The 139,101-nt window shown below is 50.2% G+C and overlaps 6 protein-coding genes and 1 long non-coding RNA gene across 14 annotated transcripts; 3 read left to right on the forward strand and 4 right to left on the reverse strand.

Moving 5' to 3' along the window:
• Positions 1-800: 800 nt before the first annotated feature.
• On the reverse strand, positions 801-9,353 carry AP1M1 (adaptor related protein complex 1 subunit mu 1). 2 transcript variants are annotated; one of them, XM_062618706.1, is made up of 12 exons: positions 9,219-9,353; positions 8,489-8,645; positions 8,114-8,181; positions 7,414-7,544; positions 7,124-7,271; positions 6,380-6,506; positions 5,871-6,013; positions 5,199-5,270; positions 4,823-4,981; positions 4,037-4,162; positions 3,759-3,834; positions 801-2,738 (listed from the first exon to the last, which is right to left on the reverse strand). In XM_062618706.1, the coding sequence occupies exons 1-12, from the start codon at positions 9,258-9,260 to the stop codon at positions 2,716-2,718; spliced, it is 1,272 nt and encodes a 423-aa protein (XP_062474690.1). In that variant the 5' UTR covers positions 9,261-9,353; the 3' UTR covers positions 801-2,715. The 2 variants fall into 2 exon arrangements, with proteins under 2 accessions (XP_062474690.1, XP_062474691.1); XM_062618707.1 differs by lacking the exon at positions 9,219-9,353 and adding an exon at positions 8,977-9,129.
• Positions 9,354-9,700: 347 nt separating this feature from the next.
• Positions 9,701-10,853, reverse strand: FAM32A (family with sequence similarity 32 member A). Its single transcript, XM_062618708.1, has 4 exons — positions 10,717-10,853; positions 10,514-10,652; positions 10,373-10,426; positions 9,701-10,225 (listed from the first exon to the last, which is right to left on the reverse strand). The coding sequence occupies exons 1-4, from the start codon at positions 10,791-10,793 to the stop codon at positions 10,157-10,159; spliced, it is 339 nt and encodes a 112-aa protein (XP_062474692.1). The 5' UTR covers positions 10,794-10,853; the 3' UTR covers positions 9,701-10,156.
• Positions 10,854-11,580: 727 nt separating this feature from the next.
• On the forward strand, positions 11,581-16,598 carry CIB3 (calcium and integrin binding family member 3). Of its 2 annotated transcripts, none has more exons than XM_062618727.1 (6): positions 11,581-12,253; positions 12,568-12,602; positions 14,278-14,389; positions 14,737-14,884; positions 15,762-15,957; positions 16,385-16,598. In XM_062618727.1, exons 1-6 carry the CDS (start codon positions 12,203-12,205, stop codon positions 16,404-16,406), a joined length of 564 nt encoding a protein of 187 aa, XP_062474711.1. In that variant the 5' UTR covers positions 11,581-12,202; the 3' UTR covers positions 16,407-16,598. The 2 variants fall into 2 exon arrangements, with proteins under 2 accessions (XP_062474711.1, XP_062474710.1); XM_062618726.1 differs by having other exon boundaries at positions 11,581-11,985.
• A 309-nt stretch (positions 16,599-16,907) lies between these two features.
• RAB8A (RAB8A, member RAS oncogene family) lies at positions 16,908-24,065 on the reverse strand. Its single transcript, XM_062618728.1, has 8 exons — positions 23,848-24,065; positions 23,662-23,722; positions 23,422-23,482; positions 23,084-23,161; positions 22,629-22,718; positions 21,933-21,998; positions 21,415-21,465; positions 16,908-21,003 (listed from the first exon to the last, which is right to left on the reverse strand). The coding sequence occupies exons 1-8, from the start codon at positions 23,969-23,971 to the stop codon at positions 20,911-20,913; spliced, it is 624 nt and encodes a 207-aa protein (XP_062474712.1). The 5' UTR covers positions 23,972-24,065; the 3' UTR covers positions 16,908-20,910.
• A 343-nt stretch (positions 24,066-24,408) lies between these two features.
• On the reverse strand, positions 24,409-33,444 carry TPM4 (tropomyosin 4). Of its 4 annotated transcripts, none has more exons than XM_062618722.1 (9): positions 33,130-33,444; positions 30,543-30,668; positions 27,634-27,767; positions 27,243-27,360; positions 26,861-26,931; positions 26,583-26,658; positions 25,957-26,019; positions 25,808-25,877; positions 24,409-24,635 (listed from the first exon to the last, which is right to left on the reverse strand). In XM_062618722.1, exons 1-9 carry the CDS (start codon positions 33,241-33,243, stop codon positions 24,553-24,555), a joined length of 855 nt encoding a protein of 284 aa, XP_062474706.1. In that variant the 5' UTR covers positions 33,244-33,444; the 3' UTR covers positions 24,409-24,552. The 4 variants fall into 4 exon arrangements, with proteins under 4 accessions (XP_062474706.1, XP_062474709.1, XP_062474705.1 ...); XM_062618721.1 differs by lacking the exon at positions 24,409-24,635 and adding an exon at positions 25,070-25,296 and having other exon boundaries at positions 33,130-33,443; XM_062618725.1 differs by lacking the exons at positions 30,543-30,668; positions 33,130-33,444 and adding an exon at positions 29,706-29,908.
• A 3,655-nt stretch (positions 33,445-37,099) lies between these two features.
• On the forward strand, positions 37,100-42,553 carry LOC134163657 (uncharacterized). The gene is made up of 3 exons (XR_009964789.1): positions 37,100-37,295; positions 41,263-41,448; positions 42,409-42,553. It is a non-coding gene; the product is annotated as an uncharacterized LOC134163657 (long non-coding RNA).
• Positions 42,554-43,802: 1,249 nt separating this feature from the next.
• TINCR (TINCR ubiquitin domain containing) lies at positions 43,803-53,656 on the forward strand. 3 transcript variants are annotated; one of them, XM_062618709.1, is made up of 4 exons: positions 43,803-44,260; positions 50,541-50,969; positions 52,731-52,848; positions 53,478-53,656. In XM_062618709.1, the coding sequence occupies exons 1-2, from the start codon at positions 44,001-44,003 to the stop codon at positions 50,542-50,544; spliced, it is 264 nt and encodes an 87-aa protein (XP_062474693.1). In that variant the 5' UTR covers positions 43,803-44,000; the 3' UTR covers positions 50,545-50,969; positions 52,731-52,848; positions 53,478-53,656. The 3 variants fall into 3 exon arrangements, 2 of the variants coding, with proteins under 2 accessions (XP_062474693.1, XP_062474694.1); XM_062618710.1 differs by lacking the exons at positions 52,731-52,848; positions 53,478-53,656 and adding an exon at positions 52,006-52,074; XR_009964788.1 differs by lacking the exons at positions 43,803-44,260; positions 50,541-50,969 and adding an exon at positions 52,069-52,314.
• The last annotated feature ends 85,445 nt before the right edge of the window (positions 53,657-139,101 follow it).

The following is a 139,101-nucleotide window of genomic DNA, read 5'->3' on the forward strand; positions in this document are numbered from 1 at the left end:
AGGAACAGTGGTTGCAGAGCCACCTAAGTTTAGTCTTTCAATATTCCAAATTCCAGGTAACACAGCTATGAAACCATGTGGAGCTGAAAACACAGATGAGACGCTTCACTGCTTACCTGAATTGTGCAAACTGTCTTTTAGAAGTATTTTGTATTAGGTATTAACCTGTAAGGCAGCAGCAGACCATCAAACTTACAGTTTTCCATACTAGGCAGAGAACAGAAGGCACCAAGAGAAGGAAGATTTAGCAGCTGCTCTGAGAACAAAGCTTACAAAGGATAAACAAGTTACTCCTTGAATAAGAGCTAGAGATGCTAGCACTGAGTTTGTGCCTTTCTGCCCAAACAACCCAACACTTCAACAAGGAATGGATGAAGACGTAGGGTTTATTTTGCTTTCTGAAATAGAGGGTGATAACGAGCACTAGTTTTATGGCACATAGGCAGATTTGGCAGAGAACAAGCAGTGAGCAAAGGTTTCGTCAGTATTTGGTTGACAAATCAGGGAGAGGAATATGAAGTCAGTTCCAACCACTCAGGCCTCGTATCAGAATAGCTGAGGGTACTTGAAGATTAGAGGCTACAATCTGAAGTACAACTGACTCAAAGCAGAGGTTTTGCCCTTTATTACTTCCTGGACAAGCACGGCTGATGCCCCATCACTGAAACAGAAACAGGAGAAAACGCTGTCCTGGTCTGCAAGATACAACCCTTAACAGGAAAGCAAACAGTGATCAAGAGTCACATTTTACAGACAAATAATAGAAGCGAACACTTGGAAGAAAAACAGTCCTGAGAGAATGATTTGTCCACCAGTTACAGTTTTAATATAAAAACGTTCAGTCCAGTCATAAGCTTCATTGTTCACATGAAAATGAGTGGTGGAACCAAATCTTGAGGATGATTTAATTTGTTTCAACATTGAGCTTGTGAGGTGGCAAACACACTAACCTTACTGCAGAATACACACATCCACACCTACCATTGCCTAACTGGTATTGCCTCGGTACCAGCAGAGATCAGTCCTTCCTGAGGCAGATCTTCCCCTAGTGTCACAGCAGCTGCACTGCAAGGGAATTTAACTGGGTCTTTTTGCTAACAGTATATACTGTATACCCAAGTATATCTATATATAGGGTCTACAAGGATTTAGTGGGGACAATGAGTGAAATGTCTTCTCGATCTGGCGGGAGAGTCAAGGACTGTCACCAGAGTGGTGTGGAGAAACCTTGAGCACAGTGTAGTACATCACGTTTGCAGACATATATTTAGATTCTGCTGGTTTAAGTTTAGCATCTGTCAGGAGTACTAAATTCAAACCAAAGCATTCTAAAAACTGTTTATAAAGAAAAATACTGATAACCATCATTTTTTTCTGGGAAAAAAAAAACACCCCAAATTAAATCAAAATAACTATGTACACCCATGCCAACCTTAGCTTCTCAGAATACAAAATGAAACAGTATGTAAAAAAAACATAATACCTTTAAGTATAACATTCTGAACTGTTATCCATCTGCCAGGAAGCTAGAATTCTAGTTGCTTACAAATGGAAAAGACTGAGAAAGAAAGCATCTCCCTTAGGACAAATAAAGTTAAATTCTAGCAAGCTATACCAAAAAAGGGAAATATTTACCCTAAATTAACACAAAGGCAAGCTGGAATTAAAATGGCAACTGTGTTTTTATCAGCCTCTTCACCAACACCAATCAATTTGCCAGAAGAGGTTGGAGTATGTTACTATCATCTGGAAAAATAATAGTAAAAATCCCATCTTCCGACCAAATGTCATCACCTCCAAAATGATTTTGATCTGTCTTCCAATAATTAAGCTAAGGTTTTATGCTTACTTATTAGAGTTTGGAACTTGTTTTACAAACAGAAATCAAAAGAAAGCAAAAGCTCATCAATTGGCAGAGCGTTTCCATGCCCTAGGGGTAGCATACGGTTGAAACTTTTCAGTCTGCATTCTGACTAACTCAAACTAGCAATCATCATGCTTCTACAGAGATGTTCCCATAGACATTTACTTCTGTGATCCCTTGTTCTTGGTTAACTTAAGTCTTTAACAAACCCATATTTTCATTTCCAAACCCTTCACTTGAAGTTGCTCTGTCAGACAAACTGGTTTGAAACCATGCAAAAGAAGAGCAAATAGTAAGTGTTGATTTCACATTGACTTGAAACTCATTTTCCATTAATTTTTATAAGTTAACAGAGCTTTGAATGAGTTAAGGCACCCATATGCCCAGAAAAAAATAAATACCTTGGGCTAAATACAACTAAGTGTTCAGCAGTCATTTTAATTGCACAATTGTCTCCCTAATTTGTAGCATAACCCTGCCAATGTCTTCAGAGATCCTAAAAGATGAATACTAGAAACTTTGTGGATGTAACAGACAAGGCATTGACAAGACATTCTCAAGGTCTGTTCTGTATTCCTGGCTCCTCAAGGTAACTGCTACTCAGAATTAGCATTTAGCAGCAAGATCAGCATGTTCTAAGAATGAAATAAATATTCACACAATCAATACTAATGGTTCAAATGCTCAAACACATTATTGAAAACAGTGAATTTCCAATCTCTGTCCTGCCAATCCAAGACTGCAGAAACAAGACCCTTGGCAACAACATTCACAGCTCTCAGCACCACAGAAGCTTCTGCAAACAAATTCCAGGCTTGAAGTTCTGTTGTCTGTGGTTCTTGCGAGGGGTTTTACTGTGTTCGAAGCTGGTAGTCTGTACAGGGGAAAAAAGCCAAAAGTGGTTTACTAAATCCTTTCAGCAAAGCAGATGAGCAAATGGGGATGAAGAGATGTCAAATAAACCCATAACTTTGCTTAGAATGGCCATGATAATGAGCTCTAAAGTGATTAAGGTAATTGCAGGCAGAAAAAAAACAACACCCCCCCACCAGTACCACTTCTACTTGCTAACAATCTAGTATCTTATAGCAGACAGCGGCTCATACATCTTGAAGCTAGCAGAATAGTATGTGTGAGTGATCTCTTTTTAAATTTATATTCCAAAAATCTCACCAAACCTCAGCTTAATTACAAAATAGTGAACTATCCCATTGGATCTTTCATTAAGACACCAAAAAAGGTGACTTTAAAAAGCAGCAAACCTTAATCTGTGTCTAAACCATATAGTTTAATACGTAGGAATATGAGCAAACTGCATTTGTGCGTTTCTATTTGGAGGTTTATGCTAGGGAAACAAAATATGGAAGCTGGAGATGCCTACAGTGTATTGCTTTCTTGTGTCCTCAACATAGGAAGGACATGGAGCTATTGCAGCAAGTCCAGAGGAGGCCAGGAGGATGATCAGGGCCTGCAGCACCTCTCATATGAAGACAGGCTGAGAACATTGGGGCTGCTCAGCCTGGAGAGGAGAAGCTGCATGGAGACCTCAGAGCAGCTTCCAGTGTCTGAAGGGGGCTACAAAGATGCTGGAGAGGGGCTCTTCATCAGGGACTGTAGGGACAGGACAAGGGGTGATGGGTTCAAACTGCAACAGGGGAATTTCAGATTAGGGATAAGGAAGGAGTTCTTCACTGTGAGGGTGGTGAGGCACTGGAGCAGGTTTAGCCAAAGAGGTGGTAGATGCTCCATCCCTGGCAGTGCTCAAGGCCAGGTTGGACAGAGCCTTGGGTGACATGGTCTAGTGTGAGGTGTCCCTGCCCATGGCAGGGGGGTTGAAACAGTATGAAGGTCCTTTCCAACCCAAACCATTCTGTGATTCTATGATTCTACTTACCTCCATTCTGGGTAATATAACGAACCCATGGGAGAGCCTGATAGCCACTCTTCTCAATTATCTTTAAGTAACGAACCTAGAAAGAAAGGGATGTTAAAGAAATGAAGTCTCCAGTGTAAGCCAAGCAGCATTTAGCAAAGAAGATAAAAGTAAGATTTTTTGGGTGGGTCAAAAATATGGATTATGGGTAACATTGAACAGGAATCATGGAGATGAGAAAAACTTGTGCACGAAGAGCCTAAAAATACTCATCAGTATTTCTATTTTCAGCTACTAACCTGGATTCCTGAAGTGGTGAAATATGGAATCTCAAACTTTACACTTATGGGAGGTTTTCCTTCCTTATCTTCAGCTTCAACACTTGGAAGTCCAAAGTGAGCTCTCATCAGGTATTCTTTTCCACCCTAGCAAAAAGGACACATTTTTTTCTTGAAGAAAAAATACAACACACTTGCAACAACACAAGTGGTATATTCTTAATGCCAAATCACTGAGCTCCACCATCCCTCCAGCTCTTCTCTAGGACTTAAAAGCGAGCACTTGTTTTTATTTAAAAAATGTTTTTGTTTTTTTTTTAAGATTCAGATAAAATCAGGACCAGCCTGAGGCACAATTAATTTTCTTCCAGGCTCATACTCGAATGAAAACAATGCTGCTGCCCTTTCTGACTAAACAGTGACAGACAGCTGTACCACCACTCCATTGGCATCTGAAAGAGCTCATGCTCACGGAACCACCCAAGAAGCACAGTCTGACAAACTAAACAGCTGCTGCTAAAACCTAGGCCAAGGGATTACACCATCCACAGACATGGCTCAAAAATCTGCTCTCTAACCTTGTTCTGAAAAAAATATCCCAGTTAAACTAATATAAACAGCAGTATCTTAAACATCTACTTGCAAGTTCCAACCCTTCAGCCAAGGGAGAAGAGGAAGAAGCCAGTACTATTAGATACTATTAGATATTAGAATCTGCTTCTAATAGGCAGAGTCTGAACATGCATAAAATATTAACATTAATTAATTATTACACTAACAGGTAATAAGACTAAAAATAACACTTACTGGAAAAGACTTAATGGACCACACAATTTCACTGTTCTCTGGAACCCATTTGACACTTCCAACAGTGGTTTTAAACTTTGGCGAGTCCGCATCGTTTGGAACTGGAATGTGAATCTCCACGTTGTTGGCAGTTGAGCGACGTTTAAACTGACTTTTTGCCTGAAGAAATTGAAAAACTGCATCAGAAAAGCAGCCCTCTAAATATTTCCATTATGCTAGTGAGTGCTGAGACACACAATTCCCCCTGTCCCAACCTACACAGCAAGGAACAGAGCTGTAACACACGCTTACTAATGAAGTTAGAAATGCCCAAACTGCTTGTCAAGCTTTGAGAACAAATGAAAGACTGAAATTAGCCATGATTAGAATTGCTGACCTTGATCATGTACTCGATGCGGCTGTGGGAATGTTTTTCAATCACAGACTCAATCCAGATCAGTGGCTTTACCTAATGGGAGAAGAAACACGTTTAACAGCTGTAGTTTTCCTTTGACATGGTCATTCCAATGTTGCTTCCCCATAAAGCTACACTCAACACGTGAACCCCACAGAAAACAAAGTCTGTGGTACCTGCAAGGATAACCAAGCTGGGGGTTTATTAAAAATACAATTATACAAATGAGCAAGCATTGATATGCCATGGACCAAGGACCAAATTCTTGACTTCAGTCTGAGGACAAAACCATCGGGGTGTTATCAGCACTGTTCTCAGACTAAAGTCGAAAGGAGAAAAATGACTGCTCCAGCTGAACCAAGGACACTGGTCAATTGCTACACTGACATTTCATCATGCACTTAGCTGAAAAAGTCACCACAGGAATGCTACTTCAGGAAGAGTTTCAACAGCAGTTGAAAATACAGGGGTTTACTGACAAGTCCAAACTCATTCTTCCTCCAAAGAGAGGAGCACAAAGCTTCATTAATAGTTGATCTGAAAACTACCATGCTGCCCAGATTTTAAGGAAAACAAATAATTAAGGGAAACCTATCAGCAATGCTGCCTACAATCTGAACTGTTATCATGGAAAAAGCAAACACCCAGACTCACGTGGGTGTTGAGGCGATATGACATGAGCTCAAACTCTCCATCAGGCGGAATGAAAGAAATTGTCCTGTCGTTCTCAAAGCGAGAGAGACGAACGCACTGGTGAAACTTCACATCTTCCAGTTCTACCGATTTACTTTTGCCACCTAGATATAAATACGTATTTCAAGGTGCTGCACAACTGATGTCCAAAGTCTCATCAGTGCCAGCCACACAGCAGAGCTGTTCTCTGCTGACATTCCTCCCTTTTAGCCACTTTGTTCGTTAGCTTGCTAGAGCTTTTTAGGACTACAGAAGTCCCAGTGAAAAACGGGATGAGGAAACCTAGGTGGTCAGCACACATTACCATGGTATTCCATCTTCACCTGATAGTGTCACACAAGAACCAGTGTGGTTTTCTACACTGAAAAGGGGTGTATTTCTATCACCTTTGACTAAATCCTTTCAGCTGAACTTCAGCTGACTTCAGACAACATCTTTCATGATTATTGAGGTTTCACTGAAATACTCACGGCCTGTATTATCAAAGAGAACTTTGTCATTTAAACCCAGGCGCAGCTCTGGCATTCCCGAGAGGAAGACTCGCATTTTAATGGATCCAACGATCTCACTCCGTAATACGTTCCCATTGGCACTGACCTGAAGTAAAACAAAAAGAAAGACTGCTCTGATGGGATACATTACGACATCAAGCACTCCCACCCCATCCCCATGTCCCAAGTCTTCTAGGATGTCTTTCACCTGAGAAATTAATCCAGCAGATTAGATCAGGGAGGTGATGGGCACAGACAGAGGAGGGAAGGACAGATCAGAAATCAGCAATTCAGGTTAGATACAAGGAAGAAATTCTTTACTGTGAGGGTGGTGACACACTGGCACAGGTTGCCCAGGGAAGTGGTGAATGCTCCATCCCTGGCACTGTTCAAGGCCAGGTCGGACAGAGCCTTGAGTGACATGGTCTAGAGTGAGGGGACCTTGCCTATGGCAGGGGGACTGGAACTGGATGATCTTAAGGTCCCGTCCAACCCAAACCATTCTATGATTCTACAATGCGTACAAGTAAAGCACTGTTTGTCTACTGGATGTCCTTATGGGTAGTACTTGGGTCTCAATAACTGACATGGTTTTCAGCAGCACAGGCCACTTGCCACAGTCAATCTGACTTTTTATTGCAACCTGCAGGTTTTCAGACAGTAAAGCACTTTCACCACTTTCCATTACAATTTTCATTCAAAGTTACAATAAAAGGTACCCACCAAAAGGTTAACAGACTCTATAACATCCAGGAACACCTCATTTTTCCTGTATTTTATCCCTTCTGATCTCCATGACACAGCATTGGTAACAGTGGCAGGTGGACGTGGAGCTCCAGTTTCAAGTTTGTGGCCTTCCTGAGTGATGTACCTTCACACACAATTGGCATGAAGAAAAGGAACATTAATTCTTTTGCTACCTAGACCAAAGCAAAGCATTTGTTTGCATATGGAAGGATGCTCAAAACTTTCCAAGAAGTCTGTCACTGTAAGTGACACAGAACGATACTTACTCTTGTAAAATTTTACTATCAGTGGTTTGTGGGTAACCAAAATCCATAAGCTCATCTAACAACTCATAAATAATAACAAAATTGTCCCTAATGCTCTCTTCTTCCAACTCCTTGAAATATTCAGAAAAAACCTGAAACAAAATGACAGGAGGGAGGGGAGGAAGGAGGATGTTAACTGAGGGAAGTACAGCACATTCAGAATGTCTTCTTGTATCTAAAATCACAAGTCTTAAAAAGCCCCGAACCAAACACCCTCATTCACAAACAGCATTCTATTCAGCAGATTCAGCCTCAGGAAATCCACCTCCATTAAAAGAGTTAAGTGAATCCTAAAAGCAACAATAACTACTGTGAAAAATAATTATTTTGGAGAAAATCTTTTTCACACTAGGTACAGATGAACCAACCATAGGAACTACACAATACGCCACTACTCATGCAGCAAGTTCACCATTCTCCATGTTCTCAGGCCTTGTACAACTACTTGCAGCATTGTGTCACATCCTTTGCCTGCTCAGCTACAAAATATCAATTCCATTACTACAGGAAGATAGTTCTACAAAATAACCAACTATAAAGTAAAAAACGCTACTACCATAGAGTTCTTTATCTGTGGGAAAGCTCTAGGCATTTATATTTAGATTAGATTTAGACTGAACTGAAAAGAAGCCAGAAGTGACTTTGGAGATTTCATACTCACCTGAACTACTTTATATAAAAATGAAAACACCAGTGACACACAAGCATTTTTCTTAGAGGTTGCAACAACTGATAAAGGATGCTCAGGAAAATGCATTCAAAGTCACCACTAAAAACAAAAGTTTAATAAATGCCTTTAGGAAAGAAATGAAGATAAACTTTTGGGAAAGAGTAGAATTCACATAAACCCTTTTCTGCACCCCGTCCTGCTGGTGCACATTGCTCCATGCAAAGCATAAACCAACTTTATTTAATAAAGCCTCCTTATGTTACTTCACCCATTCTCCAGCTTTGCATTTAGACACAAAACAACACAAATATTGTGGCAGCCCTCTGTATCTCAGCACACAGGAGTTATCTGCAGTATAAAGGATACGATATAAGTTGTTGTGTTTAATCCACATAAAACGAACTCCTCCATGTGCTAGAATGGGAGAAAGTGTCCCCTCTTCTTCCTTTTCCATAAGGATCGGCATAAAATGCTCCACCTCTGACATGTCCACATCTCCGCGGTAATTCCGACAGATAAGAACCTACGAAGAGAGGGACAAACTCATCTTTCTTTTCTCTTTCACGAGATGATGTTACCACGCAAGGCCAATGCACGAGGTATTTGGAAGGCCTCACTAAGTAACTTTTAACTTCACTCCAGCCATTGCACAAACGCAAACCACAACGCTAAAACACTGATTAGAACGCGACTCCTTAACCTTTCACTGCACTGATGTTTTTCATTGTTCTTCACCTACTGCTGCACGAGCCCTAAAGACGCTTTTGCGACGGGAAAACAAGCCAGCTCCTCTGAGACAAACTCCCTCCAAGTAGTGCAAAGATTAATTACCCCTGGGGTGCCCAAGGTCGCACCCCAGCTCTCCGCAGCCACCCCCCTCAGCACCCGGAGCCGAGCCACAGGCCACGACTCTCCCGCTACAGCTGAGGCCCGCAGTGCCTCAAGAAGCTGGGCTGGCGGCAAGGAGGTGCCGGAGAGGGGAGCGCGGCTCCCGCAGCCCCCAGCGAGCGAGGCCGGGGCACCCTCCGGGCCCCTCAGCACCCCCGCCGGGGCGAGGGACGCCGCTCCTCCGCCTCCAGCCCCGGCCGGACCTCACCTTCCCCTTCAGGTCCAGCACGTAGACGGCGCTGGCCGACATCGCCGCCCCGCCGCCCGCCGGGGCCGCCGTGTCGCCCGGGCCGCACACGCACCCACTTCCGCTTCCGGGAGGAAGCGGCGCAACGAGACCCGGCTGCTGCGAGGAGGGGCATGCGCAGGGGACCGCGGAAGAACACGTTCAGCGGCGGAGGGCGGCGGCAAATAGTCCCGGGATCTTCCTCCCCCCATGGTGGTGAAAGCAGCACCGGGTAAGAGGGGAAAGTTTGCCCAGGCTGAGGAAGGGCTCCGGGCAGCTAGAGCAGAGGGACGGTGTTCCCAGTCAAGAACAATATTCAGGTTTAAGAGGCATGTTGGGGTTTTAATTGAGGTACATGGCATATGTCATCTCTCAAAGGCAGCACGAGTTATAAAGACAGGAAAGGCACTACAGAAACTCCACGCGCAAATTCTTCCGCCCATTTATAGGTAAATCGGCACCAATAAAAGGATGAAAGCGGCATTTTAATAGTGACATTAATGTTACACATTACAGCAGACCCTCCGCCTCTAGATGGAAACAAACTATACAATTCCTCTCTCTTGCAAGAGAAACTTATGAGAGGCTGCCAGGCCTGGATGTCTGAAAAGAACTATACCAAATAAATAAAGGAACCCTTTGCAGCTGGCTAACAGCAATCGATTGTGGCCTTACTGTTGCTGTAAGCACTAAAAACCCCCAAACCCTCTGCACAATCATAAATCAGAGCTCGTCAGAAAAGATGGATTTTCTTAAACATTCGGTTTCAAAACCCAAACCAACAAAATAAAAGTACAAATCCATCAACATTCGGGAGACAGATAAACGATGGGTGTGGGGATTACACACATTCACATGGCAACCCTGCTTAACACCAACAAAACACACCCCCTGGTCCAAAGCCTTGAAAAGCAGCCCGTTCACTTTGTCCAGCTGACTTTGGGAATGTCGTAGTGCTCAGTCAGAGTATCCAAGTGCCTGTTGAAGTCCTAAGGGGAGAGAAAGAGGAAGAGAATGTTGAGTATTTGGCGCTGACATCACCACAAGGCCCCGGTTCCGTGTTTCATGGAGGCAAAACAGCTCCCCCAGCCCACCAAGCCTCAGCAGCCTGCGTGAATCAGGACAATTCAACTCACCTCCACTCTCTGCTTATGGGTTTTGGATGCCTTCTTCAGGATCCTCTCCATTTGCTGCAGACACAAGAGAGCCCAGTTACCCACAGCCCCTCCGGGCCGGCCTCTGGGGGCTCCAAAGGGGGTTTTAAAGCCGTTTTTTACCCGCTTCTCCTGCATCTTCTCGTAGGCCACCTGCGCCGGGGTGCGCTTGTCCAGGCCGCGCTTCTTCTCCTCCTCCTGCTTCTTGCTGCTCACGATCTGCTCCAGGATCTGGGCCTTGTCCTTTGCCTTCTTCTTCTTCCTGCGGGCGGAGGGCGGTCAGGGCACAACCCCGGCTGCCCCCCGTTCCCCCCCCCGGTACTCACCGCTTCCCGGCGCCCAGCCCCGCTCCGCCGCCCTTCAGCCGCAGCGGCCCCCGCTGCACCGCCTCGTAGTCCGCCATGGCTCTTCCGCCGCGCCACGGCGCCCCCTGCCGGGCGCCGGCGTTACCACGGCAACGGCGCGTCCCGTCCCGTCCCGTCCCCCCCCCCGCGCCGCCTCCTCCGGCCCTGAGGGAAGGCCCGCGGCCGCCCTGAAGGGAGGGAGCGGAGCTCCGGGGTGCGCCGGGATCAAGCCGGCCCCACTCGCGGTGTCCCTCCGGGCAGCGCCATTCCCGGGGGGGGTTTATTGGGGCTGTGCAGCCTGGAGAAGAGAAGCTGCGTGGGGACCTCGGAGCAGTTCCAGTGTCTGAAGGGGGCTACAAGGATGCTGGAGAGGGGCTGTGCATCAGGGACTGGAGGGATAGGACGGGGGTGATGGGTTCAGACTGAAACAGGGGAGGTTTAGGCTGGATACAAGGCAGAAGCTCTTCCCTGTGAGGGTGCTGAGGCGCTGGCACAGGGTGCCCAGAGAAGCTGTGGCTGCCCCATCCCTGGCAGTGTTCAAGGCCAGGTTGGACACAGGGGCTTGGAGCAAGCTGCTCCAGTGGAAGGGGTCCCTGCCCGTGGCAGGGGTTGGAGCTGGAGGAGATTTAAGGTCCCTTCAACCCAAACCATTCCATGATTCCATGACTCTGAAGGCACACTGGCGCATGAGGCCCCTTCCTTCACTGAGGGGAGGACACCGGGCACAGTAGCAATGCCCAAGAAATGAAGGTGATCAATAGATAAAGGCTGTGGTTGTGCAGCCTCCTCTTCCTCCATCCCTTGGTTGCATAATCCATGCAGCCTGTAACATCATATGTCTGTTCACATGTATGAACATGTATATGCACTATATACGTATGCATGTCACACTAATAATCATTAAGTGGTGGTGATGTATATCAGCAGATAATACAGAATAAAGGGACTGGACTTTATAGATACTACCTTCAGCACAAAGTACGGTATATTAGTGTATAATGTGTATTACAGGGAGCAGTGAGAAGGAAAGGATGAGGGGTTACCATCACTGTTATGAATTCCTAATATTTGGTGTTAATTCTTAAAGCAGACAGACACCACTGATGCTTTGCCGTTACTTTACCATCGGTGAAGGGATAAAAAAGCATGCCCCATGACGTCTTCCTGCTGCTTCAAAGACATAAACCAGCTGCTGTTACTTGTTTGGGTAAATACTGTAACATGAGTCCCCACTGTGCACACCGGAGACAGGTGAGTGATGCTGGATAAGAGCCTTGAGACTAAAGATTTGATGAAATGCTCCTATTATGATACTTTACAGCCTGGGGAATAGGGAAGCTGGTTACTTGATCCTCTGCTATACCTGAACCTCATTGTTGCAGCTTTTAATAACTGAATATCCAGCCTGCCTATAAAGGTGCCCCCGAGGAAAGAATGATGGGACTAGAATTAGCATTCAGAGCTAGAAATGGGCAACAAGCAAACTGTTTTCACTCAAGAGCAACTGGATGCGTATCAGGTACAAAACAAACTAAATGGCTGTTTGGACAGAACGTTGAATAATGGCAAATAATGGGGTTTTTAAAAAATCTCTCTTAAAAACTATGAATTAGGAGTACTAAACTACAGCAAAGATTTTACTAACATAGTTTGATTCTTACATCTAGAAGAAGAGTTATAAAATACTCTTAATTATGTGCCAAAAAGAAAGAGCTTTAATGCTTGGCCACATATATTGCAGTGTAACTCCATTTAAGCTGCTATATGGGAAAAGTTTGGGTCAGTGCATGCTAAATACCGGCATTACATGTTATATCTTTTCTTATTTCACAGGACTGCACATTCTTTACAAGGAAAGAAATACTGAGGTGAGTTTTCTATATGCATTTTGTGGGTAAAAGACAGAGATTGTTATAAAGATGAGTTACATATAGGGTGAGGTATTTAGAAATAGTTTGGAAATGGATTTACACAAATTCAGAGTGATACCTTTGGGAAGCCAGAGCATTTTTGTTGCCTTTTTGTGTACAAACTCTCTGGTATCTATCCTAAACTGAGCCAGAATCCTAAATTCTGTATTAAGGTACCAGTCTCTCTCTAGTTAACAGAGATAAATGTAAAAGGTTATATCAGTGCCTCCTTTGCCAGGGACATCCACATTCCTTTCACCTTGTTTTATGACAGATGCTTCCAAGTGTACTGTTATTCTTCAGAATACTTTGCCTGCTTTATGAAAACCTTCATGACCGTGTCAAATTTTCTTCATGTCTTCTTATAAATGATACTGCTCTAAGATGCATTGTTCCCAAAGCCTTCAGTCACCCCATCAAGCACTCCGTTTAATCTCTGGCCAAAGGATCTGACAAAGACAGGCTCAGTATTCTGCTCATGTAAGACTGAGAATCTTCACTGAAAACCTGAACTTGTTCTCCTCTCATTAAAATCCTTACTCAGGTAGTAACACCCACACTATTGAAGTTGCACTTGCCATTCTTAACCATTTGGTGTTCCAGCAGAAAGGGAAGTGCTCAGGTTCTGCATCTCTCAAGATGTCCCCACTGTTTTTTGCTAATTCAGCTGAAGGTAACAACCTTGTCCAGAGCACGTCCCTCTTTAGAACCTGCACATCTGTGTATGAATTCTAGACAGGATAAAATGTGAATGGTTCTGTAATAACTGAAATCTAAACCTGTCATCTTTCCACACCGTAAATAGATGCCAGAGCCATAACTGTGTCATAAGACATTTATTATTGATAAGGATCCCTTTTAAGGTTCTGCCCTATTGTTTTGTTGGTAATGGCTGTTACCAACAGCTTATTCCTTACTCTAGCACGAGAACTAAAGGAAACAGCATCCTGAAAGTGTTGGATAAATTAATATCCTTACACACATTTTCTGTCTTTTGACCCTGAGTTCTATGAAAAACAGGAAGATACTCAGGGTGGATAGAATCCTGCTAGAGTTAGTTCCAGATAGCTCTTCCTGCCCATGGCTTTAGGCATTCGGGGTTTTATTCTGCTGTTTAAACTGAATCTTTCATGCTCCAGTTTAAGCCCATTTTTTTTGGTCACATTCACTGTGGACTCAGAAAATAAATCCCTTTTGCCTTGCCACAAGCATTTCTCTGTTTGGAAACTGATTAGGTGGACCTGCATGTGGAAGGTCTTGTGCCTTGTTCTCATAAACACAGACACCTAAGTACACCCAGTCGTAAAGCAGAAATACATCTGAAACTGTAAAATTCTGGTTTCAGATACACGGTATCTAGTGGTTTGGCTGCCTGACCTGGGTAAGCATTTTCACCTGATTGTTCCGTGAACATGAAAGGCTTTGCATTTTTCACCAGTTGAAGAGTTCTTTTTAATACTCCCTTCCACCACCACCTACAGAGCACACTAAATGTTATTTAGTGACTGATACCGATCTGGTAACGCACGCAAAGCGTGAGGAGTGAGATGGAAAAGGCAGTCCTGGAAAAGACACACTGCTCCTGGAGATCTACAGAACTTGTTCCCTAAACAAATCTTTCTTTCTGTTGCAGACTGTTTTACAGATACCGAGATCTAGCCCCACAGCTAGTTCCGCTCGACTACACACATAAACCAGACGTGACACTTCCCTATGAACTCATTGGCAGCATGCCAGAGCTAAAGGTACACAACTGGAATCGAGTGACACATTTCGGTTTAATCTAACCCTGTTTGAATAATTTATCCACTACTAATTGCTGGGAGGCTGAAATACAAAGAAATTTTGGCTATTGAAGTCAAAAGGCTTTCTGGAAGCTTCTAGTGATTCCCGAAAGCGCTCTGAAACGGCGTAAAGGTTACAGAGGGCTGCAGCTGTGTCTACCTCTGCCTACAAGAACAGAACAGCAGAAAAGGGAGCACTTGCCAAAAAGAGGTTACAGCAAAAATAATCTCGCTCCAATTGTCTTCTCTGCAGTGAAATAAATGCTGGTAAAGATGACCTTCCCCTGCTCCTGTGTTCTGTTTCCCAGGACAACCCGTTCCGCCAGCGGATAGCAGAGGTTTTCTCAGAGGGTGGAGATGGCAACATGACTTTAGATGATTTTTTGGACATGTTTTCAGTGATGAGTGAAATGGCTCCCAGAGACTTGAAAGCTTATTATGCTTTTAAAATTTATGGTGAGTGAGATGTGCATTAAAAAGTCAACTTTGGGGAGATCCTGCAGCTTCGTGTAGGGATGCAAAATAATTCGTTTTGTCACCATAATGATGCTAGTTAGACATGTTTTAATACAGCCTTTCATTTCATTGCATTTGAAAGTCTCTTCCCTCTCCTAAAAACTTCTGGTCGTCTTTACCCTTTTGTCTCTTCTTTATCTGGGGTTAGGGTTTACTCCAAAATTTACAACCTGAAATTATCTGCAGCTTTCAAGAGCTGATAAACATGTAAGAAACACTTGTGTCTGAGGGACTGCTTGGAAAAGTGCAGCACAAGCGATCTGGCTGCCCATAAATACGCTGTGGGGTGGTTTTGGTGTGAGGAGCACACTTCCAGCATCGTGCTCCAAGGACAAATTGAAAGATTGTTTTTCTTTTTGCAGTTACTTTCCTTATGATCGGCTAAAGCCAAAGAATACATCAACCAACCAACAGCTTTTTCTCACCATTTAAACTGTGCATGATTCAGCCAAGGTCTCACAGAAGTAAAGCCCCACCAAAACTGCACAGCTCGTTCTCTTCCTTCGACTTAACTAGCTCTTGCTTTTAGTTCAGTAGTAGTGCTTTACTAGAGCAATTTAAGGATGGCTAGGCTATGTTTAGCCATGAAACTATTCACAACCGTTCCCCTTAAGTATGACGGGGGGGATTATTCCAGGATTTTTAATTTTGTTTCATTTTTACACAAGCAAGCACAGATAAGCATTTCTGATTTGAAATTTCTCCTCGTAAATACATCATGCCCTGGGAACCAAACCTTTCCTGTTAGGGCTTGGCAGTCGACCACGTCAAAGGGCTGAGTTTTGTCACTTTGAATCCCTTTTGCTTCCTTTGCCAGATTTTAACAACGATGACTACATATGCAAATCTGATCTGGAGAAAACAGTCAACAAATTAACCCGAAATGAACTCACCCCAGAAGAAGTGAGCCTCGTATGCGAAAAGGTGATTTACGAAGCTGACGTGGACAACGATGGCAAGCTGTCTCTGGAAGACTTCCAGCATATGATAATACGGGCTCCAGATTTCCTTAGGTAAGATCTGCTTTGCATTTCTAACACAAGATTGATCTTATTTTTTTTGTCAGAAGTCTCTATAGTGTGTATTTTATGTCTCCTCAGTCACTGCAGATCCCTGACAGTAGCAGTAGAGCTGTCCACTGGGTAAAACAGATGCTTGAAAAAGCAGGGAGGCTTCTTGAGTTGCTTTTGGAGCCTCTGATAGATTTTAGACATTTAAGTCCTCAACTTAAAATGTATTAGCTCTTAGGCTCCACTGAGAAGTATACGAGATGGTGCCTGGCAGAGTCTTACTGTGGTTTCCGACACACATCGTGCACAAAGCAGCACTCAAATGTTGCATTTCTTAATGTACAAAGTTTCCAATTTATAGGATTAATTGTAGTGAATCCTTTTAATTGATCGACACATAAGTGATCATTACTTCCTCTTTCTTTAATAGCACATTTCACATTCGAATCTGAATCTAGTGAAACATGTGGAGGCAAGCATTTCCTGAACCTTCAAAAACTATTACTGAGATCACCGTCCATGAGGGAGCAAAAGGAAGGGAGCAAAGAGGACAACTTCTGGTAACTGAACCAGTTGCAGAACTCTCTCTTTTACCTCTTTAGAAGGAGCAATTCATTAAGCTCTTCATCGTGATTTCTCTGTCATTTATCAAAATGTCTATTTTCCTTGCAATGTAAAAAAACTTTATTCCTCCTCCCTCCCCCCAGCTAAAGCAAATCTGACCTAGACAGAGAGGTGAGAAATAGATAGCACCAGGTAATAAAGGAACTTGTATCAAACTATACAGAGAAGAGCTTTCTACTTTCAAATTTATAATGAGAAGTGAACATATTTCCAAGGACAAGAGAGCCTCCCCCAGGTTCCTGTCCCTCCTTTCTATTCCTATAAATAATCCTATTTCCCACACAAGAACCTGCATGCACGAGTGATGAACAGGACTGAAACTAAGTTGGTAAAATTCTCTTTTCATAAAGAAGTTTATTTATGCAGTGCTCAGGGTCCTGTACAACAGAGTAAAAACATACATACTGTAATAAACAAGAGGTCTGGTTTTCATACAAACATGGAAATCAAGGAGAAGTGTTTCAGAAAGCAGTTGCCATGTGGGAAGGGTGGCAGCCAAAAGTGGTCATTCTAAAAAACACAATTTACACTTGTTTTACAAAATTCTGGGATGCATTAAGTTCCCTTCAAAGCAAAGCCCTAAGTCCCAACTCACGCCCAACGTAGAGCATCCGATTCCTGCAGAAGGGCTGGAGAGCCCAGCCCAAAAAACTTGCATTGACCACAGGAACAAGATCTCCAACGATCACTGGAAGAGATGGGTCAAAGAATAAGGCAGCCTGAAATAATCAGACTGCACGTTACCATCAACGTTCAATTGAACAGCTCCTTAGTTAATCTAGAAATGAAGACAGAAGTTAGCCTCATTCCTTCCCAACCCCTCTGAGCTTCTGGTACTAATGGAGACCATCCTCCACGCAGCTGTTTGTCCATTTCCTCTCCAGCACAGACACCAGCCAGTTCAAGTCCAAAAGAACAAGAAATCATGGTAGATTTTGAGCATGATCATCAAGCCAAAGACACCACCACTACAATCATCATCCCCTAACAACTGTCAGCGAGATGAGCAGCATCTCACATGAAGGGAGACACCAAAGAAGTTTCAGCAGCAGTAAAGAGACTTACAATAATCCATAGGATTTATAAATCTGAGGCTGAAGGTCTGATGCTGGCATAAGGCTCTGATGTCAAGGAATATGAGGTGTGCCCATTGGTACAGGACCAAGACAACAGAAGTGTTAAAATGGCAGTGTTCAGACTGCAGCTCCCCTTTTTATTGACAGACGAGCTCCTGACCAGCCCACACCCAAAGGGGGTGAAGACTATCTGAAATATTGCAACCAGCCTCAAAAGTAAGGTCAGCCACAGAATTCTGTGATCCTCATTAAAGGAAGGGAGTTTGAGAACATGCTCAAAAATGGGTTTGTTTCCCTACAAACCAAGTGTTACTCCATTACCTGAAATTTTAGTGGCATTTAGACACTGAGAATGTGCAGGAAGCAGAGTTAGTTTTTCAGATCCACTGAAATTCCTCCGTTACACAAATTCTGTATCTGATTGAAAAACTTTTCTCCCTTAAAGAAAGCTCAAACACGTTACTGGAGGTATTTACACAGTACCTCTTTCCAGACTCGTGTCTTCCAGAACTTAAAACCCACAGTAATTTAATTATGTGATGGAAACATCAACTACATATCGTCCTTCTCCAAGATTTGATGTCCACATTTAGCAACATGCGGTCAAGTGTACGTACAACTGCAGTTTCTTCAACCTTTTACTGTCTTACATTTGCATTTTATGTTTCATATTGCTTGCTCTGATTTAATATTGGTGTAGAGACCGTAGACCCCAGAAGTACAGTGATGACTGTAATCACAGTAACTATGAAACTTCCTGAGTTTGGGCAGTAATGTAGTTGTTCATGGAGTAAACCAAATCATGTCATAAAAGGAAAGCACGCTATAAATTAGGTACATAAACATGTGCAACAACCAGCACAGGCTGAAACAAAAGGTATTCACATACAGAACTCATTTTGAATGAAAGAGTAACTTCAGATTTAGAAAATGAGGAGTGAAAACCACAATCCCATCCTTCACGTTTTATCTACTTGGAAATGAATATAGTTTGCTTTCTCACTGCAAGACAAGTTACCAGTTTAGATACTGCCGCCAGGCAGCATCATGGTGGACAGCCCACGGCATCAAGTTAGACCAACCACTTGTTTTTCCAGTCCCTTTGAAAAAGTCTGGCTGCAGCATCTGGCTCTACTGAAGTAGAAGGATGGATGTGAGACAATCCACATTTACTACCAAGCCAGAAAGAAATCATTAAACAGACGAGTTTTGTGCAGGAAAACAACATTCAGCCCATGCCTTAATGACCTCCCCACCTCTGCCTCAGTCATTTCTTGAAGCGTGCACAGTGTTTCTTTAAAAGCATCCTCATCTCAAGATCAAAGTGTTGCTTGCCCAATCTATAGCTCTGCATTAACGATGCTTTGAAGCACATACTGACTAGAAGGCTCTTCAGTAGCTTAAAGTGATTTATCCTACAGACACACCAGCGTGTACATCCCCTATGGTGCACGGTCACCAAGTCCTCACACTAAAAAGCCACAAGCAAGCAAAAAAAGAAACACAACATCATAAGGTTCTGGTTAGAGGGAAGCTCTATGTATGATTTTAATCACGAACAGAGCTCACTGTAATCTGCTCTTTAAACATAAAAGGTTGGTAGCACAGAAAATGCGTTTTTATAAACCAGTAACTTCTGCAGGAAAACTTCCTTTTCTATTCTAGAAAAACAGGCAATGCTCCTGTTGAGCCCAGCTGCATGCTGCAGACTCCTAGTTTCAGTCTGAATCTGACAGATCATTAACTACAGCAATACTCAGGAGCGCTCCTTTGAGGCCAGGCTGTAATACCACAAGCTTGGAGAAAACAAAACTGGTGAGTAAATTCATTAACTTTAAAATCAGCTTTAATTTTACCCTTGAAGTGCAGTTGTTGATGTAAACAAAGCATGTGAACAATTCCAGTGAGTTGCAGGACACAGCTGATACGGTTGCTTGAATTCAATACACCATAACTGCAATCACTCCACAGCAGACTTTGAAGGAGATGGCTCTTCCTGGCTCCTTATGTCAGCCTAATGAAGTCAGGCTTACAGCCTCTGAACTGACAGTAATGAGCTATGGAGGAGCTTTACTTGGCTGTTACATTTTACACATTGGAATGTACTAGACTGTGTATATCAGAATAAATACATAGACTATTTCCACTGAGGACTAACACCGTCTGCACTGCTGCTCACCAGCGACAGCTTTGCTGCTGCCTGAAATCCGGGTCAGCAGCGAGGCAAATCTCAGCTTCACAAGGTTGCTTTGCAGAAAGTGTTTGCATGTGCAACATTCCTTTGCGTACGTGAGCAAAGTGCGCGCGAGGCCACGCCACTGGAAGCAGTGCAATACATGTTCCTGTCACGATATAAACTGAGCTATTACATCATGACAGATCTGGAGTTGTTCTCAAGTGGAGAAGGAAAAGCTGGAATGCTTGAGTGAGTGTCCCTGCCTGAACCAAGGCCTGTTTCTCTAAGAACAGACCACAGACCATTCGCACGGGACTTGCCGTAGCCATTGCCTCCCCTGAAACACGTCTGAACATCTGGAGTTCTTAATTAAGCACAGTCATGTCTAACAAGGAGAACATAATTCCTGCTGGGAAGGAACCATTCCATTTACAGCACACTTTGGTTTCTTAAAAAAATAAGAGATTCTTTCGAGGAGGGTTATTTTTTAACTTCAGATGTACTCGTGGATTGTCCACAGTGACACAACTGTAACAGGCAGATAAAGGGGTTTTCTCTATAGCAGCCAAGAGGTGGAGATCCAGAAAGCTTCCTTCTACCTTCCAAGAAGGTACACGCCTCTACTGCTCACAGCAGCACAATTCTTTGCTGTCTAGAAGCAATTGTTCTATATGCACCTCTAGACGTGGCTACACACACGTCTCACCTACACATACCTGTACTTCACTAGTACTGGCGTTTCCATCTCTTGTTTTGGTCGTAACTTCATCTCTCCATGTTGGATATATCATGGATACAAACCAGAAGGTAGAAGCCTGCCAGCAAAGGTGCTGTAGCACAGCTCTCAGGTGCTCTGCACTCCCTCTGCTAGACAACACGGTCCGGGGCAATCTGACAGAAATGAACTTGTTTCGTCTCCAAACTTGAAGAGTCAGACAATTCCTAAAAGAACCAATTCCTTACTCGTACGGTCGCGACGTGACAGGGTTGAGAATGCAAAGTCCACAGCCAGAGGAAAGCCCGCTCGGAGCAGGCAGAGTCCAGCTCAGGGAGCAGCCGCTCGGGTTAAGGCCGTGTCCCTCACAGAAGAGCACATCGGAAAAAGCTGCTTTTCTTTTGCTGCTCCGGGGTGATTTTGACGCCCTGGTTGCTGCCCTGGGGGCTGTTGCCTTCCTGCAGACACAAAGAGTATTTTGTTACTTATCCAGCAGAGAACTGCAGCCACTGCCTTCAGCTCTAGCACCCGCTGCACCCATTCTCCTGCCTTCCATGGGCGCAGAGGCAGCCAGGATAAAAAGCCCCCAGTAAATGCTCAAACACGTAGGAATCCACAGCAAGACCCACACCTCTACCCCTTCCTTTCAAGAGAACAGAGAAGCTCACCCATTGCACCCACCTCCTGCACTGCACAGACAGTTGGTGGTAAGCCAAGGTCAGAGCCTGGCCTGGCAAAACTAGGAACTAATTCCTCTGACATTTGGTGCACTCCCCATGTAAAAGACCACAAAATATTTCTTCCACACTCTTTGGCTTTGGGGTTGTTTCCCACTGAAATACAACGTGGATGAAATAAAAGTTACTCACCAACTTCTTGTCCATTTTCGCTTTGATATCTCTTGCCAGAGTGAAAAATGCCTGCAGTGAGTGCAACAGTTGGGTGTTACATGGCAAATAAGATGCACTCAGGAACACTTTTGCTTAGCAATGAGCTGCATTCCCAACCTTCTATGTACACCGAGCTCCTGAAGAGCCAAGTTCTCAGCTTTTCCCCCCCTCCTCTGGGTTTTTAATGCTCCTTTTCCAACTCCCAACCTCCCTTCTGAGCCCCAAACCCTGCCCAGGCCACACCTGCAGGCCCAGGTCTATGGAGCAGGAAAGTGCTGCCCGTTATCAATCACAGCAGTGATGCAAAGACACGAGCCAAGGTTCTCACTTTGCTCTCAGCCCCCTGTGGCACGTCCCATATTAAATAAAGGAGCACAACGTTGGGCAACGAAGGTCTTCACAGGACATTTCATAGCCCCACACAGCACCGAGTGCTCCCACCCCATCTGCACAAGCCAATGAGTCCTGCAAGGGGCAGGGGGGGTCCCGGTACTCACGTTCTCTATGTTTATATTGGCCTTTGCGCTGGTCTCCATGAACTTAATCCCGAAGCTGGCAGCGAGCTGCACACAAACCAGTTGCAGGTGAGAACAGGAACAGCTCCAACCTGAGCAGCAGCACAGGGAACAGCTCCAACCTCCCCCCCCGGCGTGATTCATGGGAATGGGGGGATTTGCTCAAGCAGAACAAGCTGCAAATATTGGGAACTGAATCTCCTTCCTGACAGCATCGGCTCCCACCGGCTCTGCTCGGCTGCTTTACGCTGTAATCTGCTCCTTTGGTGTATTTGCCCTTGCGTGGACACCTTCTCAGCCTTGTAGCATCTGCAGTGTGCAAATGTACCACCTCGACCTCAACTAACACCTGATGCTGCAAAGACAACCCGGCCTCCTCATCTCAGCAGCTCTCAGCCAAGGAGAGACGCTTCCTCGATGCCCAGCTCCAGCAAACCTTTTCTTCCTTTTGGCTCAGGAAACCTCCAGGCCGTTGCCTGGCACGTGGCGAGCACAGAAGGGACACGAACCCTTCCCACAGACCCAGCTTTTATCAGCGCAGGACAAGGCCCTGCAGCTGCAGCTTGGGGAAGGCTCGATAGCTCCACCTGGAAACATCGCCCCAGGCCCGACACCGACAGCTGCTTCCACCCCCGCGGACCAGCCCGTGCTGCGAGGGGGTGACGCTGCAGCACTCACCTTCTCCCCTTGCTCCCTGGACACTTGTCTCTTGTCATTGGCATCGCATTTGTTCCCCAAGATCATCTTCTCGACATCGGGAGAGGCGTGCTGAGACACAAACACACCACAGGCTTTGCCCCGGGAGCCCAGGCACGCACCGAGGCCCTACCATGGAGGTGCTGGTGCTCAGCACCTCCCAGGGATTTACAGCCCATGTCCCAGTGCGTGTCCTGCACCACAAGCGCTCCCAGACCACTTGCAGCAGCAGGAACACATCACCCCTTGGGTCCCCTCGTCCCCCCCTCAGTTACTGTTCACCACAGCATTCCAGGAGTCACTACCACTGATCTGCACTCCATTTGGCTCCCTTCAACTTCAAAAGGAGCTCAACGCATCTGAAGCAATAAAGCTCCAACTACTTTCGTTGGCAGAAACAGCACCTTTACCATTCAGTGAGGAAACAGAGAAATTACCTCTTCAATATTCCTGACCCAGTTCCGAATGTTCTCAAAGGATTTCTCATTGGTGATGTCGTAGACTAACATAATGCCCTAAAGAGTAGAAGGAGGCAGCTTCAGCGGGTGTTACTTCAGACAGGAGTTAAAGTTCTCCTTTCACAGCACAAAGCAGCCACTGAACAACAGCTACGCTGGAAACCCTTGGGTCACGGTGCCGCCTAACACAGCCGCGGCTGCTCGGCCATGGAAGGTGCCCGGGACGCGTTCTCATGGAGGGGCCCTGCCCCCAGGCGCTCCCCCACTGCCCCAGCACCGGCACCGGGTAAATACAGAGCCCGTCCCCACGCTCCTACCATGGCTCCCCGGTAGTAGGCGGTTGTGATGGTTCGGAATCGCTCCTGCCCGGCGGTGTCCCTGCACCGGAGAGAACACGGGGGTCACGCAAACCACCGGCACACGGCGGCTACAGCCACCAGAGTCACTGGGGGCACCGGAGCTGTCTTTGGGGTTCTAAGAGCTCCCAAAGCGCACAAACGCAACCAAAACTTGGCAGGAACGTGGCCCGCGCGCACCGACCCGGACACGGCTCTTACCATATCTGCAGCTTAATCCTCTTGCCGTCCAGCTCTATGGTTCTGATTTTAAAGTCAATGCCTGCAAAGAGAAGGCACCGAGTCACGGGCGGAGGAGCCCCGGGGCCGAGCGCCCTCCCCCGCCGCTGCCCGGCGGAGCAAAGCGGTACCGGCCCGAGGGAGGGAGGGAGCGCGGCGGGCGCTCACCGATGGTGGAGATGAAGGTGGCGTTGAAGGCGTCCTCGGAGAAGCGGAAGAGCGCGCAGGTCTTGCCCACGCCCGAGTCGCCGATGAGCAGCAGCTTGAAGAGGTAATCGTACGTCTTCGCCATGTTCGCGGGCCCCGCCCCTCCCGCGCCCGCCGCGCCCTCATTGGCTGAGCGCGGTGCGCGTCACAGCCGACTCCGACGGGAGGAGCCCGGCGCCGGCGCTCCCGCTGCGGGCGGAAGACGCGCGAGGGGCGGGGCGGATAAACTGACGTCACGCCTGGGAGTGACGTGTTGGGGCGTGACGTCACCCGACCGGAAACGCTACAAAGAGGCCGCGAGAACGCGTTGGTAACTGTGAGAAACGGTTTAATACGAAACGTCGGTGAGAGGCTCGCGGCGGGGGCGACGCTACTGCGCGGGGACGGCTTCTACCGGGGCTGTATAGAAACGACCGATGGACCGGGAGCGAGAGCTGCGGCCGCGCTGGCGGGGACCGGCACAGAGCGGCCCTGGGTGCGGCTCACGCTCTCCTGCAGGCTGCAGGCGCGGTGGCACCAGGGCTGGCTCCTGGGGCGCGGCGGCACCAAGGCCTCGGGTGCAGCTGCACTGTCCATAACTTATGGGTTCTGGCAGGGTGCGGGGGACGATGCGGGAAGTGCGGGTGGAGGGGGCAGTGCCTGGCGGCGCGGGCGTCCGGCACCGTTTCATATACAGTTCAGCTCGTTGAGTGTCTGGTCCAGTGTCTGGTGCAAGCCCAGGTTCTCCTCTTTGGCTTGGGTGAGTTTTTCTGGGAAGAAAGAAAAACCAAGACTTAAACCACGTTATTTTCTCTTTGAATAACCCCATGATTACTTACCTTCACGTCTGGGACACCGCTGTAACTGCATTCGCAAAACAGACCCATTTCTTTGGTAACTGCTCTGTCAGTGAGGCTTTTGTACATGTCTCACATGTCATGCACCATAATTAACATGTGATTTACATCCTTCAGGGTTTTTGCTGTCCCAGAGGTGTTTAACCCAGCAGATGGAGCACTGCCAGCACACACTGGACATGCTCAGAGCTTTCTGCTGCTACGTGTGTTTTTAGGAACACTGATTCAACATGACCCCAAGTGCAGGGTCCTGCCCCGGCACCATGTGTGCATCCTGGTGCCATGGTCAGTGTCACCGTTGTGGGTTGTAGGAGAGTTCTAGAGAAGCAAAGCCCAAAGCGGAGAGGTCGAGGTATCTCGGTTTTATTGAGCTCGGTTCTTACAGAGGAGGCAGAAGGGGCGCCTGTGGCTGCTGCACAGAAGGGACAGGTTTTACAGGTAAGGAAAGCATGAGAGACGTGGGGAGCAGAGCGGCCCGGCCCCGGTGAAGGTCACAGAGAAGTCATGTCGTTGAGAGCATGGTCAAGCTCCTCGCTGATGGCTTTGTACTTCAGCTTCTGAGCGTAGAGCTCGTCTATCGGCCCCAGGGCAGGAGGCAGGTTGCAGCAAGAGAGGTGGAAAAACAGTCCAGAGAAGAGGCGGACAGCGGGAGATGTGCAGCAGGGAAGGCGAGGCAGCAGAGGAAGCAGTTGGGGAGGGAAACAAGAGAAGGAAAGATGCCGAGTTGAGCACCAGTACAGAGCAGGAACCCCCCCAGCTGCAGAGCAGGAGCTTGCCCTACACTTCCCTTTCTTTAACCTTAAAATGATCATTTTTCACTTATGGAATGCAGCAGGTTGTGATCTGGTTACACCAGAAGGGCCTGGGAGCCCCCACATCTGAGATGCCCAAACCTGGTTCAGTGTTACCAGCTTCTCAAAAGAGAATCTCCATCAGGAGAACTCCCTCTGCCTACAGGCACTGATGGACATTTGACACCCAACACATTCCACTGTCCTTGCCCAATACAATCCACCACCCGCTCCCAGGATTTTGTTTTGATTGGAAACTGCCCACTTTCAAAGGAAACTCCAGTGATTTCCTACCTTCCAGGTCATCAATAGACTTTTCCAGTTTGGCAACAGTTCTCTCTGCAAATTCAGCACGAGTTTCAGCCTAGAAAAAATGAAATCAAGTAACTGGATGCTGTTAAAAGCACGGTGCCAAAATGCAGTTTGAGGCTGCACAAACTTACTTCTTTAAGCTTGTCAGAGAGAATCTTGATTTCTTCTTCGTATTTATCTTCTTTTTCCGAGTACTGTGAAAACAATAAACACTCTTTAAGGGAAGCTGCAGCAACAATAACACGTGTTTATGGAGCCCCGACCTATTTATAACCACTTTTCCTTTTCCACAAACTGCAAATATCTCTTCCGCGCTTCCCTCCTCCCGGAGACATTTCAGACTCCGGTCCATAAACCCCCATTGCAAGAAGGGGTTTCCTTCCCTTCGTTATCATTTTCCTTCGTTATCATCTTGTCCTTTAACAGGCACAAGTGCCCCTGCAGTGCAGAAAGAGGTGAGCAGGTGAGAGCACGAAGCCTTCCAGAGCCTGATTATCGAAATCAAGTGTTATGAAGAGGGCAAAACCCCCCAAAAGAGCAAGATCAGGAACTTGAGAGCAGCCAGGGGGTGTGGGAAAGGACATGCTCAAAGCTGTGTCGCAGAGAATCACCCAAGGACTGCTCTGCTCAAAGCTGTGTTGCAGAGAATCACCCAAGGACTGCTCTGGGTTTGGGCAGCACAGCCCTTCACCGTCCCTCTGGTTTTTGTACAAGCTCCGACTGTGCCCCTGTCCCTTCATTTACTGACAGAACCCACCTTTTCAGATTGAGCTTCCAAAGACTTCAGGTTGTTGGTGACATTCTTTAACTCCTCTTCAAGGTCACTACACTTACTACAGGAAAAAAAGAAGACAAAATTACTACTGTCCCTGTTACGACTTCACATACAAGGGAATCAGTCTGAATGGAGAAAACTGGGTACACAGGTACAAAACAGCTTTTCTACCCACACGACACACGTGCCTACCAGGAATAGGCTTTCCTACTGAAACACGCCGTGCTCTAAACCGCTTCCATGTAGCTGAAGTTACTTACACTTCAGACACCTCTGCACGCTCTTCAGCTCTTTCCAGTTCACCCTCCAAAATAACCAGTTTACGGGCAACCTGTGGAGAGAAAACGACCATTCTGGAGCCAGCCTGGAATTTCTTAGGTGTTTCTCTCAAAGCACCATGCCCGTGATTCCCTTCTGACTGAAGAAATCAGGTTAACACCGACACGCACATCCAGGGCAGGCTTTTCCCCCAAAAGTTACATTTTTTGTGGCGTTTTTAGTATTAAACATCTAAGATGCTCCCTTTTGGACACGTTCCCAAGCTGAACGCAGTGAGGAGTGTACAAGGAGCGAGTAACATGAGGAGTAACAAAGCTGTTCCTGGTCCTCCCATGTGTTTAATCCTTCCCTCAGCCCTTTTACCTCTTCGTATTTGCGGTCAGCCTCTTCAGCGATGTGCTTGGCCTCCTTCAGCTGCATTTCCTGGATTTCCATTTTCTCTTCATCTTTCATTGCTCTGTTCTCAATAACCTTCATTCCTCTGCAGAAGTCAAAGCAAGGGTGGTTAATGTCGAAGCATTTTAGCTCTTTTATTTCAAAGGTCCTAAGGCAGAATTCAGTATTTAGAACCAAAATACCCTGTTCTGCCCACACCATCCCGTTCCTCAAGGTTAACAGAATCACTTATTCAAGCTTATAGGAAAGTTTTGAGCCTCTGACCTGCCATCCACAATTAGCACATGCAGGTACTAAATGATACAGGAGTATTTGATTCATATTCTGCTCTACAAGAAAGAAGAAGGAGGAACCATACCGCTCGCTCTCATCCGCTGCCTTCTCGGCCTCCTCCAGTTTCTGCAAGGCCGTGGCCAGCCGCTCCTGGGCACGATCCAGCTCCTCTTCCACGAGCTGGATACGCCTGTTCAGAGCTGCCACCTCCCCTTCAGCCTGTTGGGAATACAACCACCAGACCCAGGTCACGGACAAGCCACTCTCACGCTCTGACAGATGCTCTCAACTCACGCTCCCTTCAACCTGTGCAGGCGTCTCCTGGGCACACAGAGGAAACTTTCTGTTTCCCAGGGCTGCTTTTCGTTTGCTTAAACAAAGGCATCTCAGGAATTTAAAGGTATGAAGTATGTGCTGCTCCTTTCTTTCCTAATGGTACTTATCATTCCTGCCCTACAACAAAGGACTCAACACCATGGAGAAGTATTTTCAGATCCGGGTGTTGCATCTACCCCGCTGGATTTCACAGTTAAAACCTGAACTGTTTCCATCATGGATTGTTCCAAGAACCTCACAGCAGATTCCTCTGCCCCTGGTTAAAGCCATTTCATTCCCTTTACGTGCTCAGCTGGGCAGATGCTGTTGGCCTCAGCGTGGGGGAGACCCTCAGCTTTGTAACATAAATAGGGCAAAAATGAGATGTGTTCTTAAAATAAGTTCACTTCCCCTTTTCACTGCTTCCTGTAGTAGTTAAGGGATTAAGCAGAAGGCTGTTCTTAATAAGATCTGTTTCTATGTTATTGAATAAACTGCAGACTAATTGGAGACACTATTAATGTTTAAAAAGCAGACTAGATAAGAGATGGAGGCTGCTGGGAGAGCTGCTCACATGCAGCCAACACCAACAACTCAGTGTCTCTAAATACATGGTGGTTATTACTACACTGCTCCTTTAAATGCTTGTTCTTTGAAGGAAATCAAGCCCTACTTTAATAACTGCCAAGTTTGTGCACTGAATTGTCCCCAGTCTGGGCACGACTGCCATAGATAAAATTAGCTTTTAATTATTATCTTTTAAACACTCTTTGGGCTACAGATCCTGGAAAGGTCCTTGTTTGATGCTTTATGTTAAACACTTGGAAAAGTAACTTGATGGGTCCCCGACCGCTGCTCCTAAGCTGGAGGAAGTGGTTTCCATTTGCAGCTGCACCATCTTGGAAAGGATTTCAGTGACTGATCCAAATGGAAGCTGACCCAGGATTCCTGTAGTCATCAATTACCCAGCATTTCATTTGTTTTCTACCCAGTGCTGTGTGTTTAACTTTCTCGATTTACACACAAAGCATCCATCATGGAGAAAACTGGCAGCTGCTCCGGGGCTGCCTGCAGCTCCTTCCACTAGCCGGGCCACTTTTAAGACGGTTTAATTAAGCAAGATTCCAAAGCTGTGGAGACGGGGCACTGGGAAGCTGGAGTTCTGGCTCCACCTCTCCCAGCAGCAGCCCGCAGTCCTTATACGGTAAAACTAACTCGCTGACATGCGATAAAATAGCAGGAAGATGCCGGGAAGGCTGATCACACACAAATCTAATTGAAACCAGCTGTCCGGCCCCGGGAGAGCCGCTCACTAGCGGCGAGTTCTCATTGCTCTGTGAACACCAGGAGGGAAAGTTATTTCTGAGCAGTTCGGACATTTCCCAGCTGTGCTGGGGCCAGCGGTGCGGCGCCGAGAGGCGGGAACTCCCCGCTCGTTGTCATGCAGCGCTTTTTCCTAATTAAACAGCCATTTCCTACTAATCTCACAACCGCTCCCCGATGCCGACCGGTGCTCGCAACGCCTTTTTCCGAAGGAAAACGGCCCCGAAGCGCGACAAGCAGCGGGGCCGGTGCCGAACCGCCGCCGATGCCCCGCGCCCCCGGGGGTCAGTGCGGGCGAGGCGTGGCTGCAGCCCGGCGGGTTCCGCGGGGAGTTTGCGGAGCGGAGCAGCGAGAAGGGCAGCCGAGGAGTGGAGGCAGGCGGCAGCCGAGCCGCGCTCCCGGAGCGGGAGAGAGCCAGGCACGCCCCAGCGAGAGAGAGCCAGAGACAGGAAGGAAGGAGCAGGGCAGCCCGGGAGAGAGCGACCGAGAGAGGCGAGCAGGCAGCCCGGGCGGTCTCACTTTCTCCCGCAGGTCCCGTTCCAGGTCCAGCTCCCGCTGGAGGACCTGGGCGCGATCCTCCGCCTCATCCGCCTGTTGCTGCAGGCACTGGATCTTCCTCTTCACCGCTTCCAGGGAGCTCGGCGCGGCCATGGGCGCGGCGCTGGCGGCGGGCAGGGCGCGGAGGTGCTGCACGTGGCGGCGCGCGGCCCCGCGCCTTTCAATGGGCCGATGACGTCACGCCGCTGGAGGTGGGGGCGGTGACGTAGCACTGAGGAGTCTGCGCAAGCAGCGCCGGGACGGGCGCGCCCGCGGACGCCCCGCCCGTTACCCGCCCCCTCGCCCCCCATCCCGCGGGGGTCCCGGGGCTCCCCCCCCTCCCCGCCCCAGCGGTGGGGTTCAGGCGGGGGGCCCCGCGCAGCCAGACCCGCCCGTGGTGCCGGCAGAGCGAACCGCTGCGGGGCCGGGCCTGCCGCGCCCGCCTGCGACGTGGCCGAGGCCAAAGCGCATCCTTAAGGCCGCAGGGTTCCCCTGCTCCTGGCCCAGCCTCCCTGGAACATCACCCTCCTGCTTCCTTAAGTCTTTCCTCATGAATTCCACCCCCCCGCCCCATTTAGACACCCCTGAGCGTGCAGCACTACAAGCTCCCCTCTGGGTACCCATCCAACCCCCGGTGCAGAGCAGCCAGCCCCAGCTCATTTTGGCACTGGAGGCAGGGGACTGCTGTACCTGCAATGTAACATCGCCTTCCCTATCCCCTGAGCAACGTCCTGTGATACAAACATTACAGTCGCTGCTACGTACGTAGCACAAGCGACACAGTGTAGTTGCAGACAAATACTAGCTTTAGGTACGTACATCAGTGGCCTTCTTCTCAGCCTGCTCTAGTTTTTCCTGGGCATCTTTGAGCGCCTCGGAGTACTTATCCAGTTCATCTTCCGTTCCTTTCAGCTTCTTCTGCAGAGCCATCAGCTCATCCTCTACCTGTCAAGAGAGAAAAATACCCAAAACACAAAGTGACCATTCTGATCCATGAATAATTCCAGTTCAGTATGGTTAAAACTTCCCTTTACTATCAGTTTTAACCTAACATAACATACAAAGAGTCACAAAAGACTAGACCAAAGTTCTGCTGGGGCAAGGAGTTTGAGAAGGACCAGTAGTGGTTGCCAGGGAAGGATCACTGGAAACACACCGTCCTTGGAGCATCATTCCCTGCCACAGCATATAGAGGATCTGGTTTAATACATAACATGGTATAAGCCCTTTTCACCTCATTTCTGTTTTGGACTCAGCACCCTGCACCAGTTATACAGCATAAGTAAGGGTTTTAAAATGAAGTCCTTGTGTTTGTCCTAACACTACCTGTTGATTTATTAGGAAATTCCTGTATAGCTAGTGGCCATTCCCTAATCATTGTTTGATGTTGTTCAGGACACTTCAAGCCCAACAGGATGCTCTGGAAGCAGGGAGGAGCAGACCCTGTTGTAAGTGGGAGGTGGGACTTGGTGACCTCGGAGGTCCCTTCCAGCCTCAATTATTCCCTGACTAACTGGGGCCCAACAAGGTATGCCCCATCCTCCTGCAAAGTCCAGCTTTCTCCTCCATACCATATAAATCCAGGCAGCACAACACTAGAATGGAACTATTTATAACCTGCCAGGAGACTGTTTAATGACAAACTGTCTCATGCTCCCTGAAGAATTTACATTATCAGGGAGGCTTGCTGCTGATAAGGGTGTGCCTGCAAACCCATCTGCTCCATCATTTCATTTGCAATACAAAACACTTCAGTCTGGAGAGAAACCCATTTAACCATTTAGCTCTGCCTTCACATAAATGTAGTCTATCAAAATAGTTCACTCAAAATAGTTTGTGTTTGAGTGCACTGCCTGATTTCATTCTAGCTTCAAGGATAGCTTGAATGACATTTTTGGTAGTGTGCTATTCTTGACTGTTGTGATGTTGCTATACTTTTACTCGGAGTAACCAGACAGTGTGAGAGAACTGAGTGTACTTGCTTGGATGCTTTAACAGCAGGACAGCGAGCAGGATGAAGGAGGTGATGCTGCCTTTGTGCATGCCATTAAAATCACTACTCAAGTACTGTGCCCACAGAGGGAAAAAAAGCAAGCTGAAAGATTTGAGACAACTCAGAAAAGAGGGGTAGGATCAAAGATTGATTTTTCTCTTTCAGCTCTTCATTGTGAATTATCCTCATATAGATACTTGAAAAGTCCCACAAGTGTGTCATTTATCACTCTGTAGGAAATCACCTTTGAGGACTAAATGTAAAGAAAGGCTAAGCATTCAATCACCATTAACTGCTCTGAAGAACAGTCTGCTGTGGCTGTTACTGAGTGCAGGAAGATTAGTGGGTGGAACAGAGGCCCAACAGAAACAGCATCTGATCAGCACCTCTGAAGCTAGGGAAGAAATAGGGACTATGTACGTGGGGTGACAAGTGTGCAGCTTGCAGCACCTTACTGTAGAGACATGGAGGAGACAAGTAGCTTTCCTTATGTTGGGGGCAGAGGGGAAGACAGCAGCAGCTGACCCTCTGGAAACGTTTTTCCGTTGCTTTAGCTGAATGGGTATCGGTTGAAAGTTTAGTTCTATCATCCAGGCTCTCAAACGAAACTTGAACATAAGAAACAGTTGGTCAAATAAATACTACTTATTATAGTAGCCTGGAGGATGTAGTAGAAGCAGCCACATTTAGAGAATGCACAAGGCAAAGACAAGGGGATTTTACAGGAAGTGCTATAAGAAACTCGAGTGTAGACAGCTTGCATTTTGAGATCGTTCTGAAAATGCTACGGCTCAGACAGGAGGTAGACCCCCAGAATAACATGGGTAAGCAAAAGGAGAATGATATCACTAAAATTCAATTAAAAGCTTTTGAATTAAGACCTTTCTGATTACTCTTAACAACAAATAACACTGTTGAGTCACAGCTGGCACCTCTGTGGGGCACTCTGTGTACTCAGCTTTAGTCAAGCAAACATCACCAACTCATTTCAAGGAGAGGCTCAGGGAATGTTTAGACACAGCTGCCTCTTCAGGAGGTATTAATGCTTGTCCTACAGGTGTTCAAGGTACACAGCTTTGATTTTTGAATATGTAATGCCTTGTCCACGGAATCGCAAGCACAAGAAGGTTAAGGCAATTATGTCAGATTCAAGAAAACTCAGACAAAAAAAACCCTCTCATAATCTGTGGGTAGTGCTAATTTTGCAAAGAATCAGCTGGCTGAAAAGAGAAGTTAATACCCAGGCGGGCTGAATGAGCCTAACATCAAAAAGAGGCAAAAAGACTCCAAAAGAGGCTTAACAGAAAACCTGCCTTCAGATGATGTTGTTTTCTGAATCAGAAAGTTGCAACACCGTCTTGTTAAACTTACTTCCACAGTGCACGCACAGCCCGTGGGGTTATTCCTTCTTACCTGTTTGCATTTGTCCTCAGCTGCCTTCTTATCTGTTTCAGCCTGTTCTGCTCTGTCAATGGCATTCTCCTTGTCTAACTTCAACATCTGCATCTTTTTCTTGATAGCTTCCATTCTGGCAGCAGGGTAGGGTTGTCTCTGTCACGCCACTAGAATTCCCAAAAGGAAAGCCTGAGGGGTTTAACAGCTTGGGCAGAGCAAGAAGCTGCACCCAGGCCAGCCACAGGGAAAATGAGCTCAAGTGCTGGTAGAGAGCTTTAAACCCAGAGACCCCTGGACAAAGCCCAGATCTACTGGCCTCTTCTCTGAGCTTTCACACACAGCCTTTCTAAGGAATGAGCTGGAACAGACTCGCTAGAGGAATCTTCACCACTCCATCATCTCCTTATTTGGGTCCTGTTTTCTTAAAGAGAAAACTGTTTCCATTTTTAAGCTTCTGACAGAAGCAAAAGTGTTGACATCTGAACACATGCTTGAAAGAAAGCTTATTAGCACCCCTCCGTGTTTGCAGAGCAATGAAGCAGCCCGAGAGATCTATGGGGATGGCCTGGCTCCTCATAATAATGGCATAGGACTCATGAAGGAAAGGATCTTTTTGGATTACTCCAACATGAATACATGCATTTATGTTGGAAACATGCAGGCTGTGTAATGAGACAGCAGGATTTGTGCGTGTGCTTTCTTTTTTTCCTGTGAAAATCAGCAGTGCTGTTAAGGAACTAGCTATATCTGTAATGGTATAAATACATAACAGAGTCGGATTCAGACACCGAGCTGAGGCTCACAGGCATTCAGCGAGTTGGAGTGCCCATCTTTGCAGTTTCACTCACTAAATCCTTAGGAAAGCCAAAGACACACACCTGGAGTCGCAGCCTGACGAGCACCATCCATTATTCCTTCTGCTGCGTGAAGGAGTCACCTTCTCTCTCTCAGGCAACGCAAGCGCAGGCTCTGGGAAGAGCATCAGGAGCAGCTCCACAGAGGGCACCACCAAGGGCATCAACGGCCCCGGGACAAGCCCTGGTTGCTTTGCAGTCCTATTGACCACGTCCCCATGCCCCCTGCTGCCCTCTCCCATCCCTTCATGTCCTCCTGCTCAGCTTCCCAGCCTGGTACCGCCTTTCTCCTGGCCGCAGCAGGGGCACCTTCCCTTCCCAGCGCACGAGGAAAGCTCTTGTTGCCTTTCCTGCCCTCGTATCCCCCCCTTCCTCCCCGAATTCAGGCCCCATTAACCACCCCGTCATCCCTTCCTTCCTGCTCCTGCTCTGCTCCCCGCAGCCCCAGTTCCCTGCGCACGTCATGAGGGGGTACCAGAGGCACAAGACCCAAGACCTCCCTTACAGAGCCATGGACGGCTTTGGGTTGGCAGGGCCCTTAAAGCTCCTCCAGACACCTTCCACCGGAGCCGGCCCCGTCCAACCTGGCCTGGAACAACCCGCACAAAGCACCCCCGAGGCTGCCTTTTGTGAGGGATTTAAAGCGCTTTGGAGCCAGCATGGAAACCACGCTCACACCAAACCCGAACGCTCCGCGCCAGCCGCTCCCTCACACAGCGCTTCCCCCCCCCCCAAGATGGCTGCCGGGGAGCGCCCCCCGGGGCTGTGCAGTGGCAGCACCAAGATGGCGGCGCGCCCGAGGACTACAACTCCCAGAAGGCTGTGCGCGGCCGCGCCACCGCCTGTCGCCGGCCCCCTCCGGTACCTCCGTCGGTAATTAACGGCAATTAAATACCCCCGGTTCAGCGGGCAGGTCGCGTCCTCCCTGCCCCCTTTATAGAGCAGTGCGCGTTGTTTTTGACAGCCGCGGGTTGAGCGTTCTCTGGGAAGGGGGTCCTCGACACACCGAGCATCACTGGATGTGCGCACAAAGGCGCGGCGTCCGGCGGGAGACCGGGACCGAGTGTGGTCCCTCAGGGCTGGGGTTGGCACCGCTCTTGTTCAATGTCTCCATCGCTGCCATGGACAGTGGGGTTGAGCGCGCCCTCAGCATGTTTGCCGATGACACCGAGCTGTGTGGTTCGGTTGATACCCTGGAGGGAAGGAATGCCATCCAGAGGGACCTTGACACACTTGTGAGGGGGGCTGATGCCAACCTCATGGGGTTTAACCATGCCAAGTGCAAGGTCCTACACCTGGGTGGGAGCAATCCCAGGCACAGCTACAGGTTGGGCAGAGAAGAGATTCAGAGCAGCCCAAGGAGAAGGACTTGGGGGTGTTGGTTGATGAGAAAATGAACATGAGCCGGCTTCAGTGTGCGCTTGCAGCCCAGAAAGCAACCGTATCCTGGGCTGCATCAAAAGGAGCGTGACCAGCAGGTCCAAGGAGGTGATCCTGCCCCTCTGCTCTGCTCTCGTGAGACCTCACCTGGAGCATTGTGTGCAGTTCTGGTGTCCTCAACATAAAAAGGACATGGAACTGTTGGAACAAGTTCAGAGGAGGCCACGAGGATGATCAGGGACTGGAGCATCTCCTGTATGAAGACAGGCTGAGGAAGTTGGGGCTGTTCAGCCTGGAGAAGAGAAGGCTGCATGGAGAACTCATAGCAGCCTTCCAGTATCTGAAGGGGGCCTATAGGGATGCTGGGGAGGGACTCTTCATTAGGGACTTTAGTGACAGGACAAGGGGAAACGGGTTCAAACTGAAACAGGGGAAGTTTGGATTGGATCTAAGGAGGAAATTCTTTCCTGTGAGGGTGCTGAGGCACTGGAATGGGTTGCCCGGAGAGGTTGTGAATGCTCCATCCCTGGCAGTGTTCAAGGTCAGGTTGGACAGAGCCTTGGGTGAGATGGTTTAGTGTGAGGTGTCCCTGGCCATGGCAGGGGGGTTGTGCAGCGGCCAGGTGAAGGGGAGCAGACACCGATGCGATGTACATTTGCAAAAAGCTCCGTTTATTGCTTACAAGGCTGCTATTAATATACTGTTTTGAGCCCCCTTACACGCGATCACGCACTACTTGATTGACTGCCCCGCTTCGTCCATGAGGTGTCCACGCGCCGCTATTCTTTTTATGATTGGGCCTAAATGCTTGTGTTAGCTTGGCATTATATCTTGCTTTGCGGTTACTGTTATCCTGTTGTTGCATTCCTTACTCGGGGTTATAAGTTCATATTCTCACAGCTTGCTGTAGACTTGTCCGACTGTCCATGCTCGACCCCCAACAGGGTTGGAACTGGATGATCTTAAGGTCCTTTCCAACCCTAACTGTTCTATGATTCTGTGACTCTGTCCCTCAGAAATCACGGTATTTGCCTCCCCCCCACAGGCACTGCTGCAACAAGGTGGCCTGATGGGCACTTTTTGTCCAATTCCAATGATGTGAGCAGTAAAGTATAAGAACAGGCAGGTCCTGAGCCCGGGAACAGGTTTAAGGAGTAGGAGTGCGGTGCTAAATTAACAGTGCTGCTGCACCTGGAGAAATGGCATTAAACCCGAATAAACTACATTAATCCCCATCATGGCTTGCACTTCCCCTTGCCCTCCTTGCCCATGAGCTTGCTGGCTCAGCCCTGGCTGAGGGCAGCGGGTTGCTGCAGTGATTTGAGCTGGTGCTGAGAGCCCAGGTCGGAGCTTGGGTTGGTGCTGGTGACCACAGACTGCTGCTGGGGTGCTTGAGGAAGCACCCGGGGTCTCAGAGCCCCATCTACCAGCCAGTGCCACGCAGCCATGACCACCTCCATTGGCTTTCCTCGGGGCAATGCACACCACGAGGGGTACATATGCACTATCTATAGCTCTGTTTCAGAAGGAGCAGGTTTTGGGGTGCAGCCTTAGAGATGCATCAAGGATTGGAGGAAACAAAGGGGGGGATGACTGCGTTAGCGCCGTTTGACCTGGCACGTGTAGGAACTCGCCCGATGGAGGCAGACACAAGACCGTGCACGCCTCTCCCTGGGACTGCAGCTGCACGTAGCCTTAGGTGAGTGTTTCGAGCTGTTTCTACGGCTGCTTCTTGCAGGAGAAGTTGCTTTCACCCAGCTCGCCAGCCCTTCTCTCCTGCTGCAGGCTCGGAGCCAGGGCTGGGGCAGTGAACGCTGAACAAATCCCTTTTGCCTTTGTATTTCTGTTGCAGGAAGGTAATTTTTTCTCATCAGCTCTGTAGAATGACTCAGAGCCGCATTTAGAAGGGAACATCAAGGAACGTGTCACCCTGTGTAGCCCTTCAAGCAGGTACGTTCCCTTCTTGCCTCCTTGCTTCACGAACTGGAGAGAAATACCTGAACTGTATTGCCCCAGTGATGATAATCCTGTCATTCCCACAGCCTCTGGCTCTTCTTAGCTTGGAAAACAGTGAGAACCAGGGGGGAAAGAAGAGCCTTCCAAAGCACTGACTTCTTTCTTTTCCTTTCGGGCAGCAGGAAGGTGCTTTACAGGCTCTAGGAGTCCCTTTGCTTTTCCTTCTCTTCCAGAGGGATTGTTTGGGCCTAGCAGGACTTGGCCAGGTTGGGTGCATAAACAGGAGAGAATACCAGGAGGAAATGAAGCTGGATTGCTCCGGAGTGGGCTCATTCCTTTGGCAGCACGCTGCATGGAAGCACGTCGCAGCAGGCATTGTAACACGCTGGGGGACCTGTGGCCTCAAGGCTGGCAGGTCTCAGTTTTCTATGCTCTCAATCCCTATTCCTTTCTTATTGCCCAGAAGTTAGGTGGGACCCACACCATGTCCCATGTCAGCACCTGGGAAAGCAGACTCTTTATATCCCCATTTTGTCCCCCGGCTCCTGCTCCATTCTAAGCTCCTGGTCGCCCTCCTCCCTTCCTGAGCTCCAGCTCCTCCTCATACACGAAGCTGCATGTGTCAAGGCTAGAAACATCGGAAAGCAGAAGAAAGAAGCTGTTGACAAGCCCTTACCAAATTTTCTTTGGTTTCTTAATGTCAGTATCTCCTAAGTCTACTCCCTTGTGTACATTTGCTGTTCTAGAAACTACGTTGTCATCCGGTGTATCATGTAGCAAAGGTGGCACCGGGGTGAACATCAAGCTTGTCTCTTCCTCATGCTTCCTTTTAAATGCCAAAATCCATAAACCCTCACGTCTCACTGAACTGCTTTTCTGCTGTCTCCCAGGGTGAAGGGCACGGCAGGGCAGCAATGGTTTGTAAGACCCCCTTTCTGCTACTTTCTCATTCAGTATCCACTACCGTGGACAAAGACAAGGCACTGGGCTCGGTGTGAGCAAAATGGTGCATCTACTCTTCCTGTGCTTCGATCCAAGGGGAATTCGCCTCTTTTCTTAGCTAATTCTGGTTATCTGCAACTTCCAGCGGGGTCTTGAGGACCTGGGGTGCTGAACTGGACACTAGAAGAAAGCAAATCCCATCCTATATGCATGTTAAAACTCCCGGCTAATACAGAATGGTACGGAGAGGATGCCAAAAGGGGAAGAATCAGCATCAGACCTTGGCTACCCTTCCCTTCTCTGGGTTGCATGTATCGCCTTCACCAGTCAGACCATTCACTTGCAGAGAAGGATTTGCTTTTCCACCTGAAGACAATCACCTGCATGGACCAGCCCTTTCACGGTCACTTTGCTGTTACAGCCCGTTTCCGGGCTACAGGGGCAGCTTTGAGCTCTTCCTTGCCATTAGATGGCAATGTAGATCCACAAATCCTCTTGCTTCCTTGAGCCCCTGGCAAACCCTCCCGTTGCTGGTGGAGCCTCAGATCTTCTCTGTCTGCTTCCCTTACACTGAGGCATCCTGGATTTGTTTCACCTGCAGACGGCTGGAGCTGCCTGCATGGGATGCCAGCTCCTTGGACTCCTCAGCGGCACGAGCATTCGCTCCTTCTTTCCGTCTCGGGCCCTCCTTTGTGCACAGAGGTTTCTTCTTCCACCATTTAATTCATTTCTCTCTTGTTCTGCCCTTCCCACAACCATTTTGCTGCCTTGCTTCTTTCACAGCTTGCTGCCAAACCTGGCAGGCGAGTGAGTCATGGGCTGCTGCAGGCCAGGCCCTGGCGGACACAGGCTTCTTCCTAGGGTCATGAATCTCCCATCTGGGAAGCTCTAAAGAACTGCAGTGAGAAATAACTACCACCGCAGAATGCTTTCCTCCATAGCCATTTTTCAGCTTTTCCATTGTCTGCACTTGACTGGTTCATTTAACATGTGCGTTACTGGGGTTTTTTTCCCCCTCTACATTTCCTTTTCCAGCAGCAAATGTCACCAACTCACATCCAACTTTGGCTCAGAAAACTTGCAGGTCCATTTGTTGTTCCAAAACCAGGCAAGTGTGCTCCTTCGACGCTGGATATACAGAGCTGTTTTCTGGAGCCTGTTTAAGTTAAAATCCCATTCCGAACACTCGACCAATTCTCAGTAATGCAATATTGATGCTGGGCAGCTCTCCAGGTTGTTGGATCTCTTGGAGTCTGATTTGGATACTGCAGCAGGCTGCGGTCTAGAAGAGGGCAGGATGACAGGGACATCTTCCTCTGTGCAAGGCAAGGATGGGAATTGCATAGGTATGCAGTGGAAGAGAGAGGACCCTATAGTTTGACAGGCAGGTGACAGGAGAGGGTCAGTGCAGAGACTGTCACCTTCCCTCATCACTCACACCTCCCGTGTATGTTAACACAAGCCCCTTTCAGCTGTCCTGGATTTGAAATAGTCTAAACAATGAGGATTTTGCCCTAATCCCCAGGAGAAGTGCTCCTCCACCATAGAAAGGCTCCCTTTATTCCTGGTGCACAGGAAGTTAATAGCATTCCTAAGCACTCTCGCAGATATGAGCAGTATGCTGTAGATAAGTTATATCAGAAGAAAGTGTTATCGCTTGAGCTTACATATTTTGTGCTTACCCATTGGACTCTAAAAAGCTTTTGCATTTAATTACCCGTTTCTCAAAGCATTTATTAATAATTTATTAGCTCTTTGTTCGTTTGCTGGAGATGGAAGCTGACATATAAAGTGAGCCCAGTCATTTTATAACCAAGCACATCTCAGGAGGCGGAAAGCACTGGGTGATAGGAAAAGCCTTACTCATCTTGGCACACGGTGGTACAGCCTTAGCTGGGGCCATTGGATGCTACAGGCACTTTAAGCTGCCCCATCACCTGAGCCATCTGGGGCACTGAATGGATGAGGTGGCAGGCTGCACATTGGACTGGAGATGTCTGACCTTAGCACTGTCAAGCCTCATGCTTCATCCTACATGGCCGTGGACATTTCCCTGTGCTCCCCAGCACGCAGTGTGGGGCTCCAAGCTCACAACACTGCAGCCTTCCCTCTGCTGCTCCCATCAGCTAATGGAGCAGGGGGACAATCACGGGGCAGAGAACATGCCCCCCAGCAGAATGGTGTGCTTAGGGGAGTCTAACAAAAAGCCTCTCTTTGGTTGCAGGTGTAAGTGTGGTCCAGGGCAAACATCTCTCACACTTCATCCCTTCCCATCTACCTGCTCTCAAACACAAACCCATCCCAAAGGAGCATCAGAGGAGAGCCCTCAGTGTTCAGTATTACTGACCACAAGTCCTGGGAGCAGAGAGCTTCAGGAAACAGCAAAGTATCTTCCTTGCTGGAAAGACAAGGAAAAGAGTGGTTTCCTCAAAGACTTCCAGGCCCTGCCAGGGAATTGGGGTGAAATCTTCCCTGGGTGTTGCAGTGATTGCTACCAGGAAATACAGAACCCTTTATTTCCTTAGGGAGCGACATCCCACTTCTCCCCTGCTGTCCTCTGCAGGGCCAGCAGCACAGCAAGCAGCAAAACACAGCCACTGCCCAAGAAACTGCCTGAGAAATGAGTGTCTCTATTCTGCATCATAAGAAGATATTACAAGGCCCAGCATCATCCCAACCAGCTTGAGACATCTTAATGAGGCACCTAATTTAGGCAGGTGTTTCTCTTTTGCTCTAGTCAATGGAGTAAGGAAGCTTTGAGACCAGAAGCAGAGGTAAGGTTTTATAAATGCTGTTGCTTTATTTCTCCCCCTCCTCCTAAAAGCAATCAGAGCCCACCTGAGCTTTAAATTGCTTTTCAGGCTTTCCTAATGAATGTTTCTCCGAACATTTGCATCGCTTCTGTTTGCCCTCAATACAAAAGCTTACGCCAAGAAGTTTGTATTTGATGTGTAAAGAATGCCAGAGCAACACATTATTGCAGATCCTCAGGCCTCTGACTCCATGTCTTGTCCTCCAGATGTGACGTGCCAGAGACATCACCCAAGCAGGCTGCAAGGCGCAGGCTAAGGATGGAAATCGAAATCATCTGGAGGAAAAACCATCTAGAACTTTATCCTGTACCTCTGTTTAGCCCACAAACCATCAGAAGCTGGTGAAATAATTGCTTTGGACAGATAATAAAACATCCTCCAGCGAAACTAAGGTACTTAATATACTGCCCAAGTCAATTTCCCTTATTTCTGCTGTCCTCTTGCTTTTAATAATGGTTTAATGAAAAATTCACAATTAATTGGAGCTGGCATTAGACATTCACGTGTTCCAGCGAGGGCTTCGCTGCTTCAATATTTCATAAGCTGACTTCACTGCCGTGCTTCTCCTTATCCTGGCTTTCACAGGCTAGAGTATAATCTGTTCATAAAACGAAGGCTCCCAGGTTGGGTGGATGGGGCTGCGTGAGAAAAGCGTGCAACCACAGCGGGGCAAAGCAATGCAAAGCCAAGCCGTGTGTTTTCTTTCGGCCGCCATCCCCCTTTCCCATGTCCCGATGCACATCTGAGCTGGCCTAAAAATAACCAGGAGCTGTCGGCAAGGTGTCTGAGGGAGGTATGTGGCAGCTGTCAGGCTGCTGTGTGTGCTGGAAGGATGGAGCTGGTGGACTCGTTGACACCAGACGGACTCTGCTGCAATGAGAATGCCTTATGCTTCCCTTGGCACTCAGCGGGCAAAGTCTGGTGGCCAGAGCCAACAGGTCAGACCTCGGTGTGTCTGGGGCCTGATCCAGTTCTGGCTGCCATCAATGAGAGTCTGCCCTTGGATGGCAGTGGGCATTGGATCAGTCTCTTTACCCCCCTAGGACTCTGGCTTTACACCGGGGTGATTCGTGGTTCCCCAAGTGAATGTCACCCCAACGGAGAAGGATGCACCAGGCCCCAGGTCTCTGAAAGTCAGAGCCATCACTGAGATCCCTACATAAGGGCATCAGAGCCTAACTTTTGACACTTCTTTGCAATAACAGCTTTGCACCGCTCTGTGCCTCAGTTTCCCCTTGTCTAATGGTGTGTGTGTGTGTGTGTTCACCATTATCAACATAGCCATAGATCCAGGCATTTTTAAATGCTCCCAGACCGTGACTGGGCTAAAAGCTCTTCCTGTTTCCCACAAGGCACTTAATGGACACGTGTTACACCATGCAGCAGCCATGAGATGAGCAAACAGAAGCACGAAGGCATGCCCTGACTCATGTCAAACCTTCGCAGCAACTCAGCAGCAGAGGGAGGACCCCAGCATCCCAGACCCCAGCCGAACATCCCTACCTTTACAGCAGCTCCATCTGGAAACAAAATGTTGCTAGCAGAAGCTTCAGTCCTTCTCCGTGCACGGGGGGGATCTCCATTGCCTGCGGGGTAGCTGAAGATACTGTTCTTGGCAAAGACGTAGTGTGCTGGGTAGGGAGAAAGAAGAGAGGTGTGAAGATGCGGTGGAAACCTTGTTTTCAATGGAGGAGTGGACCCCTCTCTTGTTCTCAATAGGAGCTGCCTGCTGCCGTATCTGAAAATCTGACTCTTTTGTTATCTAATGGGCAAGAGCAGCCCCTTTTTAGCGAAGAGCAGGCTCTGAAGTCAACTCTCTTGCAGTGCTTTGGTCTAAAGGACGAGGGAATTAACTCCTGTAATACGGGCTGTAGGAAATTACCTACAAGATAAGAGGGTGACTTGATCTTTTTGAGAAAAAGACAGAAAAATGAGACAAGAGACTTCCTTATCTTGAGGATGTTTGCTCTGAAGCATCGTCTGGTGACTGCCTGAGTCTGCCTTGCAGAACCAGTCCATCACAACCGGCTCCTGTGGCCGGCATCGCTCACTTCCTTTCGTTTGGAGGTACTGGATTTACAAAAGCATCCCTTGTCCCTCTCAGTGTTCTGGGGCTTCTGTTGCTTCCTGGTTGCCTCCAGTAGCCTGCAGCCCTGTGATGCTGATCCTGCTCACATGGCAGAACAGGATGTGATCAGCCCTTCAATTAGGCAGAGATCTGAAAAGAAGAGGAAATCAAGATGATGAGGAGCACGTGTGAGTCAATATGAGATATCTAATGGCATTATGAGCAATGAATGAGTCCTACTACCACTTTTGGAGGGTCCCAGCCTGTTTACCTTCAGTAACTACACACATCTTCTAAGGGGAAACTGCTGCACTAATGAGGGGTGTTCACACCAACCAGGCTCTGTGTCTCCTTCGGGGTGCCCTGGCTCTCATCCCTGAGGAATTTTTCACTATGCAGACTACTTTCCTTCATTAAAATGGCCATGTTAAATAGCTGTGAGGTTCCTCCACGCCTCCTTTGTGGAGCTGATCTACTCCACAGCTGGCAGCGCTTTAGAGAAGGAAACAGGAGGTTACTAAACCCATTCATTTCTCACATGCACCCACGTTTCGGGTGGCTGTGGAGATCCAGCTTTAAAGTCCTCTGAGAGCCATTGGAACGAAGAGCACTCTGTGAAGACATTATAATTACGATGGGATTTTGGGGTGTGTGGAAATGAGTCATGGGGACGTTTCCCAGCCAGCAGGCTCTCGGAGCCAGGTGAGCTCTTCCCTGGAATGCGAAGCATGCGGCGCGGCAACTGGGAGGAACAGGTTTGGCAGGAGACTTGAAGCTCTTCACAGCAGACAGCCTCTTCAGAGCCACATCCCTGCTTTACCCACCTCCCAGCCCGATGCTCCTCTCTGCCACACTGGCCCTGGTGAGCCGGAGAGGATGGACACGCTGCGGAGGAGCCTTTCCCGCTGGAAGAGGTACCACATTAAGGTGCACCTGGCCGATGAGGACCTGATGATGCCCCTGACGGTCAAGCCCAGGGACACGGTGATGGACCTGCGGGCTCACTTGGTGCGGGAGGGCGTCACTTCCTGGAAGAAGACGTTTTATTACAACTCCAGGCAGCTCGAGGAGCACGAGACTCTCAAAGAAGCCAATATCCAGAATGGCTCCGTCCTGCTTCTTGTCAGCAATAAAAGGTAGGCAAGGAGCTCCTCTGCAGCAGGGGCGGTGCAAAGGAAGGGGAATGCTCTGTGTGTCTGAGCCGCTCGGGACTCTTTCCTGTTGGGGTTTGCAGAAAGCAGATCAGGAACTCAAACCCTGCCGTTGCCAGCAGGTGGATTGAGATTCACAGCTCTTTATATCCGGACATGCTGTGGTGTGAAATAAAGGGGTAAGAGGAGGAGGAAGTCTGGTGGTGCCGCCTGTCCTGTCTCCGATCAGGACTCACTTTCTACTACGTGGCCAAGCACAGAGGGAAAGCCAAGAGGTGCAAAAGGGCAAAGGAGGTTGTGTGACACGGTGGAGTGCTCTGGAAGCCTCTCCCTTGGCCTTGTTCTGTGGTGTTGAGCCTGGCTCCATCCATTTCTTCCTAGCAGATGCTTCCTGTGAGTACTGTGGGGTGTCCCAGTCCTGCTTTGCCGGGGAAGAGCCATGAGTGCCGGCTTACAGAGAGTGCTGGACAGGGGCAGCAAGAGGCTGCAGCATCCCAAAAGTGGCCAGGGTGAGGCTGGAAACTTCCAGGAGATCCAGTGCAAAGGAGATCAGTAAATCAGGGCAAGCCTTGTGCTCCAGGGGGGATGAAAGCTGAATTGATGGAGCTGAGATGCGCTGGCCCACAGGACCAGTTAAGATTCAGTGGGGTGGATGCCTACCTGTGCTGTCTTCCCTATTGCCTGGCTGTTGCTGCCAGCATGATTAATCCTGTGAAGCATTTTGGGGATCCTGGGTAGAAGAGGTGCACAGCAGAGCATGGGTGTGTTGTGTCTAATTCAGCTTTCTGAATCCTGAGCCCTCTGAGTTATGTGTCTCTGCTGATCAGTTTCCTCTGCAGAAAAACCCGCCGCAGACTTGAGTTCCTGATTATATGCCATGTACTGGAATGGTCCTATTTTCCAGTCCAGAGGCAGCTTGAAACCTCACACAAAGAAGATTTAATAAAGCATTTCCTTTCAGAGCTCAGCCAGACACAAGAGATTTCACACCGCTCAGCTCACTGCAAACCCCAAGTCACCCGTGACCCCTTTCTCCAACAACTCATTTCAGCCCTCTGATTAACTTGGCTCAGCTCCTCCTTTTCACCTTGTTTTTAATAGCAGGAGCATTTCTATTTGTTGTTGTTTCCACTGTTTACTTTCCTAAATCTTGCAGCCTGATTTTTGAGAGTACGAAAGGATTTGGAGGGACTCAGTTGATGAAAGGCACAGATTGATGCTCTTCTGACAGACGCACCTTCCCACTTGCTGTCATTGTATCATGGTCCCCATGATATGTCTGAGACACGCTTGCATGTGGCTTGGCAGTCATCATCCTGCTTGGTACCTAGTCCTGGGCTGAGCACAGCCCCTGTGACAGCACCCCATCACATCCTCAGCATGCAGGGGGCTGGTTTTGGAGGGCTCACCCTACCACTTAAACTGGGAGTTAGGAAACACAGAGGTGGAAGGTGGTGTGTGCTGCATTGCAACTGAGATTGCAGCTGAGATTGCAGCACCATTTTGAGCCTTAGCATTATTCAGCCAGATCCTTAGGTATTATAAATCCACATTGCTCCAAGTGTATCTGTGGAGCACACTGGTCTGTATCAGCTGGGCAACAGTGTGCAAACTTGGGGAATACAAAGGGAGTAGCCAGTCGGGACTGCTTAGGAGCCATAGGAGCACAGAGGGATAGAAAACACAGTGCTGGGTTTGCCCAGCAGCCCTGAGGATTTAAGTTGGTTTTAGTACTTGACCAACTCAGTGAAGTATGGACGCTCTCCATCAAAGGTCAGCATCTGCTTCTTAAGTTCTCCCTGAATACCTTGGTGGCTCCTACTTACTCTTTTGTACCAAGACGCCAGCCAAGTAGAGCTGTATTAATTCCAGAAGTGGAGTTGCTCTGATGGCCAAGGTCTGCAGCTCAGTGTCGTGCCTATAAATATTAATGGTCACTCCTCATGCTGTGTGTTCCTACAAGGGGCTTGTGGGACAGTTTACTTTGAAGCAGAGAAAACATAAAAATGACCTTATTTTCCATCCCTCCGTTCCTCCAATGCCTTTATAGATAATTGGCATTTAGCAAAGGCCAAGTCAGCATTTCCACTCCTCATTTGTGTTTTCGGGGGTTTATAACTTAGTAATAAAAATTCACTTAAGGCTGCAGCTTGGCAGGAACGGGACCCACATCCCAGCTAAGGCTGACTATTTATTAGGACCTTAGCATTTAAAAGTTCAAGCAAGCCACTTTGGTGTTCAGTCAACGTGACCTCTCACCCTGGGAGAACACGCAGGCAGGCCAGACCTGGGAATATTGCATCCACTGAGGATGCAAATCCCCCTTGTGCAGAGCCTGGTTAATCGCATTGCTGCTGCACTGATTCGAGATTGCAAACCTGTTGCAGGAGAAGCTGAGCAAAGAACATGCTGCAGAACAGCTTCTAGCCCTAGAGAGCTACATATTACAATGACATGGTTGTAAGTGGGTAAAACAAGCAAAGCAAGACTTGAAATGTGGAGGAACAAGCAGAGAGAGCAACCCCTCAGCGCGGTGGGCTTGGACCAGCTCTGATGTTCACACCATTGGTGCCCAGTGCAAGGAAGGGGACCACTGGTGAGGCTCACCATGAGAACTGGAAAGGGTTGCCCAGGGAGGCTGTGAATGCTCCATCCCTGGCGGTGTTCAAGACCAGGTTGGACGAAGCCTTGGGTGAGATGGTTTAGTGTGAGGTGTCCCTGGCCACGGCAGGGGGGTTGGAACTGGATGATCTTAAGGTCCTTTCCAACCCTAACTATTGATTCTCTGATTCTAAGAGCGGCCACCCTGCAGAGATGCAGGAGCATCCAGGAGGACACGCAGCAGGCTCTCCCAAATGCTGCCACTCTGGACCACGCCACGGCAGAACCTGTTTGGCTCGCTCTGGAGGTGGTGCAGGGCCCCAGAGCCACGGAGCTGCTGGGCTGGTCTGGTGGTGATGTGGGAGCTCCTGAAACTCACCTGGCTCTTCCCCAGTCCTGGCTGCGAGCTGGGGAGCACCAACCAAAGGGGCCTCCCTGCAGGCACCCAGCAGCAGCGCTGGAGAGCGGGTGGGTGGCATCAGCTCCTCCTTGTCAATAATCCCTTGGCTGTGTTTTGATGCTCAGTGTTAGGGGGACGGATGCTGGTGAATCCATCGCTTAACCCATGAGCAGAGGATGTAAATGGGAGACCCAAGAGCAATTCCTAGTCATGCTGTGTGCCTGTCACTGGCTGCTCCTAAGGACGTACAGCTCCAGCTGGATTTGGACGTGGTATAAGCACAAGCACATCAGCAGAGCCGTTGCACTTGTTTCAGGCTCCTTTCTTGTGCACTCACCTCGAGCAGTCAGACAAGGTCTGTAGCAATAAACCGGTGCCTGGGCCGCTCTCTGTTACGGTGCTGGAGTACTGCACTGCACTTCTGGCCCAGTCCAGATGCATTTCAGGAGCTACCATGCTCCTTGTGGGCCAAGACACTGGCCACTCACATGCTACAGCACATGGGATGCCCTCAGTCTTTTGGAAGCCGGGGTTCATTGGAGCCAAGCAGCTACTGTTGTCACATATGGCTTTCCCAGAGAATGGAGTTCAGCAAGTCATTGGTGAATAGGTTAAATAAAGTAGATGGCAGCAGTGGGTTTAGCAGAAGTCTATTATCTAGAATCTATTGGTGTTGATTTTCTGCCCTGGAGCCACCTGAAAACATCTCTCTCAGGGCACTACCTCAGTTACCATAACAACTCATCTAGGAACAGCTCCTGACAGCTCCAAGAGCAGACCAAGGCCCCCTGTGCTATCTGGGCCACTCTGAGGCCAAGATAAGCCTCTCCAGGATGCACCCTCCTTGGCCACCCAGCCGCAGTGTGGCACTGGGTGCTGGTGCTTGTACAAGCTTTAATACACTCAGGACCCCGTTTTATCCTTCAGAGGCTACGCAGCCTAGCTCTCCTTCCATTCAAGGGGCTACCTGCCGACAGAGCAGCAAACCCATCCATCTTTGGGAACCCAGCTAATTCCCTTATTGGCATTCAGTTTCCAGTCTCTGATTTTGGCCTCATAAATGAAAGCTGTGACTGAGCCACTTGCGTAAGGTCCGGTTTAGCTCCTGCTAAGAAACTGCTTTCTGCATTTGACTCCTGTGATGACACAAGGGTTAATGCTTGACACAGACACTTGGCAGTGGCTCACTCCAGGCTTATATTACTCCACTCTGCTGTCACCCCTTCTCACTCTCACTGGGCTTGCCTGAGAAGCAGTCACCAAGCACAGCAGATGATGTGGGATCTCTAGAGACCAGACCAGTAATGGGATCTGCACAGTTTGACCCTGAAAGCCAACGTTACAGCCCAGGCAGGGATTAAGCCCCTTGCACTGGGTTTCAGTGTGGTTCTGTGCTGCCTGCTCCTTGCACTGACCTTGCAGCTCCTGGGGTTGCTCAGCAATTATTCCTCAACATGGAAGGGAGATTTCTTTGCTCCCATCCAACTACTACAGACTTGCCCTGTTAAGCGTAGGCCTAGCAGCAGGCTCCAGGACACCTCACAGTGGGATAATGATCCTTTAAAGAGCACTGGGAGTCTCTTTTCCCAGGGAGAACTAATTAAGTCCCTCCCTACATGCTTAGACATATGTCAACCTGGTGTGGCTTTAGCAGGCTCCTTCCGTCTACTGGGTAAATAACACTGACTTTAAAAGCATCCTCTTTGAGATGCGTTACTTAGGCAACAGCCAGGTAGGGGACTGCCTGCATCTCTGTGGCTGAACGTAGTTTCCATGCATATTACTCACAGGCCAAGCTCTCTGCTGCTGTAAACTCCTTGAAATCAGTTAAGTGATTGTGGAGTTCTGGAAGCACCAGTGCAGTTACTCCGCAGAGCTCCTGCAGCGTGCAGGCCAGGAAATGACGCCTGTGTTTAGCTCAGTTATTTACTGCTCAGCCCAAGAAGCTCATGTAACAACAGCAGAGCATCACGTCGGCAGAGAACATGGTCTGTAGGATCGGAATTCCTCCCCTGTGCAGTTGCATGGGATTGCAGTAGATAAAACTGAGCTAATATGTCCCATGGGGCGGGGGGGATGATGTGTGTGTGTGTGTGTGTGTGTGTTGTCTTGGCTCTAGGCAAAGAATTAATGAATGGAAAAGTACATCCTAAACTAGATTCTTTCCTGGAGTGATGTGGCACAGCTTCCTGTCGTGCTGATTTCTACCAGTGGGGAGTTTGCCTGCTTGGGAGAGATACCCTCTCCTGGGCCCTGGTGATTGATGGGCAGATGTGCCCTAGGCTGGGTTCACAGCAAACCCTTGACTGTTACAGCCCCCTGACCTTCCAAGTGAGGAGGGAAGTGATGGGATACGAATCCTGTTCTGGGTCTTGCAGAAAACCCAACCAGTGGCTGGCATCAGCCTAAGTAGACCCGTAGCATCCTTCGCTAGGGCCTGACAAAACCCCCACCTCATAGACTGTGAACCTAAGCCCTGATGACACATTTGCAGCACAGGCTCAGTTTCTTGTCTGCATAATTGCAAGGAGCAATCAATTCCCAGGAGTCAGAAGACCCAGCCCTGCACTTTCTGGCTCGGCTGGGTGGGGAGGCTGCCGGGAGAGCTGCTGCCTACAGGCCACCAGTAGCTTGGTTGCAGTCCAAGGCATGATATGAGCTCTCTAAGCAAATGCTAGCCCTGAAGAGGTACCCCCAGAAACGTTCAAGAGCTTCAGCCTGTGTTCTGCAGACTGCAGGGGGTAACCCTAGATGGTTTCTAAGGGTCTTCAGGTAAGTAAGTAATCCTGCTGCTGGTCAGCTTTAGTCTTCTGTGCAAGGTCTGTAGTCCTGTTACAGAATGTTTTGGAACCATAACCCCAGAAACCCATGGTTTAAGTGCTAATGCATGGGGGTGAATGTACCTGGAGTAATTCAAGCTCTGTCTCACTGCAAACATCCTCAAAGTGCTGCTAAAGCTAGAGGCTGCCCCTATTCTAAGATGCAAAACGGATTTCCAAGAACATGAGCTGCAGAGGGAGAGCCTTGCTTATGGGAGGAAGGTCTCCAGACAGTTGCAGGTTATCTGAAGGAGGGTGAAGGCGTCTTTTGCAGGAGGATAAACAGGTCTGGAACCCTGCAGGGAGCTCTGTAGTGTGACTGGAAAAACACTCAAGAGGATCAGGTTTATCCTCTCCCCATGCCAGGCTCAGTGCCTCTGTAGCGAAATGCCGTTTCTGATTGCATGTCTACGGTGCTCCAAGCGTTTGCCTCTTTCTTACCCAGATAATGCCAAAGAGCACAGCCAAAGCCATGAGAGCTGGGGAGCGTGACAAGGGCTGAAGGGAAGCAGATGGAAGAGAGCTTGGCCACGGAAAGGCAGCCCCAGCACCGGTAAGTCCCTCCCCGCACGCCGGCTCCAGGACTGTTCGGAAGCAGCTCCCAGTGTTTTCAGCAGTGAATAATGCCCATGAATAAGGAACCCAAACAGAACAACAAATAACGTTTCCTCATGCGCTCTCGGCTGCCAAAGGAGAAGTGTGGGCAAGACTGACTCAGCTCCCGAGGGCAGTGAATCAGAGAGAAATGCCCCTCAAAGGGCGACTTCTGCCTGGGTGATGAAGCGAGAGGGAGCAGAGGTGGACTTTGCTTAGGGCCCGAGATGGGGACTTTGGACATGAGCCTCCTTCCGACCCTCCCGACGGGGATTCCTCAGTAAGTTGCTGATCTTGCCCTTTGTCTTCCTATGTGTAAGTCTGAGATAATCTGTTCTTCCCTTTCTTCTTCTCTCTGTCCATCCAGCTGTGACTTGGGTTAGGGACTGTCCGGTTCCTGTACAGCAGGGCCCTCATTTCTAGGCTGAAGGTTCTGTACAGCAAATGAATGGTAGGAGCACTATAGACAGTCCTGATGTATCTGAAGGACAGAGACATTGGTAATGGCAACCACCTCACCTGACATTAGGGACCTATAGTACACCAAAACTGCCTTATTTTTGAGCCAGGCTTCATAAGGCAAAGAGCATCCTCGTGTTTCCAGTCCCCCTGCTCCAGGAACTTCAGAACCAGCTGACTTGATACAACCAAGTTGGATGGAAAGACAGGTCTCACAGACCCAAGATTCTTGAAATTGTCATGAAAAACCAGCAGCTGGGTAGAAGAGAGACATTTGAGTTAATATCCTCCTGAAGGAAAGGGGATTACACCTCTTGCTCCCTGTCTATTTTGAGATGCAGCAGCCAAGTGGTCAGTTGGTACCTGCCTAGCTTCAGACCAGCTCCTGTACTCTCTGCCCCTTGCCTGCAAAGCAAGAAGCTGTTGAAACAGCTTTGCTGGGGAGGTCTGAAAGGGATACGGATGCCCTGGGGATGTTACAGTGAGCTTGGAGCACCAAGAGAGGAGGAAATAAGAAGCAGTTGTAACACACAAATCAGGGGAGAACAGGTTTCACCGGTTTCCTGCTCACAGAACAACTCGATTTTTAGGTTCAAACTTATTTTCAGGACAAAATGGGTGCTTCTCTAACAACTACAGTACTTTCCCCAGGGAATTTTAATGGCCAGCAAATGTCTTCCCAATGTCCCCAGACCTGCACTTTCTGGTTTTCAAGTGAAAAACGTGCCTCTCTGGACCTGTTTTTGGCAATGAGAAGACATTTGATTCCTTTTCCACCAAAAGCATCCGAAGAAATGCTATGGAAAAATGGGAGTTTCTCATTTCCCTTTGCTTTCTTTTTTTTTTTTTTTTCCCAGGAACAAAACTATTTCCCCAAGTACTTCCTTGGGCTTTGCACACAAAGAGATCCTAAGACAGCTGAAGACCTTTGGGTCGGAGCACTGAGATGGACGCAGCGGGATGGGACTGAGCATGGGAAGAAGGAATGTGCCTTCCCAAGGTCACCCAGCGAGGCAGGCACCCAGTGGGCAGCGCTGGAGCTGTTGGCTCAGCGTTTCTGCTTCTTGACCCTGCCTCCGTGCCTTTGTCTGGCCTGAAACAAGGAGTTTCCTGGAGCAGAGCCAGGACGTTGCTGAGTGCTTGGAAAGTGCCTGGCGCAGCCCGAGGTGCAGTCATAAATAATAATTAAAATGATAATAGCATTATTAAAGTGGAGGCGTGCCACTGAGGATGGGACCCGCTCAGCAACAGACCTAAACCTCTGCCCCTCTCCTAGTAAATGGCCCAGTTTGCCTCGCAAAGCCTGGGAGACCAGGATTTACTTCTCTGGAGCTGCCAATCACAGCAAAGGCAAAATGACCCGAGCTGAATTAGGTCTGGTGTCTTCTCCAAGACCTCATCCCTGTTGCTGGCAGCTCTGGAAGGCTCTTTGCGGCTCAGGGGATGTGGGAAGAGTTATGTTAACTGGGGGGGGGGAGCTGCCTGGACTAATGTTTTTGTCAGAGATAGGCCCTGATTGACACTTGAAATCTGCCTGACAATCTCTTATTCTAAGTGCAGTTGTGGCCTTTCCTCCGAGCAGGAGGAGCTGGGTTGGTTGCTGTCCTTCAACTGATGGATCTTATCATATAGGAAAAAGAAGGAGGAAGGAAAGAAAGGCAAACCACGTGGAAACAGCCACAGGTACAGCATAAAGAGAGGTAAAACTCACTGGATCTGTTTGAGGTAGTTCTTTTTCTCTCTATGCCGTAACCCAATGCAAGGTAGATGAGAAAAGAGGCAATGCCCTGAGGAACAAGAACGGACTTCCTTCACTTGACTGTTCATTATGTTGTTGTTTCCCTTCAAGAGACTGTTTCATGCTTTGCAGATAGGACTGGGCCTGGGAAGTCAGTGGGACAACCTCTGGTACTCGCTTGTTCTACATGGCCTCTTCTGCCTGTCCTCCCCCAGCTGCCTCTTCCTCCTTAGTTTCAGGTACCCTCAGTGCTTGCTAAACGCTCCACACCACACTCGAGTGCTCTGAGAAGAGGTGACAGCCCCTCTTTACAATGTAATTTAGACATTTGGGCTTTACCTGAGTCTGGCCAACACGAAGGTCAGGTCTCCAAATGAGCAGAGACATGCTCTGAATCCTCTTGTGGACACAGGCTTAGGTGGCAAAATGGATCTCTTATTCGAGATGTCCTCATCCAAGCCCATCCAAAACCATCCAGGCTCTTTAGACTGCAGAGTATAGAGGTGATGGTGTACGTCCAAATACCAGGAAAGGTGCTGCTAGTAAGAACTGCTCTGAAATGGATGTTTCCCTTGTTCTCTGTGAACACAGGTGTGGACAAGGCCGAAGACCAAAGCTAAAAGGTGCTTGAGCTCCTGTCTGCATGCCAGCCTCAGTGTATTGCGAGATGGAGACGCCTGCAACTTCGCACGCTGTACTATGGATGGGATTTCTTCTTCATCTTTGGGATCCTGCTGTTGATGGGGCATCCCGGACAGGATTACTGACAGCGCTGCCCTCCTCCTCCACCTCAGAGCTGCAGCCAGGCAGCTCCTTCTCTTCAGCTTCACAAGACAAGCCCAGGCAGGCCACCTCCAGCAGCTGCTGTGCTTCAGCAGGGCAGCTCAGGCTCAGGCATGTTCCCGTGGCTCTTCTCCAATCCCCAAGTCACGGGTGCATGGAGTGCTTCAGTTTCCAGGGCCATCAGCCTGGCAGCTCTCCTCAGCACTGAATTTACTCTGTAAAGTTACATCAGTGTTCTGCCCCACGGGAATGGGGGAACAGATGTAGCCTCTGAAGTCTGCCTTTAATTCACCTGCTTCATTGCATTTCCTGCCCTGCCTTCTGATCCATGAGCCTGCACTGGCGGTCCAGGGAACACAGAGGGATTCTCGTATGCAGGCGAATCCAGTGGTGAGCTCTCAGGGCTCGAGCAGGCTGTGGCACATCTCCCTTGAGGCTGCTTCACTATGGGTAACCCTCCCGCAGCAGCACTTGCACACACTCCCCAAGCCATGGCAGCTGCACCACATTTCCTTGCACAGGGCTGTGCCACCTCAGCCCCTCTTAGGCTACTGCACGGCATTCCCTCCTGGAAGTGCTCTCCTTCCAGGTGCTCCTGGTTTTCAGCCACTCGCAGGGCCACGTGCTGCTTTCGGGGGCTCTGGCCCCATGGTGGTTCTGCTGTGCTACCTCCCTCAGGATGCTGAGGCCAAATGCTACCTCCATCAGGATGCTGAGGCCAAATGCTACCTCCAACAGGATGCTGAGGCCAAATGCTACCTCCCAGGGGCTCCCAGCACCATTGTGGGGTGCTCCCTTCTCAAGGCTGATGTTCCCTTCTCGGACCCTCAGGCCATCACATCAAGGACAGCAGCACCGTGTCACCTCGAAGGTGCTTTCAGGACGGCCTCAGCCCCCCGGGGCTATCAGAGAGCCCTGATGAAAGGGTTTCTGGCACTCGTGGCTAAGCAGGCTCCCACTGTCCTGCTCTTTTTGAGCTCACGTTAATTCCAGGCAGTGCTGCTCAGCTGTGTAATAATCCAGTGTCAAAGCCCTGCGGGAGCCAGGGAGGCTGCCTTTGGCTGGTCGCACCTATTTGGTGACATTGCTGCTTTACCTTGCCTATTATAATCTGTATCAGATTGCTCTTTGCCTGCTAAACTGGACAATTAGGAGGCAGTTGTCATGCAAATGGCAAGGCGGAATAAAAACCGTGGGGAACAGCATCAGGAAGAAGTACTTCTGTCAGCTTTTGTTACCGTGGGATGGGTCCTGCTCGGCTCCTGCTCGCTGGGAAGCATCAGGCAGAAGAGAACCTGGTGTGCCTTTGTGTTTTATAGGCAAGAGCTGCGGAGCTGCTCTGTGTAGCACCGCCTCCAGGCGCTCACAGGCCCTGGTAATGTGTCTGTGTGCAAACCCAACAGACAGATTGCCGCCTACACTGGGAATTTGATGATTGCCTTGTTTTTTCCAGGCTCTGGTTTATGTACCGCAGGCCAAAGCCATGGGGTAATTTCCAGGCTTTCTGCACAGGGCTGAGATGCTGTGGGGAGGGAAGCAGAGAGATGCTGGCATTCCGATCTGCCACGTCGGGTGCTCTTCGTACTGACAGCCCTGGAAGCGTGGTGGTGTCAGTGGTGTCGTCGTGGCTGTTCTTGGCATTGTTGTCTTCCCATGCTCGGTGCTAAATGTTGTAAATGAAGAGAAATACCTAAATTTGTGAAGGAATGTAAAGTTCCAGTGGAATTAAACACACAGGAGTCCTGCAAATGCAAATGGAACAGGTATGTCTTCATTTGCAAAGGTAAAGCGATCTGCTGCTGATGTAGCTGCTTTTACTGCCTATCAGCTTTGCATTTCCCCAGGCCCTGGGTAGCAAAGACTCAAAGTGCATGTTTTCATAGCAAAAGCCATGTTTGAGAGCTGGGATGGAATATCCATGCGTATAAACCACTACAGCTGGCAGCCAGGAGGGCAGTGTTTTAAGGGCTAGCTGAGCTCGTACGCAACCTGAGGTCCAGAGGGAGAACGATGCCTCTTCATATCCCATTCTAGAGGACAGCAAGGAACAAGGGTGAGATGCTCTGAAGCCAGACGGATGAGCTGAGTTCAAAGTCTTCCTAGAAGCTATGGCAACATAGCTTGTATGTCTACTCAGAAAAGCCTTTGCTACTACCATAAATGACTCTAAATGGCCTTATTTTCCTGCTAGCAGTGAAATAAACAGCTTCAATGGGAAGGAGTAAATCCATTTGATTGCACATGTTGCTGGGAATAACCCTCTTAGTTATTAGTAATAACCCAATGTATTGCTAGCAGCATGGCCACCAAACCAGACAGCCTTATCTGCCAGAGAATCATTGTATTGCTCCTAACGTTTCCAATTACAGCTGAGCAAGGGAAGTCAGAAGGGCCTCTAGGGAAGAGGCAGAAGGCAACATGGGAAACCTGGGTTATAAACAATGTGTGTGTCAAATGAAATCTATCAGGGCCATTATAGCTTTTGAGGGAGATTTCTGGCAGGTAAAGCTGAGCTCCTTCTGCTCCCGACTTTCTTCTAAGCTAACACATGGTAGTTCCCAGTTAGGTTGTGAGATGATGGAGGTATTTGGTTGTTAGCTCACCTTCTGAAGGGAAGAGGGGCTTCTACACCTTGTGTGTGTGAAGGTGTCAAGCCTGGGGCTCCAGTAGAGGACTTAGATGAAAATCCTCCCTTGCTATCAATGGCAAAGACCTGATCCCTTCACTGTGGCAGAGGTGTTCTCACATGGCAGTGCCCTGGGAGCTTCTCACTTGGAATAGACCAGATTCTCCTCTCATTTATGCCATTAGAGATCCAGAGTAGCTCCATCTGAAACAACTGTTTTCATCCAATGCAAATGAGATCAAGATCTGGCCCAGGCTGTTTTTGTACACAATGGAAAACGACTGAATTATGGAAAACAGGAAACAAATCTAATGTAAATCTAAATGGAAATATCATGCTCGCTGTTACATCAGAATAAATTGGAAGCAAGTCTGTTGATTCTAATGGAATTCATCTGGATTTACACCAGACTGTGGCTCAGCATTTGTCAGTTGGCTGCACACCGACATCGAAACGCAAACCATGCTCCCTCATCTGAATAGCTTTGAACAATTTCTCCCTTTTCCTTTACATTTAAGCAATTGCCTCTGCATCCTGATAGCTGATTAGCCTTTTCAAACAAATAAACCCCTGCAAACAGACATCAACAAACGAGCCCTGCTGTCGCTAGCGTTTTCACCATCTAAAGGAGGAATGGGAAGTCTTAGAGTCCCTTAAACTTGCTCCTGTTCCTCTGTGTTCACAATGTGGAGCGGTAGGATGGAGCTCGCGGCAGGACAGACCTTAGCAATGACTATTCTGAGTTCCCCAAAGCACATCAAATTCGTTGCCTCCCCACCAGCAGTGGTCAGGGCCAGCTATTTCCTAAGGATGCACAGGAGACCTTTCAGTAGATAAGCAAATTATTGTCATACTTCCACCCTTGCTGTGCTCAGTCAGATGGGCAGAACGGAGCCATAACCCTCCCAGATAGATCTGATGGAAAACTGTGGCATGCTCTGTTCCTGTAGGCAAGCTCCTGCACTGCTCTGTGCCACCATGCAGCAATCTGACTGCCTGGGTGAGGGCTCTGGGGTGAGCACAGTGAGGAAGAGCACAGCCACGTCAGCCCCTTCCCTTGGACCGCAGTTACCCAGCTGCTTGCACAACTGAGTTCTTAATCTGTGCTCATCTTTGGCTGATGAGTAAAGTGCCAGTGGTTTTCTGGGGGACCCTCAGGACGTCATGGGCAACATTTTCCCAAGTGGCCCCTGTCTATGGTTGCTTTAATGCGTACACATTCAGCCCGAGACATGCGCAATCACCCTTTGCTGGCCCCGTAGCAACAAAGCACACACAGATCTCAAGGAGCATCTGACTGGCCCAGCCACTGCCTCTCAGTCCTTATGTTGCCATCTGTGAATTGTGATAATAAATACTTTCCTGATTTTATAAAGCTATTAAAGTCTCACTAATGAAACAGAGGTTTTCAAAGAGCTGTGATCATTATGGCTTACTCTTGCTTAGGCTTATTCCTGCAGGTCAGCTTAATTTGGGAGAGCTTTCACAATCCCAGTGCTGCAGCCCCTGTGTGCAAGGCAATGGCTTGGAATCTTGTTTCTGCCCTTTACAGCATCACCTGGGATAAACGCCTGCAGCCAGGCTGCGCCTGACAGTGGTGGTGTTGATGCACAGACAAAAGCTCCAGCGTACTCCTTGCTCACAGCCTCCGTAACTCTGCCAGGGACCACAGGCTTATTTCACCCATGTTGGTGAAGCTGGCGTGTGTGAACTGGAAGCAAAGAGAAAGCAGAAATGAGAAGTAACTGGGTCCTAGCCCAGTCACAGCTCTCTGCAGGCGTGCACCATGCTGAGTCATGAGCAGAACTGGACAGGGAAGGAGGTAACCTGGGGGAAGCAGCTGAAGTCAGTTTGCCAAGCTCCTTGGAGAGCCTCAGCAGCATCACTGCTCTTTACTCACTGCCTGTAAATGACCCCAGTGCACAAGCAAACAAAGCCTCTATTGAGGTGGGTGTATCAGGGCCACCAAATACATAGTCCAAAGAAAGTCACAGTTGCAGAGGCATTTTCTGCTCCAGCAATACAAGGCGATAAGGGACAGTTATTTGCTTTTACAGGAATAAAACTCTTCAGGCAAGCACCTTAAAAGTGGGAATACTTGTAACTTACTGTCCCTCCTGTGCAGTGGGGAATCAGGCTGAAGCTTGCAGCTACAACCCTCAGCTATAAACGCTGTGGACTGGACTGTGCTGTGCAGAGCTTTGCTGACAGACACTGATTTCAGCAAGGCTTTCCCCAGGGTATGCACTGCTTTGTGTGAGCCTGGATGTGAGATCCTCTGCTTGATTCTCATCTGACTTTTGGTGGGGAGATGCCCGACTTGCTGTAATGTGCACGTAATGTGGCTTCAAGAGCTGATACATCCTTTAGCAGATTCTGACTGAGTTATCCTAGTGATGCCCTGTCTATGTTGGGCAGATCCTATGCATTTCAGCACGGAGACTCTTGTGAACACAGAGCTGGGTCTTGTGTCAGAAATCAGGTCTGGCCATGATGGCAATAGAACAGGTTAACCTATAAACCCAAAGTAAATTTGCAAACTCCATCTGTTTAAAAAGAAATGTATGAACAGGTTCTATGACTGATCTCCCGAAAGGTCATTTGAATTGCTTTGACTGTGCATTTGTTTTATTCCTGGGAAATTTCAGGGTACAAAAAGACTTGTATTTCCCCTCTTCATTTGCCAAGAATCTCTTTGAAACTTGTTTAGAGTGTAGACTGAGACTTGGACCGGATCTATAGCTCACATACACAGATGTACCTCTATGGACTTCTGTCAAGAGATGCTGATATCCATGAGCTGAGGATCAAGGACAAGAAAATGAAAGCAAGACACTGCTTAGGCATGAAGCTTTTTGACCAGGGAAGTAGTTACTGCAGGAAACATGTTATTTCCTAACAAAATGACTTCCAAAATGACAATCTTACCTATCACAGTTACAATGAGTTTTTTCAAGGCAAAGCCTTTGCCGGTAAGCTCCTGATTGTGAGTTGGACAGTGCAGAGGGATGGGAGAGACTCTGGTTTATCTTAGTGCTTGAAAGCCAAGTGCTGAGGATGCCACAGATAAGGTGCATTTGCTTCTGCGTGCTAAAGAGGTCTGCATGCCCCAGTACCAAGCACTCAGAGAGATGTTCAAAAGGGAGTCTGGACATAAGGTTATGAGGCAAGACCATATGACAGCAAAGAGGGTAAAAAGAGCAATTCAGGGCTAAAGCCAGGGCTAGTTTAAGCTCTGGGTGTATTAGACCTGCCCAGTTCTGGTTTCCTACAGGTTCCTCTGAAGCTTTTAGTACAGCAAAAGGATGCTGGAAGAGAAGAGCCTCCTGCTGTTCAGCCTCCCCCATCACTGGGGAGGTGACTTTTTGTAGTGTAATAAGAAGTTGTCAGCTTTCAAGCCCGTCAGTGCAGTGCCTTTCTCCCACAGCGAGTAGCTCATTTCAGCAAGGACTTATTCCTGGTAGATATGAAAGAGAAAAGAGGTTCTTTTTTCTTTAAAGGAGAGAAAAACTACTTCTCCTGACAGGATCCCAGGGCAGGCATTGGGCTCTCAGAGGCTGGAAGAATTCCCTGGAAATGTAAATCATGGTGATGCCAAAAGCAGCATGTGCTGGGAGATGACATAGAAAGGCAAGGCTTTTGATGAGACCTAGGGCTACCCCATCAGGAATGTGTTCTAGCACTGCAGGTGCTTGAGGAAGGAGCACAAGATCAGGGGATGCTTGGAAGTGTCTGTTCGCTCCCATTGGAGCTCCTGGAGGTTCATGCTCTGCCCAGCGCCGCTCCTCCTCCCTATCGCTGTAGGCTGAGTTTTGTTTCTGTTCTCTTTCGCTTGGAACACGGTGAGAGGAGGGGAAGCAGCTCTACAGGGCAATTCCCAGCGTGCTTCCCTGTCTGCTCCATACAAATAGTTGTTTTTCTTAGGGATAAAGGCAGCAGATAATTCCTTTAAGTGGCAATTAAGCTCCAGGTGGCTGCAGAGCCGCAGCTTGAGCCACAGCCCTCCCGACTTCCCTAAACCAGGAGGTGTTTTTCACGCCTTTGTTTTGTGTCTGGTGGTGATCGCAGCCCCGCTCCTCCAGGGGAGCCCGAAGCGACCGGAACAGCAGGGAAACGGCGAAGTCGGGATGCTCCATAAACTGGCACTGCCCTCTTTCTGAACGGCCCCATCAAGCAGGGAATGGCTTCCTCCCAGTCCTCATTCGAGCACCTCGTGTTTCACCTGCAGCACTGAGCCCGGTTCAATCCCTCTTACCCCTGCTGTGCTGGCGAAGGCTGGAAAGAGACTTTGGATGGTGTCGGATGGAATCCTGCAGGCTGATGGAGCAACGCTCCAAGGCTCCAAGTGAGGCTCATCAGCAGATGTCTGGGATCGCTTTGGCTCATTAGTTAATGAGGTTAATGAGGGCACCTGGATGAGCCGTCTGATAGGAAAGGGGACGTGTGGAGCCATAGGGATTGCTCAAGGTGACACAGCAGAGCACAGACAGAGCCGGGAGCAAGCAGAGCACAGGAGGGCAGGGCTTTATCTTCAGGCCTCCTCCAGGTCTGGAGCTGCGCACCCTTGGGAGCAAGTGGATGGACTCGGCCATAAGCTTGGCTCAAATTAGGTCTGGTGCTGGGCTTGTGCAACAGGGAGATCCAAGATGACAGCATGGAGTCAGGGTTGGGAATGTTCTCCGCTACCCGTGAGGCTCCGGAACCTTGAGGGAACTTCAAAGCCTACCCACACCTCCATATGCAGAGAACCATGAGCCACTGACACAGAGGACGTGCCTTTCCCAGCCAGGCTTAGTATCAATGGCATCAAACAGTGGGATGTTCCCATTTCTACCTGCTTTTAATGATTTATCACCCCTGAATTATGCACCATTGGTGACAGTAATGCTCTCTGATTTGGACAGGAGGATGGAATTATGTCCCTCTCTGTTTGGTGTGCTAACAGAATCAGTTCATACTTTGTCTTGCGTGGCTTATCTTAGCTAGGCAGCAGCGAGTGTTTCACCTCCTCTGTTCCTATTCCCCCTCCCTGCCACAACTGAAACAATTTGATTTTGAGCTAGACTTGAAGCAGAACTCACCTCAAATCAGATTTCAAATTCCTTGACCGGAGTCTGATCTCAGTACTATCAATCTCCATCACGTCTGAGCACAGTCGGTCACGCAACAGGGTGGATCAAGCAGGGAGAATGCATTCTGTGGGTCACTGCAGACACCTGCACACAAACACACACACACATAATTGACTCCGTGTGCAAGCCAGCATAGGATAGGGTCAGTGAGAAAGTGCTTCCCGCATGCTCCTGTGCCCCATGCCGTGGCTTTAGGTCCCTGCAGTCCCTCATAGAGATTGCAGTTATGCAGAGAAACCTTCCTGTGGGACACTGCACTGGGTTAGACTCTCTGCTGTGGCATTGTTCGCCTTCTTTTATTCCCTTTCCCCTCCCTACTCATGGTTGGTTGGTTGCTCTTCACGTGTGGCATCAGAAGCCTGTTTGAACAGCAACGACCCAATCCAAATGAAAGGAGATGTTGCTTTTGGAAGATCCAACAGAAGACTGAACAGAACTGATACTAGATCATGAATTAGTTGGATTTTTTTGCACCTCTTTTCCTTCTCTTTAGTTTTTCTTGCCTTTCCCCCCCTTTCCTGCCTATTTTCCTAACCCTCATTAAAATGTGCTGGGCACCAAACTGTAACGAAGGGCTGGACTCATTCCTTTTGTTTATGGCAAACCCCAAGCAGAACAGAACTCTAAATGGGCTCTGGTTGAGTCCCATCTCCCTCCATAAAGAGTGTAATAAATATCAGCCACATTGATTTTCCTTCCCCATGAACCCTTTGCTATTTGTTCTGGTCTAAGCACACTGGGTTTTCCTCTGAGGTTTCTTTTGCTTTAACTGTCCTATTATCTGTTGTTGTTGTTGTTAATCTGTGCTGAGCCTGTAATTGAGATCCTAAGAGGGAGGTTAAGAGAAAACCCCCCCGGGAGGACATCTGACCTACATGAGGAAAGAGAAAAAATAAATAACCCAAGCCATTGAGGCCAACTGCTCCCTTTACCTGGTGGATCCGTCTCCTTTATCAAGGGCTCTCATCCACCCCAGGCTTAGCTCTCCTTCTGTAATTAGTTCTAGGTATGTGTTTTTAACCTCGGCTTGATGTCTGCATTGATTTCTTTGCCTTGGGGGGATATTTGCCAGTTGATTCCCCGGGGTTGATTTTGGCTGCTGAACTGGTGTTCCACTCAGGGACGTTGTAGGCAGAGGTAGGATGTGGCCCCTTTTCCCATCTGCATGCTGCCGTTTAACCTGGCCCGAGTGGTGCAATGCGCTGGGGGGATGCAGATATCCCAAAGCACAGATGACAGCTACTTCATCCCCCTTGGGTTTCCCAGGGAATGAGGCATGAAAGCCTCCTGAGAGCCTGGCTGGGGCAGGACTGCTCACCCCCGGCCACCTGATCCGGGCAGTCTGTGTCCTGAGCACTTGAACTTCCCGTCTCCCCTGTCTGGCTGCTGCCCCAGGGATGTATTGCAGATACATGGAATCCATTATTGCCTGCTCGCTGCACCAGTTCCCAAATCTTAGCTGATAAAGAGTTCTTAGTGTTTTCTTAATGCCTCTTTGTAGTTTATTAGAGGCCTAGGAGGCATGAGGGGGAAATGAGAATGTGACTCAGAAATCCCTGTTCTGGGTCACGTGCTTCCTTTGCAATCTCTTTTGTAACCAGACTATTAAAAGTAAATTATCTGAGCCAAGTGGCAGCGCTGAAGCTCATTTGAAGGGGGAGGGAAGTAACACTTGCCTCCGGTGGCTCCAGATGCAAGCAGCTGAGGTCTCCAGTCTCATCTGCCCCTCTCTGCCCATACTGGGGCAGTTGTGGTCATGGCTGGCTTGAGTTCCCCCCCAGACCTGATGAACAAGTGCCCCCTTGGTTGCAGCATGGGGATGTCTTCATGCTCTTGACGTGAAGCTGGAGAGGAAGAGGTGAGGGAGGTGCACACGTGAGCCAGCTCTGCTCTGCCTGAAGGATCCATCGATGGAGAAGATGCGAGATGACAGCTCTGTTTGCTGTCATGTTTCCATGGTATCATCTCCATCACGCCCGTTTCCAGGGACGTCTAATAAACTAGAGCAAATTGGGATGAGGGATTATCAGGCGTTAAATGGTGCTACTGAGCCAAGCTTCCCACTCCATTCATTACCATGGATGTCTATGTTCTCCCTGGGACTGACTGTGCTCCAAACCAAGGCAAGGGGAGGAGGTGGCTGCTGGCGTGTCTGTGCCTGTGTTAAGCACTTGGGGCTCCTCCAGGTCCTGACTTGTCTCTGGGTGAAGGTCAGGTCCTGTTTCTGTTGAAGAGATTTCATATCTCTCCCTAGGGGCTGGATCAAACCTTTAAGGAATTAGACTCTGCTTCAGTTCATACAAGAGAGCTTAACCTCTCAAAACCTCCCCTTTGATCCCTCCTATTCTGTTCAGGAACTCAGTGTATCTATTGACTTTGCACGGAGAGTGGACGTACCCATGTAATAAACCTTGCTGCTGAAGGCTTTATAGAAGTAGTATTGACCTTCCCATAGAAGCTGAAGAGAAGAGAACGTCCTGCAAAACTAAACTAAAATTGTAGTTGACGAGTTCTATAAAATGCTTATAGATTTTTATTTTCTCCTGCTTTGGCCAAAACGTCTTTTTTTCCCCTCAAAGGCCACGGACAGAATATTCACAGAGCAAGAAGAAAACACTCGCTTGAAAGATGTTTGTGCCGGCAAATCACTGCAAATGTGGAAGCTCCCAGATGCATCTAAATAAATAATAGGAGAACTTTGGCTGCACTTACAAAAAACTACATTGGATTTATGGGCTTGTTTCGGGTATAAAAGGGGATCTAAGTTCAGCTTGCTGAGTATTTACAAGCTTCCTATAGCTGACAACGGAAGCAGTACCTGTGCAGTTGTGGGAAGTAAATCCAGGTTGTGCCCACCCCAAAACCAGGTCAAACCCTGTTTTTCTTGGCAAGCCTCTGGCTGCTGCAGGCGGGCCCTGCGGTGGCCACAGGCTCCTGGATCCTCCTTGAGGTGGTGCAGGTTTGTAGCCGGTGACTTCAGGTTCTTCCTCAGGTGAAAGGGTCTCTGCACACTGGGAGGAAAGCAAGGGTTGGCTTGGGTTGGGTCTGGAGGGACACCAGGTCTACCTTCACATGGTGGGCTGGACTCTGCCCTGTTTCTGAGCTGGTGCCTGGAGGGATCCCATAGCTTCTCGTGCCTGCTTTTAAAAGGTGCAAGAAAATGCCAATTCTTCCTAAAAGCAGCTCAAATCTTCTGTTGCTGCTGCTCTTTGTCCCCTGTGGCTCATATCCTGACAAGAGCTCATCGCTTATCAGCATCGCTTGCCCTAAAACCTGCAAACCATCCATCAAGCTCCTTGCCTCCCTAGAGTGGGAACATCAGCAATCAGAGAATGTCTTAAAACAGGAGCTGGATCTTTATTTGCTTTGTGGCTCTCAGCTTCGTGTTTTCCAGGTTTTCTGCCACAGAGGGAGGACAGAAATGCTCCTCTCAGTTTTATTAAAGCAAGCTGAGATAATCTGTGCCACAGGAGACTGAGCACCGCAAAAGGTTTCCAAGGACTTTCAAGAGCTACCACCTAATAACACTGTGGCCACAAGCAACCTGTTGTCTGAGATAGCCTGAACCAACTGCTGATTACAATGCACTTAAATATCCAGTAATTAAAAATGTAGAAACTCTCACTGAGCGTAAGCTTCATAAAGGACATGATCCCTGCTTCCCTCAGAAGCCTCTTTCTTCCCACGGAGTCTTTTATTTCCCTATCAGCTAAGCCTTCTGTTTCTGTCTTTCCTCAGCCCCTGATGGCTTTACTCCTCTGTTCATCCTCTGTCATTTGTGGCTGGATCTGGAAACATTTCTCAGGCTGTTTGACTCATCCATCATTTAGATAATCAGAAGAGAAAAAAAACCCACCCCAGTTTCCAGCTATGAACATCCATAAAAAGCACCAAGGGAAAAAAAATCCTCACCTTGAACTTCCCTTCCTGCTTTTCTTTTCATTTAATCGGAGAATCTGACTTGACAGTCTTTGCTCTGGCAAAAGTCCCACTGAAGTTATTAAGGGCAAGAGCTTGTCAGGATTAAGAGGAAGGATTTGAAATATCTGTGACTGATAGCAATATCCCCACTTCTATTAGGCTGGATAAGTATTCGCAAAGGACATTAACCCTGGTGCCTTGAGCCAGCTGCTGACTGCCCGGGGGGAAAGGAGATGATGGTTCCAATGGGGACACCACTCCATAGCTGCCTGTAATAAGGTTTTGCAGCCTTTCCCCTGCAGAGCTGAACTCAGCCCGCTTCTTAAAGTACCCATTTAACCACCAGAAACAGGGTGCTGTTAGACATGGATGGGCAGCAAGGAGCCTAAATGGGAATTAAGACTTGAAAGTTGAGTCTTGGCGTGCTGGTGTCCATCAGAGCAACACCAGTGCAGGCCAGTCAGGTAGTTACTGCCTGCGCTGCTGCTTTGAGGGCTGGAGATGGAAAGGCCACCTAAACTGCACTGCAACCAGTCTGGGAACTGGAGCCTGCAGAAGCACTGCATTCAGAGGTGGCTGTAAGCTGCAGTAATGTTTGCTATCTTCCAACAGCTCAGCATCCCTTTCCTACTGCTGTGAGCTTCTACTGCTCCTCTGCTCCCATTTCTCAGGGAGTGACCATTACCACAGGTCAGACATTTCACTTGGCCCATTTGCAGGGCAAAGGGACAAAGGTGAGTGGGGCAGGGAAGGAGAAATCGGGGCAGAATCTGTTAATCAAGCTTTTCTTGCATCCTTTGATGCTGCCTTGAGCCTGCAGTGCTGGACAGATTCAGGCATCACCCACAAGCCCAGCTGGGCACGGTGGAGGATGCTTTACACCTCCCTGCTTCAGAGCCGGCAGGCAGCGACCTGTGCTCAGCGCAGTGAACCCAAGCTGCTCCGGCTCACGCCTCCTCCTCTGGGGCAGTTCCTGCCCTGGCATCTCCGTGCGCCCGGGACTCGCCGTCCCCGTCCTCAGGGGGAGGTCACCTTAATGCAGATGTCAAAAGCCAACTGAACGCGGAAACAAACTGAAATCCCAAAGAGCGTTTCAGGGGCTGTGTGCCATTCCCGCCACCCACCACCGTTTATAACTAATTGGGGCTTTGTTAGATTCTCTCACCCAGTGACAGATAAATACTAAACTCCGCTGGTTAACAATAATCACCCTAATTATGCCAAGATGACATTTACAATACAGGCAATTGCTAATCCATTACCTCACTCTGCTGAATACCCGAACACTCAAATTAAAAGTTATTCACCCACAAAGAACAATGTTTTAGTAGCTGATACAGCTTGGCAAAGGAATTTATTAAGGTAATTTGCAGTTTTGCCATAAATAAAACACTCTCAAATTCCACCCCCCCCCTTCCCTAATATAATCCCTTGTGCTAAATAGGGTTTTTTTTCCCTCTCTTGTAGTGCAGTTAAAAGAAGAATAATTGAAACTGCCAGAGTCACTTATTTAAATTTGCTTACCTTAAAGACAACAGAGAGCTGCTCTTCCACCCCTTCGGGTTCTTTTTGGAGTACTGGGGTGATACTTGTGGTTTGGGATGTGTAGGAGGTCACTGCAGGAAAACCCTTCCCAACGTGGGGTTTCGATGAAACCCCATGAAGGCTCTGAATGCATCAGGGTGTTGTGACCAGGGTGGAGATGGGATCAGTTGGTCCAGTGTGATAAACCAGATGGCACAGGCAGGATGCTGTGCTCCTCATCAGAAAGGTGCTGAGGAAGAAGCAAAAGGGTAAATGCTGAGGCTGCTGCCTCAAACCAAAGCCAAACAAGAACCCAAATGGAGCTGCCTGTGTATCCCAGCCTGTGGTGAGCAGCAGTGGCATAGGGAGAAAGGAGATTTATTCCAAAACCTGGAGGCCTTTTTCTTTCAGTGATCTCTTTCCTGACCCTTCTCCCAGTGTTAAAACACTCACAAGATGGGAAAATACCCCTCAGTTTCATTACCTAGGAAGGGAGTGATCCCACTGGCACCAACTAATGGAGGGAGGAAAGGGTTAAAGAGACCCAAGAGAAATCAAAGCTGGGTTTCATTGCACCCCCTTGCACCTGGTGCTGGCAAAGCCTCTGCCAGCAGCAGATCCAGCTGAAGGATGGAGCAGAAAGGGACATGTTGGGGTTTGGTTTTTACTATTACCACAGCAGCCGTGGCCAAAGCTATCTGCAATAAAACAAGCGAGCCACAGCGAGCCAAGAGTCCCTGCAAGCGCATCCCCACTCCATGCTGGCCACCTGCAGCAGCAAAGCCAGCATCCCTATGGGTGCCACCGTCAGCCCCGCTGCTCACGGGCCCCAGCCCTCCATGGAGCCAGAGGGCAGCATCCACCAGATCGCTCAGGACGTGGCTATGGGACTTGGGAGCTGCCGTACATGTGTGTCTCCTGCCCAGGCACTTCATCCCAGTGTAAAAACCACGTGAGCCGTATCTCTGGGATGTTAAAGCCTTGGCAGCAGCGCAGATGCGCAGGGACCGGGTCAGACAGCCCCCATGCACGTGCAGCTGAGCACCTGGGGTCTCTCCATCCTCAGACGCGTTGCATTCACTCTGTTTGTGCAGGTTGTCATTGTGGTGAATGAACTGTGACTCCACATCGTTCTGCCCCATCCGTGCATGCCACAGTATCTGTGACCATCTTTCTGATCAGCATCTGGGCTGGGAGAGCAAGCCCTGCTTTGTTCTGCTCTTCTCCACAGGGATTCTGCCCCTGGCTGGAGCAAGGAAAAGCCCTGGCACTCTGCTTTTTGGACCAAAAGTGCTTACAGCAGGAGGGAAGAGCACTGGAACGGCGCAGTGCAGCCACGCAGCCCGCATGCTCTGCATAGAGCCACTCTGGTTCGGTTCCTCCCGGCACGATGCTCTCTCAGGGGTAGCTGGGATGCTTCTGCCCAACAAAGACAGGTTGCAGGAAGGCAGCTCTCACCCACAAGGATCTGCAAGCCCTGTAATCACCCCCACTCCTCCTTGTCTCCTAGTTGAAGCTGGGGGAGAACATTCTCCTGCTTGCCTGCTCTGCCTCATGCTCCTGCATTCTCTCCTGCCCTTCCTCCTGTGGTTGGATGCTAACGCACCAGGCTCCACTCCATCCCCAAGCTTCCAGCCCCGTGCAGGCACCCAGAGCAGGGAGGAGGCAGCTTCCAGAACTGCTCCTGGGAAACAAGCAAAGGCAGAGGAAAGCTGAGTGAGGAAAAGGTGTTCCAGACAGGATGGATCTTCCCACCGAGCCCCACGTGGGGGAGCTTCTGTATGGAGATAAAGCAGGGTTAATTTGAACGAGCTTTACTCCTTCCCAAGGAGGGTAAACGAAGCCTGATTAAAGCTGCTTTAATTGGGAATATAAGAGAGCTTGCCCGGGGAGTTAATGGCCAGTCACAGGCAGAAAACAAAGGCGGGTTATGCTCGTCACAGCAGGGCTCCAACTTCAGCACAGAACTTACATCTGAAAACTGTGTTCACCTCAACATACAAACCAACAGCCCCGGTTTGTCTATGCAATATCTGCCTCTTTACTTGAGCCTGTTCAAGGCCACGCAGGGCTGTAAGTACAAGTGTGGAGGCAATAACAGATGAGAGGAGAATAACTCCTAGCCATGGCTCGGAGGGATGCAGTGCCAGCACCGCCTCACCCAGCTCTGGCCCATGCCATCCTGCAGCTACCAAAGTCATATCCTAGGTAAGTGCTCTACTCACTTGTGACTTCAGTCCCAGTTCTCACTGTCATTCCTCTCCCATTTTCCTCTTTGTTTTCTCCAGCTTGTTGCCATTAACCTGCTTTGTCATTCCGCCCCCTTACCAAATGCCTGCCCGGTTGAAGCCTCTGGCTCAGCCGTTTCTCTTCCGATGGCATTCCAGCCCTGCTGCCCATCTCCCTCCCCGGGTTAGACCATCAGATCCGAACCCAGATGCTTCAGCACTGGAGATGAAGGTACAACTCTTGTCTACACCAGCTTGAGCAGAGGATGGCAATGTGCAGCTGGAGAGGATTACAGCACTTGTCCTAGAGCCCAGCATCCACTCCTGGGGAAGGCAGAATGCTCTGCCAGCCTGGAATACCGATACTCTCTGATCAAACCCCCTCAATTTTGGGGGTGAGAAGCACCCACGGCTCTGTGTGTTTGACCCTCACTTAGCCTCTGACATTAGCAACACAGAAAACTCAGTCCCACCAAAGCAGGGAGCTATAATCCACTGACAGATGCTGGTTGTTGAACTGTGAGGAGCAACAGGGGATTTCTTGCTCTCTGTTCTTAAAGGCGCAGCCAGATGCAGCTCCCTCGTTCCTCACCCACTGCAGTTATTGTCTGCCTCTTCCATACTGAGCTGCATCTTTCTTCTGTGCCAAGCTTCACTTTGTGACCAGTGCCTGGTCCTTGTACTGAGAGTGCACGGAAGGGACAGAGAAGAGAGAGGGAGGCAGAGGAGGAGGGAGGAAGGAGCAGCATTAAAACCCAACAGTTTCTCTTCCTCTCATTTTAGGTCACCCAAAGTCTTCCCAACTTTACAAAAAGGCGTATGGCAAAAAAACCCCAGTAAATTCATGAACACGCACTTATTACTGAGCAGACAAATTGCGTTTCCTCCGAAATGTTCCAAAATGCATTCATTTTCAGAGGACATTACTTCCATAATACCGTGTGGAACATTAAATGAGAATTTCCCTGACTTGGCTCCAGAGCACATTTTGATATTTCATAGCCTGACACAGAGCCCAGGGTAACTAATGAAAATCTTCTCCAAAAGTGACAATCTTGTCTAGCAGCCTCGCCTGCTGAAGAGATTGCAACATAAAACAGATGAGTGCCCTGCTTGACAGCTAATTGTGTCGGCCTTAATTACAACAAGCAGGATTTAATCGGCTGTGCAGTGCCGTTTCTTAGGCTGGGGGAACCATCTGGAATGTACCTTGCTCCTAGGCTGATGGAGGGGAGGGAATCACTGCCTTTCAAAGCCAGGGGAGCGCACGGATTGGGATGCGGCAGCAGTTCCTTCCTCAATGCGTTCCATTGGAGCCGTTTGATGAATTGGAGAGGTATTTTATGCACACCCGCCCGCTGCTGCCTCGTGAAGACAAGGCTTTGGAAACCTGCCTGGGCTTGGTTGCATGAGCCACGTTCCCCTTCCTCGGCCCTGGGCTGCGGGCAGAGCTCGCCATGGGGCTGGCAGGTTTCACGTCTTGAGTCACTCTCTCGGTTCTCTGCCTCCCTTGTCCCTGCCCGTGGGCAGCCCCAGCGTGGGGCAGAGCCCTGCTGCAGCCGAGGGGAAGTGATGCAAAGTCACAGTAGCCAGGGACCCCTTGGTGTCGTTGGCCTGGCCCGAGGGTCCTGCACACCAAGGAGCCAAGAGCTGGGGAGCTCTGTTTGTTCTGGCATGGAAACATTCACAAGGGAAGTGCCCCAAGTCATAGCATCATAAACTGGTTACGGTTGGGAAGGACCTTAAGATCATCCAGTTCCAACCCCTGCCATGGGCAGGGACACCTCACACTAAACCATCTCACCCAAGGCTCTGTCCAGCCTGGCCTTGAACACTGCCAGGGATGGAGCATTCACAACCTCCCTGGGCAACCCATTCCAGTGCCTCACCACCCTCACAGGAAAGAATTTCCTCCTTAGATCCAATCTAAACTTCCCCTGTTTAAGTTTTAACCCATTACCCCTTGTCCTATCACTACAGTCCCTAATGAAGAGTCCCTCTCCAGCATCCCTATAGGCCCCCTTCAGACACTGGAGGCTGCTCTGAGGTCTCCACGCAGCTTCTCTTCTCCAGGCTGAGCAGCCCCAACTTCCTCAGCCTGTCTCCATACAGGAGGTGCTCCAGTCCCCTGAACTTGGGGATGTCAGTGGGAAAGAATTAGCTCTTTGCATTGGTGCTCATGCTCCTTCCAGGCTGAACATCAACGCCGGGGGAATACAAACTAGGGAATACTCCAGCACTGACCCTGGTGAGGCTGACACCACCTCCTGCTGAGCTCTGGTGGAAACAGGCTCTTGAGAACACCTCCCTGAGATCTGCGGCCGGAAGCAGTCCTTCGTTCTCTCCCCCTGAATAGGTTTAATACATGGCTATTCAAGCAGTCCTCTCTCATGTCAGAACAAGGGAGAATGGAACATGCATTTCAAAGCCTTTGAAACAACAACAACAACAACAAAAGGCTCTTGCTAGTGCATGGATCCTTTGGTACTGCATGCCTGGAAAGAGCTGTGCCCATAGACTGGTCCCTGCAGGGCTGCTCCTATCCCTGGAGCCTGCCAGCCTCGGAGCACGGGGCAGTTGGTGCCTGGCTCCAGCCTGCCCTTGCCTCCCTCCGTTAGTGCTGCTGCAATGGGGATTTGGCCTCATCCACCCCAGCCTGCACCTGGGCAAAGAGAATCACTCACTGCAAACTTCTGGGGCAAAGTCACTCACAAAAGGCACCTCTGAGCGCTCCCTGTCCGAGGTGTGCGGGCTCATTGCTCACTTCAGGGGTGCTTTATCCAGCCCTCTGCTGCTGGGTACCAGCAGCGCCTGCAAGGGGATCGATGGCATCCACCCGCTGCTGCTTTCATCTACCAAGAGCGGGCTGAGCCCCAGCAGGGAACAATCAGGATCTAACACCCCTCAGCAGCAGCACGGTCCTCCCCCTCTCCCCAAGCCCCTGTGTTTAACCCCTCACCTCTCCATGCCTTGGCATCACTTGCTGGGCCCTTCCCTCTGTGGCTGCTGGTGCAGGTCCGGTTCTCTTCCTGGCCACGGGGCTCTAACCTGCTTCCCAGGCTCAGCTGCTTGTTTTGCCTTGGCTCAGATCCTTCACCTCAAGCAGTTTTTCTTGGTGTAATTGACTTGAGGCATTTGCCTCTTTTTTCCCCTGTTCTCTGTCTGTTTTACCCAGTCTTCCCTGGTTTGATCTCCGGGAGGCTGCTGCGAGCTCCCTGCTGGGCTGACATTGATCCCACACCACCCATCTCCTCCTGTGCCGATGGAGTCACGGATGATCACAGCGTGGTGTCAGAGCAGCTCCCCCCTCCCCTGCTCTGATGCTGCCTTCTGACCAGGCAGCGTGGTCAGGGCATGGCCCCTCTGCACTGAGCAGGAGAGACTCCAGAGCACCTTGTACATGGTATGGGATTTCTGGGGTCCGCAGGCCAGCCTGGCTGAACCCCAGTGCTAAATCCACGCAGGCTGATGAGTAATGATGTAGTGGGATGGATCCATGTCCATGGAAGCAGAGAAGCTTCTTTGAAGGGTGGATGTGAGCCATAGGGTGGAAGAGGCACCGGAGAACAGAGCATTCAGCCCCGTTCAGGGCAAGGGCTGAGGCCAGCAACTTTGGTGCTCCAAGCGACCACCAAAAGCAAAGCCCAGGGCTCTGGGCTCATGCACAGACTCATAGCAGATGATGCAGGTGGGCTTCAGGCTGGTTTTTCTGCCTGGAGTACCTGAGAGAGTCCTTAGGAAGTTGGAGGGAGCATGGCAGTGAGCCTGGGAGGGCACACGGTGGCTCCAGCCCCTGTCATTGCCTCACACCCACCCTAGTGAGCCTGCACCCTCCCTAAGGAGCCGTTGTGGGCTCACCTGCAAGGAAACTGGGAGGAAGATTTAGTCCAGGCTCTGCGGTCCTTGGCCTTGCACCGGATGCATGGAAGCAGAGCTGCTCCGGGTCTGCTGATGTGGCTCCCAGCTCTGCCCAGTGCCCGGTACAGGGCTCTGCAGCACGCTGGGATGTGTGTGTGCATCAACAGCTTCGGAGCCTCCCTGTGAACAAGCAGCACAACCCCCCGGTTACAGCAGGCCAGCAGCACTTGGGTTCATTCCCAGGCTTCTCACCCGACCTTGCGCAAATCACCCGACCTTCTGTTTCCCTGCCCCTCTGCTCAAACGGGAGCAATGAGACCATCTGTAGGAAACGGCTCCGAGATCTCCAGGGATGCTCCTCCATCCATGCTCATCGCAAAACCTCCCTTCTGCTTCTTCCCCCTCTCTCTTCTGTAATTTCCAAACCCATAATCATTCGCCATCTCCCAACCAGCTCCCCCCACAGCAATTAGTCTCCCTTACGCCCATTTATACAACTGCAAAACCCAAGAAGCAAGGTCAGCCACCGGCAGAGTGTAAGAACAGCCCATTTTCCATACCAGCATCCCTGCTTCCGACCACTATACCTTCCTCCACTAGGAAAACATATCAGGGGAAGCCAGACTATGAGCATTGTCCACAGTGCTAATCTTCAGAGGACCATATTAGTGCAATTTGATGTCAAGACGCCTTATCTATCATGAAGCAAGGAGTAAGATTAAAGGACTGGAGTTACAAGTGCCTTTTTGTTTGCACTGACTGGCTGAGTGTCTGCCTGGAAAACAGAGGCTTTCCATCTAAATTACTGTCACGTTTGCCATGCAGGAGTAGATTGGTCTCAGCACCCTTATTAAAAGGACTTACAAGCCTTCTACAGCAGCGGCTTGAAACTCTGCAGCTCTCAGGAGCAGGGTTGCAAAGTGGATGTTGAACACCAGATACTGATCAGAGTAAACCTGAAGCAGCTTTCCCAACATCAGTGGAATAACTTCTGCATTGACACTGGAATCCTGCCCTGGGGACCTGCTCCTGTTCCCTACCCTCTTTGCACCAACTCAGCTGCAGCACGTGCTCTGCTCATCCAAACTGGTGGAGCCACCGTGGACCTGGATACAGGTGCACAGGTTTGCACTGGGTGATACACTGATATGCACACCAGTGAGGACAGGCAGAATACAGCCCTCTAAACCACCTTGGCTTAAAGGTGAGGTTGCTCCAGAGCACCCCTGAAATGACTGGGGAGGAAAAAGAAAGAAGGTGGGAAAAAACTGGATTAATAAAAAGGAAAAGAAAGAGAATGCAAGGAGAAATGCAAGAAAGAAAGGCAGGAGGAGCACAGGGCAGGATGTTATCAAAGGCTTGCGTTGTATGCTTAATGATGCTTTAATCCCGTAATGACATGGAGGCGCACGAACATGAATATGGAAGGCAGGTACAGCCAGGATCAAACACGCTCGGGTTTTTTGTGTTTCCACCTGAAACGCATCCAAAACACGCTGTCAGATGGTGTTTGCTACACTTGTCTCCTGCTGCCGCTGCTCCGCCTGGCAGCTGCACAAAGCACTGCTCCAGCAACAGGGCGAGGGAGGGAAAAGGGACTGCGAACTTCCTTGGGGAAGAGGATAATGACCATAACAGAGATGAGCATCCTCCCGAGGCCGCCCGGCTTCCCCATTAGCAGCAGCAGCCCCGCAGATGGCAGTGGCAAGTCGAAATGCAGCCAGCTCAGCCCTGCCTCCGACGGCAGCCTGCAGGTCCCAGCAGATCCAGTCCCTGGGATACTGACACCATCACCGACCTTTACCCGGCCCACACCGGTTCTCTTCCTGCTTCAAGGGCAAGGCTCCCTTTGCCGTTCCCTCTTCTGCCTGGGGCTTGCTTCAGAGGAGAGCTGAGGCTGTTCCCAGACCTGGGAGCTGCAAGGGGGCAATGGAAGAAGGGGGCCGTGGGGCTGTGACAAGTGGGGAGAGCAAGGAGGAGAAAGTGAGGTAGGGAGAGGAGCAGAGGGAGGAGGATGCAGGCTGGCAGGGCAAGAGGAGCACCCCTTCTCCTTGGCACTCCTGCAAGCCCCGGGGTACGCCCCAGGCCCCTGGGAGCCCTGTGGGTGAGAGTCTGCTGCTGATTGCCATGTATTTATATGCACGGTGTCATGAGAGCACAGGGGACTTCCTAAGAGCAGGAAAACGGAGCCCTTGCCTTTAAAGCACTTTGCAACTCAGCAAGGAGAGAGGAGATTAATACGAGCTGGTGCTTTGGAGGGCAGCAGGGAGAAAAAAGTGCAGGAGGGGGACTTACATCATCAAGGCATGGAAACAGGAGGTAAGCACAGGGAGCTTAGGGGGAGCAGGAACTACATATCCTGACTTCCAGGAGCTGGATGTTGCATTGCAGTGGCCTTTCTTATCTGCTCTTGGCTCTCATTTCCAGCAGCAAAAAAGAAATCCCCCAGTAACTCCTGCCAGTTCAGTGGGAAGGGCAGAAACCTGAATTCCCTTCCTTGAATTGAAGCTCAGAGCTCACCGAGACTCCACAAAGCCAAAGGGGCAACTCCTCTGATGTGTTCCACCAGGCACCCGACACTCAGAAGTGCCCTGACTCCCTACAACCAAGGGCATGCTTGATTCCAGCTGCTTGCAAGGGAAGCATGGACAATCAGAGCCCAACCCCTACCCTTCTGTGGGGTCAGGGCTCCCACACTGGGTTGCACAGCTTCTTCTGAGGTTGCCTGGGGCAACCCAGTAACCCACTGGCTTCCTTGCAAAGCCAATGAAGCAGGAGAGGTAAACTCCTGCCTGACTTTAATCAGATCAACTACCTGGATGTCCTCATGGGCTCCCTGTGAGGGGAGGTGGCCTCCGAGTGGGCACGTCAAGATTCCTCCTGTTCCCATCTATGGTACCAAGGCTCTTGTCCTACAGCTTGGCCCATGTCCCCACCGAGCAGCTCTCTGACCTTCAGGTGTGTTCTGCATACCCCACATCCCAGGTTCAAATGAGGCAAAAGATTAGGTATGTAAGATGTGAGCTGACTCCAGGCTGCCAGAGCTGGGAAGGAAGCAAGGAGATATTAACATTCATCCATCACCCCTGCTTTATTGTCAAAGTTGAGCAAAACTGCTCCAGTGAGTGCTGCTATGAGAGACCAGCAAAGAGCTGAGCAACCCTGACCACTGGTGGCAGCCTGAGCACCCCTGCTCCCAGCCTGGATGCAGTACCTGAAGGTGGCTCCTCCATCCTTTACTCCCTTGGTCTCCTCACTCTTTTTGTCATCTCCTTCTCTCTCATCCCCTTCCCTCTTGCCGATGAAGGATGGATCTGTCATCTTCACGTTTCCAGGGCAACAAGAAGAAGTTTCCCTCCAGCCCAGAGGTAAAACAAGCCCATTCTGCTGGAAAATTCAAAGCGAGGATTAAAATTTATAAACCAGCACACGACCCAGCGCAGCAGCGTCTCCCGCTCCTGCCGGCTCAGCCCCACCAGCAGAGCTGGGGCCACCTGCACAGGGTTATTCACTGGGTCCCCGGGCGCAGCGCAGAGCCAGCGCTTGCCTGCAGTGGACAGAGCCGTGCTGGATTCTGGCCTGCTTGGTCCTGTCCTAAGCTGGCAGCGCTGAAGAGGAGGGGAAACAAGGAAGAATAAACAGAACAAAGTGTGCCCAAGTAAGACTTAAGCGCTCCGTAAGCAGGATGTGGTGCGGGTCCATCAGTTTGCCCAAGAACCCCATACAACAAACTGATGATCTCCTGAGGCACCAACTGCAGATACAATCACCTGGAACAAGACTTAAAGGGTGACGATTTATGCACTTCATATTTCAGGCCATCAAACGCAGAATGAAACCTCACGGAATTAAGTACCTGAGTTCCTCCGGAACCGATGCCAAGGCGTCCCACACTTTAAGCACCTCAATTTCCCAGGCGCTTTTGTTAAGCCTCTCAGCAAAGCACGCTCCCTGCCTGCGAAGGGTTTACATCCCAGCGATAAGACAAGAGCCAGTAGTTTGATGCCAACAGATGGAAGCAATAAGCAAGCACAGTGACTGTAACAGAAATAATAAACAACCACACGTAGAACGTTTCCTTCCACGTTAGCCAAGGAAAGTCCATTAATTCTCATCTGGAAATCCCTGTAACATTTGCAGCGAGGCTCTGCCGTGGCTGCGCACACTGCTGCCCACAGCATACATTTGCCTTGGTAATGTGAGCCATCACCCCGTGAATCGTGCTGGTTTCTCCTACCAGCTCATTGCCACGATGCCCAGGGAAGCAGGATACAGCGAGTCGTAAGAGCTGAGCCAGATGGGCCTGGGTAGGATGGGAAGGAAGGAGCCTTGCACCTTGTAGAGGGCCCTTCTCACCGTGCTGACCGAGCTGGTGAAACACAGCAGTGGGATGTCGTATTTATAACGCCAGGAGTTATGCATGAGGCAATCCCGAAGCATAATTACTACTAAATGTTTAATTAATAGCTGCAGAATGTATTGATAAGTTCATCAAAATGATGCACGAGTGCATGAATATTCCAGAGCAGGCAGGAGACAAAAAGCTGCTGCTGGAAAGTGTTAACAAGGTGATTGCAGCATTTACATGGGGAGCCTGCAAGTGCTCAGCGCACTCCTGGTAGAGGAGCAGTGTTCAGCCCTCCAGGACTGAACCATCTCATTGCAACCTCCTCTTTGCAAACCTCTCACTTCCCCTGTTTAATACAAACAAATTGATGACATTTCCCAGTTAACAGGACCAAAGCAAAGGAGTTAATTGCTTTAAGAAGCTTTAACTGCATTGCCATCCATTGGAATGATTGCCTCTGGAAAAACAAACATTAAAAGCCTCCAGCAACGATAAGCAAGATACCCAAAGGGTCAACTCCAGCAAGTGCTGGTGTGGAGCAGGGAGAGAAACAAAACCAAGCACTGAGTGATTTTTGGCTGCCTGCATTCTTCCCCTCTTCTTTACCTCCAGAGAACTGAAGCTGAGGAGCTCTGCCCATTGCACCCTAACTCTACCAGAGGCCTTTAGCCAAAGCCCTTGCTAACTGCTAGCATTTACCTTTCCTTCCTCATCTCGGTACAGACAGGCTGGGATGGAGGCAGAGCTCTGGACAAATTCAAATGCTGCCTCATTTGGAAGCCTAGAGGAAGCACGGGTTGGGTTTTGGCATTGCTACACAAGCTGGTTTTGGCTGGGAGACTGAACAGGAAAGCCAAGGTAGCAGAAGAGCTGCTCTATCTAATCTCATCTTCTTGAGCTAATAATCTCCCTAGCTGCTCATGCTTTTAGATCTGCTCTATATTCTAACTCATCTGTTTTACCAGCACCTCATCCACGCTCGATTCCTCCTCATCTGCTCTAATGATTTATAATCCATATTGGATTCTGAGAACAAGTTTTAAAAGGCTCCTGTGAGGAGACTAAGCCTTGCTGTAAGTCTCAGTCTGAGTGAGGTAGGTGCCTAGATAGGAAGCAAAAAACATGCAGCTATTGCTAAAATGCTTGGGAAAAGTCACTTGTTTTCCTCCTGCCCCCCATGAATGAGTCCATTCTGCACAGATTTAGGTAACTTTTCATGCAGGTCTAACCTGGTGGCCTTGGCTGCAGTGGCAGCAGCAACAGAAGAGAGATGAAATATGGACAGGACTAGAGGCGTGACCTCTTGGTCCCTCCACAGTACAAGAGGGAAGCACAAGTCAGCCTATCTTTGCAAGGCATACAAACAGCCCCCAGTCCTCTCCTCACATCCTGCTGTGATTGTTGGGGGTGCTTTCCCCAGGGCCATCAAAAGTCACCAGTCATGAAGAATAACCCAAAACACAGCCTGCAAGCGAGTCAGCTGCAGTGATTTGATAACCACATCTTGAACAACTGCACTCCTGTTATCCAGGATGGAGAGCTGGAGATGTCCTGCCCATGGGAGCACTCACAGGTACCCAAACATGGTTTTAATGGTGGAGCTTGATGATCTTCAAGGTCTTTCCCACCCGAGCTGATTCTGTGGTGTGGGGTCCCCTCTCCATGCGCCAGGCATGCGATGTGCCTGCACCATCTGCTCAGTGCCAGACTCACCTCCCACACAGCCAGGCAGGAGCTCAGCATCCTCAGAGGACTCCACAGCTTGCAGCAGGGCTAGAAAACAGCTTCCCCATTCCAACCCACAGCCCAGCTCCCTTAATATACCTGTCTCGGTACCTCCTCATGCAAAGCTGGCTGTGATTACAACCTCCCAGCACCTGAGTTAAAGACCCTGCCCCAAAACCTCACCCATCAGCTTAATTTTCACCTTTACTACGTAGCACCTTTCAGGTGCTTTCAATGTAAAAACCATCTAAGCAGTAAGTCCCTCCCCTCTAAACGTGGTATCTCATCCTGCAAAGGATGCTTTGGCTCATAGTTTGTGCAGAGAGGCGAAAAACAAGTCCTTCTGCTTGTTAAATGAATAACACCAGTGCCTTCCTTGGGTAAAACTTCTAATGAGGTCACAGGGGTTGAAATGCCACCACTGCAACTGGTGCCCTCTTCTCAGCTCCAAAACAACATTTCCTACATACAGACACAGCCCACTGGTTGTTTATCAGGGGACGGAGGGTTTTGCTTACAGAGAGATCCCAGTTTCTGACTTTTGCATTGCCCACAACCTCATTCCCACCGTGACCCACAGCTAAGGACCTGCAGCTTTGCAAGGGGTTTTACTGGAAGGTGATGACAAAGAAGAGGTCTACCCTGAAGCCAGAGAAGAGGACAGGAGGTTGGGAACATTTCATTTGCTCCCAGCAGTCAGGGAGCAGCGTCTGCAGCTTGATAGACAAGCAGGAAAAGCCCCTGGCCAAACCCCATGACAAGGGAGTGGGGGCAGCGGGTGAAATGCTGCAGAGGAGCAGCTCCTGCCAGCCGGGAGGGGGTGACCTGATGGCTCTGAGCAGACCACCCCAGCCCCGGCACGTGTCCAGCGCCGCGGGCACCGCAGCCACAGATTGTGGCCTTCCAGCTCCGAGAGATGTGCAGCCACATGCAACCTCAGTGCCAGCATTCATCAGCTCCCAGGCCAACCAACAGACAAACTCTGCTCCATAGCTCACAGCTCAGGCTGGGAACAGCTCCTGCTAAGAGCTGCTCCTGAACTTGTGTCCCTTCCCTGGGGACTGATCCTTCCTCTCCCTTGGCTTTCACAGACCGGATCATCAGCTCCACGGGTTGCTCCACGTGGGTGACTGTGATGGTTTCATACCCATCCCCTCGTGCATCCCCCCATGTGCTCAGAGCTCTTTGTCCCTCTCCTTGGTCACATTGTAAATGAGGAGCTTAACCCACCAGCAGCATCTTTCTCCTTGACATTCAGGCGATAGAACAGGTCCTTGTAGGGTCAAGCACAGTGTCTTTTAAATAATGCATTGTGTTGGTATTTAAATGCTGGCTGAGAGAGAAAAAGCAACTGGGGTCCCAGAGCTCCGTGTTCTTTACAGCAGGGCCATTGGAAGCCCTTCACCTGCCCCACCACTCACATGGTCCTTCTCTGCGTCCCACACGTGTCCCATCCATCACACCTCCTGCACCTGTGTGGGCTCCCCATGCACGGTCATGGCTCTGCTGCCACCCTCACTTGCAGATCCTTATCCCCCTCACATCCCAAACCCTCCACACCTCGCACTCAGACCTGATGTTGCTGGGCTGGGGGGGTGCATGTGTAACTATACCTGGCCCCAAAATGTACCTGTACTTGTATCCCTCCTGGCATTCCTGCTGCAAACCAACAAGAACCCAATGGCTGTGCTTACCTGGGTGTTCCTCACTGCTCTGGAGATGGGGAGGAAGAGGGAGGTTTATGCACCAAATCTGGGCTATGACATAAGGCCTTTCAGAGGAGCAGCCCACAGTTGCCTCCAGAGCCTGCTGTGATAGACAGCCCTCCTGTCCAACCCCACATGGTCATGTTCCATACTGCAGCAAGAGACACCATGGGGAGTTGTGCAGTGGGACCTTCTCCATCACTGCTCTGTGAAAGAGGAGAGAGGGGCAGCAGCCAGCATGCACCTTGCTGGCTCTTAGCTGAACACTGGGGAGGATCTGCTTTGAGTTTTCAGGCTCGTGATGTGTTGCCAAGAGCTGTCATTTCCACTTGGATCAGGCACCCTGAGCGCTGCGTTAGCAGGTAGGGTCACACCTCTGCCTGGGATCACTGAGCAGGGATGGGGACAAGAGCTGGAAACACCCGTGACCTCCTGCCAGCACCTCTCCCACTGCTGGTTGTCACTGCAGAGCATTTTATTACTGAAGTCACCCTCTGCTGCCTTGGTTTAAAGCTTCTGACAAGCGAGGGGGACTCGGGCTGTAGTCAGCTTCCAGCACCCTGCTCTGGGGCCAAGCACGTCTGCTCCCTTCCTGGGGTCCAGCAGAGCTGGGGATGCTGTGTCAGGGCTGTGGCCTCAGTGCCCTCAGTTTCCCAGTGCTTTGCATGGGAGAATCCAGGCATTCCAGCTCCTGCTCTGCTCTGTCCATCAGCAGCTCCCACCGCCCCAGCTGGGACTGAACCACACGTGCCCTGTGCTGGCGCTCGTGGATGTCATCTCTAAACACCCCAGTCTCCAAAACCCAAGGGATGGGATGGGTCTCATCCCTTTGAGGAGATGACCATCCATTCACTCTGTTTGTTCCTTGCATCTACCAGCCCAGGAAGAGAAAGCCTGTCCCCCCCCTCAGCTGAAACCCCTTCATCCTTGAGATCAATCTCATCTTTTCCAGCCCCTTTTGCATAGACCCAAGCCTGCACTGAAGCAAGGCATCAACCCAAGGACTCAACAGCATGACTCAGGGAGCGGGGACAAAAGCAAACTGCCAAAGAACAAAGGGAAGAAACCAGGAGCTGACTTTTCATGGTCCTGACATAAGTGAACTGAAAGCCCTGTGTGAGGATGCAGGCGAGCTGGGGGCATGTGTCATCATAGAACAGTTAGGGTTGGAAAGGACCTTAAGATCATCTCGTTCCAATGCTGACAGAACCGCCTCAGTGCTGCATCAGCTCCTTTTCCAGCTGAGAGGGAGGTGGGATCCTGTGCAACACGCCTGGAATGCCTCTGGAATTAGAGTGTGGCAATAAACAGAGGGAGCTGCTGGTGGGCACCGTACGCTATTGCCTGCGGTACCCCCTTTGCGTGCCGCTAGGGCTCCATCTGATCCAACAGGGAGCTGCGCAGAAAGCAGTGGCTCTGCTCCAGGTTTACACTGCGCCAGGAGGAGGATTTTGGCCCAGATCGTTTGTGTGGGGGCTTTTTCCTGTTTTTTTTTCCCCAAAGCCAGAACTTGGCCTCGCTTTACAGCAACTTCCCTCCCAGCGCAAGCGAGGCCGCGCTGCGATAGCGGCCCTAATTGCCATGTCAGGCATTTCACAGCCATTCATTCCCCAGCATCAGCAGCTATTGTTGTAAATTAATAAAGCCTGGACACAGCCCGGATTTAAGAATGAAAGCACAGAGAGAGGGAGCGTGATGGAGCCTTAAAGAGACAGGAGATCTGAGGGCTCCTGACAAGCCCCCGAGACTCGGATCTCTTCAAGTGCTTTCCAAAACCAACAGCGCGTGGGGCTGGAGGTGTTTCTAACTGCAGCTGCCTAAAGCACGTTGGTTCAGAATTGCAGGGTATTTTTAGACTGTAAAAGGGAGCAGATATAAATATGTCTTCATTCCTGCTGCAATCCAATTGGTTTAATCACTGACATCACTGATAGGTGTGATCCCTGCTGTACAAACAGAGCTTTTATTATAGAGCGGGCACGCAAAGCAGAGGGGTGTGTGTGTGTGTGTGTGTGTGTGTGTGCCTGGGGATATATATACATGTTTTTATGTATTTGTACATAATATATGTATTTATATACAGGCACAGACACGTACCCCTCCCTTTCCTGTTGGAAAACCTGATGCCTGAATCATTTGCACCACTAAGACAAACCCCATATTTCGCTGGCAGAACAATTAGGGCTGTCGGATCTGATGGCCACCGTTCTGCAATGAATTATTCATGGGGGCTAAGAAAAGCTGGCAGATTTCTGGCACTGTGGCATAAACGGGCTCGAGATCCCAGTTATCTGCAAGTGACCTGCTCCTCCCGGGTTCCTGAGGCACCAGAGCAGAGGGAGAAATGGGAACCATTTTCTGATGCACAAACTGATTCACTCCATATGAAATGAATGAGCTGGGGCCTCTGCCCTGCTCCTAGGGAGTTCTGCATGGTGCAGGGTGACCCCAGCAGTTGTGTGCTCCAAACTGCCTTGCCAGTGTCTAAGGGTTTGAGAAGGGTTGTGTGAAACAGCCATGTGGGGTCTGCCTGCTGCTCTGCAAGTCTCCTGCCGTATATCCAGCAATGGGGAAGAGCAGATGTCCAAGGAAAAAGCATGAAGTTGGGGATGGTTCAAAGCCAGAGCCTGGGCTCTTCTCATCACCACTGCTTCATGCATCCCTTGTGCTTTTCCTATGAGTCCCAATGTGACTTCTCCCTTCCCCTCTGCTGACTGCGCCCCTGCAGCTGTGATGCAGCATCTCGAGCAGTCAGCAGTGAGGACCAGCAGCAGATGAGCTTGGTGGGTACAAGAGGCCCTGACCCAACCCTCGCCAATCCACTGCTGTTTGGAGAGGCTCTGAGGCACACGCTGAGCCTCTGCCGAAGCCCTGCACTGAATCCCAGTCCTGACGGCTAAAGGTGAGGAAGAGGAGGGAAGGAGAATGCAGTGACTGGGAAGCAGATGCCCTGTACCAGTCCACACTGAGAGGCACAGAACTGGCTGTGGGATGCGCAGTGTTACCTGCAATGTGTTTCCCGGGCAGTATTTAGGTGTCTCGCCCATCCCTCCTCTGCACTTTGCTGGCAGCCTGATGTGAGTCTGTAGCTCTGGTTTAAAGCTATTTGCTTTCTCTGAGGCTTTAGGGACTTTCCAGGACTTTTATTCACCCATCAGTCACTGGCTGGAGAATAAAACGTTACAGCCACAACCAAAGGTCAAAAGAAGTTCCCCGTTCAAAGTCCTCTCCTCAGCAGGAGTTAAATACAGCCTCAAACTCCACTGCCGAGCATGATGTCTCTCCAAGGCTCTGTTTCCATGGCTGGAGCTCACCTCTGAGCAAAGCAGAGGCCAAAACCTGGGCTAAGGACAGCAGATACAGACTGGAAAATCCATGACCACAAATTCTGTGTCCCAGAGGCACAGCCACGCAAATCTCTTTAGGTTTCTCCAACCCATTAATCTTCTACCCGGTAATATAACACTTAATGCTGTTAGCAGTGGACAGGTAAAGGAGGAGGTTCAAGGCTTATTGGTTTAAATAGTCCAAGTAGTTTCCAACTTCTTGGGTATTTCATTACAGCCCAACAGAGCCAGTTACTGATGGTAAAACCAGGACATGCCTAGAAGAAAATGACCCCCTTATTTGAGCCCCTGGCTCCCCAGATAGCCCCAATTCCCACTGAAACCCAAACTGGCCTGGGTGACTTCCCTGAGTCTCTTCCAAAGCCTCAAGGAAGGGGGAGTTTCTCAGTTCAGAAGGGAAGGATGGGGATAGCACACACATCAAGGTAATCACAGTGCAGAGAAGACAGGGCTGATGCTGTGCATAGGTCCCCCTTGTCTAGAAGCTGCCTTCCCCACCCTACGCTTTCTCTGCAGTTTTAATGTTCAGCCTTTGGATTGCATTAAAATATTAATGCTAACGGGTTATTATAATTTAAATTCCAATTTTTAATATTCTAATACAATCAAAAGCCCAAATGAAATCTTTCAACATTGCTGGGTGAAACGATTATGTGCAATTGAAACAGAACAATCCGCCAGAGCCAGGAAAATGTTTTCCTGGGGTTTTCCCACCCTGGGTAATTTACCCAATGTCTTTCATTTGTTCCAAAGGCACAACAGCCCAATATTAGGAATTCTATGGGATTGTGCATTCGAGTGTCTCAAATTGAACCAAACACCCCTAAATGGGGCTCAAGTTTTACCTTCTTCCTACCGGGTGTGTAAAGAACAGGGGAGGTACCAAGTAGAGAGTTCTGGGCAACCATAAAGGCTACGATGCTGCAGTGAAGACCCCCCCATTGCTCTGTGCTGCGAGTGGAGGTGACCAGGTGAGCACCTCTCTAAGTGTGCTCGTAGCCCTCTGGTCCTAACGCTTCCAAGGTCCCCACTGGGTGCTGCGTGCTTGTGGTACCCTCTCTGTTTTCTGGCACGAGAAAGCTGCTAACGCTTCTAAACTATGCTTCAATTTAAGGCAGATTAAGAGCAAAATTCTAGTGGGACTAATAGTGTGTAATCTTCTTTCCATTGCTCCTCTTGCTTTATGAGGAGCAGTGCACTGCAATGGCGTATTTCACACTCCGAGGCTGATATTTCAATTTCCTGCTCAAGTTACAATGAAAACTGCCCACACTGCTGATGCTCCCATGAAGAATAATTTATGTTGATTGACGTCCTTTAATTCCCTTTGGATGCAGCTCATGATTAGGAGATGCTAGGAAATGTAAAAGCATGTCCTACCTGCAGACTCCTCTAAGCTCCTCTGGAAGGCTTTGAAAAGCTTCCAGTTTCAAGCACAAAACACTGCTACTGATCTTTAAGCACCTTCCTTGTCATCCCTGTCTTCCTCCCCTACCCCACAGGAAGACAGAATGCAATCACTGAGCTCAATCCCAGCCTTGGGAATTGAGCTCATGGCAGCAGAATGATGCTGGGAGGACGCTGACCCTCCTGCAGGTTGTGGCAGGGCAAATGCCTGCACCCTGCCTGCCTTCCTGAACAGGTTTTTAGGACACCCACCAGCTTCATGAAGCTGAAAAGCCCATGACTGGGGTTTGCATTGGTTTGGGGGACTGCTGAGACAGATTTCAAGACCCTGATGGGCAGCTGCATCCTCATGTGGCTCACTAGAGTGACACAAGTTAGGTGTTAGCAGAGAAGGGAGCAGAAGCCCTGAGCCTTGGGCATCAGCAGCTCTGCAGGGATATGCTTTGGAGTCATCCCCCGTGCACCCAATACTGCTTCAGCTGCTGGGGCAAACTGCTGCAGAGGAAATGCTACAGAATGAGGCATCTGGGTGTGAAATCAGGCTGCAAACCTGCTCTAAAACCAGTCCCTGCACTGAGGCTCTCAAGCCAGCCTTGCTGGCACCCTTATGCTAACCAGACATGAGCAAACATGCTCTTCCTCCCGCACCCAGACTCATCTTCCCCAGCACACACAGCCCAGCATCCCATTGCCATGAAACATCATTTATACTGCATCCCTTTGCCTGGCTCGTCAGCGTGTTCCTTGTACCTGGCAAAGCAGCTGCCTCCCTATCTCCTGTGGACAGGAGCCATGTCCCTTTGTGGAGGATTTGCCTGGCCAGCAAGGATTTACTCTCATTCCAAACTCAATTCAGCTCCACAGGCTGCTAATGCAGCATATCTACAGCAGAATAACCCATCCAGCACAACCAAGGGAGAGGATTCCCTGTGCGGGCAACATCAGTTTGCAGGCTGGTAAGTGAAGAGGAGAAAAGGGAATTGGCCCCTGGAGCAGGCTCCCCCAGGAGCTGCGGGAGGGCTGCTGGAGCTCAGAGGGTTAAGAAGCAGCCCCAAGCAATGCAAGGCTGAGCATCGCTTCCAAATGCTGAGAAACCTTCTCATCAAAACAGTGTCAGAGCCTGTCACGGCGGAGGGAAAACAAGCACGCGATCCACGACGGTTCTGCATGAGATGTGAAGTGCTGTTTAGTTAAAACAAAACTCTTTCAACGCACCCGGCTGGGGAAGGGAAGGGAAGGGAAAGGGGGGGGAAAGGGAAAGGCAAAAAGCTTCTCCACTTTTGAAGCTTAAAGGATATTTAAATGGAGAAACCTGTTGAGGCGTGCAGAGCCTGCCTCCGTCTGCAGCGGGTACCCACGGTGCGGCGAGTGGTAATTGCTGTCAGTCAGGGAGATGGGAGCGCCTTCGCCAGCCTCCTGCTCGCTTCACAGCATCCCCTTCCCCTGCCCTAGCAGCCACAGGACCATGGGAGCGGAGGGGAGAAGCCCTTTTTAACCAGGCAGAAGAGGAAAGAAAGAGCCCGTGATGCATCATAGAACCATAGAATAGCTAGGGTTGGAAAGGACCTTAAGATCATCCAGTTCCAACCCCCCTGCCATGGGCAGGGACCCCTCACACTAAACCATCTCAATGGTTGCCAGTGAGGTGTTGGATCCCTGCAAGGGTAATTCCTGCCCCAAGACAGCTCACTCCTTCCCATGGGCCTTGTTTTGTGTGCCATGGAGCAAAATGCTTCTCACAGGGATGCACTGATATTACTGCAGAAAGGCAGGGCTGGAACATGGATTTCAGTGTGCAAATGCACTGTTGTACCCTCAACACAGCACTGCTCTGGCTCCAGAAAACCTTTGGTATTCCTGGCCCTGGAGCCTCAAAGGATTCAACAGGAGGGATGTAGGCAGTGGAAATGCAATCAATGGAAATGGTGCTACAAGCTTTGGGGCTTTATTATCCCCTCCAGCTCGCTGCTGGGAAGGAGAACAGGACTTACCCGTCTATACACAGTCAAATGAAGGCAATCTCCCTCTTCCCTGCCCAGCTGTGGAATAGATCCTTTTAACACAGAGCAGTTCATAACAGCTGCCAAGGACTCTAACGTGGAAGACAGTGACAGAAACCACAGCTAAAGGAGACAAAAAGGAGGCACTGAAAATTGTGGAGGATCAGCATATCTGCAGAAGGAGACTTTCGTGGACGTGCCTTTAATCTTTCCCGCTTCCACCCCTTAATAGGAGAACCTGATTCCAAGACTCGGTGATGGATTCCCGAGCCAGACACAAAGTGACAGGCTCATTTTCAACTATTGCACAGCTATAATTCTGTGGTTTATTTGTTATTATTTTAACCTGCTGATGGAGCGGGGCTGTGATGGAGGCAGCGGGGACCAGCTCTGGCTGAAGGCATTATTTAGAGTTAGGTGTTTAAGGCGAGAGCCTTGTGCCTCTTGATATTTATGAAGAAGATGTGCCTGGAGCTGCAGCGCTCGTATCTTATTTGTTTGTTGTTCAAACAAAGGAGCAGGAAATTGGATGCTGTTTCTAGCCACTGATATCATCTCCACGGTTAAGGGAAGGCCACTGGTCTTTACATGTTTCCCCAGCAGAGCAATGAGGAGGTGTCTCCAAGGTGGATGAGTCACCTTGGAAAGTGCTTTGTCTCTGCAAGCAGGGAAAGGCCCCGCTCCATAAACCCATGGGACAGAACCAACTCCAAGCGAGCTGAGCAGCATCCTCCAGGCTGCCTCTCACTGGAGCTTCTCTTCCCATTTGCAGGAAGCTTCCCCCCATTTCTTGCCTTCATTTCCCCTCCTCTCATTTCAAATGAAGAAATCTCGCCTTGGAGAACAGGGCATTTGTCCCACTCACAGCAAGGCTCTTGGAAGGAAACCTTCCAGCCAGACTCAGCGAGAGCCCTCATCCCACTGGAGACCAGGGTGAGAAATCCTCCTGTGGCTGACGGGGCTTCTGTGGGATTAGGGAATGTTCATGTAGCCGGAGCAGAGCCACGCTGGGCCCCCCTTTCCTAGGCCAGAGAAGTGCTTTAGCCCTAATGTGGCAGCTCTGAAGCTACGCCTGGCTGGTTTTAAACCCCAGCTAGCTCACCTCGCCTTACAGCACGGCTGCACCAAGGAGATGGTGCACAACTTGCTGCACTCCATGAACTTGCTTGCGAGCTCCTAAATCACTCTGGCAGCTTGCAAAAGTTCATTCAGCCTCAGGAACTGGGCCTGCTGCAGCAGCAGGAGCTCAGGAAGGGGCTATATACCCAAGCTATGAAGTTTAACCTCTGCCGTGCTTCTGTGCAGCAGAGCAGTGCCATTCGTGCTGCAGCAGACCAGGAGCTGGAAGCGGTGATTTCTGGATGCTGCCTGCATCCCTCTGAGCCAGGCACAAGTACCTTCAGCATTGTTATTCCAGTTTCTCACTGTGTACATCTACTCACAAAAACCTATGGGCTCTGTAGGGCTTTGCAGCAAAACCCAACAGACTTCAGCCCAGTGCACTAACCAACAGCAATCCGACGGTGATCCAGTGGTAGCTGTTAAAGCTCTCTCGTGTTCTCGGCTTTCTCCCCAAGCCCTGTTCAGTTGGTGCCTGACCAGATCTATTTCAGTGGGTTTTGTGCCCCTCTCTGCCCCATTGCCTTCTCAGCAGTACCACCCCATGCATTCAGGCACATCTGATGTTAACATGAGTGTTAAAGCGAGTGAGTGTGGGGTGAAGCTCTGCACCCCCTGTGATACTCCTTCATGTCAGCGTGTACAGGGGACTAGAGAGCGCTCCAGAAGGCTGTGGAATCAGGCTTAACAAACCCAGCAGTTCTCAGCCATCCCTATGTCCAGGAACATCCATCCCTGCTAGCAGCAGGCAGGGATTGCCCAGGGAAGGTGGCTGGGTCACCCGGGGCTGGTGCACTACTGATGCTACACGCTGTAGCAGTAGCTGCACATCTGCCTGCCTGCAGGATGCTGAAGCTGGCCCTGCTTACAGAGCCCATCTGCCACCCTCCAGCCTGCTGAGCACCCTGACAGCCATCCCCTTCAGGCACCATATTTGCCACAGCCCGAGACCAGGCAGGTACCTACAAGAAGACCAGAGAGGAAAACCCTCCCACGGCACGATGAGGAGAGCTGAGGCACTTCAGTCCTGCTGCAGATGGCTGCCCACAAGTCAGCTCCTTGAAAATGGTGTGCTAAGGCTAAGTTTGAAGTGCTGTGTCCTTTGGTGGATCAAAACTGCAACCTGCCTGTGCTTCTGCTTCGTGCTGTAGAGAAAGGAAATGACAGCCCTTAGTGGTGGGAGGACAAGTATGTTGAACATTAGAGGGATGAACCACAGGGATGGTTCTAACAGAGGGGCAAAACAGCAGAAGTGAAGCAGGGACTGATGCTGCTGTGACTGGGATGCAGCTGATCATCAGAGCCAAGCCCTGCACCCCCAGCCTGATGGTCTCAGAGCCAGATGCAGCCCGATGCAGGGCTGCCCACAGCTTGCTTCTGCCACTCAGCCTCCTTCCTTTCCCTTTGCAAAGCTGCTGGCAGCCTTTTTATCCACCAAACGTGGCCCTCTTGTGTTCACAAGAGAAATACGGAGAAACCAGAAACCAGCTGCTCTTGAATAGGAACGGGTTATTATAGAGGTGGCTTTTCCACACCCTAAACTCCATCCAAATGGACAAGCAGCGTCCTACAGGCACCTACCCCACATCCCACCGGAGCAGGCTGAACATCAACACCAGCAGCATCAAGATTCTGCCTTCCCTCCCACCTCCACATCCCTCTGGTTTGGAAAGAAGACTCCTTAGAGGTCTGCAGATCTCAACAAGCAGTGCCTGGGAGAAAGAAAGCCCAAGTGCTATTAGGTGAAGGGAGGAGAGCAAGACCAGTGGTAAAGCATGCAGATCAGCCTGGTCTCACTGTGTGTGTGTGTGTACACACGTGTATGCATGGCCACACGCACGCAGAGGGGCTCTGCCAGGCGGCTCCCATGTGCAGAATGAAAGGAACAGTGGTTTATCTGAGGGTTTCCATAGAGACCAAGTTTGGAAAGAATTAAGGTGGAATGATTATGTACAGTCTGAAGGGCCTGAGATAAAAATAACCTTGTTAAGTACCGCATGGACTAATGACAGCGAGCCTTGCACCGCCTCTCCTTGGTGGTACCCTCAATCAGGGCTCCTGGGCTCGGCTGCACGGTCCCAGTCCCTGCTGGAGAGCAGTGCAGAATGAGTGTGGATCCCTGACACAGCAGCAGTGACCCAGAGCCCTGATGCCCCGTTCCCTGGCAGGCTGCTATGCTCTTCCAAGGCTCCTCTGGCAGCTCAAGCAGAAGCAATGTGTGCTGCAGCCCTGCCCTGGCAGCCCTGCGGTCACCATCAGCCAGGCAGAACCCTCTGGGTGCCAGCAGTGGGGCTTTGCTGAGCTCCTGCAGAACTAAGGAAGAAGTCATTCGTTTTGTTCAGAGCTGACAGAACAGGGTAAAGGCAGCCAAGAAAGCCACAGAAAGTTCTGTTTTGGTGTGAAACAAATACAACTCTTCTTTGGCAAAGGATAATGGAAAAAAACCCTTTGTTTCAGGTGGCCTCCCCCAAATACATCACTCTCCTGTTTCCTCCAGCGCAGGCCATGAAACAGGTTAGGCATTCCTCATTCAGCTGCAGTTCTTAGCCAGAAGAGCAATTCCCGTGCTGCCCTCAGCCCAGCTGTCTCTCAGTCTGGCTATTGAACAAGCCAGTGACTCCCAATGGATTTTTCCTTAAGCAAATTCCTAATGAGGGTTATGAAAACCTCCTTATGGTTTCCCAGCTGATGCAATAGTAACATAGAGCAACAGGCCATGATTCACACATTGAATGATGGAATGGTTTGGGTTGGAAGGGACCCTAAAGCTCCTCCAGCCCCAACCCCTGCCCCAGGCAGGGACCCCTTCCACTGGAGCAGCTTGCTCCAAGCCCCTGTGTCCAACCTGGCCTTGAACACTGCCAGGGATGGGGCAGCCACAGCTTCTCTGGGCACCCTGTGCCAGCGCCTCAGCACCCTCACAGGGAAGAGCTTCTGCCTTATATCCTTATATATGTATAGCTTGACTTGTACCAATACATGAGCCCTAGGTCATAAACCTGCAGCAGGATTGGGACTGAGCTTCCAGCTGCAATCTCCTCAACTTCATCTTTTCAGCCCCCTCTGGAGCCTCTGATCTGTGGGCAGCAGTGTCCTCCCCCGTGCCAGGCACGGTACAAACACAACCATCACAGGCTGCCTCCCCTTGCTCCCATCATCTCAGACAACAGGAATGTGTCTGACCCTCAGCAATCATCTCCTGCAAGGGGAAAAGCAGCTCAGTGTTCAGCTGCCAACGCACGGGAAGGAGCCTTGACCCCCCCTCTCCATTCCCACTGCAGGGAGACCAGCATGAGCTGCTGCAGGTGCTGCCAGGGCTCCAGGGGAAAGCCTGCTACACAAATCCTGTGCTCAAGGTCACCAGCCACAAGGCACCATGTGAAACAGTGGGCAGAGCACACCAAAGATTAACGGCGCTTCAAGGTTTAGCTGTGGCTGTGCTGGGAGGGTCTATGGAGAAAGCCAATAAAGGCTGATATGATTTTACATGCAAATGAACCCTTTTAAGGGATGAAATGCCCACAAGCCTGTCCGTGGCCAGGCTCCTGTCCTGAGGAGGAGGGAGAGGTATTCCCCACCAACATGCACAGAGCACAGCTGAAGAAGAGAAATCATGGGGTTTGCAGCAATGCCAATGTCAAGAGCATGAGTGGGGCAGTGTGGCCCTGGCTCTCACCCTTGCTGGGACACTGGAGGTGGTGTGGCCTTGGAGGATTTATGCCCCTTTTAAAACAAGGGTACCTACATCGTCTTCCTTTGTATGATGCCCTCAGCACCAGCAAAGAGGAGTTCTGCAGCACAGAGAGTTATTGCTCCATCTATTCCCTTCCCCTGCCCTCCTCGAGGCAGTATCCGAGCATCTCCTCGACCTGCACAAAGCGCTGTGGCTCCTGCCTGATCCCCACAGGGAAGATCACACACACACACAGTATGCTAGAGATTGGAAGGGACCTCAAAAGGTCAGCGATGCTCTGTTTCGTCGGGGTTGTTTCATGTCTGGGCTCCGTTTCTGCACGAAGGGCTCCCTGTCCCTGCTGCTTTTTTTAGCCAGCTCCAGTGCTCTGTGTCTACGAGAGAGAAGGGAGGGCGATGGGCTGCTTGGAAACCGAGCGACAGGCAGCCCTTTCCCAGTTTGGGGTCACTCAGACCTGACATCTAGCAGCAAAACACGCTTGGAAGAGGTAGCTTCACTGAGCACAGTGACACCAGGCGAGGGAAGGCTGGGTTAAGGCTGGACCTTGGGTCACTGAAATCATCCTGGGCTCTTATTTGTCCCCTGTGTCTTAACCCCTGTCCCCCCACCCGGAGACTCAGGAAAGAGAGGGAAGAAACAGGCGCTGAAGGCTCTGCCTTCCACTGCTCCCACTCCCAGCTGAGGCACTGCCCGCTCTCTCTTGTGGATGGGAATATGCCACACTGCTCCTCCAGCCATCCACAGGGAAGCAGCTCTGGCCATGCTGCCCTGTGGTCCTCTGCGAGGTGAGGGCAGGCAGGCTGAGGCAGGCAGGCTCCTCCTGCGAAGGCTTCATCTTTAATGCATTGGGCTTCAGAGAGCAGCGCGTTCCTCCTGCTCACACAGGAACTTTGATCCCCGTCAGCCTCCGAGGCAGGAGAAGGTGGGCATGGAGCTGCTTTCCTCCAGAGCCAGCTGGGCAAGGATGCTCAGATGTGATTCAAGAGCTGCAGCGGACGCCTGGAGCCCGGTGCCTCCTGCTTTCTGCTGGCAGAGGGAAAATGGGATTTTTTTCCCCCAAAAACACCTGTGCCTTTTCAACTGTTTTCCCCAAAGAAGGACGTTTTCTTATTACTATTTTTTGAAAGCACTGTTGCAGAAAGTACCCCCAAAAGAAGTTTGATCATTTCAGGACCTTTCTGAAAGCCCTAAACCAAAGCCGAGTGCTCCGGACGCAACTTTTACCTCCTTCGGCATGAGGATTTCCCCATGCCTTCATTCTTCCTGCCACAGAAGATCTATTTCATGGCCCCTTTGGAAAATGCTACTTTTGGGGTGGGTTTTTTTCCCCTTCAGATTCAGCTCAAACCCCACATTTCTACCACCTGAGCGCTCACGCAGGCTGTGCTGGAGCCTGCAGCACAACGGTTCACGTGGGAATACTCCAAGGATTTTGTTTAGAGTTTTATAGCATTACACACCAGTCTTATTGGATTTAAATGGCTTAAATTAACCGGGTTATTTAATGGATTGGCCAGATTAGGGAGGAATCTGCAAGGGCTGTTACTTCAAGAAGAGCAGCTGCATTGGAAGGGAAGATCTCCACGTAACATTAATATCCTGGAGGCTCACAAGTCCTGACAGGCCACTCCTGTCCTTTATTGACATTCTCCCATACGCATTTAGCCAGGTTTGTGTTTAGTTTAATAATCTCCTGAAAGTTTAATTGTTGCTTTATTCATCCCTGACCTTTCCTTCTCATCTGGAGACGTATTATTGCTAATCTACAACTTTCAAGAACCAGATTTATTTGCAAAACCAATTATTCTGCTATGCAAATCTCCTCTCCTCCCGCAGCCTGCCTGAACGGGGCTTTTTTTTTGTCCTCACAGCCACCATAATGTATAGACACTATTCAAATACTGAAATGTAAAATTTATCTATATTTCTTTTCGAGCATGCCCAGGTTCGCTGTGGTGCAGAGTCAATGAAAATCTGGAGAATCTAAAGCAGGTTTCCTGACCTTGATCCAGCCCTGACAGGCTTTAACCTCCGAAGTCCTCGCTGAGCCACGGGGGAACCGGAACGACCAGCGAAGCACAAATCACTTCACTATGGGTAGACTTCGAAGGGAGGAACACGTCCACTCCGTTAGTGCCAGACACGGCCCCACTAGTTCAGTCCTGGAGACACAGACACAGGCTTCCTGAGCTGCGCAGGAGGTGCAGAAAATGCTCTGAATGGGAGTCTTTGCTACTGATGTGCACCCAAAACATCCCTGGTGGCACTCCCCAGACCCATAGGGAACCCTCAGCTTCTGGAGCTACAATCCTGCTGGGAGATGGAAGCCTTCATTCGAAGTGGGGTTGGAGGTCCGGGGTCTGGAGCCCTCTTCCCAAATATCAGTGACTACAGGAATTAACACTGACTTTAGCTGCCCCCCTGCTTCAATTCCCCCCCATCAGCCATGGCAGGAACACGGGTTTTTTGTGTTCACTCAGGTTCCGCAGTGGTGAAATGCCACCTACCCCCCTTAATCCTGCCCAAAAGCACAGCCAGTGTCCTCTGACTACGGAGCATCATTACCACAATTACAGGCAACCAGGAAACCCACATTTCATACTAAGCCTTATGTCAGCGAACAGCATTATCAGGGACACTCATGCAATTAAACCATAACTCAGAGGATGGATGTTAAGTGCTTCACAGATGAGCAAATTAAGAAAGCATCAGCCACAGGATTCGGGGAGAGGCAATGAGGGTGCCAGGCACTGACCAGAGACCTTCTGCTTGTGCTCCACAGCCACCACGGGGCTCCAGGGGGTTAGGAAGGCCCCAGGGCAGCCAGAGCCTATGGCTCTGCTGTCTTCAGGTGGCTGCAGAGAAGCCAGGAGCCACTGGTCCTCTCCTGATGATTCTGAAGATGTGGGGAAGGAAGCAGAAACTAAGAGGGAGAGGTGATGGAATCACAGAATGGGTTGGGTTGGAAAGGACCTGAAGATCATCCAGTGCCAACCCCTTGCCATGGGCAGGGACACCTCACCCTAGACCATGTCCAACCTGGTCTTGAGCACTGCCAGGGATGGAGCATTCACCTCTTCCCTGGGCACCCTGTGCCAGGAGATGCCATGGTTCGCTCAGCTGCACCCCTCCTTGAACCTGCCTGAGGAGCAGCCACTCCTGACTGCTCTGCTTCACGTTGATAAGACAGAAATAGCTCCATATCTCACCCATAAATCACCACCATCAGAGTGACGGATGGGGAACAACTCCAGTAGTCTTTCATCGAAATGGAACTGCTGCACACACACACAAAAGACTGGAAATACATGGTGTTGGAACAGCATTCGCCTGCATACTGAAGCAGGGGAAGGAAGGAGAATGAGGATTCCATTCCACTTCCAGGAGATGGAATGGAATGGGAGCTCTGCTTTAGACAGGCATCCACAGATGAGCCTCACACACTTGTGCCTGGAGCAGGCCCTTTTCCCTGGATACCTGCAGAGCTCAGGGATGGGAATGGGACAACTCCTGGCAGGCAAAGCCAATAAGGTCGAGCACGCCACTGGCTTCAGTAAGCTCTGGCTCAAGCTTTATATATTTCAGATATGAGTGGCTTGAAGCTGTTCTCCACTGTCTGCAGATAGTTTCTCTTGCTCAAATAATTTAGCACTAACCTGAGGCTCTGGGCTCAGTCCTTGCTGTCAAAAGCCAGGGTGTAGATCTGCATGCAGCTCCTGAGGGCACGGGGGAGCACAGCATGAATCTCTCCTGCTCCTTCAAAGTCTCGCAGAGCTGCTTTATGTTTGTAGAAAGGGGCATAAATAGAAATAAATCTGACAGGCTTTAGTCTATGTATCTCCAGTATATCCTTGTTGGCACTGGATTTACCCGAGTTGCTTTCTATCCAACAGCTTCAATAGGGATGGGTTTACAGGGGGGCAGACCCCAGTGAATACTAGCAGGGATGAGGGTTCACTCACCAATACATCCAAGCAGAGCAACCTGTAATGCGCAGCCTTTGGACATGGCTGAAAGGAGGGACCTAATGGAAAACCCAGGCTGGGTGTCCTGGGATGCAGCCCCAGCTTGCTCCTGTGGCTGGGCTTCCACATGATCCATTGGGGTACTTGAACCCCATGTGCACAGCAAACAAGGCTGCTGTAATCACCACTACAAATGTCAGCTACAATGCAAATTGCTTTGTGTCCACTGCTATTTCAGCTTAACATCGTTTTGGTCTTCCTAGTAGAGGCAAACAAGCTCCATAAGCCCTGTAACCATTGTCCAATGACACTTGGAGCTGGAAACCTTAAAAGGTCCAGTGAGAAAAGAGGCCACATTCCCCTGCTGCTGCACGTCCCATGTCGTGGGCATAAATGAAATGTGAATTACACCGCTTTTACCAGCATAAATGATTACAGAAGGAGCTGCAATCCAAGGTAAAGCTGAGCCCTTAGTAGGTTTATTTTAAGCTCAGACCCCGTTAAATATGACAGAAACATGAAAGAAACTTCTTCCCAGTGACATCCGGATGAAAACGGGACTGATTTGCTGGGGCTCTGTAGCTGGACAATGGCACCTGGGCTGGCCACAGGCACTCGGTGCTGGGATAAATGCCCCCACAAAGGGCAGGGCAGCGCTGGCAGGAGCAGGCCCCCCTCAGTTTGCCATTTGTTTGATAGCTTTAGCTTTTCATCACAAACTGACCCTCATCTCGCCTTGCAAAGCCCACTGAAGCCCAACATCTAAGCGTGCGGTGAACCCGTCCACACCAACCCCACTGGGAGGCAGCGGGAAGCATCGCTCTGCCCTAACTCGTGTTCACCTGCACGTGCTGCCCTGTGCAGCCCCTGCCCTGAGCTGCACAGGCAGTGTGGGACAGGCTGAGCAGTGGGGAAGGTGGCTCAGGTGAAAAGTGAACTCTTTTTTTTGCTGGGCTGCATCAAAAGCAGTGTGAGCAGTGGGTCATGGGGGGGATCCTGCCCCTCTGCTCTGCCCTCGTGAGGCCCCACTTGCAGCACTGTGTGCAGTGCTCGTGCTCTCGGCATAAGAAGGACATGGAGCTGTTGGAGCAAGTGCAGAGGAAGCACGAGGATGAGCAGGGGCTGGAGCACCTCCTGTATGGAGCCAGGCTGAGAACACTGGGGCTGTTCAGCCTGGAGAAGAGAAGCTGAGGGGAGACCTCAGAGCAGCTTCCAGTGTCTGAAGGGGGCTACAAGGATGCTGGAGAGGGGCTCTGCATCAGGGACTGGAGCAACAGGATGGGGGTGATGGGTTCAGACTGAAACAGGGCAAGTTCAATAGGATGGGGGTGCACATGAGCTGTGGCTGCCCCATCCCTGGCAGCATTCAAGGCCAGGCTGGACAGAGCATTGGGCAACCTGCTCTAGTGTGAGGTGTCCCTGCCCATGGCAGGGGGGCTGGAACTGGATAAGCTTTAAGGTCCTTTCCAACCCAAACCATGCTATGATTCTATGTTCACCCAGATCAGGTCCCCAGTCCACTGTACACACACAGCCACACCAGTGCAGCATACACTGCGTGCCCTGGGGGGTGAGATGGGTGGGTATGAAGCACAAACACCCTAACTCTGTTCCTGTCATCACAGATGCTGTTGCATGATGCCACATGCTCCAGCTCTGCCTTTCCAAACTAGGTATCAGCCTCCTGGCTGCCCAAAGCCACATGGAGCAGCAGCAGCCCTTTAACTGCCATCAGCGCTCAGCTCCTCTGCCAAGCTCCTGGGACACAAGATCCGTTGTCTCCAGATCACACTCATCTTTTCCACTTCTTCCAATAAGATGAATCTTCTCATTTGTCACGGAGTTGGTGGTTTCCAACCATCATTCACCCACTGGAGGCCCGGGGGGGGGGGAATGCTATTCTTCAGGTCAATTTGTGAATCATTTGGCTTGCCAGTCAACCAAGTTTCACTCACTTGGAGACAATATATCTGAGCTATAAAACCTCAGCCTCCAAACATAACTCACCAAATTTAGTGAGGAGCCTGTCATCGCCGAGAGCAACGATCCTTAACCCCTTATCCAGCTCTGGGGAACCATTACCTGCACTTGTTAATTTAAGCTTGGTTTAAGTCATAAAAAAAGGATTTCTTTCTGCTCAAAAAGTGTCACTAATTCCACTACTGCTTCATTATTCAGTTTCATATTAAGAGTTATTATAGGACCATGGAGTGGTTTGTGTTGGAAAGGACCTTAAGATCATCCAGCTCCAACCCCTCTGCGATGGGCAGGGACCCCTTCCACTGGAGCAGCTTGCTCCAATCCCCTGTGTCCAACCTGGCCTTGAGCACTGCCAGGGATGGGGCAGGCACAGCTTCTCTGGGCACCCTCACAGGGAGCAACTTCTGCCTTATTTTTATTGCTTTCTCACCAAATTGGAACACAAATAGACACCAGACATCCTGACCGGTTAACACAGTCACTGCCCACTTCCACTGCCCAGGCAGGGGCTGCAGGAGCCTCTGAGAATGATGAAGCAGAGTTAACCCATCCCTGTTGAGCTGTGTGGATCCAAACTGTCATCGCAGCCAGGCTGCACGGGACACAGATAGGACTCTGGGGTGGAGCGTGGTATTGCCCTCACCTCATCCGTAGTCATCCTCCTCCTTTTCCCACGCTCTCTCTAGCTTCATCCTTCAAATCCACTTTGCTTTGCACCAACCTATGTACATTTATGTGCAAAATAGATACTGCCAGGTGCAATGGTGCAGGTTTCAACTGCAGTTCAGGTGTCCACCTCCCGCTGAAATGCAGTGAAAACTGGGACCAGTCTTCCCACTAAATAGCACCAGTCAGGAAGGGACCCCAAAACTTGTAGATAACAGTAATAACCCCTTCAGCTGTGGGCTCCAGGAGGATGAGAACAGTGAGGCTGGATTCACTATTATTTAGAGTGGGAAAAGTCCCAGGAAACACCAAAAGCAACCTGATGAGGTTGGGAATGTAATCACCACAAACTCCTAAGGCTAGCACAGTGACCCCAGAGCCCTCCAGCAATCCATCTATCAGCTGGGAAGATGCGATTCAGACAGTGAATGAAGTCCCACTAGTGGTCAGCTCTATGGGAACCCATTCACTTGAAGAAGGAAGAGTTTCATCAGGCAGGGTTCAAGAGGCACATAACTCATGTCAGAGGAGAGCAAACCTGACTGTGCGCTCATCACAGGTGAGCAAAAGAGCAGAGAAAACAAAACCATTACAGACAGGTAACGAAATGGATGGGCAGGAGCACGGACAGAGCCTCTCAAGGTGTAAATCCAAGCTAACCATGTTTGTACCAGCACAGAGGCAGAGCAGCTCGGGGGCTTTAAGCAGGCAGCAGGACTGGATCCGTCTCCACACGTGCTGGAGTGCCCCATCCACTAACACTCCCATGGGGATGGTGCGCTTTGGAGCCAGTGTAGCCCCATCACCTCTCCTGTGGCCTGTGCCACAACCACCCAAACGTGGAGGCAATGCTGAGCCCCTTTCCAGTATCCCTCAGTTCTAAAGCACCGACACCAGCAGTTTCTGCCCTTCCTGCTCTGCTGAGACCTGGCACTTGGTTCATGGGGATATGAAGGATTGTTCACCAGGACATCAGCTGGGAAGAAATAATTGCCCCAGGGAGCCCTGAGACCCGGTCAGGGGAGAGGCAGATCAGAGGAATCCATCTCATTTTCCACTGGAACAGCTGGGAATGTGCACACACTGGGGGCAACTGGCTCAGCTGAGACAGGCTATGAGCAGGTGATAGACAGGAACGTCTCAAAGTACCCCATTGCCTACAGCATCCCAACTGCTGCGTGCTGAGGCACAGACACCCAGCAGGATGCTTGCTCTGCTCCTCCGGCACTTTGAGGAGCAGGGAAAAAAAGAGGTGGCTTTTCCATCCCCTCCTTTTACCAGTGGGGCCGAGGATGCCAGCCATCCTCCACACACAGAGTGTCTCCAACCCCACCTTGTACTCGGGATCCTGGAGCCAACGGCTGTGCAAAGTCCCCAGTGGCCCAGGGGGACATCAACCACACTCAGAGGGCTGCAGAGAACCAGGCACTAACTCCCCGCTGCTGCTTTGCTGTGCCCCATGGCAAGAGGGAGGACGTCAGCCCCAGCTCCAAGGGCCTCTGGGATGGGGGCTGTGTGAGCAGAAGCCTGCAGAGAGCCGGAGATACCGATCTCCTTGGAAGCAAGGCTGGATTCTTAGAGAACAATGCTTATCTGTGCATCTTGCCTGATGATCCCTTATCATTACCCAATCCTCCTGGGCTTCGCAGACATTAGCTAAGCTTGTGATAAGAGATTAAGAGAAAAGCCAAGACACATTCCCAGCCATTAATGGCAATTCCCCCAAAGCCTGGGTGTGTGACGCAGAGCCAGGGAGATGCCTTCCAAGGCCTTGCTCCGTTTGAAAGACACAGGCAGAAACCTGATTATTCCCAAGTGACCTGCTGGGTACTTAGTCATGGCCCTTCGAGTTCTTTTAAGATGAGAAAAATATTATCATTAAGAGGAGCTGTGCTGGAGCAGTGCAGCAATGATAGCTCATGCTTTCATAATGCCCACAGAGAGGCAAGCGCGCCAGAGGGGAAAGCAGCGCTCTGGAAACATTCCCTGCATGCAAAGCAGAGCCATTTCTATCGGGAAGTGCTCGTCCTATAGCTTGGGATAAACCGCACGGAAACCAGTGGGGTTTTAACTTGCTCCTTGATAAAACACCTGCAGATAAGTACTTGCTTCTATGCGAAACAGTCCTGAGTGTGAATGCTTTTAGAAGGGGAAGGGATTCCTGGTTTAATCTGGAGAAGGAGTGAGAGACAGGGCAGAGAATCACAGAACAGTTTGGGTTGGAAAGGACCTTAAGATCATTCTGTTCCAACCCCTGCCATGGACAGGGACGCCTTCCATCCCTTGTGCTATCACCACAGTCCCTGATGAAGAATCCCTCTCCAGCATCCTTGTAGCCCCCTTCAGACACTGAAAGCTGCTCTGAGGGCACCAGAGAAGGAAAGTCAAGCACAACTGACGTGTTCAGTGCCATGAGCTCCTTTCTGCCCACATTGCTCCTGCTTTCAACGGAAGCCATACCAAAGAGGGAGGAACAAAACTCCCATCTCCTGCCCAGGACAGCGCAATGCTCCTGTTTTCTGGCTCACTTTCTGCAAGGGCAACAGTTTTGGGAGACTAAAATATCCCAGCAGTGGTCTGCGGTGCACAGAGCAACATCCAATACAAGGAGCACAAACCAGAGGATGCCTTTGCTGCAGAGTCAGAGGGCATTAGGGACAGCACCTTTCTGAGACACATCCTGCTCCACCGACTGCAAAAATAGCAACTAAAGCCTCTCTCCTGGAACACATTTCATTCTGCATTAGAGCTTATGGTTCCTGAGAGCTGCTCCCGTGCAAAACCAACGCTGTTACTTATGAAACAATGCATCAAAGCCACAGATGGGAATTGGCTCTCCTGGCAGCACAGCCACAAAAAACCTCTCTTTCTCTTTTCCCCTTCCTATAACAAATGGCCTCTTTCCCCAGTCATCTGTGTAACAGTTAAAGATTAATGTCTTCTGTGGCATGACACCGAGCCGTTTGCTTCCTTTTGAGAAAGCTTAAAGCTCTTTAGAGACTGGGTTCTGCTTTCAGCCTTATCTGTCTACGGAGCAAACACATCTCAGATGTTCAGCCAGTTCCCTTAAAGGACAGGTTAGCTAAATGAAGGGTTACCAAGTGTGATCTTAATGGCCTTTGCTTCGGATCTCATTGGCTTTCATGGATTTTATTGTCTGTTCTTTAAATCTGCAAATGACATGGACTGCAAACACAGCCTTGGGTTGGAAGACAATTTGCAGGCAGCAAGGAGCCTGCTTAATGGACAGGGAACTGGCCTGGGATTTGGGAAGCCTGATGTGGTGCATCCTAGCTCTGCTGCGGTGCATCCTAGCTCTGCTGCATCCCAGTCCTACTGCCTGTCACTTCTCTAGTTGGAACCGAATGATCTTAAGGCCCTTTCCAGCCCAAACCATTCCATGATCCTAGGATCCCCACACACCAAATCACTCTGCATAAGCAGCATCAACCTTTTGCCCTAACCAGCTCCAGGCTCTCACTTGCTCTCTGGTACCCAAACTACTCTTGATCCCCTACGACACAGGGTATCAGTACTCTGGGAGCTTGGACTCTCCCTTTGTTGACAGGGAAAGCCTGGACATGTAGTTTAGGTTAAAATCCTTCACTTCCAGCTCACTTCTGATTACCTCCAGCACTGCCATTCCTTGGTCTCCCTTGTCCTGCTGAGATGCTCCAATGTGGGGCTGCTGATAATGCTCTAGACAGAAATATGAGGTCTTATCCTGATTATTCTACCAGAAGAACAGGATGGGCAGCATGGCAGAGCCAAGAGCCGCACGTTGTTTGTTAGCAGAGCCCCGTGGGGAAGCAGAGCAAACGTACCCGCACATTCCTTGGAGACCCTTGGAAGTGAAACAAGCAAGAAAGCTGATGGAGGAGGCTGCCAGGCTCCAGCTGGTCTTCAATGGAACGGTCTGGTTGCTTCAACCCTGTTTTCTGGTTGGCCCTGCTATGTTCCCTTCCACGGGATGTGTTGAAACGTATACCGTTGTTTTGAAAGGGACCATAGCTTTTCCCCTTGGGATTCCCCATGGAGCACAGGCTCTGGCAGCAGACTAAGGCTTTATGCCAGCCCTATGTCAGCATCACAGAGCACAGGAAGCTGGCAAAGGACGTTTTCCAGCCCTTTCAAGACCTTTGGAGGCTGCCAGAGTGAAGCAGAGGGGCCTTGGTGTAATGGAAACCCTGTCTCCAGAGAGGAAATGGGAACAGAATCCTGCCCTGCTTTGAGGGCCTGGACTTTGGAGGGGGGGAAGGTGACTTTCTCTGTTTGTACAGTTGCAGTCACCAAAAGACCCTAATGAAAACAAAAGCACCTTCCCTCCAGCTCCCCCTTTGATTCGCTGACACAGACCGGTTTTGCTCATGTTAGCACTAGGAAACGGCTGTGGCTCTATCGGGTTGGGAGAAGGGGTCTGGGCTGTGTTACATGGGGACAGGGACATGGTGGGGGTGAGCCCACACCGCAGCCCAGAGCCTGCCTGCTTTGCTTCCCCCTTACCCACTGCTGTGTCTCCATCTCATTGCCCTGATCAACACCAGCAGAGCAGAACAGCCTGGCCCTTCCCTACCACAGCTTTGGCACTCCATACAGCAGAGGCAGGATTAGGCCTTCAGAGGCTCTGTCTAGATGAAGGATTTGGCCTTTCTGTCAGCACTTGGGCCAGTGGTGTAGCTGCCTTAGTTTTGTTCTTCACGGCCTCTTTCCAGCTGGGAGAATAACACTTTGGTGAGTCAATGATAAAATGGTTTTAATGTAATAAACATGAATCTGTCAGATTCAAGTGCCCTAAAACATTCCAGGCTGCAAACGCAGGACCAACAGTGAGCTCGTTGATACAGCCTCAAGCCAGAACTAATCAGACATAGACACCATTTGCTTTCAATAGAAATTAGATTCAAGAGGGCTGCTTCCTGCTTGCAGGGGGAGACGGGAGGCGAACGCACTGATGTGGCACACTGAAAGCAGAGAGTTCCCTCTCATCAGGCTGCACATCACGGGGATGCAATGTCTTGCAGGGAGGGAGGCTTGCTGTTTGACTCGAGATGCTGCTGACTCAGCTCGCAGCTGAAGATGCTCCTGGGAAGCAGAAGCCCATCCAAACAAATAAACCAGACCTTTTAGTTGGCAGGGCTGTAGATACCAGGTAATGAAAGCAGAACCAGCAGCCAACAGGCTGGGGCTGTGTAAGTGCACGTCTTGGTGCTGCATCAAGGCAAGAGAAGAGTCCTTCACCTCCTTGCTCTGGCAGAGAGAACATTTGGTGGCCTTTCAAGGGGCCCTTTAGTGCCTGGGAAAGCCAAAGTCTGCTCAACATTAGCTCCCTGCTTTCACAGCAGCGTTATCCTGCAGTTTACTTTGCTGGGCTCCTTCCAGGACCCTTTTCCTGCCCCCCATCCAGCTGTGCACACACTGTGGTGCTATTCCTTAGGGAATTGCAGGTCCTGGGAGTGTTAAACCCCGAGGCCTCTTCCTATGAGATCAGCAGCCCTGCTTTGCAAGCTCAAGGACTCCGGAGTACTTGGAGTGGATCCAGGTTCGAGGGAACTCCACGCAGACGTGACAAGGGCTCCCCGTAGCTACAGGAGTAACAACTCCTCATCACGAATCACTTCATGATGAGCTTCCCTGATCAGCCATGACGACTGCGTGGCTGCTATGGCCATGCTTTACACATCTGGCCGCTTGACCTTTCCTCCTCCCCAGCTTGGTGCTGCTCGGATTTTAAGGCAAACCCTCAGCTTGTGTAAATCAGCACAGCCAGAGCGACTCCTGATTCGTGCCACAACAGGAAGGGAATCTCATCCTCTACATATCGCATCCAGCCTAACAACCTAACACATAGCAAGGCAGGGAGTCAAAGACGGAGGAAGGCTCTTATCCTTTAAACTGCTGTCTCTCACCTGCAGAGAGGAAAATAACCCCAGCTTTCAGGCTTCTAGGTCTGATTGCTTCGGGGTCAGGAAGGGGAAGCTCATTCTGTCTCCCCTCTGCTGCAGTTGGTATTCTCCTCCTTCAGCGTATCACATGGCAGCTGAATGAGTCCTACAGTGCCCAATTACACCTGGTCGCCTCTAAAAGGCCAGATTTCAGCCAGGGAAAGGACTGTGGATTCATAGCCACAGCTCAGCTCCTACCTGACTTCCAAGGGGCAGAAGAGAAACGCTCCTGCTGCATCCAGAGGATCTTTTCCTGTTCCTTTCTTCCTCCTCCTCCTGGGGCTCTTTCCACTCTCCCAGAGGCTGCCTCCCTGAGTGAGGCAAACTCCCTCTTAAGGCTTTATGTCTTTAACAGGCTTCAGGTGTTCTGGTCCAGTGCTCTGCTGTGTGGGCACCCTCCCCGCTCCTGATGCTCTTCTTATCCTCATTGGCATCAGTCCTTCTGTGCCCCTTGTGTTCTGCTCCCATTAGAGCCCCTGATAAAGACACTTCCAGCTTTGCTACTGCTTTTGCAAAGTGCTTTTCATTTCTCCTATAGGAAAACAATCATCTAAGGAGCCACGTTGGAGGTAACCTGTTAGAAAGTGCCTGCCTGATTATCAGCGCAAGCTGGGCCTGTAATCTGATAATGATAAAATCTGCCCCTTCGCTTTGCCTCTTATCGTTTAATTGGAGAGAAGCAGCACATTGGTTTGTTAATAATTTTATAATTGGTGTTATCTGCTGAGCCCCATCAAAGGAGCCTGAGCCGCGAGTGCCCTCCGTGCAAACCCCCCCGGGTACAATGAGCTTCCTGCCATTGCGATGCTTCTGTTCTTGCCTGCGGTGCAAGGATGCCTGCAGGGCGCAGAGCCCACCCACAGCTCGGTGCTACCACCCACCCCCTGGCCTGCGCAGGGACCTGGGTGCTGTTAGCGGGGGAGCTGGGGGCTGTTGCCGTCCCTTCTGTTCCGCTCTCCCCAGGCATCCCAATGTTTTGACAAGGCAGGGATGTGTCTCTTCACACTTGTGTCTCCACAGGGCTCCCAGCCCGACTCACCTGAAGCATCTCCGCTCCGGCTCTGCCATCTGCTTGTGAGCAGAGAGGAAGCAGAGACAGCTGCATGCACACAGGGTGTGAAGGGAAGCACACGCCAAAGGGTTTGTTTCCCCCAGCAATGAAAACACTAAAGGATGTGTCTACACTGACAGCCATGGGAGAGCCAAGCCTGCTCTTAAAGCCAGACCCACGCTGTTCACACCAGGACTTAGCAAGCAGAAATCAGGGCTATTCCCCTTCAAAGGGCTTCCCAACACCAGGCACCTGGATTTCTGCAAGATCCCTTCCTTCAGCTCCCAAAAGAGGGACACAGGAGGCAGCTGCAGAGCTGAGGACAGGGGAGCTGAGCCTTTGCATTGCCTGACATCCAAATCCCCTGCCCTGTCGCCAGGTGAAACAGGCACAGGAAGTGCTCCGGATGTGCTCGAAAGTCCCAAGCAAGTCCTGTGCCAGAGAAACCCCAGCCCAGGAATCACTGCAGGCCAAACGCTCCTCTCCCCCCTCCACCTTCACATCCCTCAGCCCTGTCAGGGGACTCAGGTGGTTTTTACATCCCAGAATAAGCCCTGGTTTGACACAAGCAATGATGGTTGTTTGATATAGGAAGGGTGAGAGACTAATTAAAAGGCAGCGCTTTCTGCTTTCAGTCAGCTCCTGCAAGCTCTTGCTGTCGGGGTTTATTTATGGGAGGTTTAAGTGGTTTATGCAAATGGTGGTGCTTGTGAAAGGGCCTGGATTCCCCAGCACAGAGCAGGAAGGACCCTCTTTATCCCCTCTTTATCCCCAGGGCTGTCACAAGCAGCGCAGGCTCTGGCCAAAGCTCAGGCAGGATTCCCAAGGATTCAGCTGGGCTGTCTAAGGTGCTGGCATCGATTTCCATGCACATCAACGCACTGGGGCTCTAGAGAGGTGAAACGAGGGCCCTGGAACCTGGGTGCATCTAGCCAAAGCAGCTGACAAACCTATTGCTCCAACTGCAGGTGCTGGAAGCTCTTTGCCAGGAGCTCTCAGAGCTGGCAGGACACGCAGCGTGATGCCCTGCATGTAAGTCACAGAGCTGTGCCTGCACCAGAGGCTTCCACTGACTTCTGTGGCATCGATCAAAAGCCTGATTGAAATGAAAACTAAGGCGCAGATTTTGCAGTTTCATCTCCAATCTCAGTGGTGCGGCAGCAATGGGGAGCTAATGCAGTGATACCTGGAAGGAAGCAGAGGGGCTGTGCCTGAGGAGCAGAGAGGGTCCTTCCAGCCTGTGTTAGTAACAGCCTGGGCTCTCCCAGGGGCACAGAGGGTTGCACTCAGTGGTACAGTCACTCCCCCCAAGTGTCCAACAGCAATGATGAAGCAGGAAACCCCCACAAGCTGCAAGTCCCACCTAAGCCATTACTCCCAGTTGGTTTGTTTCTTTAAAGACAGACAGCATTTCCTTTCCTCCCTGCTCCCCAGGGCAATTCAGGGCATTAATTGACACTGGATACACTTTTGGGTCTGACACCCTTTATAAACAGCATTAATCCGATGGGAATTGATCAGCTCTGGCTTAATGCAGCCCCTATCAGCCACCCTCCTGTCAGTGCTGATTGCTGATGCTGTGGTACTGTGTCAGAGCGCAGGACCAACCACTGGGACAGGTTATCATGGCTGAGACCACTGCAGCACTCCCATGGGGTATGCACAAGCCCAGGGGAAGCACATCCCTGAGAAGGAAACCTTAGGAGGAAAAAAGGGAATCAGATTTCCATGGAACATCCCATGATGTTTCTATGGAGCATCCCTCCACGCTAATCTTTGTCCAGCTTTGCCCTCTCCCTATTGTCTGCTTCCCATCTGTATCACAGTCTGCAGCCTGCCCTTCGCCTTCCTTTTCCTGCACTGTGCTTAAACCCTGGGATCCAGCAATGGGAATAGTGGATGGATCACCGATCTGGAGGTGGCAGTCAGGAGCAGCCCCTCTCGCAGCTGACAGAGCTGCTGTCCTGTTGGTCACCTGCTCTTTGCTGCCCAAAGGTAAAAAAGCCTTTGCCTGTGTGCTGGTTTAAGCAGCTCTGTCGTGCAATTACCTTGCAACAAACTATAGGAAAAAGTGAAACCTGGGTGAGGTCCAGACTGGTGAGATGGGAACTGGGACCTATTTACCCCGCTTTCCCCTGCAACAAGACAGAACAAGATGACTTTCCCCGGCTATAGATAGACCAAGGCATGTCCTGTATCCTGCCTGCAGTGCCAAGTGATGCTGGCTCAGCGCTGGCCTGGCCACCCTCCAAAATCGGATTTCCAATTAATAGCATCAACTCTTCCCAGCGAGGAGGCAGCTCAGGTCTGAGTTGAAGGTCACCAAGGAACTTCAGGCAGCATGGGACAGATCCACAGCCCACCTCAGCTCCCAGATCACCTGTGGCAAGCCCAGTGCACGGGCTCTAGTCCAGCAAGGCTGAGGGGATGAGCTCAAGGTGGCTGATCCTAAACCCAATAGCACTGCAGGGAGCAGGAGAATGAGGAGGCAGAGCCTCCCCCCCCACTGGCAGCCACTCAGATGGAAGAGCATTTTCACCCTCAGCCAACAAAAGCACCCACCACCTGGGTTAGTGGCTTTTAGATAGGCTTGAGGAAGGCCAAACCATCCCTCCCTCCATGCTGAAGGGCTGAGACCCTCTAAATACCCTCAAACCGTTCCCCGTATGGGATGGAGCCCTGGGAAACAGGGACACAGCGCACCCGGGCACGTTCTCGCCACTGCTTGAGAAGCAGTTCCCATCCTCCTGCTTGGGCAAAGGTTCAAGATCTGAGGTTGAGGGAGGAGGGGAGGAGAAGGTATTTTATTTATAACTGCACATTCATTTGATTAAAAGCTGCTCCTGAAAGATTTGCCTGGAACAATGCAAAGGGAAGAGGTGGAGCAGCAGGGGAGAGGAGCCCTGCACTCCGCTCCCATCCGAGCAGCAGTGCAGAGAGTTGGGAGATGGCTGGAACTCACCAGCAGCCCCTTCTGAAGCAGCAGAGCAGAGCTCAGCTCCAACTAAGAGACAGCAGTTCCTGGAAGATGCTTTCTTTCCACACATCCTTGGAGTAAGGAGTCTCCATTCTGGACAGATGGGATCCCTTCTATACCGTGCTTCATTCCAGGGATGGAAAGGGTTAAATTCCCAATGAAAGGCCCCAAATCCATCTGCTGAGACTCACCAGCCCACTTCCTCCCCTGCCCCAGGTGTTGCAGCCTGGCAGGACAGCATCATCACCTTAGCATGTACTTTGGCATCACATAAATTCACACACACACAAAACTCAATTCAGTACCAGTGTTGTTGATTATAAATCAACTATTTACATAATTAATTACTATATCTGTAATAAATGCTGTGCAGGAAAGGAAGCTGGCAGAATAGAGCCATTCTTCTGGTGTCATCAATTACTTGGAAGGGAAGGCAATTACACTAAATCTTGCTTCCACCCAGCTCTCTTGTCAAGGGAAGCATCCCCCCCTCCTCCATCCCATCCCCAGCCTGGAGCCAGGCCTCCAACAGCACATTACTAAATTGCTTAAGCAGCATTTTAAATAAAAAGGGATATAATTCCATTCTTTTTTTGAAACATGAAAATCAATAAGCTGTCCTTCAGCTTCCCCGAGCCATGGCGGCCGGGGCTGCCTCTCTCCGAGCTAATGCAATTTGCAGGCTTATTCAGAGCAACCAAGGCTTCGGAAGGTAATCAGGCTGATCTGGGCCCATCCAGGACTTCATTGAGGAATTCCTTTTGGAAAGGAGAGGCATTCCTGCCATTATTTGGATACAGCCCCAAATCTATAGCCCTCACTGATGGTTATGGATGCGCTACGGGTGCCTTGCATGGGCATGTGCATGGAAACCAGCTGCTGGCTGGGGAATGCAGGGACTGGAACTGCAACGGGTGAAGAGCAATGCAAGGGTGGGTGCCCCAAAAGTGTCAATAGATGGTTTCTACCGGGAAACTCTTAACCCCCAGCTGCACAGGAGGGAGGAGCTCAGCACCTTTGATCAAGGGCAAGAGTCCAGCTTTGGAGCCTGGTTGAGAAGGGGTCATGCAAGCAAGGAAGGCTCAAAACGGGCAGGAGGAAAGAATGGCAGCTGGGGTGCAGGGCTGCATTTCTGCTGGTGAAAGCTCTGCAGGTGATTTCCAGCAGGATGCTTGCATTGGAAAGATGCCTTCTCCTTAATGTAGCTGTGTAGATGAAGTCACCAACTGCTGCCCATCTGCAGAGAGTTTCAGCTAACGCAGCTCTGGCAGCAGAGGGGACTGTGTGCTCGGTAGTGCCAGGACGCTCACGTCACCTTGCTCAGCGTGTTGGCAGAGGCACGGAGCTGGGGGACACACACTCTGCTCAGCCCCCTTTGCTTCTGAGGGCAGTCCTGCCACAGCCAAGCCTCTTCCCTATAAACCTGGCCAAGGTCATCTTTTCTCTCGAGCTTTCCCCTCGCTGTCTCTGAGCTGGCCATTGCCTCTCCCCCTGTGCCTGCAGAGCACCCAGCGCAGCTCCAAACGCCACTGCATGATCGGAGATTAATCCTGCCTCCTGAAAACCCCCGTGAACAAGGGAAAATACAGACCCCAGCCTCTAGGTATTAAGAGCAAAACAAATTCAGAGCAAGTGCTCCCCCAGCCAAACAGCCTATCTCCAAGAGCGGCCAGCAGAGGATGCTTAGGGAAAGAACAAGGAACGAGTGTGAATTCCCAGCTTCCAGCAATCAGCGAGATGAAGGCTGATCCAGTCCTTGCTGCTGGAACATCCTTTCTAATGCTTACGCTAAAGGAATTCTTCTGATGCAGGTCTAGCATCTGCATGCCCTTCCTTCTGTTTGAGGACTTTACCTCCTACCCCTGGGCCTGGTGTGACGGTGATGGGAGCTACACCAGTATCAGAGCAGGGAAGGCAAGAAACAGGTCATTTCTTTCCAACAGCTTCTAAGATTCAGTGGGCAATGATCACTCATTAGAGGTTTCACAGGGGAATGGAACAAGCGCAAATGTGCTCTGGAAACCTTGACGTCAGCTCCAGCATTAGGTCATGGAGCACAGAGGGAGATCCCTGTTCAATGCATGGAGATTATGGACTCATTCATCAGAGCCCTATGAGTTTCGTCTCATTACAGCCACCCACCTGTGACGCTGCAGCCATGGACTGGATGAGGAGCACTGCCCCATTCTACAGACAAACTGGAACAGAAGAGAAAGCAAAAGTGAGCTCCCCAAGGGCAGCAGCTGAGAAGAGGAAGGCAGTGGCCCACTTCCTTTATCCACATGAGAGATTCCTCCCTCAAGACACACATCTGTGTTTTCCCCGAGCCCAGTCATAACAGAGCAGCTCTGCACATCACTGAACCACCATAAACAACACTCGCTTTGAAACATTTCCTCCATCTTTCAAGCTTATTGCAGCATCTGTTGATCACATTAAGTTGTAAGTGTGCTATCTCCATGGAGACTGCAGAGTCTCCCCGGGCTCCCAGTTACTGGATGTGGCTTCAACTGAAAGCAGAGTCACCCAATGAGTCAATTGCTGTTCTGTGTAATGAAAGGAAAGGATGTCACTGGGCTGGCTGTTAGATATGGTGGATAATGAAGCCAGATTTATCCTCACGCTTTCTTAAAGACATTGGTATGGAAGTGACACCTCAAACAGGGATTTGTGTAAGGTCTGGTTAAAAGACAGCCCTTAAAAGCTGCAGGCACCCTTCTCCCTTGAAGAGATCTCCATTCATCCATAGGGAAACTGTCCCCCTGAATTTGCACAACAACCACGAAATAACCTTGTATTCTCTGCTGAAACAAGCAGCCACAGGTAAAAACCACTCTTGGAAGGCAAAAAGGCCCCAGTTTAAACCCCTGGTTTGGGGGGCCCTTTGCAGGGAAGGTAAGGGAAATATTTTGTGTAGCAGATCAGGGCTGAATTCAAGAGCGTTCAGCCAGAATGCAAAGTGACAGCAGTAATGAGGAAGCTCAGTTCATTTGGCTCACACTCTTCATTCTGTCAAGTGATTGGAAGCCCTGGAATTCTAGCTTTTAACTGTGCATTTGCTTTTAATTCTTGTAAAGGGGGGAAAAAACCCATTCTAACATCTGAATCCTAATCCTATGGAGCAAATCAAGCACCAGTGACAAGAAACGAAGCAGCTCTTACTGCAGGTGTGTTGCAAATCAAGGAAAAATAGACTTTTTTCCTCCTGTTTTCCCAAGCTAAGGCAGCAACAGAAGCTGAGCTCGCTTGATGCCGCACAACCCAGCATCCTCATCTCCATCCCTCCATATGGTTACAGCAGACCCTGATCACCTGCCTTCCTCTTGCTCTTTCCAGAGGCCGGGCTACTCCTCACTCCCCCTGTTTGGAACACGGGGAAACTGAGGCACAGAGGTGCTGCACAGCCTTGCGTGGCGCAAAGAGATGTGACCCAGCTTGCCTTCTCATGTATAGAGGGCACAGCAGCCGTGTGAGTCACCAGGCTGAGACACCCTGCCCTTGAAGCGCTGTGAAGGACCGATCTGTAACCACACCGCCAGCCAAAGCAGCATTCCGTGCTTCCTTCTTACACCCACCTCTTCCCAACACGCTCAGCAGCGCTGCCTGCCCAAGGATGAGAGGCCCTTCAAGGGGTGCTGAGCTCCGCTGTGGTTCCAGGCAGAGCAAACCCCGGCGATGATTGAGTGTGGCAGCCCAAAAGGAGGGGAGGGAGCACAAACAAACAAACTGCTCTCCTCTAAATGAAAGAGCTGCGGGATTTAATGTGACAGGGCCTGGGATGCTTCATTTGACACAGACTGGCAGCGGGCTGGTGATTGGCAAGCGCTCGCTGTAATGGCTCTCTGGCCTGTCAGAACAGCACAAGATCATCGGCAGAGCAGCCCTGCAGCCTCAGCACAGGGGGGGATCTGCTGCCTTGTGGTTAAAGCTGAAGGAAGCTCCGTGGCCCCGGCCTCTCCATTGAGAGGACCTGCAGGGAGGCACCACGCGGGGTCCGGGAGCTCACGTACCTGGCTGCGCTCTCCGCACTGTGGGTACTGGTACCACTGGAAGGAGCAGCTCCCAGCCCGTTCAGAACTGCAGACTTGGTGCTTCGTGAGCTCATCCATGAACACAAAACCTTGGAGGAGACGAGGAGAAAAGTTTAACCGGCTTGCCCTCAGTAGTGCACTGGAGGGAGCTGACTTCTTCTGTCCTTTCTGCTTGCAGCCATGCATGCGTTTTCAGCCCTGAACTGCAGCATCACTGTTACCAGGAGCAGGTACCACCGCCTGGACCTCCAGCGTGGTGCCCAGCTGCACAGGAGGCTCCTGGAGAAAGGTGGAGGCTACCACACTGCACACAGAGCAGCTCCAGGGCTGGAGGAAGGATTTGACCTTGTTTTTAGGACAGGAGCAAGAGAAAGGAGTGAGGGAATTCCCAGACACGGGTTCTCTTGGACGCTACCACCATTGACAAAAGCCTCAAACCCACGGTGAGCTGTGCCTTTACTTCCCACAAAGGAGGAAAGCAGGGACATGGCAAAGAGAAACACTTCCCCAGGTCTCACTATAACATCCCTATTCAAACCTAGCAACACCCCAATGATCCTGTGAGGCTTTGGAGGCAGGCCAGCTCTCCTCTCTGGGAAGAGCAGGCTTGCTTTCTGAAACACTCCACTACCAGGAAGCTCCAAATAGCTCAAGTTACTATAAAATATGCCACCCTTACACAGTATAGTACAAGGCTTGCTGTTATCCCTAGCCTGCTAGGCTTCAAACGGGGCGTGCAACACGTGCTGAGCTACCAGTGTCCACTGCTGAAGCTACCGTGGAGCTGAGCGGTGTGCCAGCACCGTGCCTTCGCCACCTTTACTTACACTGCAGCTGCTGAAGTCAGCTCTGGGCCGGAGGGGGATGCTGGCAGGTTTGAGCCTCCTCCTCCGTCCCTGGAGCTGCAGCTCTGAGGGGCGATGCTCTCCCTTTGGCTGTGTGAGCAGAGCAGATGTTTGGGTGCGGAAGCTCTCGGGTGTGAGCGGTGATGCGCATCGCTTGCTGCCCAGGCTGCACGGATGGCTTCCAAGGCTCCATGCTGCCTCACCAGGCTCTGGTTCCAGAGCCACAGCCAGCCTGCACTGGTGGAATAGATTTCAAACGAAGCCAGGCACTGGTTTCCTTCGAGGTTAATCCCTGCGGCTCCTGCTTTGTGTGCTTTGGAATATTAACAATCCCCACAGCACAGCGCAGTGCAGCGCTGTAAATCCTGCCTGAGAAGCACTCGCTAACAAGGAAGAACATAATCAGGCCCCTTTTGGTACCCTCCAGCTCCAGCAGCCCTGCACCATGGTGAAAGGAAAAGGAAAAACCAAGAAACGCACTGACAGCCACCATAGCCAGAAGATCTCTGGGAGCTCCATGATTTCCTCTGGCCAACGTCTCCGAGTCAACGGGTATTGAGGGCATTAGGACAAACATTGGCTCCCCTTACTTAAAGATAACTGAGGTTTTTTTAAAGGGCAGCTGGTGAAACCTACAACCCCAGTTGCTAAAATCAGCATCATCTGTTATTTCCCACATCACCACAAACTGTTCCATTTTATCCGAGCTAAAAACAGCTTTTCTCTGCTGGAAACATGCAAATATCATTCCTTCATAAAGAAGCCACCAGATGGGAACTTAATAACTGGAGACTCTAATTCGCATTGCCTGGAGTTGCAAAAAAACCCACCAAACTTGGAGAATTCTTGTTTATATCCTGCTTATTCAATGGTTTAAACATGTTTCCATACACAGGCAGCTGGGCTGCAGCCAAGCTGTGTTAATACTCAGGCTATTTCTCCATGCAGGACACAAGCTGAAGTGAGTGGGGCTGGTTTTGGCTCTTGCTGCCAAAGGGAGCTTTGCATGGAGGAGCTGCTCTGGTGGGAGAGCAGCAGCTCTGCAAAAGCTGCCCCTTTCCTCTGGGCTTATTTTACTCACTGTTCCCTTCTGGAAGCCCAAGCCCATTCCCCCCCATCACAGCGCCTGAAGTGAAGCAGAGCAGGCATTTTCTGCTCCTGCAAAAGTAGGTGGGAGAGAAGATTTTATTGGAGTTTTATGGATGCCTAAATGGCTCTGCTGTGGGAGGGAAAGAAAAAGAGCACAGGAAGGAGATGGACAGCAAAGCACAAAGCAAGAGTGATGTCCCTCAGTGCTCTACAGCTTCAGCGGGGGAATACAGAGCCCAGAAACAGCAGAAGAAATAAATTCTTCATGGACCCATTTATAACCAGAACAAGTGTTTGCAGTGCAGGGAATAAAAGCAGGTGCTGACAGGGCAGCTCTCACACGTTAACTCCAACCATCCTCCAGCACTCTTACAGGGCACTTTGGTGCAGGCTGGGCCTGGCTTTGTGCGCAGGCAGCTTTCAACAGCTTGCTGCAGGACCTGGTTTAGCTTCCTCCCTGGTGCTTGGCCACCGAAGCCTCATCGCTGTATCCTTGGGCAGGGACAGGTTCCTAAGTGTGCATCCACTGCTCAGTGTGGAGCCCTGCAGAGGGGCACAAGTGACTTTGGCTTCCAGCAATGCAGATCAGCATCCTCAACCCAGGCGTTTCCTCCTGCCAGGACTCATCTGCCTTCACAGGGCAGGCATTAATATCCATGCTACTGCTAGCACCTATGCTGCACTGGCAAGGCTACACTGGGATCTCAGCCTGCTACTGCCCATTCCCTGCTCAGGTATCCAGTATCTCCTCATTCTTGGAGTCCTGGTTTATATCTCCAGGTGCAAATTTAATCATTCTAATTCGTAACAGGAGCTTTGGGTAGGTGCAGATGAGCAGAGATGTCTGGCATGGTTTGAACCCAGCCGGTAACTCAGCACCAGCAGCCTCTCCCTCACTCTCCCCATTTTCCCTCCCTCAGGTGGGATGGGGAGGAGAATGGAAAGAATGCAAAGCCCATGGGTTGAGATAAGAACAGCCCAACAACTGAAGCAATATTAAAGTACTACTGGGGGAAGTAACAATGGGAGAGGATATAAAACTACAGAGGGAAGGGAAAAACTGCAATAAACACAAGTGATGCTCAATACCATTGCTCACCACCCACCGACCGATACCCAGCCCTACCCTAGCAGAGATCCGGCCCTTCCAGGTAACTCCCCCCAGTTTCTATAGTGGATATGACGTGCTGTGGCATGGAATACCCCTTTGGCTGGTTTGGGTCAGGTGTCCTGTCTCTGCCCCCTCCCAGCTTCTCATGCCCCTCCTTGCTGGCAGAGCATGAGGCTGAAGGCCTTGATCAGAGTAAGCATTACTTAGCAACAACTAAACCACTGGTGTGTTACCAGCATTGCTCTCAGTCTGAAGCCAAACACAGCACTGCACCAGCTACTGGGAAGGAGACAAATCACTGTTAGAGCTGAACCCAGGACAGCATGAGATGTTCCAGATTCACCTTACAGGAATATCTACTTTTAGCTGAAACACCCATGTTCCCTGTTCACTGCCTCTGCAGGGGTCCATCGTGGCCAGAAGGGTTAAACACCTTCTGGTTCACACATTCGCCCCTGCTCACCACATTGCTTACACTGACAACGAGGACCCCCAGTCATCCCCCATTCAGCTCATTGCATCAGGGTGACCCCAGGATACACGCTAACAGCATCAAGTCCATTGTCTTTGCATTGTGTGTCTGTGACCAAGCTCCTGTAAAGAACAGGATCAGTTTAACATGCACAGGAACCTCTTGGACTCAGTTAACACCCAGGTTATAGCCTCTGCATTAAGTATGAATTATAGCCTTTATCTAAAAGGCTCTCAGCATAGGAGCGAGTGCATCTGTTACCAAGTATATTAACGTATGAAAGGCTGTTGTTGAAGACTGCCCACTGCTGAGGGCTGGTGAAGCACAGAAGAGCCTCCTTGAAGTGGTAAATGCTCCATCACTGGCAGCATTCAAGGCCAGGTTAGACAGAGACTTGGGAGATGGGGTCCAGTGTGAGGCATCCCTGCCCATGGCAGGGGGATGGAACTGGATGATCTTAAGGTCCTTTCCAACCCAAACCATTCTGTGACTCTATGTCCAGATCCAGCCGGGGCTGGCAATAGTCAAGAGGTGAAAGGAGACTGTGATCCCATCCCATTTCCTAATGGGAAGTTGGATGCACAGCAAAGCTACCACCACTGCTACCTGCTGTCTACAGAGGGCAGCTGGGCAGGGCAGCAAGCTCTCTCCTGCCCAGGAAAGCAGGGGCCCTAGGCACAATGCAACATGCCAGCACTGGCATTAGCTGCCTGTTGCACCATGAAACAGGGATGCCAAGCTTTTCAGGAGCACAGGGACAGCAGGTCAATGGGTGGAATGGAGCCCTTGCTATAGCTACAAGCATCTTCACAGGAGAAAGTGTTCGCAGTTACAAACACTGGGCTGAAATCACTCCTCTTTGCTCCCACCAGTAACTCCTGCTGCAGTAACATGGTACTGCTGTATTCCCACAAGGGAACCCTCCAATCTCTATAGGTATTCTACACACTTGAAAGATAAGCACAGGGGAAGGAACACATAAATCCAGATTCTCCATCTGTAACTGAAGCAGGAATGAAGACAAATCCAGGCATTAACAGGAGGCACATCAGCCCTCCAGCACTGAACTGGAAGCTCAGGAGGTATGAGAGAAAACCACAACTTCAGTGGGAAAATGCAAGCCTTGGCCATTCACTCACCTCAAGCAGAAATTGAGAAGACCCCATTCTCTAGAGATGAATTCATCTCCAAAGAGGCCTGAGACTTCACCCAGGCAGTAAATGAGACTTAAAACCTACTAAACCCACCATGAGCTTTTCCCTCTCTGGATGAGAATGGGGAAGCAGGGAGGAACGGAGGCATTTCATAGTTGCATCTAACCTGTTTTCTGGATGAGCTTTTCAATGATCAGATTCAGTCTACTGTAAAAACCTTCCCAGGGAGAGAAACCCTCGGAGCATGAACCCAAAATGTAATGATCTGGGAAATGTATTCCTCTTTAGGGGGAAGAAAACCGGTTTCACCTTTGTGCTCCCACTTTTACTGTTCACAAACTACAGAGATTTGTTTGCCACAACCAAAGGCACAAGGATCAAACACCCTGCCCCTCGGAGGAGCTGCCAAACTGCATCAGATCCAATGTCTGTCTGCTCATTCTCCTCCTCACGTTAAGTACCAGGAAGAGACTGGCTTAAACGTGTGGTTTAATAGACCTGGGGCAACGTTTATCAGCATTAGCCATCAGTTTGACATACTTTTGCCATCCGTAGCAGTGTCCCCCCCTTTGGTGACTCTCAGTGAGTGCCTGGCCTCAGTGGCTCCCGGTGCCAATGAGTTTCATGGTAGTTATATGGGATACTAAGCAGCACTTTTCACCAGTTAATGCAGTTCTGGCTACATCCGTGCTTCCCAATTCTGCTGCAAGGTCTGCTCCCAGATCGATGCTGCTGTGCCACCCAGAGCCTCCCTGTGACCATGCTACCCCCTGGAAGCTTCCGTTAGCACAGCTCTTCAGGGTCAGCAGGGCTCAGCCCTCGGTACACAGGGGAATGGTGCCTCTGGAGAGCCACATCCGTGCAAAGCCCCAGGGAACTGCATCTTCCACGGCACTGGGCTTGCGACCCAGATGTCCCCATTTCACAGGAGCTCTGAATGCAGCCGCTCTTGATCCTCCATGCCCTGGACCTCAGGTCTCTACTATGGCAAACCAAGCAGAATACGAAATGCTTCCAGCTCAAAACTGGAGGATTTTACAAGCACATGAGTAACCATGCGGGCTGAGGAGTCCCAGAGAGCCCAGCCAGTCCCTTGGATAACTGGTGCTGCCCACAAGCAAACCGTACCACCACGTTTGTCAGTGCTGAGCATCACTCCAGAAAGGACTCCTTTGCTTTACAGCCAGGTTGTAGCAAGCACCTTTATCATCATGGTTAAAACATGAATTATCAGACTAGCAGAGATCACCACGAGAACCAGGCACAGCAGGCAGCTAAGGAGCAATGTCACACACATTGCATTGAACGCGTTCTGCAGAAGAGCATAAGGCAACGGGGAGAAGGCTTCAGTCTCTACCCTGAACAACTGAAACTGCTCAGGACATCGGTAGGGGGGCGAGAAGTTCCTGCATTATTTCCAGTAAAACCTTGATTTGATTCAGTCCCTATTGCTCTTTGCTTACCAGGTCCCGAAGGCTTGCGTTCATGTTAGTCTAATCTCACACAGCACTCAACACCGGAGCAAAGAGGACTGCAGCCTGCAGCCCGTCCCAGGGCTGCAGAAATACAGCCAGGCTTTAAGGAGATCCTGTGTTGTCCCAAGAGGGTGGCACGGGGCTTCAGATCTGAATCCCACCCAGCCTCAGTCCTCTCCCCAGGACAGAACTGACCCACTTCATAAATGGTGCTCTCTTCCTTCAGCATCCAAACGCTGCTGTATCATTTAGCACTACCCAGGGGCTAATTTTCTCCCTCAGGGATGATAGATTGGATCCCACAATTTCTCTCTCCCCTTGAGTTTTCAAAAGGTCTTTCAAGTGTAATATACTCAGGTATTTATACATCAGTCTGCGTTACCTAAGGCACATAATATAGAGGCCTAGATCATAGCAACATCATTACAGTGAGTTTTCAAGAGAGCGAGGGGAATAGAGAAATAATTCTCTGTGGTGCCTTTTCTATTTGTATGCTGAAGCTTAGAGCAGCTGCTGCCTTGCACACACCTTCAGAAATGGAGCATTTCACACCAGAAGCAAAACCAGCGAGGTAAGGGGCAACGGATCCCCCAGAGCTAAACAAACAGCCTTTGTCCCTTTAAATCACAGGCCCTTGCACATCACCTTGGCTCCTGTCTTCTGCTGCTTCCTCCCGCTCCTTAATCCCTTGAAGCTGTTGCACACCTGCCTTTCAGAGCATTCGTGCTGTATTTTCACACTGCCAGGGACACTGCAATGTGAGAGAAGGAGGTCACGGCTTGGCTGCTTTGGGGAGCAGCATCAGCCCCTCTCCATAGCGTGCATGGTGCTGCGGCAGCTCAGCTGCAAGCAATCTGTTCACCCACAGACCCGAAGGCAGAGTCTTCTCTTTAAGAACCTGCTTAAGATTTTGTTGGGCTGAAACTGGGCTCAAAAGGCCTCTGCCCACAGGTAGAGTTCTTTGGTACAACACTTCTGATGTCAGCTTACGCGGTTCCTAAAGAACATAGCACACGTTTCTGACCGAAATAAAATACCAAGGTGAAAGGACTCCAGAAGGGCTGTAAACTCTCCCGCTTCCTCACCAGCTGACACAAGCAGGTCAGAGCACTCTAATAACAGCCCTTTAGTGCTGTGCTCACAGGGCAAACGAAAATCAGGTTCCTCTGGCACTCGGTGATGTACAAGCATCCTGCTTTATGTTAGCTAGAAGCTATGAAGGGGCATACAAATGCCTCCTAGTCAGCCACCAGTGGCCAGGGCTCTGGCCATGCGGTCCCATGTGTCCCTTTCACCCCCAGCATCTGCTCCCCATAGGTTTCATTCTGGTTTATAAAGGCATTTTAATACACTGACTCACCTCCAAGGAACAAAGTGCCTGGCGTTTGTTTAAGTGTCTTTATTAGACCTGAAACAAATACTGCATCATTTAACTTGGAAGCTTTTGTTGCTGGTATCAGTCATGTTCTGCAAATCACAGACTCAAGGCTGCATCTAACCCCTAATAAGCAAGCAAACTGCTATTCGTCCACCTCCCTGCTTTCCCCTAGCTGCTGTTATCTCTGTGTGAGACTGGGAATTGGAGGAAAGAATGACCCAGTGATTGTCTAAATCAGCCCAGCTCTAATTTACTGGAATATGGTTTGAGCAGCTAATGTAACACCTACTGTGAGCAAGATGGAGCTATCTCCAGGACTTCGGTAGGCTGGGAATATTCACTTAAATGGCATTGTCTGGCTGCTCTCACTGGAGGGCCTGCTGTACCACCGAGAGCAGTTAACCCTTGGAGTGTGAAATTGGGTCAGAACCAAGCGCTCGGCTGCAATTGGAGAAGTTAACTTTGAGCAGACTCAGGTGTCCTGCTTGCCTCTGCCGCCTTCTGCACTCCTCCTGTCACAAACAGCTTGAGCGATTGCAGGGCTCAGGCAAACAGACACGGGCGAGGGGTCCCCAGGATGCCCTTGGGCTGGCAGGAGCTCCCCCGGCTTCCACTCCTGTGGTTACCCATCACATTCCCCACAGCTGGCTTAGGCAGCAGGTCTCTCCCTAGGGAGAAAGGAGGGAGGGTTTTTCCCTTCTTCAAACTACTGGTCTGAGGATGCAGAAGTCGGTGCTTCCCTCCCCGTGCCCTGGTACAGAAGCTGAGCTCCCCACAAAATCACCTTCACTCCTCACGATGAGGAGAGAGGAATAATCCCTCCTTTCCCCACCGACTGTAAGCATCGCAAGGCAGACCCTGGGTCTTGTCCTGAGCACGTAAGGCAGCAGTACCTGCGGGGCCGGGAAGATGCTCATGCTATAAACAGTCTCATTTTCGACAGCAAGGTCATTTCAAGATGTGAAGTCAACTCTCACAAGTGACTCTGACACAGAAATCCTGTTTTAACAGCTTTTGGTAGAAAATGCATTTAACCTTTTCGAATGGAGGGATATGTTTTCAGGAAGCAGTGCTTTCCCATCAGATCCTGTGGCATTTTAAATAAGAGTATGTTTGTTTTAAATGAATTAACCCAGTTTCACAGATGGGGAAACTGAGGCACAGAAGAATGGAGTGGTGGAACAGCTGGAACCAGCTATGGATCCATCTGGTTCCTGAGCACCACAGCTGTCAGTGAACCCAGTCCCCTCCCTGAGACACAGGACCAGTTCAACAGCTAAGAAGGGGGCTATTCCAGCATCCTGGAGCAGCCCTTTTCCCCAGGACCCCAGCAGGTTCCCTTCATCAGCAGCTTTGTCAAGACAGGATTTGGCCATCTTCCCATGCAGTGAATTCCCACTGAAGCTGTTTCAGCCACAGGTGCCATCCATGCTCCTTTTCATTGACAAAAGGCAACAGAAAGGATGCAATGCTTTCAGCCTGAACTCCCATCCTTGTGGAACTGCTGGAGTTTAATCGCTCACGGAGCCAGAGTTCCAGGTTAAGCTGCATGTAATCCTTTACCTTGCGATTCACTGGGTATGTGCAGGTAGCACTGAACCTTCTGGTTTAAAACCTGCCTTCTAGCAAGCCCAGCTCCCATTAACCTCTGCAGGTCAGGAGCAGATGAGCTCCCTCAGCCTGAAAAGCTGAATCAGTAGGGAGCACCCTTGTGCTGCTCCACTTCCCACGCTGGGGGATGCCTCTGGCCCCTTTACACTCACACAGCCTTTGCATAGAGGAGGCCACTTGCCTCCCAAAGAGGAGCCTGCACACACACAGCCCCATGTTATCCCACAGCCAGGCAGTGGGTAGGGTGGGCATGGGCTAAGGGAGCAGCCTGGATGCAGACCATACATCTTTCCACATACATCCTTCCCCAGAGCAGTGATACGCTGGCTCACACTGGACCACTGACATCACAGGAGGATGCCCTGACCACACTCAGAGGAAGGCCTCTGTATTCCTTTTCGGAGCCATTCACCCTCTCAGGAACAAGGCATCTTGCTTCGTTCTAAGGATGCCTTTCCCATGCAGAGACAATCTTTTCACACCAGCCTGCAGGCAGACTGCAGCAGCTTTAAAAGCCGCTTCCAAAGGAACAACATTAACGAGCGCGGCCCCATCTCTGCAAACACAGAGAGAAAGCAAGAAGGACTGAAGAGCAAGAGGCAGATGTGAGGTCAGCTTGAAAAGCCACTGTGCTACTTCAGAGGGAAAGCCCACGTCTGGCAGAGGTGCCTGGATGACAGAGCCCGTCTATGCCACTTGCTGCCCACATCCCACTGCTCAGAGCAGACATCCAGCACATCCAACAGCACAGGCTCCAGCAGCTGAACCTCCTCCTGCTTCTGCAAAGCCAACCCACCACCGAGAGCCAACCGATGGGCTGAGCCGCTGTGAGACCTACCCAGCGAAGCAGGAGCACGTCCCTCCCCTTTCTTGGACCACCTGAAGTAGGCAATCACCATCACAGCCCATCAGCTGGTGACCTCCCCAGGCACCTGGAGCACTCCAAGCTCCAGAAGGGTAATAGCTGGGTGGGGGTTAAAAAAGAGGGGTTGGGAAGGGCATGGAGGCTTACCCGGTTCCAACCCCTGCCATGGGCAGGGATACCTCAAACCAGATGAGGATGCTCAAGGCTCTGTCCAGCCTGGCCTTGAACGCTGCCAGGGATGGAGCATTTATCACTTCTTTGGGCAACCTGTGCCACCACCTCACCTTGTCCTGCTCTAGCTGCAGTTAAAATCCAGTTTTCAGTTGCCATGTGACTTTAAAAACAAAACCACCCCCCCACCCCCCCAAACAGCTTGTATCTAATTCTCCAAGGAAATAATGAGTTTCTGTTATTAAATAATGTAAAATGATTGAGGTGAGTCATAAAGCATTTGTATTAACACTAATGGATCCACGATTAATTTTTGTCTTTATTTTATTATTATAAAACTTGCCTGCCCCCCCCCCCCCCCCCCCCCCCCCCCCCCGGTCCTCCCCATCACATTTTGTTCTCAGGGGAAGTAATCAAGGCTTCACTTGAATTTCTCATTACTTGAAAGGCTCCACATCACAATATGGTAATGGGACAGTTTCGTAATTACAATTAAAAAATAGAGCAAAAGAAAACTGGAGAGGTTTTCAGAGGCTTTTGTCTTGCAGTCACCCAGAAATCACTGAATTGCTTTAGAACACACTTAAAAGAGAAGAGGGCAGTTTTGATTTAACTGTTATGCAAGAACCGTTGCACCTGAGCTTCACTTTGGGAAGTCCACCCTCCCTCATTTCCCTCAATCGCTTCTCCCCTCCTTTATCTTTCCTTCTCACAAAGTACTGGGCAACTTTAATTTCCAGTAAGATGCAAAACTAGAATGGGAACACTTGCATTTTACCACTCGTTTTCCTGAGGCAAATTACCCACCTTGTGCCTCAGTTTCCAGCCCGCAGTGGGAGCTAAGGAGCTAAGGCTATTTTGCTGTTTTCACCCAGAGATCTACAGATTTATGCCCCATAGTCTAAATCCTGCCTTCAGGAGCAGGACGCAGGTGGCACAGTTGAGCAGAATTAGCCCTGTTCTCTACTAACAGGCTTCGAGATCCCACAGGATATAAGGCTGGATTAGATGTGACAAATAATAATGATTATTCTTATTATTCCTCCCAGAACTGGCCTAAGACATCATCAGCTTCACAGATGTCAACGTGGCAAGGCATTACGCTTTATGCAGTGCCCATGAGGGGTGGAGGTGGAGGAGCCGCTGCCCCATCTCCTCCCTCCCCCTTTCCATGGGTCCAGGCGGGTGCCTTCGGTTCTGTGCCTGGGGTCAGATGGGTGCCAGCTGTGAAAGGCAGCCTGGCTGCTGGAGCCGGGGCAGGACTGGCTTCCCTGAGCATCAGCACAGCTCCCAGGGCCCCGGCCTCTGGCAGGGCCCCATTAGACGCTGCTGGGAAGCAAATAATGCCAAAATGCAAATAGCAGCAGCAGCAAATTCTTGATTAAATATGAACAAGCGCAGAGAATTGCTTATGTCACTCACCCCACTCCTCTCTGTCATCCATCTGTCTGCTTCCCTCCTCTTGCACCATCTCTTCCCCCGGCCATCTGTTCGCACTCTCCCTCCTCTTCCCTCCCTGTCCCCACACCCCCTTCCTTGTGCTGCTCTTTCAGTCTGAGTGGGTCCCACAGAGCTGCTCCTCTCCCTGCTTCCACGCTGGGCCAAGCCCAGGGCTGTCCATTACTGGACCAAGGTCTCTGGTGTTGGTCTGGACAGTCAATGGGGATGTTCATGTCAGCGCAGGGAAGATGAAGACAGGGCTCCTGCTCCCCCGCATCCCCCTGGCATCCTGCTTGAAGGACAGAGAGGGAGGTGGAAAAGGGCTTTTAAACCAGGTTAGCAGTGCCATTTGCCCTGTTTGTGCAAGGAGGTATTTCCTAGTTTTGAAGAGCAGCCACTTCGAAGTGGGCCTTGGGGCAAGAAGGTTTCACAGCCCTTCCCTCTTACCCTGGGATGCCTGGTCTCAGGATTCCATTTGGGCCAAGGGCAAAATAAAAGTAAAACTATTGAAGTTTGGCTGTACGTGTAGGTAGTTAACATTCAGTGCTCGTAATGGGAAAGATTAAACCCACCCCCAACATCATTTACACCAGTGCAACGTCTGCACAAACTGCTCCTGAATCAGAGCAGTGCCCTTTTGCTGCACCTTGCAGGGTTTTATTTGCTTTCCCCTGGAGTTAACAATAGCACGAAGCAAAGGCACCCGATCGATGGGCTACGGAGAGGACACAAACCTCATTGTTCCAGCGCATCACCTACATCTTCCCACAGGGCAGGAAGGATGCCCGCTGCCTGGCTGGGTTAGCACCAGTGCTCCTGCTGCAGGGGATCTGCTTGCTACCATGGAAGCCAACAAGACTGGCTGCTGCTAGAGACAGAGATTGGGTTTGATCCAGACTGGCAAACTCAGGGTTCCTTTAAAAGAGCTGAATAAGGGCCCTGTGTGACAAGAAGGAAATAAAACTATTGGATTGTTGGCTTTGATAAATCCTTTCCCTGACACATTCCTCAGACTTTGTCTCAGCAAAGGACAAAGGATAATGGTACAGGGAGAGAGATGGTGTCCTTTTTGCTGGTAATTTAAATACAGTGAAACAATGACATAATATCAAGGTAAAGCTGGTAGAAAAATAACCTGACTGTGCACCTTCTTTCCAGAGTCTCCAGGGTGGAATCAGTTTAGATTGATGCATGATAAAGGAACGAACCTGTTGCCTGAATGGGGTGGCTCTTGGTGCAATAGGCAGAGCTGTTATCAGACCTGTTAAACAAATAGAGCTGTGAAGTGCAGACATATTGTCTGAAACACACACCAGGCTTTCCAGGCAGCCGAGATCTTCTTAAGGAATCCTTGATAAAGGAACAAGCCTGTTCAAGTTAATGGATATCCTCAGGTGGTGCTTGGAGAGGATGCGTGAAGTGAATGGGGATCTATGCTGCTGCTGCTGCTGCACATCCCTCCCCTGCACAAACACACCTTAGTTCATGGGAGCACTGCCTTCACTGGAGCAAGAAGAAGAAAGGGACATTAATGCACCCAGGGGGCAGAAGGTAGTGATGGGTGAGCCAGGCTAATGGGAGAGCCCCAGCCCTGCTCAGTGGTGGCAGAAAAGGAGCATTTGGGCTGTCAGGGTGTTGGACCTACAGCTGAGCCTTTGGATCAGGACTGCTCACAGAACAAGGGGGAATACAGAGGGGCCATGGCTCAGGGCTGCTTTGCCCAGAGTCCCACGTCCAGCGGCCCTTCCAGAGAAGGGAAATGAGGTGTGGTACAGGACTTGTCCCCAGCACATGTCCTGCAGGACATGAGCATCCTTCAAGGGCTGAAGAGCTGAGCAGCTCCGTCCTTAGTCCATGCTGTACTATCCTGACCTTGAGATCTTCCATCTGGTGATAAGAATCAGACGCCAAAGTTCCTTTTCAAATCAGCTTCACACCCCCTTCCTGTCACAAGCATCTTTGGACTTTGTCCTGATTTGCCCCAGCTTGAGTGAGAAGAAAGCCAGGCTCTATTCAAATGGGGTTTTAGCAACAAGAAGGGAACGGTAATTCCACTGCAATGCTTTTCCTAAGGACAAAATACCCTGCAGTTTGTTTGTGTGCCTGTGACAGGGAGGATTTTTCATGCTCCCACCAGCCCTGGGGTTCAGACACCTCTTGGAAAGATGTCCAGCTTCGGAGGAGGTTTCATCTTCTTTGGAAAGAGATAATGAGGGAACACACACACACACGTGCCCCACGCTCACAGCTTCATTAGGAGCTGCTTTCTCCTGCAGCTGAGGAAAAGGTTGCCTTTTGGTGGTGGGGATGGCTGCGTTGTCAGGCTTCATTAAGGCGCGTGCGTGCGTATGTGTGTATCCATGTGCATACGTAGGTGCTTATGGATGTCTCTGAACAGGAGAGGTTTTTAACTTGTTGGAACCTGTGAAGTTCCTCATCCTGGTTCCATTTTTGGAAGCCGATTTTGATGAGTTCTCTCCTGTCGCTGCGCAGAGAGCATCTAATCATGCTGCACAAAGACAGCCACAACTGACAATGCATCTCCCTCTTCCAGGAGAAAGGAAGAGGGGAACAAAATGAATAATTCAAATGATAATTAGCAGTGTAATTATTCCTGTTTTTAGAGTAACCTACAGGACAGAACATCAACGGTATGAGTCACTGCCAAAGAATAAACAGAAATCATTTGTCCTGGTACTTTAGAGAGGGACTTGTCAGAGACTTTCTCTTCTGATCTCGCATTGGCATCAGGAGTACCCTCCAACTGCTCCCTGTAAGGTCAAAGCTGGCATTAGTCATCTGGAATGGAAGGAGAAGGGGAGTCTCAGAAGCAGTGCCAGAGCACGCAGTAGAGCCATCATAGCAGGGAGCAGAGATGAGACCCATCAGCTGAGCACCCGTAACATCAGGCAGTGGTTTGGGCTTGATTCAGGTCGGGGAGCAGTCTTCTGCTGTGCATCTACACAGCCTGGTGTAGCAGATCCCAACTGCAGGGCTGGGCTTGATGTGCTCCAGTCCTGCATGTAACAATGCCCAGAGCTGGGCTCTGCATGAACCAGGGCTTGAGATCTTCAGGTGCTGAAGCATGGGGAAGGAAAGGGGGGGGTTTATCCCTGTATTTTAGGCTGGACTGGGAGGTGAGAAGGTAAAATCTCAGTCTCAAGGCCTCCACCCTGTGCTTGGGAAGAGCCGAACCCTCTGTACAGAGCCGAGTCGTCACTTACAGATGCTGCTCTAATGCTTTCTGATGGGGCTACATGCAGTAAGGCTGGACTTCAGCTACAGCTCAGATCTCTGCTTAACCAACAGCCTATGAACCTTCCAAACCCACATCCACTCCCATTTGTTAAAGACACATCTCTCTTTAACAGGAGTTCTGTGGCTGGAGATGTTCCCATCCAAGGAGACACTGAGGCAGCAGCAGCCTGTAAAACCGAACAGCGGGATGCCTCTTGGCACTGTAACACATGAAGAAGGGAAGAAAGATGTCTTTAATTTGCCTGGTAATGATCAATATAGAATCAAACCCGACCTTGAATTTTAATGGCTCTGTGCTAATAGAAAGCCACTTGCAGATGGATGGAGGAGGACCAGAATAGCCTGCAGGAGGGAGGGCTCGCTGGTCCATTGCACAGCAGGCTCAGCACCCCGGGCGGCCACCCCTGCCACCATGGATGTGCTTTTCTGGGGCTGGCAGAGGGAAAAATCGCTGTGGGGTGGCAGTGGCTGGGGATGGGCCGCTGTGGGCACAGGAGACAGCAGGACCCAAGGGTGCCTGGGCTCCTCCAAGCATGTTTCAAAGCACTGCTTTAAAATCAAAGGCATTTACAGAGAGGAAAAGCAAGTCAGGAAGCAGGGTCCATGGCAGCACCCAGAGCAGGAGTGGGTCTCACAGGCCCCCATGACACTGGGTCCTCTTTGGTGCTCCCTGTCTTTGACATGTATCTGATGCTGTGCAGACAAGGCGTCTCTGCTCCTGACCCAAGGCACTGACAGCATTTGCAATTGGCAGGGACTCCTTAAAAAGGGGGGAAAAAAAACCCAGAAGAATTTATATATACATTCATATAGATATAAATAAATAGAGATGAGATTGACCAGTTGAAATTATACAGCAGCTGTTAACATTGACATCTTTATTTGCGGCATCAATTGTATTTGGCTTAATCTTGTTCCCACAACGCTGAAAACATTTGACTCATCTTCTGTGTTTTTTTTGGTGTTGATATAGAATCATTTTGACAGTTATCCTATTGGCTGCTAATAAATATCTGCACTTTCTCTAATCAATCATAAAACAAATCCAATCGCCTTTTCGGTTTTTATTTGACCTTAATCCTAACAAATCTCCCACAGTTTCATTGAATTTACTCATGAGCCAGCAGAAGAAGAAAGGAAAAGAGTGGGTACCCGTTGATGCCTGTCCATCTGTTGGAGGCAATGATAGCTGAGAGGAGATGAGATGGGAACCAGGAAAATACTCATCTGTTGTCTGACACTGTTGAATCACCCCAGCCAGATCCCGTTGCCTTTTGTGTCTTGCTTCCCCCCCCAGGAGGACCAAGTAAAACTGCAGGAAGCTGAGCACCACATTCTTCAGTTCCCTCAACCAAGGATTCGCAGGACGGGCTGCCTGCTGTCAACCACACAAGGGAAGGGAGTTATCTTGCTTCTGCAGGAGCTCCAGGAAGGACTTCTCCTCCTTAGCTGTCGCATGCTTAATACTCACCAGTCTGCAGGTTTCCCCCTTCCTGCCCCATAGGGGTGCAGAGTAGTGCAGCTGTGGAGTGGGGGATCTGGTTCTTGTAGCGCAGTTGAAATGGAGGGAGCTGGAGGGCAAAGGATGCTCCATCCGGGGTGTTTCCCAACACACAGCCGTTCCTGCCTGTGTGATGTCTGTGTTCTTTCCCCTCTCCCCTCCCAGACTTCTGCCTGCAGAAACAATCCTCTGAGCACTTCAGAACCGCCAGTGAGACGAGGCGAGGCTTCCCTGCCAGCACAAACCCTGTCTCATGTGCTGGGGAGGAAGGATGCTCTTGCATCATGCCTGATCTGCCCTTACTTACCACCACCCCAGGAGGGACAAGGATGCTTTCGAAGCAGTTCTGGTACCCACTTTGGGAATATCTCCCTTCCTCCACACCTACCAGAGCAGGATTCCGAATCCATATGAATAAATGAATAAATAAACCCCATCCTGCAGTCAAAGAGGGGGCATGTGTGTGAAGGGGGGGAAAGGATGAAAGCAGGAGAAGCAACTTTGTCCTCTGGTGCCAGCAGCGCCAGGCTCCTGCGGTTGGAACCCCAATGAGAGCCAAAGTATCTTCATCATTATCTAGCTGCAAATGGCAGCTGCTGGAGCAGCCGCTGCTCGGGCAGGACAGTCTCTTTTACGAGAGCAGGAAGGGAACAGTGGGGCAGGGAATTAAAATATGGGCTACAAATTGGAAACGGCAGGAGGTGGAGGGGGATTCGGCTTAGCCGGCGGACGCCCAGCGTGCTCCCTATTTATGCTATGCCAATGACTTTGCTCTCGAGCAGCTCGCTGGAGAGAAAGAGAGAAGAAGGGATATGTGTCTTGCAGCTTGCCTTGGCCCAGGACGTTCCTGCAGAAGCCAATTGCAGGAGAGACTGCAGAGCCGCAGGGATGCAGCAGCCCTTCTGCAGCCATGAATTACCTGCCCTTGTGCAGGGTGCTCTGCTAGAGGATAATCTTATCCATAAGGAACTGGCTGGGGAGGAAGGGCAGATGCAGCAGTGGCTGCTTCCACTTATGGAACCGCAAACCCCATGTGAGGCTGAGCACAGGCTCAAGGCAGGATTTGACCTGTAAAAGCTCATCCCCAGCCTGTGCAGGGGAACCTGAGCTCCAGTTTGTGCTCCTGTGTGACCTTGTGTCTCAGTTTTCCTGCCTTTAAAATGGGAATTGGTGCCCAGCACTCAGAGCACCAACAGGATGGGTACAGAGGGGTACGAAGTGCTCAGACAGGTCTGCGGTGGGGCCATGCAGCCCTGCCTGGACCTGTGGTCCCTCTGCATGTGGATGTCCCTTTCCAGCAGGTTTCTGCCCTTGTCTCTTCTGTGGCCCTGTATCACCCCAACCCCAACCAACAGGCCTCTGCTTGGCACGCACCGAGGGGAGAGAAGCACGCGAAGGAGGAGAGCGGTGCCTGAGAGGTGCCTCCCTGCTACAGCGAGGCCAGAAATAGAAACGTGGGGCTATGAATTAAACACGCTGCAATCACTCATCTGTCTCCAGCAGAGAGTTCAGCTCAGGGTAGATCCAGCCTGGATGGATGGAGGGGTGCAGGGCATGGCCGTGGGTCAGCCAGTGCCCTACCCCACTGGTTTCTGTGCCCTTGCCATGGCATCCTCACTCTCCTGGCACTGCTGGGGTCTTTGGGACAATGCTGACCAGTCCTGGGTGCTTCCCAGCTCCTTGGTACCTTGAAGTACCCCCAAAGAGGGTACTGCTGCCCAAGGGTCAGAGCCAATGGTTTCCTTTATATGGGCACCATGCCTGACCCTGCAGAAAGAGTTGGGCTGCAAAGGAGTCCTGGGGAGGCACAAAAACCCCAATGTGCAATGATGTGACAGGCATCTCCATGTGAAAATAGCCAGAATGTCAATCTATAGGTTCCTCCTATGGCAGGGGATGGTACTACCCTGTTATTTAGGGTGTTCCCAGCCTCAGAGGGGAGAATGGGGCTGCACTTAACATCTTAAACCGTCATCGGTTGGGATTGCGGCTCCGGTGGACCCGAAACTCTGTTGGATCCTGTGCCTTGGCACGAAACACGGGCAGGGCCTCATCCTGCCAGCACACAGCCCAGCTCCTGAAAGCGGGGGCTGTGCTGTGAGAGTGCCACAAGCAGGAGGAGGAGCTCAGCCCTGGGGCCAGGCCACCGGGCTCCGCTCCTCCCGTTGGGCTCCCTCCACTCCCAGCCATTGCCTCGGTTCCCCTGGGGGGCACTGAGGAGGGACCAGCCTTTCCCAGAGGCAGGCAGGCACCAGGGGAGCATCACTTGGGCAGGGGATGATCAGCCTTGCTGGCAGCTGTCTCGAGTGGATGTGATGGATGGTGCCCGAGTACTGGAGTCTATCGCACGCCTCTGAAGTCCAGCAGACAGCAGAGCTCACTCAGGATTAGCCCCGCGCATGCCTGGAGCCGCGGGGCTTGAGACAACTCCAGGAGTGACAGGGAAAATGAAGGAAGTAATTTAGAGCCTAACGAGGGGAAATCCACAAAGCCCTGGCTCAGCCTGAAGCTCGAGAAGGGGCTTGGTTCTCATCTGGCTTTGCAGATGCTCTGAGCGAGGTTTCCTGACTCGCAGAAGGAAACTCATGGGGATTTGGCACCGGGATGGCTCCTTCCTCCCATCTCTATCATCGCTTCATTGAGTGAACTCTCAGATGATGCACAGCATCTTCAGCTCACGGATAAAAAGCCTTTGCTGCGTGGCTCTCTCAGATGGCAGGTGGGGACACAGTCAGTCGTGTAGATTGGCTACGTGCAATTAGGCTGCAAATGCAGCTTGTGCACAGACCAGCTGCCGTGAGCTTATAGATCTCCACTCAGCCCTGCACACACTGGAGCACTTACCCTGGTCCTCAGGGGCAACCACTGTCCCGTTCCCTGCTCCTCTGCCTACAGGCACCATGTGTCCCCCTCTGCATGTATCCAGGTCACTTCATGCTTGTGGAGATGACTGCCATGTCCATCACGTGCAAGTACCTGCAGGATGTGAGCACAGACACTGGTATACTATGGATCCCATCTACACAGTGACCCTGGTCCACAGCTGGGACATGCACATGAATCTTGGAGAGGGAGCTGGTGCTTGGATAACCAGGAATAGGAAATGCAAAGACAGGAGTACCCCTTACTGCTCTCTGCAGGGATATCTGGACTAAAGGATCCTATAGGCAACTGGTCCGGCCAAAGTGAGGATTGGAGGAGCACCACATTCTCTGTCTCTGTTCCTCTCCCTCGCTTGCAAAGGCCTCACCTGCCCCTGCAGAAGCCCTTTCTGCTCCTCTCCTTCCTTTTCGTCCCATTAATTGGCAGCAGCCTGGCTGCCAGCCCCGAGCCGTGCTCAGCAGCCTCCGAAGGCTACCGGCAAGGCGCTGACATGGGCAAGGGTTTTTAACCTGTCACAGAGGGAAGCAGCAGGACTCGGCTGCCTCTAATTGCTCCATGCACGGAGGTGCCTTGTTTATTCAATTAAGTTGGAGCCATCAAGTGTCAGAGCTCAACCAGCAGCTGCCAGTGGGGGGATTTTTGCCTCTCTGCAAAGGTGGGGTATGCAAAGCCCTCTTTTCTTTAAACAACCTCCATCTCTTGGTCTTTATAGGCATTAACTCTCAGTGTGCCCTTAGTGAGAACTGTGTTGAAATGTGCCTGTAATGCTTTTTTCCCCCCAAAGTCACCCAGAAGGTTAGTGTCAGAGCAGGATGGAGAGTACTAGTCCAGACCCAGGGGTGAAATCCTTGAGGCTGTGCTATTTGGCCAAAGGCAAAGCCTATTTCTATTGATAAATGAACAGATATTCACAAAGGAACAGATTTTCCCTCTTCCGAAAGGCTGCAAATCCCAGACCCAAATTGTCATCCTTGTTAGCAAGCAAAATCCCCTCCCCTCTTGATCTCTAAATGTCACGCACCGGCCCTAGGAAACACGCAACAACCACCCCAGCCTGGAAGGGGCAGAAGGACTCCTTGCTCTGAGCTGTACAGCCGTGAATTGGAGCAGAATGCATTCCCTCTGCCTGGATGTCACAGCTCTCTCTGTGTTGATTTGGCCACTTGCACTCTCTGCATGCATCGTGCTGGCAGCCCCTTTCAGCAAGGTCCAGGATTTAGCTTTTTAGAGTGAAAGGAAAGAAAATAAGATCCAAAAGCCTTGTTTCAGCTTGCCTCTTCCCAATCACATTTTCCCCGAGCCTTAGGAGCCATTTCTGTTTGATAGCTCGGGTTTTATTCACGTAGATAATGAGTTTGGCAGGAGGTTAATAAGTGTCAACTGAAAGATAATTTAAGAGTTGTAAAGATAAAGCTGTTGTGTGCTCTTTCTTCCGTGTGTCTCTAGTATCTCAGTGCCCATACACACACACACGGAGGGAACAGGCTGGTGTCTATGTCCATAATCCATATGGTTTTCTTTAGTCCTTAAGGTATTGCAGATATCTGAAAGTCCCAGTGACATGTAAATTCCCATCTGCCCTGTTTTGATTCCTTTCCTGTGCAAAGCCATTAGATTAACACAAAGGGAGAAAGAGGGAATGAAGGAAAAGGAACAGAGCTTTAGAAAAGGGGTTTTGCCTCCCTAACACAATGCTCAAGCAGAGAATTTTCTTGTGGGCTGAAGGGAGATGCGGTCCCTTCTGCAGAGGTTTGAGATAAGGCCTTTGGGAAGGTTCATCTGGGTTTAGGCAGTTGTTTGCTCTTCTTCACTCTCTTTCTTCTAACTTTAAACTAGGTTTTTCCTTAAGGATAATGCTGAATTCTGCCAAAGCAATGCACCTTCCAGGGCTTGGCTGGAGCTTGGTGCATTCCAGGTCTCAGGGACAACAGGAGTCAACATCCTCAATGGAGATGCAACCCAGAACCCCAAATACCCCACAGAGCAGCGCGAAGGTCTGGCACATCCCTTCTAACCAGGCTCAGGCTGGAAGTGATTTTCTGTGCTGACCGATGCTTTCTGCTCCTCTGAAAGCTCCATTACAGCTGGAGCCTCCACGTTCTAAAGACCAGGATCAATGCAGTGCTTAGCTAAAGATACCCGCTCCCTGCACCTCAGACAGGTACAAAACACCCAGGACAAAGCAAACCACCGGTGCTCAAGGGGACTTCACCTGCCCAGCCATCACCAGGACAAAGGGACCTTCCTGGCTTAATGGGCGCTTTAGCTGCACCCCTTAAAGAGCTAATCAGCACCGAAACGTCACGCTGGGCCTTGGCATCCTCCTCTGCCCCGCTCCATGCCACCCTTTTCCTGATCCCTTTAAAGCAGAACAGTTTAGGAAGGATTCGGTGGTGGATGCTGAGCAGCGGGGGCGAGAGAGAGGAGAGCAGGGCTTTGTCACAAGCATCAATACGATACTGTTCCACAAAACAAACCCCCTGAAGTTAAAGATTATTTACATTTTAGATACGGGTAACAACCATCATCTATTTGATTAGGCGAGGCTTGAATTAAGCACCAAATTTATCTCTTTACATTGTCAAACTTAATAGTAGTTTAAAGATAAACCTCATTGAAACTCTGCCTTCCCTGCTGGGCTAATTAACACCCATTTAGGCTCTTAAACCTTTGATGGGTGTTTCTGTTCCAGTGCTTTGGTAATAGGGGAAGCTGCTTTAATAAATCAGAGAAAAATCTCGGCCAAGCAACACGAACCAAAGGCTCTCTGACCAGATGTGATGGGTTTGCAATGCGGTAAGGGAGATAAAAGCACTTGCTTGATTAAATACTGCTACCAGGTTGAACTCTAGAGTTTTCAGGTGCTGGTACTGCTACTACTCTAATGTGTGCTGAGTGTTTTATTTCAAGGTTGGTCCTATAAAACGGGCCAGATTGATGGAGAAACTGAGCCAAGTGTGCTGAACTCCGTGGGTGACGGCCTGTGTGTTTGGTGGCTTTGGATTTGGGTAAATTGACACCATCCATAGGACATCGTGAGGGTTTCAGACCCATTGATGTGGAGATATTCCTGTAAAGCAATGCCTAAATTAAGGGGAAGTGGGAATTTAACATGCTGGTGCATAGAAATCCCAAGTGAGCCCTGAATAGCAGAGCCTTGTTGGGAGCTACAATGGGATCAACCCCAATTTTGCCTTACCAGAACCAGGACTGGTGGATCTAACTGGGGGCTACATCCGTGAGCTTCTCCCCCATCCCTTTGGTACTGCTCATGGTCTGTATTGAGGAAATACCTGGCTGCTCTTCCGAGTGGTTCAGTCTGGAAGGAAGTGTGCTCCTGGCTCCTCCATCCACACGTGAGCAGCAGGCAGGGTTTGGGGTGGCTCCTTGCTGTGCCCAGGGACAGGAGGTCCCGCAGCCCCAGTCTGCTTTAAGGAGCGAGAGCAGGGCAGGGAGAGACAGTGCCACATTTAATTAGCTCTCAGGAAACCCAGATTATTCTTAACATTAAACTAATCTTCAAAAAGGGAACCCTTTAAATGAAAAGAAAAAGTGCAAGGCTGGGAAACCATTAATTGATTCCTTATTCATTAACCTTTTGAAACCATTCAAAAGAGCTGAAAAACGACTTCCTTTGGAGCAAGGGTTTATGCAAGGGCTTGAAGGAGCCTCTCGTAACCTACAACGCACAGGGCAAGAGGAGGGATAGTCCCAAATTGCTCCTTGATTTACTAATCAGAGTCCCCGCTGTAAACATGACTGATCTTGACCACACTCGTCTGAAACCACCCTGGAGCCACGACAGCTTCTCTGCTATTTAACCTGTAAAGCTCCAACTCCTCAGGCCCATCACTGAGCCTGGAGAAGCTCAAGTCTCACGACTTGGTTTTTCCTTATCAATCCAGAGCTTCTGGAGTCATGGGACTTGCATTAAAAGAAGTCCTCCAGAGGTGGTGAAAAGCAGTTTGCAAAGGGCTTTGGGGTTTAAAAACCCCAACCACCCAGAACCAAATGAGGCTGCCAACAGGGGCATGAAAGCCAGTTTAATCACTGAAACGAATCCAGTGAGGAAGGGAGGTGAGCTGCCATGGGAGTACCAGCACCACGGGCACTGGAGCAGTGGTCGCAGGAAGATGGAGCAGTTCCCCGTACCCCCTGTCCCCGTGCATTGGCTTGTGTGGCCACAGGTCCCTGTTCTGTCCCCTCCTACAGCTCCCAGCTGAAGGCAAAGACCCAGCATCGGCTTGTTTTGCTTTGTGGAGGCTCTTCCCCTGGGAGCTCCGCGCTCCCGTCGTGCCCACCTTCCCTGTGAAGGGAGACAAACAGCCGCAGTTTCCATAGTCACTGGGGAAGAGAAGGAAGACAAAGCTGGGCCGGTCAACAGCTGCCAAATCTGCTTTGTTTGTGCCTAGCAGCGCTCGGGTTCGCCCTGATCTGAAATGACAGTTTCCTCCCTTTCTGGGGTCTCGTTTTCTGGGTATTTGATTCTTGTGCCAGGGCTTGGATGGAAATCAATGGCTAAAAAGCTTCCTCCCGTAAGCTCTGGAATGAACAGCCCTCTTTCCCTGACCTCATTGGCATGGTGGGGCAGGAAAACAGAAGCATTTTCTCTCTTCGTGTGGTCCAGGCAGCCGGGAGCCAAGCCCCTCATGGGAATTCCTGATCCAGCCTCTCTCAGAGAGCACGGCCCAGACCTGGAGAGGTGGCACCTTCAAAACCGAGATGCAGTTTGGAAGTCCCCATCATGGTTAACTATGGACTAACCTGGCATGCCCTGAGCCCAGTGCTGTGGGGCTGGATCAGGGCAACAGAAGGCTGCAGTGCCTGCATTGCTCCTGTTTGAGGAGGGTCTGGGTTTGCTGCAGAAGGACCGGAGGAACCTGTGCCCCTTGGGGGAAGCATTAAATGATTTGTGCACGCCATGAATGTGGGACCAACAGCTCCCATTCATCAGCGCATTTGTACTGCTCTGGCCTCCCAGCATGGGGAGGAATTAGGGATGAATTACAGACTTAGCAGGAGCATCACCTCTCCCAAATACCCCCCTGGCAAAGGCCACGTGCTTGGAAAGTCACAAGATCCTAAGCAAAACCACCCCAAACCATGTAGCACAAGGGCCATTCCCCCACCACTGCTCAGCACCCTCCCTCTGCTCCCAGGCTCTGTCCTCATTCCCCTGACTCCTGCTTCCCTCAGCATTTGAAGCTGGGGGCTCTTCGGAGCAGTCTCTAATGATACTCCATTGATCTCAATTATCCAGAGACAACTCTCAGTTATCCTGAGGCCGATTAAGCAGGTTGCAGATTAATCACAGCCTGCTAAGTGTCCCCTTCATCCTCCTCCCTGGTTCCTTACAGCTTCATCTTGTGCTTTGGAAGAAAACACACAAGACAGCGTGTGCTCCCCTTTCCCATCACCCAGGTCAGAACGGTGCCTTTGCTGTATCTGCCTTCTTCAACCTCATTTTTAGCATGGACTCAGGTGGGATTTTTATTGCTATTCCTTATTTTCACCACCGAGAGCTGTGCACCCAGGAAAGCAGGGGGGAAAGGTTTTTTTTTCCCTTCAAATTCAGCAAATTTCTCTCTTTTGAAATGGACACCCCTCACCATAGAGCCCTGGGGAATGTCTCACCTCTGTTCCAGTGGGCAGATCGGGCTCATCCCAAACTCGCATGGTTGGTGGTGCTCAGGAGGGAGCCTCAGGACTTGATTGAGGACTGAGACACTTCGGGATGCTCCTGCAGGGAGAAGGTTGGAAGGGACAGGAGCTTTCTGGATGCCTGGAAAGCACAAAGTGAAGGATTTCCCCTCCATGCAGGGCAGTCCCCAATCAGAGGCAGCTCAGAAGAGCCCCAGGCTGTGTGTGGGGGAGCCAGGCTGAGGGCACAGCCCTGGCCATGAACCTGCACCCCAGGGGACACACGTGTCCCATCGGTGCCAGGCAGAATGCTGCAGGGATGCACACAGGGCTGGGTGACCTCAGCATCTCCATCCCATCCCCTCCTGCTGCCAGCCAGGATGCTCCCAGGGCATCCCCCTACTACAAGGGGATTACTCTGTTCTCTTCTTCTCAGTTATTTTGGCTTTCTCCTAGAGTTTGCAGCTTTCCAAGATGCTTTTATCACAAGCAAGAAAGGGTGGAGGAAGATCATGCCATGCCCAGGAATTGGGAATATTAAAGCAAAATACGCTGAAAGAAATGAGGAAAAAACCTGACCAGTAGCTGATTGCCCTTCAGAAACTTGCTGTTTTCATAAACATCAGCTCCCGTTTACCCAAAAAGGAAGAAGGGGATAAAAGAGAAGAGCACAAGAGAAGCAGCAGAGCAGTGAGCCCCGCACCGCTGCCCTGCTCGAGGTGCTGCTGATGTCCCTGCGCTGCCCAGATTAAGCACAAGTGCTTTGTGCAGATAAATTGAAAGCCCTCAGCCCTGGAATGCAGACTCATGTAGCGGCGCTGTCAGGTTAGAGAGGGAGAGAGGGAGCAGCTGCCTATGGAAAAGAGATAAAAAGCTGAGCGAGAGAGATTGCTGTGCCTTTATGTCTCGAGCTGCACGGCTTTCCGATGGGAAAAGGCAGCCCTTTGAAACATATGTATTTATTTATACATTATACACCCACACATACAGCTCCACGTATTCCAAATACAATTATATAGGCGTGCACACAAACACAGATAGATCTGTATACACAGGCTCCTGTGCTAGGAATACCCTACAGCCCCACATGTTTGTGCCTCCCCATGGTGTGCGTCCGAGTGCCGGCTGGAGCAGTGCAGCACCAACAGCAAACTGCATGGATGGGGTGGTCGTGGATGCTCCTGCAAGCTTGGTGGCAGCAGCATAAAGCAGAGGAGGAGATGGGACCCGGAGCAGGCTGGTGGCATCACCAGGGATAAGCTGGATGGCAGCGAGCCATGCATGGGGGTGAG

The sequence above is a fragment of the Pezoporus occidentalis genome, unplaced genomic scaffold (genome assembly GCF_034315485.1).
Source record: "Pezoporus occidentalis ecotype Australia unplaced genomic scaffold, CSIRO_AGI_Poc_V1 ctg202, whole genome shotgun sequence".
NCBI classification, from domain to species: Eukaryota; Metazoa; Chordata; class Aves; order Psittaciformes; family Psittacidae; genus Pezoporus; species Pezoporus occidentalis.

Bases quoted from the DNA above. Each gene is read 5' to 3' on its own strand.
- AP1M1 (XM_062618706.1), bottom strand. From the start codon at position 9,260: ATGTCGGCCAGCGCCGTCTACGTGCTGGACCTGAAGGGGAAG. The intron at 6,014-6,379 runs GTGAGTATTTCA...ATTTATATCTAG, and splicing joins TCTCTTTGATAATACAGGCC to GTGGCAAAAGTAAATCGGTA. The intron at 3,835-4,036 runs GTTAGTAGCTGA...CTTTCTTTCTAG, and splicing joins TCACCACTTCAGGAATCCAG to GTTCGTTACTTAAAGATAAT.
- FAM32A (XM_062618708.1), bottom strand. From the start codon at position 10,793: ATGGCGGACTACGAGGCGGTGCAGCGGGGGCCGCTGCGGCTGAAGGGC. The intron at 10,653-10,716 runs GTGAGTACCGGG...CTCCGCCCGCAG, and splicing joins GGGCTGGGCGCCGGGAAGCG to GAAGAAGAAGAAGGCAAAGG. The intron at 10,427-10,513 runs GTAAAAAACGGC...TTGTGTCTGCAG, and splicing joins AGAAGATGCAGGAGAAGCGG to CAAATGGAGAGGATCCTGAA.
- CIB3 (XM_062618726.1), top strand. From the start codon at position 11,881: ATGCCCCATGACGTCTTCCTGCTGCTTCAAAGACATAAACCAGCTGCT. The intron at 11,986-12,567 runs GTGAGTGATGCT...CTTATTTCACAG, and splicing joins ACTGTGCACACCGGAGACAG to GACTGCACATTCTTTACAAG. The intron at 14,390-14,736 runs GTACACAACTGG...TCTGTTTCCCAG, and splicing joins GCAGCATGCCAGAGCTAAAG to GACAACCCGTTCCGCCAGCG.
- RAB8A (XM_062618728.1), bottom strand. From the start codon at position 23,971: ATGGCGAAGACGTACGATTACCTCTTCAAGCTGCTGCTCATCGGCGAC. The intron at 23,162-23,421 runs GTAGGAGCGTGG...TCTACTCTTTAG, and splicing joins CCTACTACCGGGGAGCCATG to GGCATTATGTTAGTCTACGA. The intron at 21,004-21,414 runs GTGAGTAACTTT...TTGTGTCTGCAG, and splicing joins CGAAAATGGACAAGAAGTTG to GAAGGCAACAGCCCCCAGGG.
- TPM4 (XM_062618722.1), bottom strand. From the start codon at position 33,243: ATGGAAGCTATCAAGAAAAAGATGCAGATGTTGAAGTTAGACAAGGAG. The intron at 27,361-27,633 runs GTATGGTTCCTC...TGACTTCTGCAG, and splicing joins GCAGCGGATGAGAGCGAGCG to AGGAATGAAGGTTATTGAGA. The intron at 25,878-25,956 runs GTAAGTTTGTGC...CATTTTTTCTAG, and splicing joins TCTCTGACAAGCTTAAAGAA to GCTGAAACTCGTGCTGAATT.
- TINCR (XM_062618709.1), top strand. From the start codon at position 44,001: ATGGACACGCTGCGGAGGAGCCTTTCCCGCTGGAAGAGGTACCACATT.